At 42.0% G+C, this 143,750-nt stretch overlaps 3 protein-coding genes and 1 long non-coding RNA gene across 5 annotated transcripts; 2 read left to right on the top strand and 2 right to left on the bottom strand.

Annotated features, from left to right (window-relative positions):
- The first annotated feature begins 9,772 nt into the window (after positions 1-9,772).
- Positions 9,773-18,633, top strand: MED4 (mediator complex subunit 4). Its single transcript, XM_080375127.1, has 7 exons — positions 9,773-9,989; positions 12,197-12,263; positions 12,606-12,776; positions 13,126-13,183; positions 14,087-14,173; positions 14,949-15,080; positions 17,877-18,633. Exons 1-7 carry the CDS (start codon positions 9,892-9,894, stop codon positions 18,047-18,049), a joined length of 786 nt encoding a protein of 261 aa, XP_080231253.1. The 5' UTR covers positions 9,773-9,891; the 3' UTR covers positions 18,050-18,633.
- A 1,667-nt stretch (positions 18,634-20,300) lies between these two features.
- NUDT15 (nudix hydrolase 15) lies at positions 20,301-23,498 on the bottom strand. The gene is made up of 3 exons (XM_080375137.1): positions 23,226-23,498; positions 22,919-23,109; positions 20,301-22,603 (listed from the first exon to the last, which is right to left on the bottom strand). The coding sequence occupies exons 1-3, from the start codon at positions 23,375-23,377 to the stop codon at positions 22,458-22,460; spliced, it is 489 nt and encodes a 162-aa protein (XP_080231263.1). The 5' UTR covers positions 23,378-23,498; the 3' UTR covers positions 20,301-22,457.
- Positions 23,499-29,117: 5,619 nt separating this feature from the next.
- On the top strand, positions 29,118-55,547 carry SUCLA2 (succinate-CoA ligase ADP-forming subunit beta). Of its 2 annotated transcripts, XM_080375080.1 has the most exons (12): positions 29,118-29,209; positions 32,288-32,400; positions 35,070-35,253; positions 44,346-44,445; positions 44,625-44,787; positions 47,546-47,674; positions 48,124-48,262; positions 49,621-49,782; positions 49,864-50,006; positions 52,561-52,681; positions 52,980-53,068; positions 54,739-55,547. In XM_080375080.1, the coding sequence occupies exons 3-12, from the start codon at positions 35,157-35,159 to the stop codon at positions 54,811-54,813; spliced, it is 1,218 nt and encodes a 405-aa protein (XP_080231206.1). In that variant the 5' UTR covers positions 29,118-29,209; positions 32,288-32,400; positions 35,070-35,156; the 3' UTR covers positions 54,814-55,547. The 2 variants fall into 2 exon arrangements, with proteins under 2 accessions (XP_080231206.1, XP_080231205.1); XM_080375079.1 differs by lacking the exons at positions 29,118-29,209; positions 32,288-32,400 and adding an exon at positions 32,979-33,135.
- On the bottom strand, positions 54,994-84,249 carry LOC308058786. Its single transcript, XR_013925964.1, has 2 exons — positions 81,429-84,249; positions 54,994-80,470 (listed from the first exon to the last, which is right to left on the bottom strand). It is a non-coding gene; the product is annotated as an uncharacterized lncRNA (long non-coding RNA).
- Positions 84,250-143,750: the final 59,501 nt, after the last annotated feature.

Consider the following 143,750-nt stretch of genomic DNA (forward strand, 5'->3'; position numbering starts at 1 on the left):
TCCTCTTCATAGCAACAAAACCTCTGAATAAGGGAGAGCAGCATCTGTTGAAACCAGCCAGTGGGAAATGAGAAGGCAAAGGAGAGCTGAGATTCTTCCTCTTCTCAGATTTAGACTTCTGCATGTGTGAGACTGGAACATATTTTGAGACCTCCTTCCTTTCATTCACTTCTAGATTTAAGTAACTAGCTTCTGCCTTGGGGAACAAAAGTGTCCTGCTGAAAAATGGCCTCCATGGAGAAATATGTAATGGTTTGTATATCCACCCAAATAAAAACAGATCAGGGTTTTCCTCAGAGGGATGGTGTTCAAACCTGCAGCTCCCTTCTTCTCAAAGGGCAGCTGCTTCTGCTGGAGCTAGAAGACTAAGCTGCATGAGTCTTCCCTCCCACAGTAGAGACCACTGAACAAAAAAGCACTGAAGAATCACAAAGGCAGGAAAGGCACAAGCAATAATAAGAAACCCAACTCTGTACCTTAATTATAGAAGTACTCCCCTGAGAGATAGAGATCTTGGGCGCCAGACCTTGATTCCAGCATAGATTACATATTTTTATCTAGTGACTCCTTGAAGCAAAACGCATAAGCAAATCCAGGGTAAGGGCTATAGTGAAGGTATTCATTCTCCTTACTCACTAATTCCTTTGATTTTTCAAAACACAAGACATTTGTACAGTTGCTAATAACACTCTGTAAATGCCCAACAGCTCCAAACAGGAGAGAGAATGAATGCTTTGTTATTCTAGGAAAATAGATGCGGAATTTTACTGTAGCCATAACAAAGAAGGCTTCAAGCATTCCTCTGCATGCCAGTTGGGTTGGTTTTCTCATCAAAGATATTAATCTCCCTGCAGTCTGCAATGTCTTTCTGTGTTCACATGTGATGCATTCTGACAGGTCTTTTACAGTTAAAATCTGGTATTTCAAGAAATCCATTCACAGTCTGGCTTTGGATATAGCACGTGAAGTTACTTTAGCTTCCACATCACTTTCCATTTTATTTTCAGCAAACTTCAGTTAGCATATTCCTGCAAATGTGTGAAACTTCAAATTGGAAAGGACTTGTTTCAGTTCTCCTTTTTTTAATAGAAGTTTGTCATCTCTCCAAAAGATAGAGGCAGCAGGGTTTGAATGAGTCTTAGATTCCCTTCCTACATACTGTTAGTTCTGGAAAGTTAGTGCATGTCAGGTGTTTGGAAGTGAACATCTAATGTTGTTATTCCACCAGGAAGTAGGATTGCCAGAGGTCAGTCTGAAACTAGGGTCATTGCACAGCTCCCCCAGCTAACTTACCTCTGATGTTCAGATGTTGAAACAAATCACAGCATTCTGTTTTGATAAAAACAAGCTTTGAGGTAATTGGGCACATGGGATTAACAGCAAATACTTGTATGAGGACTACAACAAACAGACACTAAAACCATGTAAAAAAGAAAAACTAAAATCTCTTTGCAAAAGTTTTAAGGTTTAAAGATTTTAAAGAGTGGAATTTATCAAATCTGAAATCTTTTTTCTCACTACCTATGTCAGAACAGAATTTCTATATTATTTCCTTGCATAAATAATCTTAAAAACTTGCTTTGAGTCCTCCTCTTGTTTACAAAATCCTGTAGCATTAGGCTACTATTTATAAAAGATCTATTCCCTCCTTCAAATTCTGCATTTTTTGTTTCCTTGACACCTATGTTCAGACCACGAAGAGGAGCTAGGTGAAAAGGAGAGTTATGGAGTCAGGATCTGATCCCTGCGGAGTCTAGCATGGTCCTCTCTTGTGAGGCCACACCTTGGTACCTGGATTGTGTGTTTTGGTGAGACAGAGACAACTTTGCCTAGGAAAATGACAGACCAAAGGTGTGTGTGTGAATTCATAAGACAGGAGTTTTATGTGGGTCCCTAATGAACCATGGACACTTTTGCGAGGCATCTGATAGCCTGAGAGAAGTAGAAATCCCAGTGGGATAGGATAACCTTTTCACAGAGACAAAAGCAAGCTTGTTTATGAAATACCTATGTTTCATGAAAAATAAATTTTAAAAACCATATTGCAAGACAGGTGGTGTGAGCTAACAGAGAAGGCCTTAAGTCCCTAAAACAACGCAGTGCATGTGGCTACATGCAGAATGCAGGTCTGGAATACTTGACAGTATGTTCCCTGCTTGGGGGTCTGGAAGAATGTGTCACGGTTGTCTTTTAGCCTGAGTTTACTTCCCATAAAACGAAGGTGGGAAGAAGTGGGTAAGGCGAAAGGAAAGGTTGGTGCACACCCAAGGCTCACCCTGACATACCAGAGGCATGTGTCTGGACTTGGGACTACCATGGGGTCACTCCTGGGTTCTGGAGTTTAGGCATACCCCATGAGAGTCTCTGCTTTCACTTGCAGCTGCACCTAACAGAAAAGTATAGTCAGTGCTGTCAGGGAGTGTACAGTATAGTGCCATCTCCAGCACTAACATATAATCTATACTGGTCGTGTAGGGAGTTTGAGCTGTTGGGTGAATGGAAGGATATTCTCCTGTGGCAGGGGAATGGTCGCATCAGCAGCAACCCAGTCAGTCTATACAACTGCCCACAATTCTGTAAGCATCCTGTCTGCATCCATGCTGGACGCAATTCCATGCTTGTGGAAATGTTCCAGGAACAGTAGAACTATACTGTATTTTACAGGACAAAATGTCACGGCTTGGAAGGTAAGGTATATAGAACCACTTGGCAGAGTTATCAGCATCTAGAATAAATGTATTTGTGCAGCCCTAGCACAAATGTGTCCCCAAGTACTCTGTTCTGCAAGACTGGAATCTGCCAGGTACTGTATACTCAGGCCACAATCTACCAAACAGCTTAAACATATGCTTAATTGCAAGCAAGAGTCCAAAGCTTAAAGCTAAACACAGGGATAGGCATGCTATTGAACTGAGGGCAAAAAAGCTCAGCACTTCACAAGGTCAACCCTTGGCAAATGTGAACCTTAATTTCTTGATGTATCTTAATTGTTCATGTGTCTTTGAGGCTTGAATTTGGAAACGAGGGTGACTCTTATTTCAAGGTATATGATTCAGGCCCTAAGCAACCAGAGGCAAGGGAGAATTAGAAGCACAAGGGATACTGTGAGGAAGCAGCAGACGACTGAGTAAGAGGGTTCCCTGGGGTGAACTCCTTGCCACACTACCTGCAAATGCCTATAACTCACTGCTACAACATCCTTTTCATTGCCAACTTTATTACCAGATAATCTAAATGTGTGATTTATGAAGCACCTGGGGACAAGCATTATGTGTGATCCCAGCCTGGCCACCTTTCCTCCTATTGTAATGACTATATCTCTTACTGGGGTGGGGGCAGGGCAGGTGAGGGATTATGAAAGGAATTTGGTGAGGTTAAGAGAAACAACATGTAAATTATTTTCCTGTAATGACAGTTGTCAGGGTCTCTAAAAACGTGACAGATTGTGCTGGTTGCTTTTCATATTCTGTATTCCACAGTGCATTTTGCATATATATGCTTTATGTGCCCAAGTTCATGCCTACAAAGCGGCTCTTAACGAAGCATTTTCCCATGCTAGTGTTGCCATATATATAATGTATGAAATTCTGACAAGCAGCTTGCATCTGAGCAACATTCTGTGTCCTTACAAGGCACAAGAGACAATTCCTGGCACAAAAAAGCTTAGATTAACAGGCAAAACACCCAGAATAATTTCAAAATGCCCTGAATATCAGTGATACATTTATTTTAATATGAACTCTTGGCAGATTATTTTTATTGACTGCCACCTATCTAGTACAAGGTGGCATGATAAGACTGCACGGCTTTGAATGGTCTCATGTCAATACTATGTTGCAGTTTGAGCTAAAGAGGAAATAGGACTCACGTAAACATGAACTGTAGTTAGGATTTGTCTGCTGGAGGGAGGTTTGGTGTGAATTTGAGCTGCTGTCTCTGATTCTGTATTGACGATGTTGCTGAATGGCTTCATCCACTTTGGAAGCAGATGAGGTGACTCTAAAGGCCTCTCTTGGCCACCTGAAAGCATCCACCTAAGTCATTAATGAAGAATGGCTGTTCAATGTGCTTTCAGTATCTATGTTTATGGATGATCAAAACTACGGAAATAACTCCTCACTTGGCCCCACCACCAACCCTTGAACAACTCATCTACAGACATCATAAATCTACCAGCACTTAAATGAAAAGCAGGGTTTGCTTCTGCATGATCTATTAATGTCCAAACAAACGGCACAATCCTGAAGTAGAGATGCATGCATGTAATTGTCAGGCCTGCTTCACACAGGACAGGCTACTACTGATCTTAATAGGCTTTCCCAAGCTTAATAGCTATGAACTCGCCCCTCATTTCACATGGAACTAGCATTGTTAGTAGTCTGTAAGATTTTAGAATCTCCCATGGGATCCTACTTGGCTGCTGAGCATAAGACATTCTTTAATTGCTTTTGGAATAGTTTATCATACTGCTTTCCCAGCTGCCAATAAAAGCCTGCCCCACTTCTCCCAAGACTCATCTTTCGCAAGGAGTTTTACCTCTATCCATCTCCAACTGCTAGGAGAGAAACCGCTTTTTTCACTTCTGCTCCTGTAGGTTCCTAAATAAATCTTCCTTTATATCTTCATCTTAGAACTCAGTCCTCACAGCTAATTTAAGCCAGCCACCTCTGTTTCTGGCTGGTGTTCTGCTCTTTCTGAATCTCATGGGCAGAAGTTGATGTCAGTTGCAGGTATTTGAAAACCTGTCTGGAAGCTGCATTACCGTGAGGCAGGTGAAGATCTGAGTGGCATTTTGGAGATCAGAAGATGAACTCACCCACTTAAAAGACAGGTGACCTAGTCTAAACGGGAAGAGATGACAGCTATATCTTTAGCCGGCAATGGGGTGCAATAAAAGGATGAGGGAAGTGTGGGAAGGGATTCATCCTAAGCAAATTACAATTCCGATGTGCCTAGCTGGAATTCAGCATATGGGAGAGCAGGGACTGCTGCTGTCATCACTGCCCTTGGATTTTCTGTGAGGGGAAGTAAACAACTCTGAAGTTCAGCCTGGCTTCTATAGAAGCTTGTGTGGGTGTCCCAGTAGTGTTTGGTAAACAGGTTACAGCAGGAGCCGCAAGGAAAATAGGGCTTTTTTTCCAAATAAACAAGTTTAACTTAATGAAGACTCAAAATTAATATGTGTTGGGGGGTGACCTCAGGAGTCTCATTATCCCTAATTGGATGTTTTATTTCATGAAGTAGTCAGTGTTAACTTTTAGCTTGGTGAGGGAAAAGATCTCATATTTAATTGCTCCCAAATTTTCCTTTATTCCTGGGAACACTTGGCAGGATTGCAAGTATCTCTAGTGGCCAAGCTGTCAAACAAACTTTCCCTTTTCAAAGGACATTCTTTACGCCACCCCCCACCTCCCCTCACTATCTGGGGCTAGTTTTGATTCTCTCTCCTACTCAACACCTCCTACTCCATAGGCAGCACTGGTCCCAACAAGCCCTCGAGCAGACTGAAAGCCACAACTGCTTTCTGCCTGGGTGACTTCCTGTCTTGAGGGTTCTGTGCCCAAATTTATAACAGCAGAAATAAGTGTAACTCAGGTTTAATATAGCTCAAAGCAGAGCTAATTTTGTGCTGGAACAGTCTGGAATGGCGTACCACACTCTGGTTTTGGCCATATGTACTAGTGTTTCACACTCCTTCCACAAAAAAATAAGCTTTGGCTCATAGTATTATCTATTTTTACCTTGTCTTTAACCTATTCTAGAATTACACCAGCTAAGCGAAAACACCTTTTCTCTCCTTTCTCATCTCATTGGTCTAAAATCGCTATCCAACATAAGCGAGCAGGGAAATAAAGCTTTCTTTTTAAATAGAAATAAGAAATGGATGATTTATCAGAGGCATTTGAAAATATTAATGGTGTAAAGATGGCTTGAAAAATAAGGGGTGATTATTCTCCTCTCCATAGGACAAAGTACAGCTGTGGCATCCTTCCAAGCAGTGCTCAAGATGTTTGATTCTTATTTTAGTTGATATTTGAAAGGATTTTATTTTTACACTATCTAGGGGAATTTTAAATGAGTATTTACTCTGTCCTTTTCCCTGCTTCCTCTCCTTGCTTATCCTCCTGCCTTTTTTGCGCTTTTGCAATGTTTTATTATACGTGGTCAGACACGTGAGAGCTTTCAGGAGTTACGTATCTTCTGTAGTCAATGTTTTCTGTTATTAAGGTGTGGTATACCAAACACTTACCAACTAAACACTTGATGTTTACTGTCTGGAACATATAAACAAGACAGCTGAAAATCAGTGTAGCCTGGAAAAGGTACAGGCTGAAACTGAAACACCTTTCTGCTCTGGGACTCCTAGATGAGATTCTCCACAGCTCAACTTCCAAGATCTAAAGTGATCCTCTAGTTCATGAAAAGTAAGGTAGGAACACCAGGAGTTAAGAAATCACAATGGCATACTGGAAGAAAAGGCTTTGCACCAGAGGAATCCTAAGCCTGAATTTCACTTAACTAGGAATAAGAGTAGCATGCTTCATTCCCTCCCCTGGCCACATATCCCCTTTGTGTCTAGTGACCTAGCAATGGCTAGCCCTGAAGCCAACTGCTGCAACGAGCTCATCTGCCAGAAAACAAATCCACCAAAAAAATAATGGTTTTCTGTTGAACTTGTTTGCTCAGCCGATTCATTCTGTAGTCTCATAGTCACCGGACCTCATGTAAGGGGCAACAAGATGGAATACATGGCCACAGAGAGATGGAGAAGACTGCACTTTTCAGTACTAGCCCACAGTCATACTAAACTAGTTGTAACATAAAAATGCACTGTCAAGGCATGGTTCCATACGATGAGGTTAGGTTTCACTCACTAACCCAGAAGGAAATAAACATCCCCTCCCAAATTAAATATTACTCAGTCTTGTTATTGAGTTGAAAAGGCTCAGGGAAGCATATGGCAAACACCACAGAGGAGCTAAGAGAGGGTGAAAATCTGCGGCTGGGAGACAAGGAGTCAGCAACATCTCAGCTTCTCAGTGTTGGTGAACTATTATATCAGCTCAGCTGTTCATGGATCTGTCTACAGGAATCAGTTTGCTCTGCAGATTATCACTTAAAGGCCCACTCTCGAAGAGACAAGACTTAACTGAACAGGATAAAATAAGCTATTTTTACTTGTGCTAACAGCTTCCTAGCAATACATTCAGTATACCATTGAAAAGACAATCTGAAATGAGAGAGCTCTGAAATGTCTAATAGTCTCATTGTGGACAGAAAGATACGTTCATGACTACACAACCTAAAATGTTCTCAGACTACTGAAAAAAATTGGAGAATTCTTGGTTATTGAGGAGGGGCACGGGCTTGAAAGCAGATCTGGCTCAAAACCAACACAACTGTGAAAAAAGTTTACACTAGGGAGACAACGCCAGAGGTACTGAAGAACGGAGGGAATAGAGGAACCAAGACTGGGGAAACAGAGGCTCTGTTGTTTTGTATGGGAGTGTTTCAGAAGTCTATTCAGCAAATTATCCACTCAGACTTAAAGCATTGGGCCCACAGGGCAAGTTTGGGGCATGAGCCCATGTCACTGAGCCTTTCCCTTTGTCTTGAAGGAGATGGCCCCTCTGACATAGTCTGAATGACTTTCTGTGTCTTGGCACAAGCACACATTCCCTGATGCTTCTAGTCTCACCCTGTCCTCCACCCACATAGATGCAGGAGCACAAGTAAGTCTCTGCCTATGGACCTGCACTTCCCAGCCACTGCTGCAGCCCCAGGGCAAGGACAGGGGAGGACTGGGCAGTAGAAAGCAGATAGATGTCCATGTTGCCTGGAAGAGGGGCAGCAGTTCGAGAAGTGGGGAGAGAAGGGCAGCTGCTCCAGTGGTATTGGCCTGATTGAGTGGGAGTAGTATTGCTGTCAAAAGGAAGGGAGGGAACAGGCTCCTGGGCACATGGAGGGGGAAAGATCAGCCTACAGGAAGCTCCTGTAACCAACATACACACAGTGGCCAGTCGAGTTTGGGTGTCCTATTAACACCACAAGCTTTTAGGTCTAGTGAAACTAGTATTAAGGCCCTGAATTATATCAGAAGTACTTCAGGTCTAAATAATTCAGATGTCACAATGAATATAAGGAAGAAAATGATTTAGCAGAAGGATTGCTTTGTTTTCAAAGTTGCTATTTCTTTCTGTTATTGCACCCATACAAACACTAACAAATCAGTGAACTGGATGCACAACCAGACAGCATCGCTGATTACGTCTTTTCTTGAACAAAATCAGGGAAACGTAGGGGGGGGGGAAAGCAAGCAAAAGTTATTTAAAGGGCAGAACTATTTGATGAGATTTTATCTGCTATGTAGTTTAAAGAGAATTCTCAAACTCTCTACAATCAGAACACTGAGGGTTGTATGTTGTAAATTAATTTTAAATAACTCCCGTTGGCAGAGTTATCTTCTCAGGGTTGCCAGATCTCATTGCTTTATCACACATCTCACAATGCTGAATCGCTTATTTAAACTACAATTCAAAGAATCACTGACTATTTAATTTCTTGTCTTTTTTTTTTTTTTTTAAATTTTAATAACCGTAAATTTCTCAGGGACATACTGCGGAAGGTAAAGAGATAAGCAGAGTAAATACCAGAACAGTCAGGGATGTCATCATTCATCTAGTGCTTTCTCTAATCAGGAGAGAAAAGAATTGCTGTTTGCTGGCAGGTTTTGCAGCTGCCTGTTGACAGAAGGGCCTGGGATCTGGGGACTCCCTGCTCTTCTGTGGGAGTGTCTGCCCCGGTTACAAACCCTGGCCCCAGATTAACTTTCACTCCGTGCTCCCTCATCTGCCCTCCACCCTGGCTTCTCTCTCAGTCTCTTCACGTTACTGAAACTTTCATAAATATAAAAAATTCCACTGGCTTCACTGTGACCCCACCCAGAGGCAGAGGCCTGCTTACAGCACCAGCTGTAAGGACAAGTGTTCCATGTGCAGGAACACTTAAAAAAACCCAAGCACTACTTTTTAATTATAGCTCAACTGCTGGTAGGATCTGGGGCAGGATTTGCACCTTGTAACCTGCCCTGATAATCGTGTGCAGACACCTCCAATGGATGCAAAGCCGCTTTCAGCCTCCGCGGGCAGGGTCTGGAACAGGGAACGGGCGGCTGAGGCAGGTCACGGCCACCCCACCTCACAGCCCGGTGAAAGCTCTCGGCTCTGCCTCATTTGAAGCCCGGGTTTGTTGCTACCAGTATCAGACACCTAACATTCTTCAGCCGTTAGTAAAGCACTGTTTCATCCTGCGTCTGATAAAAAGCGCCTAAGGGATTTCTGGACATCAGGACACACAAAATATGTGTTAACAAACATGCGACGTGATTTAGTCGCGAGCCCTTTCCCTGCACTTCGTTTCCTGTATCTGTAGCGTACATCTGCGTCTCGTTTAGAGGCTCTTTTGTGGAAACCCGGGGGCTGGGAACGCGTTCAGAAGGGCAACAAGCGCCGACCCTTGCGTAACGACCCGGCTGCAGGAGAGGGCGGTGACAAACACCGCATCTGGCCACGCCGAGGCAGACGTGACCTCTTTTCCCCTCACACCCTCGGCGTCCCCCGCCGCTCCTCCCCCGCGGCCGCCGGCCCCTCGCCCGCCTCACGGGAGCCGTTACCGCCGCCCGCCCCGCCCCGCCGCGCCGCGCGCCCCACTGGAGGGCGGGGATGGGAGGGGCCGCCCCCCGGGGGCCGGGCCGCCCTGCGCATGTGCCCCGCCGCCGGGCCGCTGCAGCTCGCTCCTCCGCCGCCGGGGGCGCTGCTGGACACCCGCCCGCGCGGGCCTGGCGCCGCCGCCGGGTCGTGGGTCGCGCTCGATTCCGCGCCTGGCGCTGTGATGGCGGCGGCGGCGGCGGCGGCTGGGGGAGGCGGGGAGCGGAGCAGCACCCGGGACCGGCTCCTGGCGGCGCTGGAGGATCTCGAGCTCTTGGCCAGGTACTGCGCTCTGCTTTCCGCACCCGGTGCCCGAATGGGCGCGCCCCAGGGGGCGGCGGCGGGGCGCCGCGGGCGGGGTGAGGGCGCTCGGCGCTGTGCGAGCGCGGAGCCTCCGGCGGGGGCGGCGGGAGGAGCGGGGGCCCCGGGGGCGGTGTGGAACTGACCCGAGCCCCGGTGGGCTGCGGCCCGGCCCGGGCACCCGCGTTTTCTCGCTCCCCTGCGGGCTGCGCGGGGGCCGGGCCCGGCCCGGCGCTCTCCCCGCGGAGGGGGGGGCATCGGCGGCGCTTTATTCCCCGCTCGCAGAGCGGGAGGGCTTCCTTGGTCTTCCACTCGCCTTCCGTGGCTGGCGCCTGCGTTTCCCGTGAAATGCACCCGCACCCCCGGTTTTAGGCTTTTTATTAGTCACTAAAAATTATGCTTAAGTCAGAAATTCGGAGGTGGTGTTGCGTGGCCTACGCCGTGCCGGTCGCTGCCCGTATGAGCGTTACGCCCGCTCCGAGCAGGCGGCGGGGCTCGCCGGGAGCAGTGCGAGTGCTCGGGTACCGGGTCCATGCTCTTAAAGCTGGGCTGATAACCTTCATCCAGGTTGCCCACCATGTTGTGGAGGCACAGCTGGCAGCGCAGTTGAAGCCGTTCCTAATTATTTTCCTCCTATTGAGGAGAGCAGAAGCTTAGGAAAACTTTTCCAGAGGGAAAAACCCGTACTACCGGTGTGCCTGGGCACTGTGCGATTACCACTGGTAGGACAAGGAAGATATATTGGTCAGTTGCTCTTGTTTCTGGTTAGGTTTTGTTTTCTTTCTTAGATTTTATTGTGACATATGGGTTGCTGTGTATTAAAAAAAAAAAAAAAAAGACTTTCTCTTTATTTAAACTTATTTTTAAATCTTGGAACTCATATACTACCATTGTGGATGCAGAGCCACCCTCAGAAACACTTAGTGAATCTTCCTGTTGAGCAGCAATGCGCCGCAGCACCGAGGAGCTAGGCCTTTCACAGTCGTGACACTGGGCTGGTGGTAGGGACAGAAATTAAGCAATGTGTCTGATCTATAGCCTTCTTATAGTTTTGTGTCTGTGCAATACCTGGCTAACGCAGGACAGTTAAAACCCTCCATGACATCCACCTTGGTGGTGGTAGTTGACATTCTTACAACAGATTTTATTCGCTACTGCTCAGCGTTCGTCAGGTGGAATAAAGCTTTAGTGATAATGACAAGTTTCTTTATCCTCTAATAGTTTTAAATCATTTTAGTGTTTGGGAGTGACCAAGAGACATAGACTGAGATGCTATTTAGAGCTTCACGGGTGAGGGTTTTTTTCTGACATTTTGAAAGAGTACCTGCTTTCATTTTAAGGTTCTGGTCCCACTGCTGTATTAGTCCTACATCCCACTGAGCTCCTTGCACTGGACGAAGCAAAGAATCAGTACTCTTCCAAGGATGATGTCTTCAGATAGACAGTTATTCATTCATGGCATTGAGCTGCCATAGCCTTAGAAGCCAAATAAGCTGAATTTACAGAAAACACCTTTTTGCATTGTGGTCTTGTTGCTTAGCGAGTCCCCTCTGGGGTTCTTCATGACTTTTCAGAGTGGTGGCAAAGTAAATGGGTACCTGGAAGTGTGATCAAGAGGTTTGTTTGATAAGTACTTCTAAATTGGCACCAGAATATTATTAGTTTTATCGGTATTTTTGTGTGTTTGATATGCAACTAATATACTATGTGGAAATACTTGTTGTAAAAGTAGTTTCACAACAGACTCTAGGTGTTTGAAAGGATAGATTTCATTGTGTATGAAACTAGTTCTGTTGGGAAAATAGAGAAGTAAAAAAGTGAAGACAACTTTCATGCCCTTTTACAACAAGCAAAGGCAGTAGAAGTAGGGTATGAATGCGTTTCATTGTGCTGTTTCTTCTCTCAGCTTCTGCTTATGTCTTACATATTTTGGCAGGAACTTAGCGCATTTCATGAGTAGAAATACATGAACACTTCTTCAGCACCAAGAAGAAAACATTCTCCAATTGTGAGACTTATTCAAGGAATTACTCTTAGTTGAGAAATCCATGCCAACACTGTACTATAAAATACTCAAGTCCATGGATACCTTTGTAATTATATCAGTACTCAGACAATTTTGGGGTCACTTGATGTGGTTTACAAATAATGCTGTAGAAAATTATGCAAACACAGAGTTTTCCTTTCAGGGAACTCATTGAAATTTTGGCAATTTCTAGAAACCAGAAGCTTCCACAACCAGGAGAGGAAAGCCAGGTAAGCTGACTTTCTAAACTGTATTTCTGTGGGTAAGCACAATGCTTTATTTGTAATTTTTTCCCCTTTTTTTTCTTTCTTTGTCCTTGTCTATACTCAGGCTAATGGTGATGATGGGATTTTGGCTGCATTACAAAGGCATTCTTGGTCCTCATGTTGGGTTTTTTGTTTGTTTATTAGTTGTATGATTCATAGGCTGTTTCTGCAAACTGAGGAAGAAATTTTAATTTTTTGTGCAAACAGAAATACTCCAATGGATGTCAGTTGCTGTCCTTTGCAGCACGATTGAGGGTGTGTTGTTACTCTAGCTAAATTAAGTTCTACAAAACTCTCGTTCAATAGATCCTGGAACTGCTGATTCAGAGAGATGGTGAGTTTCAAGAACTAATGAAGTTGGCGGTTGATCAGGGGAAAATCCATCATGAAATGCAGCTTTTAGAAAAGGTAGTAGAAAAGAGGGATAATGATATTCAGCAGCTGCAGAAACAACTAAAAGAAGCAGAGCATATACTGGTAAGTTCACAATGATGTGTTTGCTTTTGAGCATCTACTTGTGGTGGTTCTGGAGAAAGTGGTGTGTTAAGTTGAGAAGATACAAATATTTAAAACTTCATAAGAGCTTAGCGTTTGGTTTTTTTTCCAGTAATCAAGTACTGTTATCATGCTATTTAGTTTTGTTTTATAATGCTAGTTTTCTTCCAAACCTACTTTGTATATTTTGAAAATGTTCACTGAATAGTGTCTCTCTTAAAATGCAAGTAAATGCAAAAAATTATTCACAGAACTGACTTTATGTAGAAATTTACAAGTTAAAGATGCATTGAAGATTTGGTTTAATTTGTTGGGTTTTTTTTACAACTAGGCAACAGCTGTTTATCAAGCAAAGGAAAAGCTGAAATCAATTGAAAAAGCAAGAAAAGGTGAGTATCCATGATTGCACATACTACATAAATGCAGTTGTAAAGAATGTTGCAAGTGAGCTGAAGTTAGGGTTGTTTTTTGGTTTGGTTTTTAATTATCACAGATTTTTGGATGCTTTATGCGTAAACAAATTTCTGTTTCATTATGAACCTATAACTCAATAAAGGCAGGAATTTATTATTTTTTGTGGTAAGCATATCTTTAATATTAAATTTAAAGCATTTCAGTACTCTTCTTGGACTGATAATAGTGTATCTGGTTAACTTAAGTATCTCATCAAATCACCTCAGGAGGTTACTGAGGAAACGGAGACAATGTTGGTATGCATATCCATTGTATTTGAAAGACTGGCTAGCTGGTGACGCTGGTTTGTATTTGTAGCAATTCCTGCCTATCAAGTGAAACTGACTTTTTTCTTTTCCTATAGGAGGCCTTTTCTTGGTGTTTTTTTATATTGTCTTAACATTTTGTATATTTCTTCTAGAAAAATCAAGAAATATGTAAAATTTCTCTTACTGTAATACAGGCATATATTTAGAAGGGCTGCCACCTGTATGCTCTACATTTACTAGACAAACACATTTCTTTACTATGGAGAATTCCATAATAGAGCAGGTCCTGAAGTTCTCTTACAAATTGCGCTTGTCAAGTACGCTGCTTAAGAGATTGATTTGTGTTTTTCACAAGGTTGAAAAACTGCTGATGTGGCTGTAAAATCAGTTCACTGAAGCTCACGCTTACATAGTCTAAGAATCCTCCAAGCAGTCATTGTATTTGAAGCATGCTCTTAACGTTTGACAAAAATACATTCCCAATCTTTTAGATATTAGTGTGCAGTCTTCTGAAATAATATAATGATGCAGTCTCCTGACAATATGGTAACTTTTCTTCCATTCTTCCAGGTGCCATTTCCTCTGAAGAAATAATTAAATATGCCCATAGGATCAGTGCTAGCAATGCTGTTTGTGCCCCTCTGACGTGGGTACCAGGTAACTTACCATGTTTATGACAACAGATTTTTAAACTTTTTTTATTTCTAATAATAAAGGATGGTCAGTATCTGGTCTTAGGATGCTTATACAGTGAAAAACACTGGGGTTTATTAGAGTAACATTGTTTTCAGCTGTTATATCTAATATTTTCAACAAAAATGGATATAAAAGTCCTGTACGTCTTCAAAAGGATGTGAAACTGCATGCTTCCATTAATTGACTGGCCACCTCTGCTCTCCTTTGTTCGCTTTTTTCCTCTGAATGTTGGCCCCAGTTGTAAGTTAGAACCAAGTATGTTGAAGTCTTTTCCATGTGCTTGATTGTTTTCCCTCCTGCCCCTTATAATATTATTTTCAGAGGATGTTAGTAATCAGTGGAGTCAGAAGCAAGGCTTTCGTTTTGTCAGGTTTCAGTTTTGGGAACTATCCTCCTTGTCCAAAATGGGAATGTGTTTTTTCCAATCTCTGCCCTTGCTGTTTAGCTGTGAAGTAGCAGGGAAAGCAAAGATATCTTCTAAATGTGAGGTTGGTTTTGTTTTGATTACTTTTAATGTGCTTTTTATGCCAAGTTTGAATGAACAAAGAAAGTCTTAAGTGGAAGACACAGGTTTGGATTTTAACAAAACAGGTGTGATGCTCATTGCTGATCCAAGCAATCAGAGTATGTTTCATTTTGGGTTTTGTTTGGTCAGGAAGCTAGGCACTGAAGAAAAAAATGATGTCTGCAAGACAAGTAAATATATAAACACATCCTTTTGCTTTTCTTCTTAAAGGGGACCCACGTAGGCCATATCCTACAGATCTGGAAATGAGGAGTGGGCTCTTGGGTCAGATGAACAATCCGTCCACCAATGGAGTTAATGGACACTTACCAGGGGATGCACTTGCAGCAGGTAGACTGCCAGGTAAAAGAAATTCAGTTTTATTTTGCTTTTCTTTCTTCCTTGTACAGTCACAGCAATTACACATTTCCCTTAGCAAAGGCAAATCAGAGTTAAAATAATGAAAATTACGGCTAATATTGTTCCTGAGCAGTGAAGATCTAGTAAATAAAGTTAACAATTAGAAATTTTATGCTAAATCGTGCTGCAGACACTACAACTATATCTATATAAACAAAACTCACTTCTTTACCCTTCAATTCAGTTATTTTGAATTGCTGTAAAGTAAGTGATAACAAATCATGTTAGAAAGAAGCATTTTCAAAGCAATCTTTTCTTAGTAGTGATGACAGAAAGTACGGAATTGTGAAAGCTGTATTTGGAAGAAAAGAGGTTTATTGTCATCCCCTACGTTCCTTTAAGTCTACACTCTGTATAGCAAGACTGATTAGTTCTGGACAGAAGAGGCATTGCAGGGACAACTGGTGAGGTAGTACCTTGAGTGTAGGAACTGAGCTTTAATCTGTTAATTTGCTTAGTGAAATGGGTGCTTCCGTTGACTTTAATGGGATTCATTCACTCATGCTGAAATAGAATTTGGTAGTAAATTGTAGTAACTGAATCAAGAATTCAGTGGTTCTGTACTTGTGCAGCATTAGTCTACCATGGTTAGACTAAAATGTGGAAAAATTCTCAGTTTGGATTTATAGGAGGCCTGTAACAGTTCTTACCTGTCCGTTAAGCCACTTGCAGGTGTTACAGAAAGCTTGTGTTCAAAAATTATACTGAATCTATTAAAAAACCCTGTGTTGTAACTTCACTGGAGAAATTGTAAACTTGGATCTGATCATCTGTCTAATCCTATTGTCACCTCTTAGGAAGTGACTTGAGGTTCTGCATCATACCGCTTTCTAAATCTCTGGCCTTGGATAAAATGGGCCAGTGAGCTGGGTAGGAGTGGGACCCTGACATCTGTCCAAAGCAACCTATCAGGGGAATGCGGAGCGTGGGCCCACGTATCTTTACTGTTCTTTTGGAGTACGGTCAGAGACATGTGAAGGTTGTGGCTTCCTCATGGAGTTTGAGCATTTATTTGCATAAGTAGAGCCCGTTTTGGCTGGCTCCTCTGCCTTAGGGGATGCAGTCTAGCTTCTTTTACTTTTGAGTGCTGTCTCTGTAAGAACTGAAAGCCCACTGTTTAGGACTTTGCCTTGAGAAGCTGGAAAGTGTGGGATTTAAACTCCTCAAGTAAAGTTGTTAATTGAATCTGGGTCTCCTACGTCAGGGTAATTCTGTAATTATTGGACTGTCAAGTAAGAGGGAAACACCAAAACTTCATTTAAAAGACAGTAGAGGCTGCCCCAGTGTTTTGTGTAGGGATCCTGAATCTGTTGGTGTGTGGAGGCATGTTCTGAGAATGTTAATTGTGGGATTTAGTCCTTTTAGAGACTTGTGCAGAGAGATGTCCAGTTACTGAGTCCTTACTGAGTCTGCAAGGTAGCCACTGCGCTGCATTATAGCCTCAAAACTCTGAGCCTGCTTAGCACACACATTCAGCCTAGTTTAATAGTGGACTGGTTCCAGTATTGAGTCATGGTCACAGGATGTAAAACACTGGTTTAGATTCTCAGCTGGTTCAAATAAAGTTGGTTAGCTTCACCACAGCTGGGATGAGACCACTTGGTACTGCTGTTGGTCTTCCTAAAGTGGGGCACAGAACTGGCATGAAGGCTGCATTATGTTCTCATGTTTGCTGGTGGGTTGGATTTGTACGCCTAGGTAATGCTTCTGGTATTAGGGGACTGTGGCTGTAGTTCATATGTGGAATCTCGGGTGTCTCCAGACTTGAAGATCAGAAGCTGCCCTGTGTGTGTAGTCTTTGTGCTTCCGAGTTAGGCAGCACCTGAGTGAGAGAGTAAGTCTACCATATATGACCCCCTGCTTAGACAGTGCCCGCTTTCTATGCTCAAAGTCCCACATGGGTGGGCTTTTAATGCTTGCTGTAAGTGGGAGACGGCTGGTTTCTTTGGGATGGACTTATCTACAGTGCCTGGTAATAAGTGGAGAAGAACTAAAGCAGCAGGAGCATAAATTAAAAGGAAGGGAGCAGAAATAGCATATAGATGTGTACTGCAGCTTTGAAATGGGAGCTGTTTTCCAGGTAAGGAAGGAAGGGAGGGACTCGGAAGTGTTGTGGGTGGAGGGTAGGTTGGTAGGAAGTACGGTATGGGATGGTTTTGGAAGTAGGAGAAACAGTGAATGCTCAGAGAAGTCGGCCTGGGGCACAGTGGGGCATTCCCAACCCTCGGGTATCTGTCCGTGCCCCTGGTTTTGTAGTAGGACACTTCTCCTTTGCACTTTATGTACTGTTTGCTGTTGGGAAAACGATAACCAAGGTGTTTCAGTCAAATTTGGATAAAACCTTTTACTCTGAATTTATATGGTCTACCTTAAGTACTTTTCTTGATCTAATGTTTTAATCTATTTTTGCATCCTGATAGGGTGACCATTTTCATTACTGACAGTCGTTGTGAATGTTCAGTCAGTTAAAACTGTGCTTTGAAGGTGAAAAGCTCTGTATAAATATATCCTGTTTCGAACTTACAGAGACACTCTGTAAGTGGGTGTCTCTTGCAGAGTAGGCTTTTAAAGGGATAGAATGGCTCCATCATGAGATTTTTCCAGCTGTTACTGGAGGCTTTCATCTGTCCAAAATTAAGGATTTTAAGATTTAATTTTAAATTGGAGTTCTGGTTGAGCTGTCTTGTTGAATTTGTTGATGTATGAAGCTGATAGTTTGATTATGCCCCTTTTTTCCAGATGTGCTTGCTCCTCAGTATCCTTGGCAGTCAAGTGATATGTCAATGAACATGCTACCTCCTAATCATAGTAATGATTTCATGTTGGAGCCTCCAGGACACAATAAAGAGAATGAAGACGATGTAGAAGTTATGTCAACAGACTCCTCAAGTAGCAGCAGTGACTCAGACTAGGTACAAGAGGGACAGTATCCCTAGTAGACCTTTCCTGTGGTGAAGGTGGGTTGGATGCTGTTCATTGGAAACTGCTATATCATTTTGTAAAGCTGCTGGCCCTGTGTAGGGAGAAGGTAACAGCTGGCTCAGAAATAGGGTGACTAACTTAAAATCTGGACTTCAGAATTTGGTTTTTTCCATTAGATGTTCAAGTAAAAGGAGGCTTTCTGCTGGAGGAGAGATGTCAAATTTCCAGTGATTATGTAAATGTGTGAATGTGTATGTTTGAAAGAGATGTGTGTATATATATATTTACTATACATTAGATTAAAAATGTTCCTGGGAAAAGAGGTGTAAGGGGAATCCCCTTGTATGTTTGTTAGTCACTTCACTCTTTTGCTGATAGCCTTTTCTATGACACAGAAATGAGATGTGAAATTTGTAATTTTAATATCCTTTTTTTGTTACCGGCTAAATCAATGTTTTTGGTCATCTGTGTGCCGAGAACAAAAATATGGCAATAAAGTGTAAAAAAAAAAAGTTTGTAATTATTATAATATATCATGAATGATTTGTCATAAATAAACTCAGCTTTGATGTAACTTCACGTTTCATTTTGCAGACTTAAATCTTAGGTGAGTTACTGTGTAACTTCAATACTTAGTACTTTTTATCCCAGTATGTGGCTGAATTCTGATTGAATTTCAGAAGTTTGTGTTCCATTTTCCCCTTTGCAAGATCCCAAGTCAGTATTGGAAGCAGGTGAGGAGTCAGGAACTGAAAGTATTCCTTTTCAACCAAGCTTTATCAGGTAGACACATAACTGGGCAGATCCTGAGGCAGTGATGTAAAGTGCCCATTCGCAAGGCTTCACCAAATAGTCTGGTTAAACATCCTGGGATGCTGGGGCTGACAAGCTTTGGGGCATGCTGCAAGTTCAGCTCCTTTCAGTTCAAAGTGCTCACAGTCTTTATTCTTGTCCTCTATAATTTTTTCAGTTCTTTTAACCTACTAATCTGTTTACTTCAGCAGTTGTATTTCTTGCCTCAGCTACAATGTTCTTTCATCTTTCCAAAGGCACTTCCCTTGGCTTTCCTTCCCTTGTTCTGTTTTGCTTAAGGAGTCATTTTATGACAGCCATTTTTGTCTTAAGTAACCCTCTGATCAAATCAGAAAACTAATGTGGACGGTTACAGGTTTCTGCCTTGCAATGAGGCTTCCTGAAGCAGAGATCACAATTCTCTTCACTGTTCCATTTTGTAGATTCCTTATAGGAAATACCTGATAAATCAGGTACTTCCTCATTTGCTCAGACAATCTTTCAAGTATTGCTGCCACATATGACCAACATATGTACAAATCCCATAAGGATATTGAAATGAAAAGGACTTCAGTCAGGTTCAATCACGCAATACAGGGCAGTGTTTTTTGTTTTAATAGAAATGTGGAATTTGGTTTTGTCTCGGCTGTTCCTTTTGGAAGTATTTTTAGACTTAGTAAAATTTCACCTCTGTTTTGCAGTCTAAAGTTATTCATATACATATATATTTTAACCTTTATTCAGTATCATCTTTTTCTTTGGTGTTTACCCCAACTGTCTTTATAGAGAACTGTATTTCCTCTTTAATTCATGTTAATTCCAATATGCCTGCCCTGTCTCAATCATCCTAGTTAACCTTGGCTACCCCTGTTCTAGTTCACATTGTTTTTTCTTAAACATGTGCAATTGGAATCATACACAATATTGCAAAATGCAGTTAATGCTTTTTACTGTGGGATTAGTATTTTCTTCCCTAAATGCCCCTCTCAACACATCTTAGCACACAGCCACAGCTCGCTAGTCTCTTTCGTCTTCTCATTTATAAGGATATTCTTTTCTTGGAATGAAATACAAATGGAGATAATTAATTAAGAGTCATGGAAAGTGTAATGTACAGTCTAGCCAAAACTCTTGCATGGCTGTATCATGTGATGCACTAACTGAAATATTGTGGAGGTGGGTGATGGTTTCCAGACATAAGTAACAGTGAACAGAAGCAACGACCCGTTCTTTTTCTGGATTGTTTGTTAGTCTATTAACGGGACCAATGCATTACATAAGATGTTGTCTCTGCCTGCTGTTCACTTAGCAGAAAATCAGATGCTGGGTGCAAGACGCACCCTAATCAGTTTCTTTGTATCAGTGCTCCAAACTATATGCTGTTCAGGAGTATTTTTCTCAATGCTGGATAACTATAATGCCATTTTAAATGAATTCTATTAAAAGCAGTTTAACAAATGACAAATTTTTAATTGCGTGTTCTGTTAGTGGCTTAGATCTGTTAAATAGGAAAATCTATTACATACACAAGTACTAAAATCAAAGTAAATATAACATTGAGTTGAAAGGACTGTCTTAGCAGCCAAGAACTACCGAGAATCAAATTTTTGGGTGGGGAGGGGAAGTATAAATGCATGATACATACAGAACAAGTTATTTAATTTCGGGATTGCTGACAGCTGATTGCAGTAATGCACTGTAATCATCAAGAGTCCACTCAGAAAGCATACAGAAACCCTGACATATGGAGATACTGTTTGTGTCCTCATTTCAGTAACTACTTGTGTATTTAGAACAGATAGAACAACTAAAACCATTAATGGAAACCAAGAATTTAGTGCATGACAAACCATTTTACAGTGACCCACGTTTTCCCATCATGAGCTAGATGCTTTCTAAAATTTAAAATTGCATTAAAATATTTTAATTTTTTTCATTACTATTTGGAACAGACGGGCAGGACATTTGTCAACTCTTCCTACAGCCTCTTTGTTGACAGCTGAATGGAATAACTTTGTGTACATAAAGTTGCTTTCAGGAAGAAAATCTCCACTTTTGAATAGAAAAAATAAGCTTTTCACAAAGATACAGTAGTAAAAGAATTTTCAGTGATGGTTCCCATTTCAAAGCTGCTTTATAGCGTTATATTCTTTCTTCGCTTCAGAGAAAGAGTATCCGTCCTAAGGGAAATTGTGTGTAGTTAATACTTCAAATTCTAAACAGGAGGCTTGCCATCATCAGTACCATCCTTGTAACTCGCTTCACTCTGCTTCTCAGCAAATAAAAGCCATCTCCATTTAAGAAAATATATGTGCCAAGTAAAGAAGAGCTTTAAATTCTTCAAGCTCATTTCTTTGAAGAACTGACAATTCAATTCATAATTTCAGACAATTTTAATCTTTCAATATTGTGCTTATGTTTTATTCAAAAGAAATTTAAGTTATCTCAGAATATTTTGTTCAATGGGTATATCTAGATGAAACAGGCAAAACCTGTGTTTTAGAAGAACTCTGAAGAGGGGGAAAAAAAGAGCCAATTGGTGTTTTTTTAAAAGCCACATAGTAAAATTAATTGATGTCCTAATGACTACATCTGGATAAGAATCAAACTTGGTTACAGATTCTAGAAAATTTGAAACCCCCCCCAACTCATTGGTTTTGTATATATCTTTGCATGTACCATGATTTCATTCACTACCAATTCAATCATTTAGTCACCTGACAATGCTATCCAATCCCAGTAGCCATACAGAATTACACCCATCTGTGCTGTTTTAATACTGGCAGCCCTCTTCAGCCAAAAAGTACAACTGTGCCATAGAGCTACACCTATACATGAGGTTAGTTTGTACAATGCTATTTGTGTCAGCCTAGTAGAACACTATAGGCACCTCTCCATTAAACTATTACAAGTTCAGTAACACGATCAGGCATTCAGGTCAACTGCAGAGATCTGAAACACTTCTGTAGATAAATCTGAATGTAACTGTGGTGGCAGAGAGAACTTTGCGATGAAAGGGGGTGGCAGGAATGGTTCAGGATTTTTCATTCCTTGCAACAAGCCACCACAAGCTTTTCATGTTTACCATGCCCTGATTTTCAAGTATATACTACTGTCTGCAGGAGAATGAGGTGTTTGTAAAATGTGACTTTTGTTCATGACAGTGCCTTAACTGAAGCTATGAGTCAAGGCTAAGTTTAAAACTTGGCCCAGGATTTATAATTACAGAAAAGCAGCATGGTATACAAAGTAGTTTTACACAGAAAGCAAGACAGTAGTTTAAGGAAATCAGTTTCTCTTGGGCTTGGTGCTGGAACTGTTTCCAAGTGAGTAAGCTTCTCTGAGTAGTTCTGACATCCGAAGGGCTATTCATCCATGTAAAGGTTAACCAGATAAAACACTATGAGTTTTCTATAAAAGAAAACATCAACTGTTAACCACTAGAGCTAGAAGTAGCTGTGGAATGAGAGACAACTGTCATGTGAAACACAGTAAGAGCACTGAAACATTTTGGCTTTGGGAAGGGTAACATTTTCACGTGGGCAAAGTGAGCACAGTACATCCTTTCCTCATTCGCTCAAAAAAGCAGGTCTGTCCTTGGGTTTGTTACGTCAGTTGGTGACTTCCAGTGTACCCCTTCAGATGATCGAGCTCTTCCGAAAAGGGATTGTAACCTTGCTCCCTCAGACAGCGCAGGGCCCAGAAGAGCTGATCCGCTGGAGGAAATTCATCCCATTTAACCCATTCCCAACCTGTAAGGTAAAAAACCCAACCAAACAAAAGATAAAGCCCAAGCATAAGATTAATCACGTCACAATCCTGCCTCTGCAAGTCTGGGTGGATCGTGCATAAGCTACCAACGCGAATTCACATTCTCTGTGGCACACGCAGTTGTTTTCTAATGTTTCTTTCCTCCCCTTAGTCCCGACCCTGCGGGACACGCGCGTTCCCTCAGACCCGCGGCCACCCCTCACCTCGTTACCTCAAAGCCCGCGCAGGCAGAGGCCGATATAAAATAAATTAAGCTATAGCCGTGCTCAAGCCACCGTTCGGACGCGCCCCCTCACCCTCGTTCTTCTCGGGCTCGCGGTTGCGCGGCTCCGCCCCCGGCTCCGCCTCGCCCTTCATGAGGACAGTGACGTAGTGGTAGCGCGCGGCGGCGCACACCGAGTTGACGGCGGAGGCGAAGCGCACGTTGCGCAGCCGCAGCGCCGCCTCCTCCAGCGTCTCCCGCGCGGCGCACTCGGCCAGGCTCTCCCTGCGGGCGGGGCAAGGCAGGGCCGCCTCAGGGGAGGGGGCGGGCAGACGGCTCTCCGCGGCGCCGGCCTGCGCGGCCCCGGGGCCCGCGGCGAGGGGGAGGGTCGGGGGTCCTACCCGAACTCCAGGTGGCCTCCGGGGAGCTGGTAGGTGCCGGCCCCCACCGCGCCTTTCCTCTTGCCCAGGAGGACGCAGTTGGGGTGCGCGGGGCTGGTGACCACGACCCCTACGCCGATCCCGGGCCGCGGGGGCTGCGCCGTCTCACCCATGACAGCCGCGGGCGCTACGGAAGGCTCCGCCCGGCCCGGCAGGGCGGCAGCGGGCGGGGGCGGCTGGGATAGCGGGGCCGCGGCCTGGGTTCGGGAGGCCGCTGCCCGGGGGGCGGGGAGGGTGCTAGGGCGCGCGAGGTACGCACGCGCGCCGCCGGCGGGTGGGGGCGGGGCGGGGGGGCGGGCGGCGGCGCGGGGGCTGTTCGGGCCTGGCCGGGGCACTCTGCGCTGAAAAGGCGTTTGTGCGAGCGCGGCGCGCCTAACGCGGAGCCGGTGGGGCGCAGTCCCTTGGCCGCGGTGCCCGCCTGTCTCTGCCTGCAGGTTTGTTTGGCGCTTCAGGAGCGGCCCGTAGGTGAGTCCGCCGTGCCAGCGGGGGCGGCCCGGCTCTGGAGAGGCACTTGGGAATTATTAAAAAGAAACTACAAACTTGGCGAAGCAGAGCCCCACTGGCAGAATGGCAGCTCCTGACTGATAAAGGAACACATCAACATTCCTGCTAGTAAACATTCATTTTCATTTTCACATTTTTTAATTACAGATATACGATTATATAGAACATAAGGTACAAAAATTCATGTTCCTTTTAAACAACTGTAAAGTTTGTTAGATTTTTCCCTTCCCTAGCCCATTAATCACAACACATACAAACTATTATTCCTTTGCAAGACTTTGAAACCTTACAAAATATTTGGCTACAGATGTTTTTATTTACTTGTGAAGGTCATAGGGCCAAATTGGCTGAAGATTAATCACTGCTTTTTATGTGATAGTTTTCTGAGGTTTAATTGCCTGAACTTGTGCAGTGTCAGATGAGTCCCAGTGTCGGCATGAAGGCAACATCAGGAGTGTGTGGCTGGGCAGTGCTGGAAGCAACACTGCCCTTTGCTGGTAGTTGGCTGTGCTGTGTAGCTGTAATGTCAGCCCACACCCTGCATTACTGACATTAGTAAACAAAAAATAAAGAGTCTTGGACATACTGCCCAGCTACCTGACTTCCTGTAAACCAAGCTTATTCATGTGTATCTGCCCTCCAGTACAGCTGGAGTAACCTAATCTCCACATTAAACAGCAGTCAGTTATGTCACTTCTGTATTTACAATTTAATATGACAGCGATCTTACAGAAGTCTTATCAAAGACTCGTCCTCACCCACTAAGCTCATTCTGGTACAATATATTAAAACACCACAAGGCTGTTCATCTGAACAATGAAAAATTCTGCTTTCTGTGTACACCATTTTCCTGTACCTTATACCAAACAGCATTTACAAACAAGTCTGAGGGTGGCCCACTTTATTTTAATATTTATACAGTTGTTATGTTTTTAGAATGGTAGCAGGATACAATTTCTTACATTATATGAAGTTAATTACATAGCATATAATTTTTTCTCGTATTTTTCATAATCATCTGTAATACTTGTCAGTAGGCTAAGATTTACCCTTTTTCGCTACCATCCTATTTCATACAAGGATGCGAAGTATTATTCCTTTTCAGGAATTTAAAATAATTTTTTGTTGTATCTTTTGATATCTGCTTGTTTTGAAATCTGCTTTTATTCTGATGTATTGGTTCAATTTTTTCATCTTACATTTGCAGTCATTAACAAAGAATACTGTGTGAAAATAAACCATACTTTGTTGGCTGAATCTGTTCTCATCAGTTTTGCTTTAGGATTTATTTAGGACATGGGCGTGCAGTTGGGTTTTGCACAGGTTATGAAGTAAATGTAGGCCACTATTTCCGAGTTTGATAGTGAACAGACATCCGCTGAAGATGAGAGTAAGCCAAGAATGAGAAGGTAGAAATGCATCTTCTACTATGGTAGTATGTTGAAAAGCTTGCAAGGTTATGCTTTATGTCCTCTTATAAACTTGTTTATCAATACTTCATCTGACAAAGTATTTTTGTGAAATAAGCGGCTAAAACAGCGTGTTCGAACCAGCATGCATCCAGGCTGCTATTGAAAGAGAGGCAAGCACTTTTCAGGCCCAAGCACTTGTTCATTTTGCTGGCACTGTTATTCAAGTGGCTGTGCAGTGAACTGGATGAGCAAACGGCTCTGGCTCAAAAAAAATTATTTTTAATGAGATCTTTTCCTAGCGTGCTGTGGGCAGCACAGGGAGGGGATGGGACAGATTTAGATCAGATTAGACATAGCATGAAGCCAAACCTAACTGCAAACTGGGAGGAAAGATGATTTTTTCAGCAGGATTGGTTCCCTGCTACGATTTACAGCTCAGGTACACAAGCCTATTGAATTGGCACAAGGGAGGCAGCAAGTATGAGCAGCTGGGATCAAGAATGATGGGACTAACCATGTTAGTGACAGGCCAGATTTATGTCAGATTGAAATGACTACACAGCCATTCCACAGCCTACACAGAGAGAAAGCAGGTCAGAAAAGCACACAGTGTACAGAAGCTGCTTGAAAAGCAGCTACACAGCCAGAAAACATCTTCCTGAGAATCTCATGCATGCAGTTCCCTGGCTGTGGAATTTACTACATATTCACATTTGCTTAGCAGAAGTATGAGCTGGAAGATGTAAGGATTATGTTAAATCCTTCACATATCAAAGCTGGCATTCAGAAGCTGAGTAGAATGTGACAGCAGTGCATGGCTTCAAAGTCCTGCCAGCAGGCTGAGTGAAATGTGAGCTTGGAAGATATATGGTTTTTCCCTTGCTTACATTCAAGCAGCTGGTAGTTATCCTGAACCCTAATACTGAAAAAATAAAATTCAACATTGTTAACTGTTTCCTCACATGAATTTTAGCAGAAATATTTCTGTGACACCTCATGCTTCCATTAAATCAATTTTTATTGCACTTAAACAGGAGGGAGGGAGAGGATGCAGCTTGGACGGTAATTGCTCTCCTGGGCTATGTTTTTGATTCATACTCCAGCTGCTGGGTCATAAGAAGCGGTTGGAATTGCAGAACAGATCGAGGGATTCCCAAGGGAGATGTCAGCTCTACCTTTCCATCAGGTGAGGGACTGAACGGGGCACTTGAGGGAGCTATTCACCTTCCTGTAAAAGCAGTGAGGAGAAAAAAATCTCCACCAGCCTCTAGGAAAAGGAACTGAAGGAAAAGAATAAAATTGGACAGAAGTGACAGTCATTTGTTTTAAGGAAAACCAATGCTATTATGACTCTGCAAATAGAAGCATTTGAAAAGCTCAACATGACCTGGCCATGTGCCCTTGCAGCCCAGAAAGCCAACCGAACCCTGGGCTGCGTCAAAAGCAGCGTGGCCAGCGGGTCGAGGGAGGTGATTCTCCCCCTCTGCTCCACTCTGGTTAGACCCCCACCTGGAGAACTGTGTCCAGCTCTGGGGTCCTCAACATAAGAAGAACATGGGCCTGTTGGAGCGAGCCCAGAGGAGGGCCATAAAGATGATCAGAGGGTTGGAGCACCTCTCCGGTGAAGACAGAGGCAGGGTGAAAATCCTGCCTTTTTGCTACAGTAGGATGCTGTACGGAGCTCTTGTCCCCTTTCTCTGCTGGGCTGTTTTAATGATACTCAGCTTTAGTTTAGGCATGTCTCGGAGCCTTTTCCATGAGGATGGCCACCCTGCTTTATGCAGCTGTGGTTCTGCACTGACTGGGTAAATATAGCAAAGCACCACTCCAGCTAGCTATGCCACTTCTAACATTAGGAAAGGTGGCAATTAGGAGAGGTTGGTAATCTACTGCTTCCTCCTATGGGACAGTATGATTGATATTTTTCCTTTTTTTCTCTTCAGGCTTGCTATCTTAGAAACATAGGAAATGGCACTAGAGAGACACATAATAATAAGGATATAAAGCTTTACACTTGAAAGTGCTAATGCAAATCTTACCTACACATTTAATTTGTTGTTTTTTTTCTATATGGTGTCTGAATGTATCGAGTAGCTGCTTTAGACAAAACAGGAGAGAAACCAAATGCAATTTTTTGGGGCTGTCTTTTCCATTTAGATTCAATCACTAAATTGTCCTGATTCAGCAGAAATAAATGCTGCCACATTTATAAGCGGAGTCTTGCATGAAGTTGGTAGATCTATCTTCTACTAGGGTATTGTGCAATAAGTGCTTTCGAGATTTTAGATAAAACAGGATTCTCCAGTAGAGTCTGGTTCTACAACAGTAAAATGGACTTTGCTCTTTGCTCTCACATAACTTAAGATAACTCAGATTTTTGCAAGATATGTCTGAATATTTTATATATTCCTTGTGTAAAACATCACAGAGTAGCCAACAGGAGTTATTTTCTATTCAGTAGCTTGTCGTGCAATTTCTTAAGCCAAGATACACTACCCAATGTAAAAATGTGTTGTCTTTTGATCCCTAAATCCATGCTTTTTTGCCCTCTTCTATATGTGGCAAACAACTCTTGTGATCTCTAGATTTTTGACAATATATCTATTCTGCTTTAGTTTGCCTTCTTATAGTTTGAGATCTTTTCACTTAATTTCCTTGATATTAGTTTTTTGCAATTGCAAATATGCTTTCATACTCATAATTTAGATTAATTGCTTGTCAAATAATTTTTATTTTCCCTTCAGTTTATAAAAGATTTGAAATCTTGTAAGTCTCCACCTGGAATTTCCTGAAATCCACAAAATTCATTTTAATAGTAATAAAGAAAAATGAAAGAAGATGGGGGAGTAAACAGGTTTTGCTCAACTCTTTTCAAAAAAGACCCCAAAACCATAAGAAGTAATACCTTTTGGTTTTAGAACTTGTGCAGGTCTTCTGTATTAATGTCTTGCACTGATTCTTACCTACAAATAGGCAGTTTACTTTAGCGTGAACAGTAAGCTGTTGAATGTTGACCCTGAACTATGTACCTCAGATCTGAGTTTTCAGAACTTAGATGGGATTCAGACCTAAAGATGTAGTCAGTGCATTATGATGCTAAAGACCAGCTTCATGGTTCAGTGCTGCAATGCTTATCCAAGTTTCACTGCAGGAGGAGAAATTAATTTGATCTGCCTGCCTGAACTTATTGGGAAGTGGAGGAAAAGAAAGATGGGTTGATGTGGTGAGGTCACTGGTTAGTTCCCATGTGGCCTGACTTCCTTTCCAGGCTTTGCCTCTAAACTTGGTCTTGTTTTTCCCACAGCTGTCAAATAGTATACTGCTGGAAAGCGTCTTCATTAGGAAATCTGGATAAAATGTAGGCAAGGGTTCACATTACTCCCAGTGTGCCACTGGCTTGTCAGTCAAGGTAATTAGTGGTTTGATGGAGTGACCAACAACAAAGCTATGGAGAATACTTATATGGAGAATATGAGTAAAGAAAAGTAAAAGTAAAGACAAGACTGCTCACCCACAGCTGAAATACTGGAATTTCCACAAATGATCCTTCTACTTAAGAAAAGAGTTTTCAAATAACAGAAAGGAAATTTTGAAGAAGTTAGCCTACTTTACCTTTGCATACGCCCTGACCCTACCTTGATTATAAATTTACGGTCTGCATCATTCTCCACCATCTTGGCTTCACATTGAACTCCAAACAATTTTTTTTTCATTACCTTTTCATATCAGAATTTGAGACCTGTGAGTTTTTCTACATTACGTAGTTTCTTACCATAGAACAGAAAACCCTTGCTTTTAATATCATACTTCAGAAAAGGCCTGGCTGAGAAAAAAAAAAAAGGTTGATTCCTGTAACTTTCACTGACTATCATAAACTCCTGTAGTTTTTTAATACCCGAATATTCTTTTGTATTTCAGTGATGGAATTATCATTCATATCTGGTTCCATTAAGAGTACTGTTTGTCATCAGGATGTGCTGTCAGCCCAAAAGTGGTCACTGTCTTCACAACACTTCATAGAGAATAATGGTGAGCATATGCAAGAGCAATAGGACAAATTAGAGCTGTACTGTGTTGAGAGTTCTACTGTCTTCATTGCTTGTTAATTATTTCTTTGCTCTGCTGTGTACAGACAAGACTGAGTCATCAGAATGAGTGTAGGTGGTGAGACATTTCTGTTTTATTTGTAGCTCTGCCATTAATATTTTATGTGACCTTGGGCAATTCATAGGCTGCCAAAGATGTATTATGCTCCAGCTTCTATGAAACTTCTGGGTGTGTTTAATCCCAGCACAGACCGAGACAGAAGAATATAAAAGTATCCATTAGCTCAGGACAAAAATCAGTACTTGGTGATCCAGAGTGGATGTCTGGAATATAATCAGCAAGAAATCATGGCAGGGCTTTCAACTACTCTTCTACAGCCATCTGTGGCTCAGTGACTTCTCAAGGCAGAGGTGGCTTCTGTGTATTTACTAACCCTCTTCTCATTTCTCTTCTTTTTTAAACCTACCAAGACTCCTCTTGAGCCCATGTAAACTTCCACCATTTGCAGCATTTACGGCAAGGTGCTCCACAGCTTAGCTATGTGAAAAATGACTTTTGCAAACAAAATCCTTTTGTGTACATTGGACCTTTCACCTGCCAGCCTTCCCTGGTGTTTCCCACTTCTTGTATTAAGAGAGATGGTGAGCTGGTGCTTAATGTTTGTACTGTTCCCTGCAGAAAACTGCACCCATCCAGACCTGGCAGTGTGTACATTAAATGCCTGTTGCAAGGACAGGTGAAGATGTCAGAGTCCTTGAAGGAGGGACACTGGAGCACCTTCAGGCAAGGACCCTGGATTGCCTTTTCTGTATGACAGTCATCAGGACAGATGGAATAACCTGCTCATATTGAAAATGGGTGCAGTGAATAGTTTCATGTTATTAGACGCTCCTGAGTGTTTGCTTAGCAACCTGCAGTTTGTCCAGAGTTAATCACAATGGTACTTCTGTAGACAAGCAATGCAGAGAGAATTCACTGGCTGCAAGACATGCTGTGTAAAGCAATGTAGACACCACTGAAGGATTATTCTCACTTTGCTTCAAGTCAGATTCTTTGCTCTGACCTTGGCTGGTCCAGCAGTTGAACCGGTTTACTCACCTACCATACTGAAACAGTGGGCTCCTCCCTCCTGTCTTCAACTAAAAGTGTTCTAGAAAGCTCAGTGAAGTTTTCCTCACAGGTACTGGGATGCTTTTTAAGCACCTGCTAAATCTCTTGTTCTTGAAATTTTTCTGCCCTCTAAACTCATGACCTTGGCAGAGGCTTTGGCTTTCTCTGCTCAGATGTCCTTCTTGGCAAGACTCTCTGTCCTAATGTTTTTCGACTTAAACAGCAACCAGTGGAGCTTACAAGGGCTGGGAAACAAATTGGGTTGTACCATTGTCACTAGGTAGATGTGGTAACTATGTAATAAAGCAAATTCATATCTATTTCACAATGCTTGAGCCTTCTGGGATGCTTTATTTGGCCTCAAACAGCTATCTGTCTGTTAAAACATCTTTGCTCCTTCTACCTCATTTGCAATGTACCTTTTTCCTCCTTCTTTATAGCTTTAAGTACAGCTTCAGAGAGGGCCTTGATCCTTGTTAAAAAGCTTACTCTGACTTCAGCAAGAAATATCACTATTTTAAACTTCGAACAGGAAGGAACCTGTATATAGAATTTTCTGGAGATTAAGCAAAACATCTGGATATCTATCAGAATGCTACAGCGCATTCCCCTTTCCTTGCAGTCTCCCCTAGTGTAGGTCAGGGATTGAGCTAGGCTGAGAGTATGCAAACCTGAGTTAGTTTAACCGGGCCCACTAGGAATTTGCCTGGTTTTAGCTGAGATTGTTGTCTTTTCCTTTTTTCTCTAAGAAAGCAAAAACAGGTGAATGTGTCATTTCCAAGAACTGATGTTTTTTCAGGTTTGTGTTGCATTAACTGCCGACTGTAGTGACAGTCTGAGCCAGATGGTGGCACTGGTGATCAGACAGACAGAAAGACCATTTGTAATATGTCTTGTATATGTAACATTTCTTCTTTTGATGTATAAGGTAAAAACCTGCATCTTCAAACAGGAAGGAGAAGTCATGTGTAGTGAGAAGAAAATACAATAGTAGTTGTACTCTGAATGTCTTACAGCTCTTTGCTACGGCAAGGATGAATTATAAGCTCAGAGAGATTTGTCCATCTTTCTTGCAGTAGTGAGCAACTGAGTCAGGATGTAAGTTCCTTCCTGACTTGCAGCCAGTACTTGTTTCTGAATAGTAGCTTAGGGCTTTTAAGCTTAAGGTTCTAAGTTCTGCCAAGCTTCCTTACATCGTCTTTGTAAACTTTGTTGCATGCCCTTTTTTGCCCCTTTCCAGGGGGGAGGTCATTTTGGAGAGTCTCTCAAGAGTTACAGTAACATTTCCTGAAGTTTGTGTAAGTGTGTACAAGTACTGTCCTGGGACAGAGCTGCAGGCAGTATGAGTAGCGCAGAGCCAGTGTGCATGCATAGGAGAGGAAGAGCACAAAGTGTAAGTGCCTTTTTTTTGTTTTCTTTCCCATTGGCAGAAGGAAGCCTTTCTGTCACCTGTGGTGGAAAAATTTGGATGGACTATCAAAATTTTGCAGCTGCTTACAGGTTCGGTGACATGTACTCCTGCATTGCATGTCTGGATGTAAGAGGTGCAGAGGGAAGTGCGCTGCTGAGCTCGCTGCAGTGCTCACAGGTGACAATAACACTAGGACAGCAGAGGACCAGAAGCAAAATAACTGAACCATGGCTAGTTACTCTCTCTTTTGCAATATTCACCCAAGGAGAAGCTATGATACTGCAGTATCATAGCTGTAAGTGCACTTTCCGTTTCAGAACACAAAAAATGCAGCTTATCTGGTTATTAATTATGCAGTAATTTGTTACAAAACTCAGGAAGGTAACAGCTCTAGCATGGCTTTCCTTCAAATCAGATCTGGCTGTGATGTTCACGGTATGTGGAAATAACTGCATTTTTCCTCATTATGGGTAGAGGACTTTTCCCGTTCTGTTTTCCCAGGCCACTAATCTTTTCCTAATTACTGTCTCCTTTGAAAGGAAAAAGCTTCACCTGCTTGTGAGTCACAAGGCCCGTTCACTGGTTTCTGCAGAGATGTCTGTCCCCTGGTTCGTTAGTGTCGTGACGCAAGGCCACCACGGTAAATGCACAGGTACTAAAGCACAAAGGTGGAGGCGCAGGTTTGGGCTGTGAGGCCCAAGGGCTCTCCTGTCATGGCGGGGGGAGCCTGCTTGGGGGGCGGTGAAGGGGGGCTGCAAAACGGGTGCCTAGAAATACAGGGTCTTCAGTTTGATAACGGACGTGTTTGAGTTGTTGCACGGAGACACCCCGAAATACGAAAAAAAAACTAAAAAATTCCTCACAGTAAAGATATTCGCAATTTTTCCATTTTGAAGCAGCACTGGGCTGAGGGGGGTGGCCGGAGGGAGCTGGGGCCTGCTCCTCGTGCCTGACGCACAGGGCGCCAGCCGAGGCCGGCCTGTGTGGGACGGCAGCGAGTGGGTTACGGCCATTTCTATGGTCCCTGCAGAAAACAAACGTTGTTTTATTTAGAACAAAATAGTTGAAAACCGAGGGGCTGGGAAGGCGGTCAGCTCCAGCTCGGCCGATGGGCGCGTTGGGCGGGGCCCTGGGAGACCATAGAGCCGCCCCTCCCCCCGCCCCGCGGGCGCCAGTCGCTGAGGGAAAGGAGTCGCGCGAGCGCTTCCTGCCCCGCCCCGTCCCCTCTGCCCCGCCCGCCCCGGCTCGGTGGCGGCGCCTGCGCGCTGGGAGGGGCGGCGGAGGGCGAAGGGGCTCAGCCATGGCGGCCTCCATGATCTGCAGCCGAGCGTCGGCCGGGCTGAGGGGCAACGGCATCCGCGCCGCGCTGGGCACCGCCACGGCGAAGGTAGCGGCCGCTCGGGAGCGGAGCGGGGCGTGCCGGAGCGGGCAGGGCCGTGCCGGCTGGCGTCGGCTGGCGTCGGGGTCGCTCCTTGCGAAGCGGCGGCGGAGGAGCGGCCGTCCCCTGCCGGCCCGCCGCCGTCCTGCCCTGCCCTGTCGCGGCGACGGGGCGGGCAGCCGGGTGCTCGCCTGTGGTGTACAGTTTCCGCCCCCCCCCCCCCCCCCCCCGCTGCTGCTCTTGCTTGTCTCCGGCGTGGTCCCCTTTTCCTTCCTTTTCACACCCCCCTCCCCTGACTTGCGTGGAAATCCCAGCGCTCCCATCTCCGCCGTCACCTCACTCGGACGAGGGGTCGGGCCGTGCCGGTCAGCTCATCTCCCAGCCTCCGCTCCTGTTTTCCCTGAACGCCTTTTCGGCGTGCGGGCTTGTTTTCGGTTGCAGACCCCCCGGAAAGCGGTACAGGCAGCAGAGCCGGGGAGCCTGGAGGTGCAGGCCCTCCGTGCGCCTTGCCTCTCCTTCCACGCCCGGGGGAAGGTCGCGGTCGCCGCCGTCCCCCTCTCGTGTTACCCTGCCGGGCCCGGCCGTCACGGTGCCAGGACGGCTCGCTGGGGTTTCATGCCAAGGAGGGGAGCCTCCTGCTTACAAGAGGAATCCCTTGAAGGTTAAATAGGTTCTCTCAGCTTGAAGTGCCCTGGTAAAGCTCTTGTGTCATCTGCGTCCTGACTTGATTTTAAATGAAACAAAACCTTAAAAATCCCGTCTGTGTGAAACTTCCCGGTGCAGACTGATTTTTGTGGTACTTGTGCCCATGGTACATGCCAAAAAAGTAAAAATACATGCAGAGTTTTGCCTGTATCTAAGTTTGGTTTGTAGTCTTTTTGCTTTGAATCTCTCAGTGCTAGTTTATGTTCATGGATTGGCTGAATTCAGTGGGTTTGCTGTTCCACATGTGTATAAAATTAAGGTCTTGTTCCTATATCGTGAAATGTGAAAACTGCAGCAAATATTTTTTACGTATGTTGTTAATAGTTTTCTTGTTATGAAATACAGTTACTTTACAAGGTACCCTTTGGAAGTCTGTCTTGTCTTAAAGTCCATGAGTATCTGTTCTTTTTAAAAAGGCATTACTCCTGTAGTAGTACTCCTGGTGTTTTATAATCAAAATCAGTTTTTCTCTTTATACAAAATATATATCAGAAATTTGTGGAGTTCTGTATGTCAGTTCGGCAGGTGAAATTAAGACTCATTCCACACTGGAACTTCTTGTATCGGATATTAGGCATGTTATATTTTACTTGGCATTTGAAATGTTAAAGTTATTTTGCACATTTGGCAACCCTCTGATTCAGTGTAGATGTTTGAAACGAGTCATAGCTAGTTTTCTTCTGTTTCATGATAGTCATATGAAGACTAAGTAGTCTGTTCTGTAGCAAATTAAATTCGCCAGGTACAGCCAGTGAAAGTGGTCTAACTCTGCTACCCCTCCTCCCCAGGTCTTAGTTTTTTAGTTTGATAGACAGAGGCAATCTACCAAAACTTCTGAAGAAACCTATTCTGTGAGCTTTTCTCTGTCTCTTGTGCTTCCAAATGTCCTCAAGGTTCTTTTCCCTACAGATACATTCCTTAAAGTACTTAAAGGCTAACCAAATACTCAAGGGTGTTTTAACCCTGCCAGCCCTTGTCAGTGCTACAGCCTCACCAGCAATTTCCTGCTGCCCCAATAAAACCTCACAAAACCACATTCTAGACCTGACACGAGTAACTAATGTGGAAAGGTAATGCACAAGTGTAGGATTATGTGTTCAGGTGTTTGGATTGGTACACTAAACTGTATTTGTTTAATAGGTAGGTTTTTTTTTTTTTTTTTACCTAAACAGAGAAGGTATTTTTTCACATCACAGTCACGTTCTTTGTTCTTTTTATTTTCTGTTCTTTTCCTTCAGGTACTTGGTGGAAGTCCAGGAATACTCAATAATCACGGATTCCAGGTGCAAAAACAGCAGCAGAGGAGGCTGTCACTACATGAATACATGAGTATGGGACTGTTGCAGGAGGCTGGCATTTCTGTTCCACATGGACTGGTTGCCAGGACACCAGACGAAGCTTACAAAATAGCAAAAGAAATAGGTATAATATTAAAGAGAACATATACAATATAAGCATGGGATTGATACAAGGTGTAACTACTTGTTCTGTCTTTCCTGGTAAGACATTTATTGGTGTTCTGAACATACCTGCTCTTTAAGAGAGCCTTTCCTGTGATGCAACTTTCTTGCAGATTTGAGTGTTTACTTTTTCTCAATGTGAAGTTTTCTAATGCTTAAGGTTACCCAGTGCACAAGCACGTGGTGAAATCAGTGAAGTGACCTAATTTTAAAGACACTCTTGGTTGTGTGTTGAGACTTGTTTGTGAAACTAAACTGTGTCCCTGAAATTCCTTTAACATAGGATCAAGCCCTTCCCCACTGGATGTGAAGGTATATTTCAGGCATCGTCATTCCTGTATCCCAGATATTGCAGATACTTTTCCTGTAACTTGTGAGTCTGGGTTCGAAGGAAAGGGACAGGTATAAATTGTATTAGCCCAGACTAATACAGCTACCTAAACTTCTTTGAGATGAGTAATAGACTCTACTCTGTGCATATTCTGGATTTCTTTTTGCTCGCAAGCAAGGTTAGAGGAAATCTTGTATGAACAGCTTCAGTGTTGGTGGCAGGTAAAGCTTCTGTAGTCAAAGATTTCATATAGAACAGAAGATACAAATGCAGGAGGGGGGAACTTTGCCTTGTAGTTATATGCTAAATTCCTGGCTTGTTGATGAAAAAGCAAGCAATCTCCTTTGCCTGGTGCTTAACACTTTGCTCAGAGGGGAGTCCTATAGCAAAGTAGGTATGTCTGCTGGTTTATAGCAGTTTATATAGCTTTCATACGTATGCCTTTTATTTGGACCGTGTAACCCTGTGCAATTTCTCGGGGGTCAAAAAAATGAAGTTGTGAAATGTGTGAGTCAGCAACCTTTAGTAAGCTAGAATAAAAGAATTTGGGGCTTCTGGCTGTCAGACACGTACTCTGTTGAAGCTGGTGTGCATCTGATGCTGTGGCTTTCTTTGGTACTTGAGATGAGAAAGGGGAGACTTCTGAAAAGGAGAATGCACGAAAGGGGCTTGAGTTCTTGAGACATTGCTCAAACGTTGTCCAGAACTCATTCTGAATGGTGGCATATTATCCTTTGCTCCAGTGTTTTTGATTTTTTTTGTTATTGTAGCAGTTTCTCCTCTATAGTTTTCATTTAGTATATACTTCGATCCAAACCAAACAAGCCAAATCTCTAGCAGAATGAAAAAGGTCTCACTTTTTTTGTCCACCTGTTCATTGTTTATTTTTGTTGTGTAAGAGCTGCTGCCAGTAGATACCAGTTTATCCTTTGCTTCCTTTTATGTGTTAAACTGGTTTTTCAAATGTTTGTCTAAACCGCTACAGAGATAGTTGGAAATACTGCTTGCTCTGTCTCCCTAGTGCTGATTCACATACTCCTGATAACCTTTAGTCAGAAACCTGCTCTCTGTAAACTTGAGTTTGGCATTGGAATTCTTTCCTTTTGCAAATACCTAATTTCATTTAGGAATGGGTAACTTTTTATCTCAATGTAAAACAAATACAACCTTCTCATTAACAGAGATTATCATAATTTAGCTGTGGCTGTAGCTAAATCAGTGTAACCCTGTTATATGAACAAAGCCAAAGCTTAACCATACTGAGGATTGTTATCACTGCTAGGTAACTAGTGTGTGGTAAAATCAAGGTGAGGCATATGAATGTTGCAGTTTGTCATGGAGCCTGTTTAGAACAGTGCACTAAATATTCTTTAAATAACAAAATAATGAAATTTGTTAGAATTTCGTTTGTAGTTATGCTTATCTTGAGGTCTAAAGTTAGATGAGGTCTGGAAGCTAGAAAGGTTGCTTCCCCTTCCCCCAGTCTTGTACTAAGTACTTTTTCTTCTAAAGGCTGAAGTGTTACAAAAAGCGCATATTGTTTACCCCATGTGAAGTACAGTATTTGAGCTTGCATTGTTTTCTTCCCTATTACATTTATCTGGAGTCTTAAGGAAAAAAAACCTGATTTTTTTTTTTTTTTTAAATGTGATTTCTGCTGCAGCTATCAGATTTCTTAAAGTGCTATTTTCAACTCAGATTTCTGTTCAGGCTGGATTCTGCAAGTGATTATTATTTTGCTTCTGCTTTTTAAAGTCTCTTCTGTTGTGCCATGGGAAGTTGGCTGTTGTAATTATTACAACATCGGTTTGCCTATAGCTTTTTCTTTTCATGTTTGTCTGCCTGTTGAGAATAGTCATGGGGATTTATTACTTATCACAAGCAACTTTTCCCTGTAAAGAACCCTCCATCTCATTTCAAGTAAATTGTTACTACATACTGGTTCATGAAACTATTATGCTTTTAACATAACTCCTACAGTGATTTAGTCCCTGGTAGTATGTTTAGACCTCATGTAAATGTCACTGCTTGCTTGCTTTTCCTCCAGTAGTTTACTGCCTCCGTTCAAGACCTCTAGTTCTCACTTTTGCTACTCGGAGCTGCGAAGACTTGCATCTGATGAAGTCTTTAAAGACTTCACTGATTTAAAAAAAAAAAAGAAGTCTTTTCAGATATTTGTGGGCTTTGCAATCTGTGGCTTTTCATATTTTATGTGAGCATTTCACTTAAACTTTGAACAAGTGAGCTGAGTAATTCTGTTTCACAGCGTTGGTAAGAGGCAGCAGGATCTCTTGGTTGCCTCTAAGTTTATGGTTTACTCTTAGCCTATGTGTACATTCCAGTTAGCACTGTGACTGGTGCTGATTGAGAGGTTGATATTTGTTATCAAGAACGTGACTAATGAACCTAAAGACTGTTTCTTGAAGCATCTGTTGATGCTTCATCAATGTGATAGCAGATAGCTCAGCTGAATACACTCTGAAATGTATAGTATTGCTGTTTGTTGAGACAGCACCTATGAAAGTGTATGTATTGCTGTAACTGAAGTTTCAAAGCTTCCTGACACTTCCTTCTGTTAGTTATGTGGAAGGGAGTGACATATTGTGTGTCTGTAGAAAAGTCTGCTTTTCTTTCACAGCATATATTTCCATTCATGATTATTTCAGAGGTAAGACTTCTGAAATGTTTAATATCTTGAAGCAGCTCTTCTGCTCCCGTAGTTTTGTAGGATTTTAAGACAGTGCATCCCACAGCTTTACGCTCGTGGCAGACAGTCAAATTTTGGTAAAATAAAAAGCTGTATGGAATAGGAACTGTTGAGAATCTGAGTGTGTAACATTTTACCTTTTTACACCAGAGTTCTTGCAACAAGCCTGAAAGCAATGGAGTCTGTGGTTTAAGAAGTTGAAGAGATTTGGTCTATCTCCTTATCATTGCGGTTTATAAGGAATGATCTTTTTTGATATGCTTTCTATGGTATGACTCAAGTAATTGGATTGGCTGTATTCCTGCAGACAGTTTCGTGATTAATAGATGTATCTCTTCAGACCTTTTAAGTTCTTTTCAATGTTACTGTTTCATTTTTCTGCCTACTGCTCAAACATACAACCTCTATCTGTTAAAAAAAGTAAAATATATAAACCTGGATAGATTTATAAATAGATTGATTGATCTTATGCTTGATTTAGTCAGAAACCAAAGTTTAGTACAATGTGTGCAGTGATTTTCTTAGGTAAAGTACTAGCTTTTTCTTCAGTAGCTCTTCAAAAGAATAGGTGTTTCAGGCAGAAAAGTTTGGGGTGGTTTTCTCCTTAGTGTATGCCATGCCTTCCTTAGTAGTCTGATTAAGTCTTTTTTCCTTTGTTCTGTGTCACACTGAAAGCTCCCATCTAGCTTTTTTGTTCCTAATACTTTGTGGCTGTTTTGCCATTATCAGTTTTCTCTGTAAATTACCTGCTTGACTATGTTGAGTGATGTCTTTTAGGTTATCTGTAGAGTCTGAAGCTCCAGAGTGTTTGCTCAGATGCTGTAGGTAGAACATGGATGATGATCTAAGGTGGCAACCTTGTGCAGAAATCTCCCAGGTGTTTAAAAAAACCAAACACAACTGCTGTAGTGGTCAGTGTTAAGTAGTTTTTTTTCTGATTATGTTCCTGCTTACCTGGTCAAAATCTCTAGATAACCAGCAGTAGTAGTCTAGAAACCAAATGCTGACTTGAATTCTGGTGAATGCTTCTTTTTTGGCATCTGAAGCTTACATTTTTCTTCAACCTTTGCTTTCTTCTCTAGGACTTCACTCCTCTGAAGTTCTAATATCAAAGCATACTGTTGATAATAATTCACTAATTAAATAACTCGTCTAACCAGCACATTCACATTCTGACCACTGTATTTTAATTGCTTAACTTAAGCTATTGCCAAAACGAAATATCTGTTGTGAGTTGATGAAAAACTTGATGCAGCTGATCAATGTCAGGAAGTATTTGTAATAGTGAAACATCTTGTTTGCTATTTTCTTAGCAGCATCCTGACTGTCATGGTCTTTTCAGTGAAAGTATGCAGATTCCTGGCACATAATTATTTCAGTAGTCATACTTCTGATTTGCACGCAGTGATTCTTCTAACAGTTTCAAATGCTGAAAAAAATGTAATTTTGAAGTTAAATTCTAAATAACTATACTTATTAACAAAAAGCAGATGGTATACTCTCAAGTATTGGCAGAGTCGGCATACTCTTTATGTTGAGACTTCTGTTGATAATATGCTGTTAGTTACAAGCCCATCTTTTCCCTCCCTAATTCCAGTAAAGACAACTATTTTGTTTAAACTTAAGAGTTTTTATTATATCTGTGCAACAAGAAAAAAAAAAGGTTTCCCTTATAAATGGTGAGATGTTCTTCCTGGTATTAAAATCTTGTAAATACAGAGTAACTGAGGCAAAAGTTATGCGTGTCTGTCTCTCTCCCAGGGTAAGTTTGCAGTTAAGTAGTTAAGGTAGTTAAGAACTTGATTGGCACTTGTGTAACTAACCGATCACTGCTTTTTATTGTTGTCTGTTTTGTCAGACCACATTAGGCTTGCATAGTTACCGAGAAGGTGTTTTTAGTATGTGGAAAGCAGTAGTGCTACTACAGTCAATAATGAGTAGAGAATTGGCAATTGAAATGATTTGACAAAAGTTGGAATAGAAACTTGTAAAACAGAACATTTTAATAAAGTTTGTCTGCCCCTAGTCATCAGACTACCTACTTGTACAGAAAACTTCCAAGATAGAACAGAACAAAAAGCCTTCTTGCCTTTTAATAAGCTTATCATAAGGTTGTATTTGATGTAGACCACTGCGTGCATGCAAGCAGGAAGAGACCTTTCTCCCAGTTTGAAAGCTTAAGTTATGGAATCAAAAATTGTTTGTTCCAATAAATAAGTATCGGTTTTTCTAGAAATAAAGATTGGGCTGTTTCCTGACTGAATGACTCTTCTGCTGTCTAGTTAATAAACCATTGTTGAAGGTGTTAGTATTGTATAATTTTTCTTGTGCTGAACAGATAGATACTAACTCAGTGTTCTGCTGATTTCAGGCACCTGTTTTCATTGGTATCTGCTCTTAATTTTCTACATGTGTTCTGATTGTTTTCAGGCTGTTTTGCTTTTAGTGCTAACTGCCATTAATATGGAAGTGCAGGCCTTAACAAATACTTGTTCTGAGTTTTGTGCATTGGTCTGTGGCTTGCTTGCCTGAGACATGAGAACTGTCCTAAATGTTTGTTATTTTGTTCCAGTGCCCTGTTAGGACTTTATGGCTGCTGAAAGATATCCTGCTTTCTGTCCTGCTCACTTCAGTATCCCTGTGTGTGTGCTTGTCACACGGTGCACGGGCTTGCAAAAGGTTTTTGCCTTCAGTGGAGTCACTTTTCTGATATGCTTCAAGGCATGATTGAACAAATGTTTATGCTTGCACAAGAAAGAAGACTGGAGCGAAAAACAGGGAACAGGAGGCAGGACAGGACTGTTGCTGTGGTGTAGTGTTGACTGGTATAAGCTGTCCTAACTTTGTCCGTGGATACCTGCTCATTGAAACAAAAACCTACCAGTATTTCAAAGCAGTGTGAGTACACCAGAAGGGCACAACTGTTGACACACAGTAGAAAACTACATTATCTGCTGGTTTCCAAATTTTTTTCTTGGTTTACTGTCTCTGCTGTGTCAGGTTGTGTGATAGTGCTGCAGCTGTAACACTGCAGATGAGGTGTGTGACCAAACATTTCTATCCTCTGATTTTAGGGTCACTTTAAATAAGAGCTGTAGGAAAAAGTGTTTATTGAACAATAAATTTTCTGCATGAGTTAAGGTTTTCTCAGGACATGTTTGTTTCAGGTACATCTGTGCAGCTTAATTGCTTGTAAACATAGCTGGTCAAATAACCCTTGAAGTGTTTTGTGTTTATGCAGTCAAGCAGCTAGTTAGCTTGCAGTGCTGTAGGAAAATAAATTGCAAATCGTTTGTCCTGCTCATTTAATGCCATGATTGTTGCACTCTGTTGCATAAGGGATAGTCCAATGACAACTTTGTTATAGCCAAAACTGACTGCAGGAAGTTTAAAGTTGTTTCTCACACACTTTTTTTTTGGGTGTTTTTATATGTTGCCAAAGTGTGATCATGCAATTAAATTCTTGAGAAATATCCTATGTGATCAGGGCAGTGTTTCATCTAGCCCAATATTCTGTCTCTCATGGTCATCACAAAATAACATGCTATTCAGGGAGATTGTTAGCTTGGCTGTTTTCTGCAGTTCATATCCCTCATTTCTCCCCAGTGTCCTTTCTAAAATTGACTTCCCTTGATAGGTGGCTTTTGGTTTTGGCTGGTGTAGAGCAGGAAACTGAATATATGATGCACGTGTAGTTGTGTGTTCTTGCTATGTCCCTCACCAGGTATGTCTAAAGACCATAATTATGTTCTTGCATCATTCTCCTTTGATAGATTTAAAGTAGTACCAAGCTCTTTCAAGAGAAGCTCTTCATTTCAGTGATCATCATAAGTAACCAGTCTTTCCCATTGAAAATTACATTTATCATCATGTCCAAAGCTAAATCTAATGTTCCAGCTGAGATTGTACTAGAGCTTTAGTCGGCATCAGATTCTGACTTGTTCAGATTCTGGTCTTTAGTGCTAGGAGGAGCACTACAAAGAAGGTGCCCATGGGTGAACTTTATGGCTTTCCTGAAAGCTTCTCTACGGAAGCAGCTTTTGCCTTCTGGACTTAGTGTAGGAAAGAAATAGGACCCTCTCTTCTGAACTTCCTAGTGGACTGTAAGTTAAATCTGTTAGTCTTTATTACTAAGTATATCAGTTCTGAATCTGTCAAATATAAAACTTGCGTGGAAAGCTCAAAATAGTAAAATAATGCTATCGTATTTTAAATCTTAAATATTTGAGTCCAGATCCTTGTAAAGGAGCCCGGGTGGGATCCTCTGTGAGCAAGGGAGTAAGTGTGGTGTTTTGTTTACGTGGGTTTCTTTTTTGGTTTGGTTGTGTTTTTTTTTTTTTTTAATCTCTTCACAGACAAGAAAGTATTTTCCTATCTTTTATGCTAATACTAAGAAGTCATGCTCCTCCAAATTTTGTGGTTGTATGTATGTACAAAGTAAATTGTATTCAAATTGATGGAATTTTATTTTTAAGCTTGCGTGTTTGAGTATGTGGCTTCATTTCTCCATGAAGCTACTATTATAAACTTAATCATACCTGAGGCTTAGTGTTATCTGAAGCAAGCTTTGTACTTAAAGTAATTGCATAAAACTTAAGTCTTGTTTTGTGTGACTTCTATAAAGCATGTTAACTTACTTGTTCACTAGCACTTAATAGCTATAAAAAAGTTATCTTCAGGAACTGAATTAGATAATGGACTATAGTAAATCAAAATATATTGAATTTTATAACCTTCATGCTTCTTGTGCCAAAGAATTTCATATCAGTTGTGATTTCAGAGATCTGTTGTTAGTAGACAGTCAAGAAGTAAAATCTACAAGCAGCTAGTTGGGAGTAGTAACTTGAGCATTCCCTTTGCTTATAGCCACCCTAGCTTGTGATGTTATGCAAGTTGATTTTATCTGACCAGGCAGGATACAGGTCAAAAAAGGAATCAACACAACTTTTTTGTTTCTTCCATAATCTTTTTCAGTATGCATAGCAGCTAGTTTTTCTTGAGTACTGTAATTTTTCTTAGGCTTTTCCATGGTTGCCTTTTCACATCTAAGAGAACAGCAAGTTCTTTCTTCGCTCAGAAAGACCAGAGTAGCTCTGCTAATGGTAGCATGAGAAAAGATGGGATGTGCCACACAAATGTGAATGGGGCAGCTCTTAACATCTTGCAGTCCATTTGTTCTCTGCAGTGTGTTCAGTGTAATTGAACTTGAATAACAACTCTGGGCTTTGTTTTTCTTCCTTTATCACCTTAAATGACTTTAACTTTTCTCTTTGCTTTTTCTCTTTTAATGACACTTCAGAATATTGCAGTTGATTTTGATTATATTTTCGTACTTTACTTTTTAAACCCAAATGCACATTCTCCCCTACCTGGAAGAATATTTTGTAAAAGATTTTTAAACAGTTAAAGCCAACTAAAGGGCTTACTCTGCGTACTGTGGGAAAAATAGTGGATTTGCTTAGGTCTCTGACTTCTGCAAAGCACTCAAGCATATGCTCAGTGCTCTGTTGAATGGAAACTGTAGCGGACCTGCAAGTTGACTTGGGTAAGTGCCTTAGTTACATATCATTGCTGAGAAGATAGTGGTTACACATACGGGGTATTTGTACTTGATTGAGGAAAATATTTAATTATAGTATGTCACATATTCAGTTTAATCTTGTTAATAGTCTTTGAGATACCATTTCTTACTGGGTGCTTAATCATTTGTGATTCAAACACATGCTAAAAATCAAAACACTCAAAGTGTCAACACTTTCGGATGCTAACTCACCAAGGTTTGTTCACAGAACAGCCTAAGCTGTGCTTTGTGGATGGTTTGTGACTCTTGGAATAAGCTGTGTGAGTTACATTACAGTTTTGTATTCACATATTTGTGTTTTGAATTGGGGGGTGGGTGTTGGGTGGGTGGGGGCAGAGGAGGAGGGATAAAATGAAACCAGCCTTTATTATTCTGCCTGGAGCAATTCATTTTAGTAGTCGCAGATGACAAATTTTGGGTTTTCTTTCATTCTAGGTTCAAAGGATCTTGTGGTTAAAGCACAGGTTTTAGCTGGTGGTAGAGGAAAAGGAACATTTGAAGGTGGCCTCAAAGGAGGAGTGAAAATAGTTTTTTCGTAAGTTGTTTCTAAATATCTGAGTGGAAAAACATTCTGATTTTAACCTATTGCTTAGTTTAAAATCAGTGTTTTAATTATTAACCTTAAAATAACAAAAATGAGATAAGATTTTATTTTATGCTACTTCTGTTTTTCCAGCAGTTTCTTTGTTACATTCTGAGCTTCTTTTATTCTAGTCCAGAAGAAGCAAAAGATATCTCCTCCAAAATGATTGGAAAGAAGTTGTTTACCAAGCAGACAGGAGAAAAGGGCAGGATATGCAATCAAGTATTTATCTGTGAGCGCAGATATCCCAGGAGAGAATACTATTTTGCAATAACAATGGAAAGGTCTTTTCAAGTGAGTAATATCAGAAATAGAAGTAAACTGATTAACTTGTTACAGCTGAATTTAAAAAAAAAAAACAACAACCAAAACAACAGAACTGTTTACTGTACTGGTAACTTTGAAAATCAGAAACATGCATGAGCTAAATTTTGTTTCCTAGTATCTCTGAGTGCCTTAGTGTTTAAATGCTTTAAAGATGTAGTGCTACAGCTTAAGGAATAACAAATGAGTATTGATAGCCCCAACTGAAGTTCAGGGTCATATGGTGGAAGGGGAGATGGGTGGAATGAGGGAGTTGTTTTCATTTTGGTTTTAGTTTGCACTTATCTACCAGATGCTCATACTAGAATTTAGTTTAAAAATACAGCTATGTGTGTGCATGTACACGTACACACCATTTAAGAGTGTCAGGAACAAGATAAGTGAAAGTCTTTTGGAAGAGCCAGTGGTCTTGGATAAATAAAACATTCCTTTTCTCCAATGTGTGAAAGTTCCTAGAGGTGCACAGGTGTGTCCCTTAGTTTTGAGAGTGCTGGTAGCTTTCTTATGCCAATACTCTGCAGGAACTGGTAAGAAAGTTTAGGCCTAGAGATCTGTCTTGAGAGCTTTTGGGAGGCTGAAAGCCGAAGTGTCTCCAGTTTGTATATTCTGTATGTGTGGATATATAGATTTTAGGCTACGTTTCAAACCCAGTTACTTAAATGTGTCAGTGTGTTTTCTGACAGAGTAGTATTCTATTATGGAGCACAGACTGTGAATTGCTAAATAATTTCAACAGAAGCAGAGTAAAGCATATCTTGGAACTTTTTTCCTGAAGCTCAACAAAAACTGAGTTTGGTCTGTCCAGATGCTTAAGAGTTTGCAGAGGCACTGTTCTTGGTAATCAGAGGAGTATCTCTGGCATGAGTATGAAATAATTTTATGTGGAGGAATGAGGAAGCTAGTCTTACACTTCTATTTTTCTCTTGCAAAATTAGGAGTGAAATATTGTATTTTTTCCTTACTCTTCCCTCTGTAGTGTTCTTTTTGATGTGAAGGTATCAGTTGTTTTGGGTTTTAGTACAATTATGTGACTGGGGCATCTACATTCTGTTGTACTGTATTATAGAGCAGGGAAGATCCAAGTGTTACAGTATGCACCCCAGGTTTACCACAAGGTGGCATTAAAATACTGTAAATGGCTAGATTTTATATTCTTAAAATTGTGGTATCAATAAGAAAGCATCCTTATGGAATTTACTGTAGCTGCTTTAAGCAAATTAGATAAAGAAGGGAAACATATTTTCCTGACTTGCTCTTGCTCTTGTGTAAAAAAAAAAATAAATCTTATTAGTGTATATGGAGCATAACTGTGTGGATTATTGTCTTTTGATAGGGATGTGCTTTGCTTTTACTGCTGACTTTAAGTCATGTTTTTAGATGTGCTTGTAATTGCTTTAACTTGTCTAGGATGCTTATGGTGAGGAAATGCCGCATCAGTGTGAAGGCTGAACAGCATACAGTGTGCGTTTCTGATGTTGTTGCAAACCTCTTCCTTTAAGGGGGGGAAGTGTGCAAAATAATTGAAAGTGGAACTTGCTGTCTTGGATGTTACTCACCAATGGGGGCAAGACCACTTAAATTTTAAGCAAAATGGTTCACTTATTTTTCTAATGTGTTTTTAGCTTTCTGACTGTTCAGGATATGAATATCCAGAAACGTTCATTGTGTTGAACCTTGCTATTAGATATAGGATAATTTGCCATCTATATGTTTCCATTTGGAAAGGATGGTGGTGGGAAGGAAGTGCTGTGGTTAAGCGTGTTCTTTGAACCGGTGTCATGCTTTCTGTAATTAGTCGTCAACAGTTATAAGACTGTTTAATGTTTAAGACCTGTGTTTATATGAAAGGCTACCTTAGTACACCAGCTATTATAATCCATGCACCAGGTGGTGATAAGGGAAGGTAGGTTGAGACGATACAAGTGAGTATGTTTTTACTGTAAACTGGAAGACTGTTCCTATGGAGAGAGATTTTTAGGTTCTGTGGTAGCGAGTCCTTGGAGACAGATTTGTAGGTTCCATGGTAGTGAGTCCCTGGTGCTTTTGTTGAGATAGCTGCTTTTTTTTTTTTTTTTTTTTTTTTTTAATCTCTGCAGCAAATGTTACCAATTCTGGTTTCTTAATTTCTTTTATTGAATAAATGGGTGATGTTTTGTCAGGACTCTGTGACTTGCTTTCACTGATGGCTGTAGTTGTTGTGATTCTACTGAACAGGAGTATGCAGTAATTTGTCACTAGGTTCTGCAGATCTAGGTTTGTCCTTGGAGTTGGAGCATGGCAGAATGAATAAACGAGTGTCTGGCATTCGATGTGTGTTTGTGTAAGGGTGAGTGGAGAAGAAGGGGAGATAAGGCTGTTCTTTTTCTGGTGACAACCTAGAAAATAAAATGCATGTGGCTGCTAAGTTGAATCTTTCTATCAAATTTTAATAATATGTCTGTGTTAATTGATCTGTTGCTACAGTGTATTCAAAGGAAAATTTTACTTGTTAAAAGAAATTGGACCTAAGGTACACCTTAAAATTTGGAAAGTATTACTATAAGGTTTTATATAGATTTATTGAATAAATAGTAACGTTCTCCTCAGAGCATACAAGTAAAATGCCCAAATATAAAAAATTCCAACTAACAATAAGATTTTACTGCTGTGAGGTATATTATGGGAAGAACTAAGTTTCAATTGTGTGGTATTAAAATTACTTATGCTTTTTTTTTTTTTTTTGTTCTAGGGTCCTGTGCTGATAGGCAGTTCTCAGGGTGGTGTTAATATTGAAGATGTTGCTGCAGAGAATCCTGATGCGATAATTAAGGAACCCATTGATATAGTAGAAGGCATAAAAAAGGAGCAAGCTGTTAGGGTAATTGTTAATGTGGAAAAGTACACATTACTGAGGATGGAAGGGTTGTTTCTAAATTTTGTAAAGTGTGCATGTTTTCAACCCGCTGAGTTGTCTTAAACCCTTTTGACATTTTGAAATAGTTTTGAACTAGATATTTAAGTATTTGCAGGTGATAGTCAATGTAATTCCAACTGTGCATGGCAGTGCTTTATCTAGCTTTTATACAGCTTTGTGAAGGCATGGGGTAATGACTTTTTACTAGCTCATTTTTAGGATAAATGCGGTGTTTTATATTGAAAACAATCGTTTGAAATGGAAGAGTTACATTTTTCCTAGGAGGACAGGGGAGGTGCTGCGTTTATAAATTCAGTTGATGCTGAAATAATTGCTAAGCTGTGAAATTCCTAATTTGTAAATAAATCAAACCCTGAACATCAGTTAACAGATAAACAATCTTTTACTTTCAGCTTGCCCAAAAAATGGGATTTCCTCCTAATTTGGTGGATGAAGCAGCTGAAAATATGGTCAAATTATATAATCTCTTCCTGAAATATGATGCTACTATGATAGAAATAAATCCTATGGTTGAAGATGCATCAGGAGTTGGTAATGTTTCTTCTTCATATTCTTCATGTAACAACCTGATTTTTTTGTAAATCTTAGTTGCTTCACACTGCTAAAACTTCAGCTGTATACAGTAAGAATTCTTAGCGTTAATGTGGTATGTTGAAAACAGAGTTTCATAAAGCATATAAATTTGAGAATCTAGGCATAGTAGATACCTGCTCTTAATTGCTAAGTAGGATCTTAACTTTAAATAGCTTCCTTTTTAAACTTTCCGATTTATTTAGTAAGAACACATCTACTCTTGAGTGTTTGGCTACCCAGGATAAGGTATTTCTGGAAACTGGGTCTTTGCAGAATCCATGAGTTGAAACTTGACCCATCTTGTGTATTCAGAGTTGGTACTGAAAAGATAACCAGAGGAGCAGCATCTTCTAGAATTCTGCCTTTGCTACTCAGGCATCAGAATGACTGATTGAGTTTGATGTTTGATGTATTGAAAGACTATAGGTGTTTTAAGTAATATCTTGATGGTTATCAGGTTTTTAGCATATCCAGTTGCAGAATAGTGAGTTAATATTCAATCACAGCCAGTTGCCCTCTCACCAAAGAATACATATGTGGAGAATATTTGTACTTGATTTCAAGTACAACAGTGTTAAATTTAAGCGTGAATGTAGCTCCTTCGTCAAAGCTTACCGTTACTCTACTGTTACTGTTCTTTATTAATATTATTTTTGAATGATACTGCTTAAGTGAACAGTATGGAGCAATCTCTCACATCTGTTTCCCGTACCTTGTCATTTTTATATCATCTGTAGTGAGGGGTAGAAATGAAGCCTTACCTTTGTACAGACAGCAACTTAGTTCTGAGGTAAAGAATACTCTAGGGTTTGGATGTCAGCAGTGATATCTAAGTGAAACTTTTGTGTGTATTCTTCTGACACCTTTTCTTCCAACTCGGACATTTTTTCAGTGTGTTTGTGTGCTTAAATGCATGCACGCACACACTATATATATATATAATCTAAAAGCAGAAAACTAAGAGGGATTAAAAAAACCCAAACCAGAGCCCTTCTGTAGAGATTAATTTTATGCTAATTACTGAAGCAAAATTTGCCCAGATTTATCAAACAGCTCGTTGTAAGCTGCTTTGTTCTTAGAGTGTCTCAAGAAATACAATTATCTTCCCTTTTAGTGCAGTTAAAGGGACTTAACATTGTGTGGGTAAACTGGAGAGAATCTTGTATTTACATGCAGTGCTAGGTGTGTCTTTTCAGCAAAACTTTGTTTGGACTGCCTGAGATAGCTGCCAAGTTTGACTTAACGTACTCCTAACATATTCATGTAGCAGTTGAGCTATTATTCTAATATGAAATGATTTTTTTTTTTTCTTTCAGTGATGTGTATGGATGCTAAAATAAACTTTGACAGTAATTCAGCCTATCGTCAGAAGAAGATCTTTGATATGCAGGATTGGACACAAGAAGATCAAAGAGACAGGGATGCTGCAAAAGCAGATCTCAACTATATAGGATTGGATGGAAACATAGGCTGCTTAGGTATGTTTAATTTAATGAATTTTAAATGGCCTAGTGGATTTATAAACTGAATTCCTAAATGTTATCTTTATTCTTACATAGTCAATGGTGCTGGCTTAGCTATGGCCACAATGGATATAATTAAACTTCACGGCGGAACTCCAGCAAACTTCCTTGATGTTGGTGGTGGTGCTACAGTGCAGCAAGTGACAGAAGCCTTTAAGCTTATTACCTCTGATAAAAAGGTGAGGGAAGAGTTGGCATACCAAGGTCCTACACAGTGGTAAAATGTGCTGCGATTTGAAAGACAGTGCTTCGTGCATGTTCTTCAGAAAATGTGTTTTTATGAGCATAGAATTAAAAAGAGAAGAAAATGGAGATATTAGCTTAATCCTGGTGCAAATGAAGGTAGCCTGAAAACCTGTTTCATTTTTTTCCCTCCTTATTTAAAAATAGGTTCTTTGGCTGTGTACTGAGTAGGCAGTTTTGCATCCTCCAGTTAGTTACAGCTTTGAATTTGTTTGTTTTCATCTTTCCAGAAATCTTTGAGTCAGAAATCAGTGTTCAGATGGGTTTTGTGTTTGGTGTTTTTTTGGTTTTTTTTTTTTGACTGGGTGTTTTGTGCATAGAGTTGTAGAAATGAATATTCACTGTGCTGTGCACAACCAAGTTTCTAAGGTACTAATTATATGTAATGTAAGGTAAAAGAACCTTGGGCTTGGAAAGGGATTATGTTTCGTGCTAGCCAAAGTTTATCAGAAGTGTTTGAATATTATTAAAATAACAAATTGGTTGAAACTAGAGGAGGAGCTTTACCATGCCAGAATGTAAGGACAATGTAAGGACCAGATTGATGGTCTATGTAGAGGTGTTTGTTTACCCTAGTGGGAGCTTGATGGGGAGTTTTGGACTTTTTAAAGAACAAAAAATATGAAGAAGATGTAACTGCAAAAGGTGGGAGTGACTTGCAGGATCTGGTAATGGTATGCTGCTTTTGCACCAGAATTTCATGCACCACTTGCTCATCTTTGGAGAGGGCCAGAAACAAATGATGAGTGATGTTACAGAGGAGTTCAGAAAAATCTTGGAGACATTTTTGTTAACAAATGCAGAGTCTACCACACTGTCCAAGAATGTGTATAGGTTGGAAAAGACCTTTAAGATCAAGTCCAACTGTTAACCTAAGACTGCCAAGTCCACCACTTGTCCCTAAGAACCACATCTACATGTCTTTTAAAAAATTTCCGGGGATGAAGATTCCACCACTTCCCTGGGCCACCTGTTCCAATGCTTGACTATTCTTTCAGTAAAGATATTTTTCCTAATCTCCAGTCTAAACCTCCCCTGGCACACCTTGAGACCATTTCTTGTTGTCCTGTCACTTGTTACTTGGGAAAAGACCGACCCCACCTGCCTACACCCTCCTGTCAGGCAGCTGTAGAGAGCGATAAGGTCTCCCTGAGCCTCCTCCTCTCCAGGCTGAACAGCCCCAGTTCCCTCAGCTGCTCCTCATAAGACTTTGTCTTCCCTCGCTTTGCCGAAAGAATGTGAAAAGTGAGGGACACAGGCACAGAGCACCTGAATTACAGAGAGAAGAGAAGACGAATCAAGGAAGAATCTAGGGGTTGTTGATCTGGGACAGGCTTTTCCAATGCCAATTTTCTGCTGATGGTGGGTGTCAAACAGACTTATTAATATATTCTTTCCCTTTTTGCCTTCCTTCAGCTGCACACGCTTTTATCAAAAAACAGTGACTGTAGCTGGGATTCCTGGTGCTGAAATTCAAACAGTGGTACAGCTCACTGGTGTCATGGACTGCACTCTGACTGGCATGATGGGCTCAGTTTGGGGGTTGTTTGGAACAGCCTGCTGGGGTGCCAGCCTAAGTTGCTGCTACCCATTAGTAGCAGGAGCAAGAACGATGCCACACAGATGAGCTAGTCTAATTGCAAGATAATGAAAACCGAGCTACTGTTAATTAACCAGTTGCACATTAATGTTTTGTCTTTTTAAGTTTATTCTGCCCTCCAAGGCTGTCTACCTATTTTTGCTCCTACTTTATTTCATGTTTCACTATTGACTGTGATCTTTTTACCCCTCCTGCCACCACTTGAGTAGGAAAAGACTTCCCCTTAACCTCAGGCGTAGTGCTCCTGATTAAAATATATTTCAGATAGCTTACCTCTAAGCATGCTAGCTTTTAAGTAAACTGTATAAACAGTGTCTTGTGTATGAGTTTTGTAAAATGTTGTGTTCTTTAGCATGACTTCTTCAGTATGTGGACGTACTAGTGTGGGAGGTACCTTTGCCGGAGCAATGTTGTAAAAGGAAAGATAAACAGTTGACAAATTAAGTGATTAAATTACTGAAGTTTCGTCTGTTTGATTTGCTTGAAGAAACTCAAACAGCTCTCTATTAATCGTGTTCAGAATATTCTGAAATAAGATACATTGTTGGCTTTGTACAGAAGATGGGTGTGTGTCTTTCCAAGTAGCTACACAGAATACACACTGAGTAGGAGAAATGGCAATTGCCTGCAACTCATGCTGAATTGGAGGACAGTGTGCAAGTTTCCTGGGACAGGCATTTTTGCAGTACTGTTTTCCTGAAGTAACTGTTTTGTTGTATGTGACTTTATAGAACTGTACTTCTGTGACTGGTGTTCTCTAGAACTGTATTTCACAGAGTCCCTTATTACATTTATGGAGCTTGATTTTTTTCTTAGGCTGAAAGGCTGAGTGGTGCTTTTGTTTGATGTGCTTCTGGCTGTTTTTAACAAGAATATTGTTGATTCTGTAGGTACTGGCTATTCTGGTAAATATATTTGGTGGCATTATGCGATGTGATGTGATAGCACAAGGTATCGTTATGGCAGTAAAGGATTTGGACCTAAAAATACCAATTGTGGTACGGTTGCAAGGTGAGTGTGCTTCAGTACATGTTAAATGTATTTCTGTCCATACTGACAAATGTTCTTGAGCTTGTGTTGCATAGCAAGTTGCCTGTAGGATGAAGGCCGTGGGCAAAATAAGGCAAACCTTGAATTTAGTTGGTGAGGATTGGCAAGTTAATAAAAAGAGATCTCTTGCTTTTATAACTACTAAAGTTGTTGTCTTTAAATTTATTTGCTAATTTACTTTTGGAACAGGCTTCCTAGAAAATACGAGAATTACTCTGGTAGTAGGTCAATAAGAGCGGCATTTTCTCTGTTTCTTAAGGTACACGAGTTGATGATGCCAAGGCTTTAATAACAGCTAGTGGCCTCAAAATCCTTGCGTGTGATGACTTGGATGAAGCTGCAAAAATGGTAAGATAGCTGGCTCTGAATATTCTTTTCAGAACATAGCACCTATTGCAGAATATTGAAGAGTTGAAACTCTGTTCATTCAACTAAAGGTTGCTTAGGATAAATCACAGTGCCAGTTACTATCAGGGCCTGAAGCAAATGTTTTATAAACGAGTAAGTGCATATTTTATAAGGAGAACTATGTAGTCAGAAGCTATTATACTCCAGAAATTTCTGTGTTTGGGACTTCTTTTTTTGTTTGTCTACCCCCATGCCCCACCAAAAGGCAGGTTAAAAAACACCAAAAAACCCAGGCAAAGGACAGAATCAGTGACTCTGCTTGGTAGGGGCATGACTAAGAGCTTAGCTTTAGTAACTGGAAGAAAATACTTACACTGCATTTTTGAACTACCTCAATTTAACACTTCCTTTGATAGACCACTGTATTTCAGTGTGCATGATTAAAACCAGGCATAGTTGATTATCCTGTTGCCTCATAAAGTAATTAGATGTTCAGACAGGTGGTTTGTGTTTGGGTGGTGTTTTTTTCTTTTGCTTTGTTTCCTGGGGTTGAAGCTGTAGAAACAGCTGTGGCTTGCCTAGAGGAAGAACTTGCTTAGCTTGACATTATGGCCCTCTGTTCTCAGGAATAGTATTAACTCCTGCTAGGCTGATCAAGCATTGGTTAGGTCAATGGAAGTCTTCCCTAGCAGCATGTGTGGGTCTTTAAGCTGTCTTGCATCTACATAACGCATCTTTTAAAGCTGCTGCTGAATCTGAAGTTCTCAGCTGAATCATGGAGCCATGCGAATGGAGTTAAAATTAGTTTTATAATCTTAAATTGTCTGTATCTGTAGAAGCACTCTTTGAATGGGTTATAGTTGTTTTTGTATGTTGTCCTTAGGTAGATTAGGTTGTCCTTGAACAGATTTATGTAAGATGATACTATGAATGGGATAAACAAATGGATGAGGATAGATCAGAGTAATGAACTGAGCATTTATAAACTTGTTATGTTAAAGTATTTTTTTCTACCTAAATATTCAAGAGATGTCTGTAAATAGTTCTAGATAACTAGTATTTTACTGAAGATGAAAATTTAGTGTAGATAACAGTGAAGATGAAAAACTTTCATCTGCAAAAAATTAGAGGGCATCTGGTGGATTTTGTGTCATAGGGGAAATTACGGTTCTGAATCTTTTTTTCTGAAAGTCAGTTACAACATTTGATTCAAAGCAGGAAATAATTCGTAGCAGTTCTGAGTTGTTATGCAAGAGAAGCTGAGGCTCCATAAGGTATCAAAATAAGATCCAGAGGTGCTTGCAACAAAAATTCAGAGGAGAAATAGCTTCTGGAGATATAGAACCTCTTGTGAGTGGGTACCCCAGCACCTCCCAAGAAAAAAAGTGTCATGAAGTTTAAAACTACTAACATTTTATCAAGATATTTAGTTGTAAATGAGAACCAGACATTGTGTAACTGTGTGAGAAGTTTTCTAAAAGACTTGACTGATCTTTCATTTAAAAACAATTAAGATGCACTTGGACTAAGTAACAATTCCCCCCCACCCCTTGCCCTTTAAGATCTTGCTAATGATTTTCTGATTCTACTTTGTTTAAAAGATTGGTCCAGCTCACTCAGGTTAGGATTGTTTTGAAATTAAGTTTTTATTTATTTATTTTTTTTTTCAGGTGGTGAAACTCTCTGAAATAGTAACCTTAGCAAAACAAGCTCAGGTGGATGTTAAATTTCAGTTGCCCATTTGATCTGAGAAGTGTCATGCCAATGTATAACATGTTCTCTGAAATACTGTGTTCTGTGGGATATTTTTCATCTTTTTATGTGCAGAGGTTATGATTGTTTGACAGGCGCACAAACTGAAATACCTGGTCTTTAATGTTAACATTCAGAATGGTCAGAGTTCTTGTAAAAGTCTGTATTGCTGATATTTAGTCCTTAGTTGTTCTCAAGCCTCCAGCTTCTGCTGCAGAATGTCACTTGCAGTATACTTCTGCCTTGTCCAAAGTAAAGCTTCTGGTTGAAAAATAATTATTCTGAATAAGTTCTGAAGTTACTTTATTGTAAATTTGTATTAGCCTTGGTTAAAAGTAAATATGACTAGATTATCTAGTTGTCCATATGGAGAAATGTATTGAAACGGTATTTTATATTGGAGACAGTTGTACTTAGCAGTGTAACGGACATGAGCAAACCAATCATTATTTATGAACAGGTGCATTTGAACTTGATCAGAAACATTTTTAGAAGTTCCTCACTGAAGTGGCTGGTAACTCTTCTGGACAACATGTTTAATCACTACAAAATATACTGTAGCACTTAGATTTTCACAATTTCTGGTCCTTACAAAAGAGGCATTGTGTAGTTTTATATATGAACAAGCATTTACCAAACTTCAAGGAGACAGAATACATAGAGAATTAAAATGTCTATTGTACATTGCTAATAAAAGAATACATTAATAAAATGTCTCCCAAAGCTTCTACTGTCTTTTTCTTTATATGTCACTATTTTGATAAATTGCATATACTCGTGGATTAAACCGTGATTTGAGATAGCAAGCTAAAAGCTTTTTAGGAGTAAATTTACAGTAGCACATATATTAATTTTTTCCTCTTTGAATTGCATTGCATGATTAAAATCTTGTGAGCTCACTCTGCATAGAAAAGCTTGGGCAGATAGCATGCATATGGCATACTACTAAAGTGGCCAGAACTGATCTCTGCACAAACAATTACACAGGAAAATGTTGCTTTTTGAGGAAATGCTGCTTCTCTTAACAAACCTAGTATTAACCATTAATTTTTGTCACCTTACAATGCCATTGATTTTGGCATTACATAGAACTTGGATGATGATCCATTTACCACTTAGTTTCTAAACAATGTTGCTGCTACTGTTTTTTTGATTGTGTTTTGTAGGGTGTTTTTTTTTTTGTTAAAAATGCTGTTTTCTTGGCTAATGATAGCATAGTTTTATCAGGAAGTGATGAAGACTTTTCTACAGTGGAATTTCAAAATGGGAAATAATGAACTAAGGACTTAAAAGGATTATGTGTGGGGAAACTTACAGTTAATCATGTGCAGTTTTGAGGTAGTTAGTGATAAATGAGGAAAGTTTAAATTAATCATGTTGTTAAATAGTTTTTTGGTGTTACTAAAGAAAATCAGCATATATTGAACTCACTCAATTTGAACGGGATTGTTTTCGATCCTGGTTGGTCTCTCACAGCTGACTACTGCATGCTGTTGATCCAGCATGCTAAATTGGGCTTGTGGGTATGCTTGGAATTGCTTTTATTAAACGACCTTGAATGGATTTGCAGAGATAACTAGTTTGAATATATCTGTTAAGCATCGAATAATTTAGAGAATGTAATTAATTTCTAGTATGTGGGTTTGCTTCTAGCCTTATTTTTTTTGTTTTTAAAAGCTGTGTGGAATGCTAATGTTCCAGGTTCATAAGGAGGTAATTTTTTTAAACGTGCCTAAACGTACTGACCTAATACTTTCTAAATCAGAGGGAGAAACAGTAAGTCTAAAGTGACTTAAAAATGACAAATGTAGGTTGGTTTTTTTTTAGTACAAATATTGGACTAGAGTTGAGGCAAAGCTAGATCCTGGTGCTAGTTCAGAATTTCCTTATCCCCTGCCTTGAACTGTTAAATGTAGTTGAGTAGGGGAGAGGGAGCCAAGGCAAAGTCATTTCCATCTTTGAGAGGAATGGAAAATATGAACGTTCTCAGCAACATATTCACAAGTAATAGACTTGACAGAAAGCAGTGTTTTGCCATTAGGGTAATCCTAAAGCCTTTAGTATTCCTTTAACGAAGGATGAAGAATAGGTGTGGGATAGGAAGGTGGCTGTGTACAATTTCCTGACCAGAGTGTTCAGAATGTACGAAATCACTCAATGCTAAAATAACAGTCTGTAGAGTGGCAGATAGTTGCTTTAAGTTACTTCAACAAAGCTTACCGTTTTGTAATCCAAATACTTCCTTATTAGAAAAACTTGAATTTCCTTTTGGAAACAGCAGTGTGTAAGGGATTGAATATGGTGTCGCAGATAGGGTGGGAGGCCTGGGAGGAGTGTGAACAGTAATATGAAGGGCTGTGACCAGGATGGCATATAAAGGTGGCAGGCACCCCGCTTTCCAAAGTTTAGGGGTCTGGAAACATTCTTTCTTGTTATTCCACTTGATGAAGAAACAGAATTAGTGATTGACTGATTTGTGTTAAGTATCTTGGAACTAAGTAGGCATATGGAGATTGCTTTAATTATCAAGGTACCGGAGTGCTATTACCTAGTCCCTGTTACTAGGGTCCTTTTAATTATGTGTATCTTTTAATTGTTCTGCAGACCGTTTCACCTAAATCAAAGTATGTTGCCACCAAAAACCGTTAATTCATTTGATGTGTAGTTCATAATTTAAAGGCCCAAAGCTGATACAGGAACTATCTGAATCTACTTAAAGCCTTACAAACAATCTCCTTATCGATACTGTATTGCAATATTAATAGTCAAAGATGTGTAAGAATGGAAACTTAAGAAAATTAGTCTATACAGCCAAAAGTAAACAAAGTAAACAGAACATGAAAAATGTGTAAACAACTCCTTATGAAGAAGAGCTTCAAAGGAGCAGGAATTTTAATGTCAGTAAAAGGAGCTTGTATTAGATAACAACTGCATAAAAGGCAACAAGTTACCAATGCAGACTACTGTAACTGTTTCAAGATGCCTTAAAAGCAAATGCCTCTGTGTAAGAAGAGCGTAACCACTGGAAACCTTGACATTCAGAAATCAGTTGTTCCCAAGTTCCACAGCTACCTCAAGTTTTAGGCTTGTGGTGTGTTGCAGCCAGCGTGCTTGAAGACAGCTCTGGACGTGAAGGGTGAATCTTATTCCGTAAGTATTAGAAAAAGATTAAGTCTTATTTTATTTTTCTTAAGGTTATCTACTGAACCAGTTTCTGTTTAATGTATCAAACCACTTTCTACTGTGATGCTTCAGTGAAATAATTGACCTACAAGATTCTAAACAGTATTAGTATAGGTACTGTTGGTGGACATACTCAGATATGGTTAAAACAGTTCTTATGCTAGAATTGTAACGTTGAACAGTTTGAAAGAAAAGTAAAAAAGGAAGCTCTCAAAGAGCTGGAAATAAAGCTGTATTTCAGATTATTAATAGGTCTAATGCGTTAAGTGTAGGGAAGGCCTTTAGAATGACCCACTGAAGAACTCCCTGCAGCAAGGAGAGAAACTCCAGTTTCATGAAACTGCTGATCTTCAAGTAGCTAGCTAGCTTCTTACCTTGTGCAGGTGAAAGAGTAACCCTGGATTTAATGGAGGCTTAATTGCAATCTAATAGTACTATTTTAAAACAAATATTTGAGCTCCAATGTCAAGCTGATATGAACAAATGAGAAGGTCGATGTAGGATGTGCATGAAGCGACAGCTCACGTTTGAGCTGTGTAGGGACTGTAGGCAGAGGGTAGTGAATTGCTACTACTCTGAGGTGGGGAACCTGTGTCTTGGTGTACCAAGGTTTGCTTCTAAGTCGTGATGTCAGTCTTCCTGATTAACCTCTTTGCCTGACAGACTGTCACAGCAGGTGGTATCTTTAATAACTGCTGTATCCCAATCATGGGAAGCTGCAATGTAAGAAAACTTCTGTACTGCCAGTGTTCCATGAAGAAAGTGCCATAAGGTTTTCATCTTTTGAGGGGAGGTAGGGAAGAGAGAAAGCACAGCTCGACCCCCCTGGGAACAGAGACTGGACCCAAGGGAAGGGAGGAGACACCAGCTACCTGTTCTTGCCAGCAGGTTACGTGGCAGTCAGTTGAAGTACCAAGCACCTGAGAAAGAGAAGGGTTTGATGCTATTATAGTTTGAAGCATTGCTGTTCCAACCAGCCTGGATAGACATCGGCAGCCTTGGCGTGTGCTTGCTGGCACAACTTTTTAGTGTGAACTGTAAATACCACTGATACTCAGTTACTGCTGTTCTGCATGATGTGGACCAACTGCATGGGTCAGGTAAAATAATCACCTTGTAGGGCATGCCTGGGAAAGGCATTAGATCTGGATATGCAATAATGACATCTCACAAATATATTCTCCCAGTCAGCAGCGATTTGGGGTTCGGAGCATTGTTAGTCAGAGGTAGACACAACTGAGGCAGAGCCACTCAGAGCTGGCGGTGGCGGTGGCCTGGAGTTCCTGTTCTGCAGGTGAGCTTTAGCACATCTCAGGTGCGTTTATTTATATTGGAGGTGAATAGCTGAAATACCCTGCAAACTAAACTACTTTTTTTTTTTTAGTTAATTGAAATAGTTTTGTAAGATGGTAAGTCATAATTAAGCAGTCCTTAAAATGTAATGAAAGGTTTTCTTCAAGTGTGTATTAAAGTGTAAGAAACCTAATGAAGGGCTTATACACACAGGTGTTCAACTGCTTGGTTTGTAGCTTTTTTCCTCTCCCGTTTACAACTATGGGCAACATGCTCCTGTAAGCAGGGAACGATGAGGCAGTCAGGTGTGTTTTCCCATGAAGAACAGAGGAGTAAAGTCACTGGGGTGTGGTGAGCGATAGGAGGCCAGTAAACATTTTTTGCTCACAAAAATAAAATCTAAAAGACAGACCTTACTGAGAATGGACTTCTTGACAAGTGTTTGTGTGTTTTTTTCCTGATTCCAAATTTCATGTGTTAAAATACCAGAAACTCTACAGATGTCTATAGTGACAGAGGGAATGGTGTGTGAGCAGTAGATACACAATGACGGAGATAGTTTATTCCTAATACAGAGCTGTGGTCTTTCTGTGTCTGCAGGGCATACAGTTTCTGGAATGCTCTTTGGTTTCACAGGCTGTAATTAGCTCCTTGGCTGTAGGAAAGCAGAAAGTCAAAGTGCAGGAAGAGAGCCTGAGGTGCTGTGTATTAGACTCTCCACCTTTTCTAGTAATTCAGTTTCCTTAAGGGGAATTAAGTAAATTTGGTTTGGTTTTGATTCCCCTGTCCCCTCTCACTTTATTCTGAGCTTGTGTCATGCTCCAGACTAAAATGATCTTGTTTTGTCTCCATGTGCATTGAAGTTCAAACCCACTGTGAGCAGCCTTGTCTGTGTCCCTGTTTCCCACAGTTTCTGTCTCCTGCTGTAGCTTCTGCTGCTGCTTCAAATCTTCCCCTGTCCTGTCCTTCATAATGGTGGCTGATTTCTGCAGATGGTGAGGGGCAACATGCGGAGGGAAATGAGAAAGATCTGAGTGGGCACAACCTGAATAAAAGACTTGACTGTATATACCATGATACTACCATTTGTATTCTTTTTGTAATTCATCCAGATGCTGAGAGAGCATGCCAGTAGTTTGATATGTGTGTGTATGTGCATGTGTATTTGTACGTATAATTTGTACGTATAAATAGATTGAGAGTGAGATTAGTGTACTTGGTAACAGTGTTTCGGTTTACTGTGGTACAAAGGTATAAATGGTAAGTGTTCTCATTATTCATGGCCCATTTAAACAGAAAAGGTGTATTGGTTGGGGGAAAGAACCAGTATTGCCTCCTGTTTTGAGCACCACCTAAGAGGAAGAGGTGATGTACTGTGGCTGTGCTGTGCATCTCTCTGCTACTGCTAACTTTTATTTCTTGTTTTAAGTGCTGCTCGCAGAAGGTCTGGGTCAGCAGAGCTGTTGGTAGCTTTGGCAGCAAGCCATGCACTCGGCGCTTAAGTTCAGGCTGTAGAGAGAATGGAGTTGTGTTCATTGAAAAATAATACCATAACCTGAGGGACAGAACCAGAACCTGGTGGTCCTCAGTGCTATGAGCCTAGCAGTAAGAAGGCTCTTTCCTCTTCTTTTTCCACCCTTCTGACCTTTCCTATGCTAGGCAATGCCAAGTCCTTTCACCTAAAGGAGCCACACCAGGTGTGGAATGGGAGCTGATGTTGCGGCTCGCTGTGGCGGAGCAGGTAGACAGCATTCATGGTCCTTGCAAAGCTGGCTGATGATGGAGGGACCAAAGCTGCTTCCTAGCTGGCAGTCTTCAGCAGCAAATTTCAGACTTCGCTAGCTGCTTTCCTGTTTTCTCTGAACTAACCATCTAACTTTTTCAGGGGAATAGCAAGTATGCTTCCTGTGTTTTCCTTATATTCTCTTTTAATTTACCGTGTTCCCAAAGGTAAGCAAGATGCAGCATTCCTGTTTACGATCCTAAAAAGCTTGTGGTGCTGTCCTCACATTAGAAGGGACAAAAAAAAGAAGAAAAGAACATACATCAGGTAAAACCTGCAGCTGTGGGATACTGGATGGCGTCCTCATTGCTGTAACGAGGCTAATGTACCCTTTACCTTCCAGGCATGTCCTTGACCTGTCACTGCCATGGCACATCTGTCACAGTTCAGAGCAGCGCCATGACCAGTGTCTGCAGTGATCAGACATGATTACCTCTGATACCTGCCATTTCCTTTCCTTCAAGAGCAATTGTGGCCATGACTTGTTATCAGACAGGGTCCTTGAAACACCAAATCACTTGGAGCAAACACATTTCAAAGAGAATGGATTTAAAGCAGCTCCTGTCCTTGGTGTTCTTGGAAGGAAACTAATGCCAGTACAGCACAGCTGTCTGTCAGATACTTCCTGACAGCTTGATATTACCCTTCTTTAAAAAAGGAAAACAAGAAAAACCTTTCTGTCCCCTGACTTTTTAACCATGTATTATGATTTTCTGGCATTAGTTCCTTGCATCTGGAGCAGCTTAGCTGCATTTTCTGTGTTTAAAGCTGACTGCTCTCCTTTACTCCTTTTCCTTTGACTTCTCCACTGCTTCTTGGCAGCTTGCCTATACACATCTACTGTGTTGCTTTGCTAATTGATTGTTTCCCTCCCCAGCTGTCTGTCAAGCAGTGCTTTCATACATGAAGTCTAGTACAAGTAATGAGATAATCCCACTTTCTGAACCATAGCATCATTTGCTGGTTAAGGAATCCTTGTATATATGTCCTTAGGTAGTACCTAATTTATTGTTTTGTGCAAAGGAGTTTTTAATCTAATGTTCCTGTTATTAACACGTAGTGGGCTGGGCTGGAGTTAACTTTCTTCAGAGCTGTCCATATAGTGCTGTGCTTTGGATTTGTGATTAGAAGAGCGTTGATAACACGTCAATGTTCTGACAGTTGCTGGGCAGTGCTTGCACAGTGTCAAGGCTCTCTGTTTCCCACTCAGCATCCCCCAGTGAGCAGGCTGGGGATAAGCAAGAGGTTGGGAGGGACACAGCTGGGACAGCTGACCCCAACTGACCAAAAGGATATCCCATGCCTTATGATATCATGCTTGGCAATAACACTGAAGATTTTGTCTTCCAAGCTGACTGTTGCTCCAAGACTGGGCATTGGTCTGTTTGCGAGGGCTCTGCCACTGTCCAACGCAATGTTTTACTGTGCAAGGCAGAGAGCTTGGTTTGCTGAAACCATTAGCAGCCAGGCAGGCCCACAGTCAGGGAACAGCGGTTTGCTGCAGTGTGGGAGGACCCTGGGTGTGAGGTCATGCTGTGGTCTGTCCTGGATCTGACTCTTAGCTGGTGTTTTCCTTAATGGCATTTGTGATGGGAGAATATGCTCCTTAAATGTGTGGATGGCATAAAGCTAGGAGAGGCAACGTGTGCACTGGAAGACAAGAACAAAATTAATTTACCGGATGAAATGTGAGAGACAAAATGTGAGTCTGAACTGTGGTAACAAACATCAGGGAACCAGTGGCCAGACAGCAGTTGCCGAAAAGATGGAAAGGAAGATAGCTAAGGTGTCCCTGCCCATGGCGGGGTGGTTGGAACTAGATGGTCTTTAAGGTCCCTTCCAACCGGAACCATTCTGTGATTCTGTGACTATTGTGAAAAAGTAATACATTTTAAAGGGGTGAATAAAGAGGAAAATTGCTCAACTTGGTATCTTTAATGGAGTAAGACAGGCAGTTTTCAGCATACATGGAAACATGTAGTTCGGTTGAAGAGAGTAAGGAGGAGGCCACCGTGAGTGATCTGAGGTCTGGAAGGCCTGACCTTGGAGGAGAGAGAGAAACACTGAAGCTGTGTTAGAGAAGAGGTGGCTGAGGGCTGACAAACGTTACAAAAGGCTGTTAGGAAAAGGTTTAAGGAATAACCTGTTCTCCATGTTTGTGGCAGATAGGATGAGGAACTCCAGGCTTGAACGGTAACCTCTCTGGTTGTGGTTAGACACTAGGCAGAGTGTCCTTTCAGGGCAAGGACTGCAAAGCACTGGGATGCTGCTGAGTCTTCCCCGCAGAGGTCTGTAGGAACAGGGTAGAGGGGGAGGCAGGTTAGACCTCACCAGATTCCCTTCAGCCCTGTTTTTCCGTGTTTAATTGCAGTGAGAAACCATTTTCTTGCTGCTGGTGGTGATGCAATCCCCCACTGTTCCTTAGCTCCCTTCTTTATGGGATGTGGGGAATGTTCTTAGCTGTGGGGGTGGATGTGTGTCTATCCTCCAGACAAAGCCTGTAGCACAGGTGGGTCTTCATGGTCTGGGGTTGAGAAGCTCCTGAAAAGCCTCCTGATGAAGCTGTGTTTAGTGTTTTCTGGACTAGCTTTGTTTTCCAAGAACTGGCATCACTGAAGACAGCTTGGCCTCCATGGTTATGTCTGTGCTCATAATTAAAAGTCAGGGATATGTTCACATTAACCCTTCTTTGGGCTGTTTTTCTCCAGGGCAGATATGTCATGGGGAAAGCTGGTTAGAGCAGTCCAAAACAGAAAGGCAGTGATCTAAAAAGTAATCAGGGTGGGCAGTCAGGGGTCCTCAGCTTGATCTGGTTTGCTAGAACAGACGTGCATTAGATCTCACTTCTTCCCTGAAACACATCCCTCCTTGTTCAAAAACGCTTCCTTGGTTCCTACCTGGCAGGGAAGCCCATTGCCTCCCTCAAATTTTTAGTCTCTTTGACAGCAGAAATCAAATTTCTTCAAGTCCCCTGAGACTGCTGCTCTCAAAACCCCAGTCTGCACTCCCTAATTAAAGAGGATTTAACGGGAGAGAGAACCATTGTGATGTAAAAACAGAATAATACTGAAAAAATGGAGAGAGGGGACTGCAGCTGCAGCTGGATGACCCTTGGGCTTAGCTGCATCATATTTGAGTTGCATTATCCAAAAGTTTTATGGAAGTCTTTCCCACTTCCCCGGCTCGTGTTGCTCTGCTGTCCTTCACTGTGGGAAGCTGTGACCTTGTCTGAGGGCTCCTGGCTCTGCCCTGGCACTCTGCCTCCGCTGCCACCTCTCCCTGGCCACATACCCCTCCGGACAGCACGGCTGCTGGGCTCAGTTTTCCCGTGTTCAAGCAGTGTGCCTGGCAGCAGAGCGTGGGCTTGTTGCATGCAGGCAAAAGAGCAGGGAGAACATGACATTATTTTCTATCAGCTAACAGTCCAAAAGCTGAGAGGAGCAATTGATACATGAGGTGGTTGTGGTACCATCCAGAGGGGTCTCTACAGGCTGGAGAAAGGGGCTGACAGGAACCTCATGAAGTTCAGTGATGTGAAATGTGAAGTCCTGCACCTGGGGAGGAACAGCCCCGTTCTCCAGTACACACTGGGAGGAAGACTGACTGGAAAGCAGCTCTGCAGAAAAGGCTCTGGGGCTTCTGTTGGATAGCAAACCTGGCCATGAGCTAGCAATGTGCCCTTGCAGTAAAGACCAGCGTCTTCCTGGTGTTTTAGCTGCATTAGGCAGAGGATCAACAGCAGGTCGAGGGATCTTTCCCCTCTGTTCAGCACTGGTGAGGCAGATCTGGAGTGCCACATCCAGTGCTGGACTCTCCTCAGTACAAGGCAGATGTAGGCTTACTGTAGTGAGTCCAGTGCAAGGCCATGAAAACGATGGATCGGAGTATCTGTCATTTAAAGAGACAGACAGCTGGGACTCTTCATCCTGGAGAAGAGAAGACTCAAGGGTCTAATCCATGTGGATGAATGCCTGATAGGAAGAGTGAACAAGAAGGAGCCAGGCTCATCTCATGGTGCCTAGGCAGGACAGGACAAGAGGCAATGGGCACAAACTGAAACACAGCAAATTCTCTTTAAGCATAAGACTTTTCTTTACAAAGGAGGGTAGTCAAACTCTGGCACAGGTTGCCCAGAGAGGCTGTAGAATCTCCAGCCTTGAAGGTATTCAAAACTTGCCAGGTCATAGCCCTGAGCAACCTCTAGGGTTGTTTGGTGAAAGGGGTGTCTGTGAAAAAGAGTTATTGGCATGCTGGTAAATTCAGCTTGAAATGAAGAATACTTTTCCAATGAGAAAATGGCTTGCTTTTTTTAGCAGTATTTATTTGCCATATCTATTTTGCCAGTTTCCTACTGGACCAAAAAAGGTTAGTATGAAGTACGGGATTCTCACACCACTGATGTCTGTAATGTCACTTTTCACAGAATAAAAAGTTCCAAAATGAGGCATAGAAAAAGTAATTGAAATAATAATTTTAAGCATATTCTTTGGGTTTTTTTGCCTATTTAGAGACCTACTCTTCTTCTTCAAACTTCCAGATTTTTGGATGAATATTTTCCTTATTTTTATTGCACTTAAACAGGAGGGAGGGAGAGGATGCAGCTTGGACGGTAATTGCTCTCCTGGGCTATGTTTTTGATTCATACTCCAGCTGCTGGGTCATAAGAAGCGGTTGGAATTGCAGAACAGATCGAGGGATTCCCAAGGGAGATGTCAGCTCTACCTTTCCATCAGGTGAGGGACTGAACGGGGCACTTGAGGGAGCTATTCACCTTCCTGTAAAAGCAGTGAGGAGAAAAAAATCTCCACCAGCCTCTAGGAAAAGGAACTGAAGGAAAAGAATAAAATTGGACAGAAGTGACAGTCATTTGTTTTAAGGAAAACCAATGCTATTATGACTCTGCAAATAGAAGCATTTGAAAAGCTCAACATGACCCGGCCATGTGCCCTTGCAGCCCAGAAAGCCAACGGAACCCTGGGCTGCGTCAAAAGCAGCGTGGCCAGCGGGTCGAGGGAGGTGATTCTCCCCCTCTGCTCCACTCTGGTGAGACCCCACCTGGAGAACTGTGTCCAGCTCTGGGGTCCTCAACATAAGAAGAACATGGACCTGTTGGAGCGAGCCCAGAGGAGGGCCATAAAGATGATCAGAGGGTTGGAGCACCTCTCCGGTGAAGACAGGTGGAGAGGGTTGGGGTTGTTCAGGCTGGAGAAGGCTCCGGGGAGACCTTATAGCAGCCTGCCAGTGCCTGAAGGGGGACTACAAGGAAGCTGGAGAGGGACTTTTTACAATGGCACCTTGCCATCTAGTGATAGGACAAGGAGGAATGGTTTTAAACCAGGAGAGGGTAGTTTAGATTAGATTAAGCATTAGGAAGAAATTCTTTCCTGTGAGGGTGGTGAGACACTGGCACAGGTTGCCCAGAGAAGCTGTGGATGCCCCATCCCTGGCAGTGCTCAAGGCCAGGCTGGACGGGGCTTTGAGCAACCTGGTGTGGTGGAAGGTGGTTGGAACTAGACGATTTTTCAGGTCCCTTCTAACCCAAACCATTCTATGATTCTGTGAAATACATAAAGCAAAGGTGTGCCTCAATGTTCTCTTGCTTATGCTGGAGTTAATACTGTAGTAAGCCGAAATGTTAATGAGTTAGAATATATTCGTTATAGGTTTTTTCAAATCTGCTTTCAAGATGTTATGGCTTTTTGCACAGAACTGTAGTTTGTACAGCTGTCTATACCTGCAGGTAGATGTCATACTGAGAGAAGGAATGGATAAAAAGCTAATTTCAGTGGCAGGAGGCCAGTTTCTGGTTCTCTTGATAATCAGAGGGGAAAGCTGGGCTTCATCAAGGGGAGCAGCAGCCTCACTCCGTGTTTTCTGAAGGGGCCCGAGATTTCCCAGGTCAGGCCCCTGTCCTAAGTTTGCGATTAGAAGGCGCCTGTCTCTAATGATGAGAGGAGATACTGTTGGCATTAGGCTTAATGACTCTTGGATTTCAGAAGCTACTACTGCCTGGCAGCATATTTGGGTAGGCAGCTACCTTTCACAGGTAGACCCTTTGCGCCTTCTTGGTTTCACAGTGAACAACACGCAATTGCTGAAGAAACGTCTGGTCCTTACTGGGTGTAGGGAACACCAAATACCAGGAGCAGAGGTAATCCCTGTGGATCATCCACCTAGGTGGAGACATAATGTGGTGCCCTTGGATGCTTGGGAGAGACCTCAGGGGCTTTACACGATCACGCTCAAAAGGCCATTCTCTCTGCTGGTGGAAATGGAAATAAATCCCCCAGAAGCCAAACCAGGTTTTAGTTAAAGCAAATAAAAGGAGCTAGTTAATGACCTAAACCAGGGAAGTCTGTCATACAGGTTTATAACAATATGTTAGGAAAACAAAAGAAAAGTTCATTTTGCTGATCTATTCTAAGATTGTGTCTCCTTGGCCATGATTGCTTGCCCAGTTCACTCTTCACTCTCAAACTGATTAAATATGCTAATATTTAAACCCTTCTTTAAGGTCTTCATGGAAGCCCCTTTGGATTTAAATCTTTCCCAGGTTCCCCTTTCACACCCACTTCTGATGGATCTTTAACCCATGGCAAAAGTCATGCCTTCTCCATGTGGGAAACACTTATGTTCCTGTGGCAGACCAGGTGTCCTCTTAGGTTCTCAATAAGGTTATGAACAATCATTAATCCACTAAGAGCTGAAAGGTTCTTCTGTCCCTGAGAAGGCAAGGTGGAAATAGCAAAGTGAAACTTCTCTAAGCTCTCAACCTTATGTTTTCTATTACTGCACAAGCTGTCAGGCATACCTGATAGAAGGAAATGTGACTGGTTTATTACTAGTTTCTGGCTCAGACCAGGCATCATGGTACCCTCTAGCCCAGGGGTCCTCAAACTATGGTCCGTGGGCCACATACAGCCCCCCAGGGTCCTCAACCCGGACCCCGGTGTTTACAGAACCCCCTGCTAGGGGTTGGGGGGGGGGGGAAACCAAGCAGCCGCAGATGGCTGCCTGCCACTGCATCCGCGCGCCGGCCCCCTGGTTAAAATGTTTGAGGACCCCTGCCTAGCCTCATGGAAGTAGCGTCCATCTAGGGCTAAGTGACTTCTTGCTAGGCCTTCTCTGTCTCAGAGAGGTATATACCATGATGGAGGGGAACAGGGAGAGGATTGGGGTGGCTTTTTCTCCTTCACAGTGCAGCCCCAGTCTTGGGAAGGCCTGGGAGACAGTGGTGCACCATCTGTCAGGTGGGGACCAAGGATCTGTGTTGTGATGCTGCAAGAATGAAGGCTGGGAATCAAAACCCACTGAGGCAGATGTGTGTAAGGATGCTGGAACTGTGCTCCACTGGCATGGAAAACAGGGGCAAAAGGTTAGTTCGTCAAAGAGCCAAATGTACTGTTTTCTAGACAAAAGTAATTTCTCGGCTGTCAGTGACAGCTCCTGTTTAGGAGGATCCTGTTTTGTAGTTGCAAATGAAAAGAGCTGCTTGGCAGCTGGCCAGCAGCACAGCTACTTAATTTACCAATGAAAACTTTGATGAAATGGAGAAAGTTTGCTAGAAAGCAGGTCTGTGATACAGTTTCTCCTTCATGCAACAGAAAATCCAAGAAAAATTTGAAGATGCATAGAAATGTATTTTGTGTACCCAGATTTACTGAACCATACAAGATCTAGCTGCTAGAATAACTAGTGTGCAGAATAACTCTGCATTTACCTTGGTCCCTCCTCTCCTGAGGTGCCTTTTTGTCTGTGACTGACAGCCCTTGGGCCACCTTGGACCTCCCTGGCTTCAAGGCAGTCGGGCTCTTGCCCCTTGTGTAAGAGTCGACTAGTTCTAGCCTGCTATACCCGGGGCACTGCCAAATAAATACATAGATAAAAGGTAATTTCCTAAATGTCTCCTGCTGGGATGCATCCCATTGCCTGGAGAGTGAGTGAAAAAGCTTCTCTGCAGCAGATCTTCAGTGACTGGCTGTAAATACACAAAGACACCGGGGCCAGCTGCAGAATGATGATTGCAGTCCTGTGGGCAAATTGTCTAGGAGATAAAACCTGTCAGATCATGACATTGCGGAGAGCTCGGAGGCCACGTCAGCGGGGCACTGACATCCAAGCAACTGGGAAGGGACCATTTTATTAATGATAGTCCTTGCTGCTAGAGCATGCTTTCTTTTGGAGATTCTCCTCATAAAAATTGCCCTTCATGCTGCCTGCTGACACCTGTCAGCTTCATGGACTTTGAGATGAGTCAGCCACCGAACTGGGCTCGGAAATGTAAATTTTCATTGAAACAGTAATCATTATGTGACTCCAATGACAGACGTGTCAGCTGGCAACCCTCCTTAAGCACAGCTCACGGGGCACTCCATATCCTCCCAGTCTACCTCAGCTTACCCCAGCTGGTGGAAGAAAGAAATGATGTGGGTTTTTGCCCCCCTACCATTAGCCGTGCATGTTGTTTAATTACTGGTGATTTTGGAAGATCCACGTACCAAAGTTTTCACTCCACCCTCCCGCAGTTGCCCGTGCCTTACATCCCCAGCAACTCCAGCTGTCCCCTCTTCACCACCCACACCAATACCCAGTGGTTTCTCTAAAACTTCTGTAAAGTTCTTTGGTGTTTCTAGCCCGAGATTCTGCAGCAGAAGGAAAATTAAAATTTAAGGCAGCATTAAGTTAATTAAACTTACCATCAAATTAATAACACAAGGAATACTGTTCAGACTACATTATTCATTTTCATGTTTTATTCAGTAATAGCTACATTTTTAATGTGCTTAGTGTTACTGGAGGATTTCTATCCTACTTTGCTAGAGTTTCATGGCATACTGGGTTTCTGGGGTCCTGTATATGAAGTCAATGTAATTTTCACTCACGTGGTGAAAGATTCACAATTCATAAAATAAATGAGAAATACCTATTTTCTGGGAAAGAAAAAAGTAGTCAAACATGGGGGATCAAATTCCTATACAGTTAAATTAATTCATTCTAGTTCATCAGCTTTCCTGTTAATCTGATTTCCTAGAACTCCCACTATCTCCCCACCATCAGTTTTGTCCATCGGCAAAGTGCCAATTCACCTCTTAAAGGTTTTTCTAAGGTTCTTGGTGCTGAAGCCTCGCTACGTCATTGTGGCACATCCCAGGTTATCTGTACAGCTCTGCTCCTGACTACGCTGCAGGAGGTCGTTATTTATGAATAATGCAATGAAACACTACATGGCATGAGGTTAGGACTCCAAGTCTGTGTGCTCCCTCGGGTTAGTTTTTTCTTTAAGTGCAGCCAAGCCAAGCAATAGCTAGATAAGATGGTTCAAAGAGCTACAGCTCTTCCATTCCAAGGGGACCGTGCATTATGGTCCGAAAGAACTAGCACAGAATGAAATTATGGGCACAATAACCCAAAGCATGCTTTGGAAAGAGGCAGTGAGAAGGTAACTTCCCATGGAGAAAGAAAGGAAATTAATGAAAACTGAAACTGGCCCACAGACAGCATTATTAAGAAGGAAGGCATAAGGAAGGAATTATTTGGAAACTTCCAGCTATTGCTGCAACACAGCACAAGGGAGAAAGGGAGATCAAATGAGCATATTAGGTGCTTCCTTGCTTAATTGCTACATTTATTAAACAATATTATTGTTGATACAGGAATGGGTAGACCTTTGAGGAAAAGCTGCTGGTGCTGACAATGTTTAACTCTACCTTGTTGTTCAAACTTAGTGCCTTGCCTGGTGCAATGTGCAGAGATGCAGTCAAACTAGCAAAGCCACCTTCTTTCTAAATCCCTCTGCTTAGGGGAAGAAGGGACCGGGTAGCTCAGTCTCTGTAGAAAAGCACCACCCAAACCCGTTCGGATTGCTGTATCTCCCTATGAACCCTGATATTTTCTTGTATGTGAACCTTCATTCATTCCTCTGAGTTTTTCCAGATACCATCTAGGTTTGACAGCAGGAGAGAAGAAGAAAATCACTCCCTTAATAGTGCATGAAATAATCTGATGCCTTACTATTAAAATATAAGTGTTTTGAAAGACAGCCATGCATCCAGCATGCTGAGTCTCTGGGTCAGTGCTGAACCTGCTGGGGAAGAGATGGCTGGGGGGAAAGATCCCCGGCACTTGTGGTGGGTGAAACTGGAAAAGGAGAAATGCTGTTGTTGGGATCGGCTTTCCCCCACCCAGCTGCCTGTGCATTTGGGAAGCTGCTGCTCTTATCAGTGCAGCCAAGGAACTATGATGGCACCCAAAGAGCCTTGGGCACAGTGGAGACCTTTCCCTACACCCTATCCAGGCTGCAAGGTGAAGAGAGGCTTTTTCAATACTGTTCTGCTTTCAATCTGCTCTCTCCACTGGGGCTAGATTATGGGCCATTTGTGTCTGTGGAGAAGTACAAAGGTGCTGTGGAGACTCCAGCAGGTTTGGATGGTTTTAGGGGTGAGACTGCATCAGATGCTGGATTTGCCAGAGCTGGACAAAGGCTCTTTGCTGCAATACATGTCCATGTGAGTGCTTACGCACAGAGACTTCTGCATATGGACAAAAAGACATCATGTTCACCTCTGCTTTTCAACTTTTTCTCCCTTTCTTCCTTCCTCTATCTCCTTCTGCCACCTGCCCCATTCATGTCCAGAATAGTCTTTGCATTTACAATATTATTTTCCTGACAGCTGGAAATAATGTCTAATCTGCATTTTAAATCTGCATTTAAAAAAAAATGCAGCAAGAACCCACTCACCCAGGAGAACTAAGGGTATTCTTCTAAATCAGCTTCTTTATTTCCTTTTAAAGCAGAGTCTTGTCTTGTTCTCAGCCACTTCATGAATTTTTATCTTCCGTACTGGCATCCCTGTAGCATGAAATTTGGTAGACCTTGCCAGCATACTTCAAGTCAGAAGCATCTTTAGCATCAAAAATAAAAATCCTTGGCTGTTTGAAGAAAGGTGTGAAAAGCGGACTCTCAGTGTGATATCAAAGTGCTGCAGCACCCAGAAGAGAGCTGCTGTCTCCAAGAGGGGAATTCACAAGGCTGAGTGACACATAACTAGTGAAGAAGGGAGACCTGGGTGCCTCAAAGCAGGATTAGCATCCTTCATCAGTCTGAGTGGGGAAATGAAAAAGAACTGGAGGTATTCCTGTCTACCTGCTCTTTGATATGCGTAAGTTGGGGTCTTCTCCTCTTCTCTTTAGAAGAGTGGGTGTAAGAAAAGATTGGATACTTCTTATTAATTTTTTTGAGTCCTTGCTCAGGAAATAAGAGACCTCTTTAACCTGAAAACCTCTAAGTCCTCTTTAACCTGAAAAGGCAGGAACCTATGTTGTCCCTTTCTCATTTTTGCTAAAAACTTGCAGTCAACAATAACTAAAAAAAAATAAAATCCACGCAACGCTAGCCGTTTACCCCATGGAAAAGGCTGGCTCTGAAGGCTGCATTATGATGATGTTGCAACTGAAATATCCTGATATATAAGGATATTTCAGGAGATGGAGACCTGTGATAACAGGAGACAGAAGGTGCCTTCAGGAAATCTCCTCTGTCCTGTGTTCTCAACCAAGTACAGACCTTCCTCAACCTGTACGTCCAACAGGATGTTTAGCCTAAAACCTCAGGGCTGTCTGTCCAAAGGGATAGGACAGGATAACTAAGCCATGGAACATAGTACAGGGTACAATGCTGGAATGAGGGTTTGGCTCAGGAGCTGCCATGGGTCTGAGCAGGAGCTGTTGCCTTGCATGACTGCAAGCTGGACCCTTGCACAGAAGGAAGATACTGCTGACAGCTGCTTGGAGGCACTGACCCTGATGCAGGAACCTGCTGGGGTCAGGAAGGAGGAGGAGCTGGGAGGTTCTCGTGCATTTGCAGCTACTGTGCCCTTTGCTGGTTGTTCAGGCTTGCAAGGCTCCCATGTAAAGGGCAGCTCTTGTCTTCTCCAAGTACTAAGCTCCCTCTGAGTAGACAGCACTAGCCACATCCCCTGTCAAGAATATTTGCCTGAAAAGCAACAACCTGACTGTGGGTAATACAGGGAAGTGGTGGTGCAGCATACACCATATGCTGGCTTGCTTTGAGCACTTACACAGGCCGAAAATTTGCTATTGAAAGGTAAGATGAATGTAGCTAATAACACTGATGTAATGTCCAGAGCTTCTCAGCATTTTGTGCTTGAAATCATTTGCATGAGCATCCCTTCAAAACAGAGACATATTACGCAACAACTCAAAAGGATTATAAAACCATGTTTAGTTTCCAGTGTGCTGTGCGGGCTCATTGACTTGTAACTCAGTGATACTTCTCATTCCCATGGTGCAGGTGCCTCATTGAAGGACATGAGTACTCTTGGCTTCTGTGTGTTAGTTCATTCCTCAGCACGGCTTTGTTAGGGGGCTGAGGGAGATCTGCACCTTCTGCATCCAGCCCGAGATGAGGCTTTTGCAACAGCAACAGCTTTGCCTTTTGCATTGTTGTCTGAGAAAATTCCAAATGGAGACAGCTCATGGTCATGAATTATACAACTCCCTGTTTTCACATTAGGACTTTGCAGCAGCCATGGAAATCCAAGGCTGACAGTTCGAGGTAACTCTCCTGTGTCTCTTTTGTTGCAAACATGGGAAGAGAGGCGATGTTATGTACTCAAGTGGGCTGTTGGACTGAATAAATAGATGCTTTTAGATGCAAAGTTCATACAATGGCATTTGAGGATGTTGTTTAGTAATTAATTTGGTGAATAATAAGGCATCTCTGAAAACATTCGAAAGTCTACATAGTAACTCGAGATAAGGGTGTTGAAAGAGACTTGCAGCAATAATCACAAATGTCAGTACTGGTCTGGGGAGGCAGGCAGTGGAGGAATGCCAATTGATAAGCTCTGGTTTTGTTTTTCCAATGCTTACCTTGTTTGTTTGGGTTGCCAGGCTGAGATTCAAGAATCAACCAGCAAGCTATAATGGACGTATTTTCATTATGGCACAATGAACCTCAAGTGTCTTTCACTCATGTATTATTCACACAAATGGATGAAGAAATAAGTGATCTACTAAAGCATGCAAATCCCAGGATATCTGCACAGCTTAAAACTACACTGAGGTCCAGGCAAAGCCTCCACTGTCCTGCAGTTGCCAAGGCAAGACTAAAATTTTGGGTTACTGTAAAAGTGTAACTACTTGCCACGTTCCTTGTAAGTAAAGCACTGAGAAACTACTGGACACAGAGATGCCAAATGTGTGTGTGCTGAGAGACCTTTGAAGTGTCTCCAGAATAGACATTAAGATCCTTTCCATCTCTAAACAGTTCAGGGGACATGGTCTCAGTGCAAGAACTGAGCAGTCACCACTGAAAAACAGAGGATGCTTATATTTGTCTGCCAAAGAAAAGAAATATGGGTGCTATGCTCAAACTACCTGTTTGTGTAACAGTGGCTGAGGCTAATGCTATGTGAGGAACCCAGGTAGAATTATTCCCAATTATTCCCATGTTTTCCAAATATTAGAAGTGTTTCCCCATTTTTATCAGTGCAATAAATGTTTATCGTACCAGGGAACTCTATATTCACATTCACTGAATGTCAGCTGGGAATGGTTTATACGTATTTTCCAGGATTTCACATATAAAACTTGAAGACGAAATCTCTGCAATGCTTCCTGAAAAGCTCATAAAGACACATCTATAAACTGCATTTTACCAGAGACGTTGGCTGATGTGCAATGGCCAAAGCAGGGAGCACACAGCAGCAACCTCAGTACTTCCTTGGAGAGCTGCCTCCTGACCCTGCTGCTGCCGTAGATGCAACACGTGAATGTTTTTCAGAAGAGCATCTTCCTGCTCACATGCTCCTTATTTTCTGGATAGCTGAACTGTGACCCAGAGCCTGCATGCGAAGAGCTGAAACTGGTCAGTGGGAGATGTTTTTTTGGACTGTGCATGCAAAGTGCTATTTAGTGCCAGCCACTCAAAGATCCAACTCTGGGCCTCCCAGCCTGAGGACATGGAATTTGCGATGTCCCCCAGTGTCTTGTCTTGTGGCTTCTTCTCCCACCTGTGAAATGGGAAAATGCTTCCTTGACACAAAGGGGCTTTAAAGAGATCAACGTGGCAATGATGGGTCCATACAAACATCTTGGTGGTCAGAGCAGGGCTTAAATATTGCGCTATGTGTCAGGGGGTGAGCTCTGAGCAACAAGAAGAGAACAATACATTGACTCGCTGTTCATAGGCTGCATGCCTTCCAGGGTATGCAGTGAGTGAGGTGAGTGTCCTAAGGCAGAAAAACCCCAACGATAAAATTTTGTGATTAAATACTAGCAGGTGAACAGGATGGGTAAAATGCAGCCTGCACAGGGCTTCCTTTGCTGTGTCATTTGTCACAACTTCCCCAGGACACTGCTGTATGTCCCCTGGCTGTTCTCCCTTGGGGCAGCAATGAGGCTTGAGGAAATGAAGTGTATCCTGAAACCAGTTTCTGGGTTTATTTACTTCGTGTTGACTTTGTCTGTGTTCTTACAGCCACGAACAGACTGACAAGTTACCCCATATGTCTTTGGTTTTTTTGGACCCACCCACATCTGTAAGATTTTTTCCCTTAGAACTGTTCAGAGGTTTTAGTTTCTTTTATGAACACACTGTGTATTTCTTGACCTTGGTGACTTTTGTTGCTCTTTCCTTTTCCCAGTCACCATGACGGCACAAGGCTAAATCCTACTGAATTACTGTTTTCTTTGTGTTTTACAGCAAGTCTTGACTCTCCAACTAAGGAAATGAAAAGGGGAAAAAGCTCATGGTTTCCATCTGTTGTAAAACTCCTCACTAAAATTGCTGCTCTATAAAGCTGCACCAGGTGACAACTTGCTTTGAAACACTGCTTAAGAGGGGAGGAAGAAACGGACTGCTTCCTGTCATTAAGGAAAAGAAAAGAAAAAAAAAAAGACAGATATTATTGCAGCCAGGTGTAAAGGTTTGACCCTGATTAAGGGTGGGGTGGAAGAGTCCACAAGGTCCTATGCCCCGGCCTTTACAAACTGCTGTAATTTTGAAATGTTGCTCTGCAGTACACACTAAGATAGTCTAATTACTTTAGAACTTACAAGTTTTATTTCTATTTTTAATGCTTTTTTTTTTTTTAAAAGGTTACAAGAGTAACAGGGTGGGATGAGAACCGGACCTGTCCCTTGATGTCACCAGCAAACTGGGACATGTCACTACCACTGCCTGACCAGTCAGACCTACACTGGGATGTCAGGTACCATTCTGGAATCAACATCTTTTTAAAAAGGTGCTGGAAAAAGGTATCAGAAAAGAGTCTCCTCATTGGGTGTCCACTTCACTAGCAACCAGTGACCTCTGATTGCTCTCAGACCCGTTCATGGGCAGATTGGACTGTCTAGGCACCCCACACTTTAAAATGGACTTTCCTAACATAATAATCCAGAAGAATAGTGAGCAAGGCAGCTAAGAAAACACAAGATCTAAGACCTTTTTCAACTTTGTTGCCTGTGGTGACAAATCATACTGGTTGATGCATGAATTGCTACTTCTAAGTATGCATCCAAATGAGTTTGATAGTCTAAACTAGTATTTCTCAAACTTTTTGCAAGTCTAACACCTTTTCCACCACAGCTTTCTTCTTGAGATGACCCTGCAACACCCTCTACATTTCTAGTTGCTGGCAGTAGCTCCATTCCTCAAGACGGGATAGGAGAGACAACTGCAGAGGTGCACACTTGTTTCCCTGCTCTGGAGCAATACAGCTGCTACTGGCAACCACTCAACACAGTTTGGCTTCCTTGGTTTTCTTCTCAATGTTTTAATGACATGAAGAAAAATAATACTTTAGTAACTGACATGCATACATTTTATGACATCTCAGAAGTTTTTCTTAAGATTTTTCTAATCTGTGATTCATTTTGAACCTATTTTTTTTGTGAGGCCCTCAGGATTGCAAATCAGTGCTTCACTTTGCTCATGCAGGGCACCTGCACTTCTTGGTGGGTCCCAGCCTCAGACAGTTTCCATCCTTCCTGAAACCTGCTCATTCAGGTTTCAGGCAGTCCTTTCTGCATTCCCTGACGTAGCAGAGACATGATGCATCCATCTTTTATAGCTCAGACACAAAGACAGATTTACTAAAATAAGAGAAATTATTCAAAGTTTGATTTTTTAAAACTAGTCTGGCTGGTCCAAAATATTCTATAGAAGTATTTCCAAGAGAAGACTACAACAGTTTTCCTCAGGCCACCTATGGTGTATGAGTGCCAGACCAGATAGATTGTTTTCTGTTATTTAATTTTGAAAGGTTTCTCACCAGCAGTATTCACGGAAGCGTTCATCCTTCTTAGATTGCCTGAAACCAAATCAGAAGCTACTTTGTTGTTTAAGAATATTACTTTAATTTCCATCTCACATAAAATACATATTTACTCTCCAGTGGAGCAAACTTAAACAAGTATAATGGAGCTTGAAGTAGAAGAGCAGCATGAAGCTCATAGTAAAGCCATACTAATTCTGTGGAATCATCTTTTTTGTTCAGGGAGATGGCTTGTGTCCAAATAAAAGTAACTTTATTATTTTATCTTTTAAAAGCTGGTTGTTACTAAAATGCAATTCACTCTTCAGGAAGCTCAGTACTGCAGATTACTTAGCAGTGCCGTATTAAGACAAAGCACCTGTTCTCCTCAAGGAAACCTAAAGGTTAAAAGTGTCAGAGTTTGAAGCACTGTCTAGGGCAGTCTTCCTTCCCTCCCATGCCTCTCTTCTCTCCCATATCTACCTTGACCCTTTTGTCAGTCAGGGCATTCATGCTGCAAGTTGACCCAACCCTTGGAGATATGTCCTGTGTGCCGAGAGCTCTAGATCCTTTCTGAGCCTGGCTTAATTGGCCTCATCCATTTCCCCTCCAGTTCTCCATTTGCACAGAAGTGCACTGGCAAGCCCTGTGCCTAGCAAGAGTTGCTGCTCTGAGCTGATTTGAGGTGAATGTCCTTCATCCTGTGCCTTGTAGCCATGTGAGCTGGGCAGACGTATCACCAGGAATGATGCACAGGATCATAGATGATGCAGGCTGGAACGGACTTCAGGAGGTCTTTAGTTCAGCCTCCTTTTCAATGTGTGGTCAACATCGATTTCATATTAGACATGGTTTAGCTTATTCTTAATCTTTTCCTTCACTGATCATTCTTCAAAACCAATTCTTTGCTACTGTTGAGATTGGTCATCTCCTCTGCATGTGTGGTCAAGCATGCACAACAGCAAAAATTAACAATTGCCATTCAGCAGCTATTTCCACTTAACGGGTTAGGTTTCCTGCCTGTGACCTGCTTTTAAAGCAAATATTCACATCATAGCTGTAAGAAATGTCTCAAATTGTCCACAAAGAATTGAGACATCTGTGATAACTACTTGCTTTTGAAAATTTTGCACATCTCTACCGTAAAACTCCTATCCTCTGAGTTACTAGAGATACAATGCTGCAGGTTGTGTCAGGTCTTTTGTTTGGTTGACTCCCACACAGAGTGTTCAGAGGTGGATTGCAAATGGAGATTCAACTGTGTCTTACCAGTACAGGTATAGATAGTAACCGTGTTGAAAACAGGTAGCTGATTTGATTCTGGATCCCTTACACTTTACAAATTGTACATCTGAACTGCAGGATTCTTACAAACCTGGTGGGAAGAAGCAGCTTTGATTATATGTAGTCACGAACAGTGCCCAGTAGAAAAAGGAGTTTTGATGTATTATGTTGTTTCTAGCAGGCAATCTATCTCTTATCATAATCCTAAGACATCTACGTAATGAGGTCATGTTCAAGTATATGACCCTGTCATTTCTGCAAATAACTGACAAAATCCTACGCACGCTTCTGCCATCTCTCATTCAGTGGGGGGCATTCCTGGTTTGATTAACCTACGAGGTGAGCACAATTATCTCTGGGGCTATTGTGCTATTCTGTGTGAGGAATTTTTCATTATAGGTAGTAGATAATTTTAAAGACAGACATTCTAATCAAAAGAGAAAAGTAATATTCTTTCCTCTTCCCTGTAACTTTTTCAGAAGGCACAATTACATCCTTAACTATACAATTCCTTGCATTGAATCATGGCCAAGACACATGTTTCCAAAGGATTTTGCTTCTAGAACAAAAGAGAATGCAAGAGACTCCACGTAAGACAATTCCGCACTTTTTTTATCTCTCAGATTTGAAACCCAAAACCTTCCAAGATGCAGTTCACCCTTTTCTCACCACATCTGCCAAGGTATAATAATAAAAGTGATTCAAATGAAGTTGCTTTCTCTTTTTTGATTCAGAGCCAGCTCCATTTCAAGAGCTCACATACTCTTTTTTACTGTACCTTGTTGGGGTTTCACTGACTCGATCACCTACTAGCATAAAAACAGGAACAAAGTACAAATGTGAAAAAAGTTTAATTAACATTTATGCATACATTGTGAAGTGTTGCTTTCCAAAATCTCTTGGTAGCATACAAGCACGCAGATGCAATACTTCACTAGAGTTACAAGAGATAGTGTGCCTACCTGGGATGACAGTGGGAATTCATGCCTACATGGCTTTGCCCAAAACACCTTGGCTGTGATTTTCAGTGTACACCAGAGGACAAATACAATGATTTTGTAAGTAGGTGGGTGAATCCTCTCTTTCCTGAAGCAGAAAGGACCTGGCCAGCATGACAGGACATCAGTTGAATGCAAACCCAGAAAGGCTGTTCTGCACAGCAAGGTGAACTCACAGGGTGATACTCAGCACCAAACACTGCAATCAGCTTCAGAGAGGAGTTACCCACCTACTTAGAAAATCATTTTATTTGTCCTCTGGCATACACTGGAAATGGCAGCTGAGGTGTTATGGACAAAGCCATGTAGGTTTGGGTTCCTACTGTGATCCCAGGAACTATGTAGGTTTTTTTATTAGTTTCTAACCTTTTCTGCTTTGGAATATCCCTGGTGCCTCTGCCAACCTGTGCATCCTCCCTAGTTTGCTGCCTGAAGGACAGGTCACAAGCCCTCCTCTCCCAGGTGCCCCCAAGAAAGTCCCCATGCTCCTCTCAAGGACTCTCTAGCAGGATCCAAACCTCTCCTGAGAAAACTCCACCTTGTCCCTACCTGGGCAGAGCTCAAAAACATGTCCTACACGTGCATTACTCTCAGTTGTTCTCCTTCATTTAACTGAAGATATATGCAATGCTGTTGAGGTGTCATTGAATTGTTCTTGATTACTGAAGCTTGTGGTATGTAGTTGAGAGAATAAGGGTGAAGAATAGCAGAAGGGTCTTGCTGGAAGACCAGTTAGTCGTGGAGTCAGAGAGATGAGAGCAGTGCTGAGGAATGAGACTGATTTCTTGCTTACTGACCTGGGAAGCCAGAGGGTCAGAGAAAGCGGAGAAAGCTGAAAGCGATAAAAAAATAGGTTAGCCCTGATTTACTTGCTAGCTAGGTGCAGGCTGGGCTCCTATGCTCTATCCCAGCGGAGCCAGACATAATTAACAGTAGAGGTGTGACCTTGTACCATTACATGCACCAAACACACCTATAATGTCTTTATACAATAAATTCATGAGAGAAATGGCATTGCTAGCTTTTCTCTTTGTACAATAGCGTATGGTTAGCACTGTTGAGAACATTCTTATATATCTGAAATTCTTCAGGAGGAAACTTCCTGCACAAATTCACAACATTGCAATGACTGGAGAAAGAGATGGAGTGTTTCAGAGCTCATCTGCATTGCTAACAAATGACCTTCTTTGTTAGCTAGTTTAATAAGACTGACAAACAACAAGATTTTGTGCAGCTTCCCTACTGATAAATGCATGGGAAAAATGTCAGTGGTTGATGTGTTGTGGCGAAATGAATTAATTTTCGTCATAAGCCTTGAGCTGCCAGTCTTTTTCACGCACAGCTTGCAAGAACAGATTTGATTAAGTGATCCAAAAGGTTCAAGTTACTACCTTAGTTTCTTTTCTCATGACTTTACTGAAGTCCCCTTGCTCACGAGTAAACACAAATAATGAAACTGCCTTTTGAAAGGCATGAATGGCTAGGGCCAAATGAGTGATGTCAGAACACAAGAACAAAAGCAAAGTATGAAAAGATGCATTTAATCACACATTGTAACCAGCCTCCTTGGACAGGCCCTTTTCAGCTTTCATTGAAGAACTTTATTCTAACCAGTGACTGTCATTTTTTATATTTATGCCTTTTCTTTCTTTCCCCCCTCCCTGCCACGAGAACAGAACACCTAGAAAGCACGTTTATTTTCTGTTTAAAGTTTTTGCATGTTCCTGCCAGCGGGAAGCTGTTAAAAGTGAAGAGTTGTGCAAGTTCAGGTTTAGGACTTCATCACTTACCTCATGTGGATGTCCCTGTAGGATTCCTGGCTCCATTACACAAGATGCTATGTGAAACCGAAGAAGAACAAAGTAGTCTTTCTAGTTTACAAAATAAAAACCTATGATCGGCTCGTGAAGCAGTCTGGCTTTTGAGTACCTTGTGCACATATTGCCTTAGTTGTAATTATGTTCCTCTGAACAGACACCTTCCTCTCTGCTCCCCACAGGTAACTTCTGGATGTTTAGCAGTATCTCAAGGTAGGTAGAGCAACGGAGGCAGGAACAGCCTTTTCAGGCAGGCCACTTGTGCAGAGACACTGTTCTCTGTACACCAAACAGAGATTGTACCAAAGTACTCTTGCGAAGTGATTCAAAAAGCCCCAAAGGTCAAGTAATATTTTAATCTGAGGATCTCCAGAGGGATATTACTTCTGCCTGCTGTCAGTGCCGATTAAGGCAGGTGTGGACAGGCAGACTCCTCTTCCTCTGAAGACGTTTGAGGACACCTACCTCATTCTCTGTGCTCTAGGTGGGGAGCTCTGGCACTTACTTTAGGGGGCTAGTTCAAGCACCTAATGATCTGGATGTGAAAGGGATCCCTCCACAGCTTTTGTATTTATAGCCAAGGTCAATAGGAACAATCCAGCTGAGTCATATCCCAGCAATATGAACTCTGCTTCTACCTGGCAGGCTGTCTTGTTGCTATTTTGAAGCAGGTCAGATCCTCCTGGAAGCATTTCTATGGCACCAATCACTACGCAATTCTGCAAGTGAAGGCTCGCAGAAAGCACTGTGGTATTTCAAGTGCTGTGGGGGATTTCATTTCATGTCAAATATAACATACAGAGCATTTAAACAAGCTGGTAGTTTGTCAATCTAACATGTGACTAATTTTTGTAAACTGTATATTATACAAGTCGCTGCTTTGATTTAATTTCTGTGCCTCATTAAGGATTTCAGACTTCAGTCCTAATAAGAACTGTTTGTTATTCTTTGAGATGATGTAAGAAAATATTCAGCTCTTGCTGAGGAATTAGGAAAGAAAATAAACCATTTTCCTGTTTTCCTAGTTTGAATAGATATTTAATTAAAGTGACATGCCCTGGGCAAAACCTAATTAATTCATCATCTCTTTATAACAAGAACTAATGGAAGGCTTATGACTGCTGAGCTGCAGAAGGGACTGAAAATTACTTTCTTGTCTTCTTACTCATTTTTCACCTGACCACATGTCATTCATTATTTTCACATTGGAAGAAGGCAGCTTTTTTTCCGATTATTCAGTTTTAATGAGCACTGATGGATAATTCCCTGCTAGCTCCACCGCTCCACCAACTTTTCCATTCTGATAATTTCCATTATGACTTGTAGCCTGAGCAAATGGTATGGTAAGGCTTCGCAGTGGAGGCAGTAGAGGCCCAGTTCAGCCAGTGCTTCCTCAGACAAAGAGTTTTCATTGTGGAAGGTTCACCTGTGGGTGTGCTGACCAGCGTGTGGGACGTGCTGCCTCCTGCCCTCTTCCAAGATAGGATACCTGCTGGTGTGGCTCCTTGGGTTCCTGAGTTTCCTGAGGAGTGCAGGGCATAAAGCTGCTGGGAACTGCGGGATCTCTTGGTGAGTTCATGGACATCGATGGGAGAGGTGTTATGCCCTCTCCTTTGGATGGGCTTGTAATAAGCTGAGAGCAGGGAGAAGTGTATGTCCTTCTAGCAAACACAGTGGCCATCTCATAATGAGGCAAATGAACATGAGCATCTTTACCCCTCCCATTACAAGGCCTTTTCTCTTCCTGCTGGGGCACTGGAACCAGTAGCACCTGGTTAGTAATTAAGATGACAGAGGGTGTCACACCCTCATCACTTTGTGTGAGGTAATGCAGTAACTATTAATACAGTCACACAGGACACATTGAGATTGTGGATGAAATCCTTTCCTCGTGGGAAAAACCTCATCTAGACTTTCCCTTCTTTGCATGACGTTTTGAAAGCAACAGTTTTGAAAGCTTCACCACCAACATGCTTGCCTGTCTTTTTTTCATCCTCTTCCTGTTCTTCTAACTCTTGTCCACTGTTACCATTGTTATGACCAGCCTTGCCACCATTCTTCCCTTGTTTCTGTATGGAGTGAGCTCATCTCCTTTACAACAGTGAGACCATTTTCTTGTTTCAGCTTCTTTGGTGCGATACACTGCTGTCAGGATGACTGTATTGAACCCCACTTATTTATTGAAGTGGCATGTGTTGTCTTCTGCAGCGTTGCTGCTCTGTCCCTCAGGTGCTTTGTTTCACCTCCTGCTCCTTGAAGTGGTCTGTAAACTCCTCAGGCCGATGATTTTTTCCATCTGATTTAATGTTCATGGGCATAGAGAAACAGGAGCTGATGGTATTGACATAAGTTCAAGACCTGCCAGGATGAAACTATCCCCACAGAGTGGCCAGGTGTCGATGGTAGGCAGTTGAGCTAGATTCATTGTGTGCTGGTGCTCTGTAAGGATTCTGCATAGAGGCATGCCTACAACGGCACGGCAGGAAGCCTGTGCGTGAGAGGGACTGGGTAGGAAGATGGGAAAAGTGGGACATTAATGAAAGAAAAACGGAGAAGCTAACTTGCATTGCAATATGAAGGGGTCATGTCTGAGGGTGAATGACAGTGAGTGGGGATGACACCAGCTCCTGTTTCTGTGCGTGAGGAGAGCTGTTGATTTCAACAGGGTGGCAGGAAAGTGGGGGGAAATCATGAGTCTTTTCCCCTGCCTTGCAGCTCATGGGATGACAGAAAAAGCTGAATTTCTTCCAACTTCTTATTCTCCTCAGGGAGCCGCCTTATTCTTGTTGTTCTGGGATTTCTGGGCATATAGTGGCAATGGCTGTGGAGAAACTTTCCTTACTTCTCTGCAGCATTGCATCCTGCACCTCTGCCTGTAACTCCTGTTTCTTCTCCATGTGAGCTTCATGAAAGGAGGAAGTGTATTCCCTAGTGCACACGCCCATAAATTGCTCCAAAGATACTTGTTCACAAGGAAGAGGGACATTCAGTCAGAGACCTCAGCTTTCACAGCAAAAGGAAGGAGGACGGGAGCAGAGAGGCAAGTATGGGAACAGAGGAAATTGGAGATATCTGGTAAGAGAAGTAAATGGGTGTGAGAAAGGAAGGGAGGGAAAGGGGGAGAGAAAGAAGGGACAAGGGCTCACAATCAAACACAAAATCAGAAACAGAAAATAGGGATGTAAGAAATACTAAACAAATATGCTGAGGGCTATTGTAGCTTTTCTTATTATCACATTTCTATCTCATGCTGACAGCAATACTTTGTAGTGAATTTGTTGGATCATTTCCAGACAATAGCTTCTAATCTGCCACCGGAGATTCTATGAAAGCTTGTGCTATTTCTGCAGCTCTAGAGACTGAAATTCTCTTCAGTGAAGGTCTGGATTGTCCTCTAAAGAGCCTCATGCCTTTCCATTAGCTTCCTAATTGAGGAGACTTAAGCTAGCTGGAATGAATTTGCACCTTAGTGATGCTTCTCATTGAAGAGGGAAAATAAGGTTGACGTTAGTAAATCCTGTGATTTAGGATTTTTTAAATGAAGTAAAGCATCACTGATGGGTAGCTCTGCAAGCATCAGGTTGGGTGCTTCACACAGTTTTATCCACTGGATGCTGTAAACCATCATTACATTCTCCTCCTGGAAGCAATGTAATTTGCAGCTAAATTTAGCTTTTCTGCCTCATAGGGGAATTGGGGTACCTTGTGTAATGTGGGACTTTGGAAAGTTTAGTATTAGTTTCACATTTTCTTCCTGGTTCCCATGGCAGTCAAAGCAGGGCACTCTTGTGCTCCGACTTCTGTGGCACACCAACTTTTTTTGGGTAAAATTTTATATATGTGTAACATTTCTCAGTTCCTGGATCCCAGAATGGGTGTGAAACATTCAGCATATGGAGAAGCAGAATTATTAGCACAGCGAAAGTGAGAGAAAGGATTGTTACTCATCAAAGCTTGCAGGATTAAGCAATGGGTGAAGTGAATACTGATCAACTCCAGGGCTGGGTTTCTGCAGTCCAGAAGGCTATAGACATATGGATGGAGTTATGGGCATCTCTGTTGCCACTCTCATCCTTCTTCCAGGATCATAGATGTGCTATCCTAACCCATCGCAGAGTGGCGTGAGGTGCTTCACACCCATGGTACTACATAGATCTAGCTTCAGAAAGTGCTAATGAAAAGCCTATTTCTTCCTACAGGTGTGACCAGGCAGGAAACTAGAAATGGCCTGAGAAAAGCCAGCAGCAGTGAGAGAGAGAAGAGGTGGTGAGCACAGTGTGAAAAATCTGAGTGGAGCATGCGGAGACCCAGAGAAGGGAGAGGAGAAAAATGGTGTCTTCAGCATCCCAGGGAGGAGGGATTGCCCTAGCCCCGCAAGCTGCAGGCAGACAGGCAAGAAGGAACTTGGCATTCCACAGACAGAGCTGTGTTGCACATACCTTGTGAGTATGGCTTTGTGGATCTGCCTTCAACACAGCCCTTGCGTTTATTTAGCAGCATTTGGAAGGAGCCGTGGGTTAGGATACTGAAAAAGACCTTTTTCCCCAAGATAATTTTCAAGTTGCATTTATCAATGTTCATTACTGTATTTCCACTACAGCATCAAACCTTCCCTCTCCCTGACCCACCACATGGCATGAATACGTATTTCTCAGTTCGCAGTAGTTCGAGCTGTGTCCCTCACTATACAGCTAACAACATATAGCATGCCAGGAAGAGGGAAATATGCAACTACTTTAAAACCAAGATGCAACCATTCACAGCAGATTCTGGCCAGGATGCTGTGTTATGCATTGCAGCATATATTATTGCTGGAGCAGTGCTGCTTTTATGGGTAAAGGTAGTACTGAAAATACACGTACGGCTGGCACACGGCTCCATAGTCCCTTACTGACCAGTGCACCCAAGTCAAGAGGCACAAGCTAACTTTACCAAAGCTCTGTGTGCTTTCCAGTCTGCTGGGGATGGGGTACAAGGTGCTCTCCAGCATTGCAGCTGCAGATGAACCTTCGTGTAGTCATGCATTGTCATGACCATGGCTATAGTCAGACTAAGGTACCATGACTTCTGCAAGCTCTGGAGTTTTCTGACATGCAGGAAAGAGCTAATGACCAATAAAGACAGAGGCTGTGTCGCCCAGCCAACTCTTCACCTAAGAATCAGGCATTTGCATTACGCCAGTTCTCTCTGTTTCCTCCATAATCTGTGGCAGAGGTAAGCAGTTGAGAAGTCATCCCTCCTGCCTTGGGATATGGGGAGTACTCCCTACGTGGATGTAGATGATTGGTGTAGACTGAACACCTACTTTCTAGATGGAGAAAGATATGGGGAAATGATCTCAACCTGATTTTATTTTTTTGTTTGCAGATTTTCTGTAGCTGGACTGACCTTTATAAATGCCTTGTTCGGTGTTCAGATTTTTTCCCAATTTCCCTGTAAAGATTCTAAACTGTAGAATCTTTAGCAAAAAAATTAGCAAAATTTTTCTTTTTTTTGAGAAGTCTTTTGAGGCTTTATACTTACAACATGTTTTGGCTTGCTGTATCAGTTATTAATACCTAAACAAATTGAGCAGATGTAATAACAAGCATTGCTTCAGATACATTGGCTGAAATGAACCACGTTTAATGACTGGAAAATTTGTGCCAGTCAGTGTGACTTTCTTATCCAAAACAAATGCAACTCTGCACAGCTTTATGACCTGTGACTGTCCCACACATGAGTGCATCCCTCAGGGCAACTTGGCCTGGGTGTGAGGGCTGTTAATACCGAATGAGTGCAGCAGAAACTGCAGCTAGAAGGAACAGCGCTGTGGTGCTGTGGCTCTGTCTCTAGGGGATTCAGTCATCGCTGTATCCGAATGGCTCTTTCTTAACAGGCAGGAGGAAACCTGAACCCCTGGCACATTTTCTCCTCTGAATCCTGCTAGCTGCAGTTAGCGTGGTGGAAACCTTTCCAGTGTCTTAGTCATTCAAGGTGCTGCTTCATCCCAAGGGGCTGTGGCAGGTGATTTCTTAGATTCAAATGCATAAACATGAACTCTGCAGTGAAATTAAACAAATAAGGGTGAGCTTGGCTGAATTTTGGTGATCTTGTTCCCCACTTCCCAGCCTTGTCTGTGATGCAGAGACAGTCATGGTGCTAGCACTGAGTTCTGTGAGATCAGCTGGTTTCCAGTCCCCGATACCCAGGCACTGGGAATGTATTTCCGCAAGCAATCAAAATAAAAAGAGTTTCCAAAAGGGGCTCTCTGTGGGGCTCTGACACTCCAGCACACATCCTTACTCAGGACTTCCAATAGGAAAGGATTTCTCAGTTTTTCATGGCAACTGCAGAGGGAAGGACTCCTTTTTTGCCTAGCTACTCTATACGGTAGGAAACAAGCTATTTGGCTTTATAAACAGAGGGATTTGACTTTATTTCTAATATTGAGTCAATAAAAAATCTTTGTATTTCATGATCACAGCATAGGACGAATGCAAAGTGCAGCAGGCTTCAGCCGTATCAGCTTTGAGCATTAGGTGGCTGAAGGCACCAGCAGTTCAGGAGTCTGGCATTCATGCACAGGGTGAAGTCATCTGACAGACTTCACACAGGAGAGAACCTTTTCTATCCCTGTTTGCTCAGTGCTTGCAGGATTTTTCTGATCATCAAGCTGTGCCCTTCAGTATTATCAGAGAAATGAGCACTTGGATAACAGCAGAGGGTTTGCTACACATCCACACAAAAAGGAAGCTTTCAAGATCCTTTTGGCATATGAATCATCCAGTGCCTTTTCTGCTCAGATTGTCACCAGTCACAGTTTAGCAGGCGTACCACAGGCTGTGCTGTGAGGAGGAATGGGCGCCAGTGCTTCCTTGTGCTTACAGATGTACAAAGATGTCCCCTTCCTCGCCCTCCCTGACTTCCAGCTTCTCTGGAAAATCAGTGATATGAGAGGACAAAAGATCAATTATGAAGGCATGAGGCAAACACAACTGAGGGCACTCCAAGTGTTTTTTAAGGCATTTGTTTTATATTCCACCCCTGTATGTTAGTAACCAGTGCTGGAGTATTGGCTCAGCCAGCACTCTGATGGGAAAGATTTCTGGCACCAATGCCCTGAAACACTAGGAAAAAAAAATCTAACTATCCCTAACAGACAGTGCCAGAGGCAGAGGTTTGTAACAGAGAAGGGATTCTGTTTACGATGCCGTATTATTTCATAGACAACCTAATCTCATTTGTTTACGGCAGTGGTACCACCCATCAGCCAGGCTTCAGCTTTTTCCTAACCCTGGGTCTCAGCTACTTGTAGAAATCACTACTGGATGGTAGGTAACTAGGTATTTTGGCAGCATCTCTGCTACCCCATACTAGATTAATATTCTGGAACATATCCTCTGCAAACTGCTATTTAGCAGAATTATTATGTTCTGTACCAATGCACAGCAACCCCTCCACTTCTGTTATGAGAAACACCATGTCCAAGGCTGAGCCACACAGAGTGGGCTGTGTTTCCATGGGCTGAAATGTCTGGAAGAGGCTCTTATTCTGCTTTGTACTGTTGAGAAGAAGGAGGAAAGTGATACAAAGCCTTCTTCCTTTCAGACACAGACCTGGTACTTGATGCTGCACAAATGCTTACTCCCAGGTTTGCTCAGGGAAAGCACCAAATGATTTCACCTCCGGGGTGCTGGTTTCATACTTTTCCAGAGAAGCCTGCTCCCTGGTGAAGTGTGGCTGACATAACACCTGGCTGGAAGTTACACACCTGAGCACCTGGCGTTTGTCTCTGTTTTCATTTGGACCCAAAGCAGGGTCTGATCCTGATAGCTGCATTTCCCAGCCACGGAGCTGCGTACAGCTGGAAGCAGCAACATGGCTGTACACAGCCAGCGAGCACAGGGTACATGCCCATGTGCCTCTCTCCATGGCTGTTTGCAGAGAGGTGCTGGTTTTCATTGCTCTGAGTTTACTTTTTTCCATTAAAAACACCTTTTGCTTTTGACCCCTCATTTTTGAAACTGTGTCTGTGTTCCTGCAGAACTCCTAATAGAGAAATAGTTTCCTGGCTAAGTGTACTAAATCTAAGTAATTACTTTCTTTCAGTTTACCACAGTTCTTAGGATTAAGATTAATAAAACACTGACTCTCAGCAAAGAAGCTTAAATGAAGGATGGGTACTTCAAGCTCAGCCTGCTATATTGATTAGATAGCTCCATTTATTTCCCCCTGTTCACCAAAATAGTTTGAGGCTGTTGCATAGCATAGGCAACCTCTGTCAGCTGTGCTTGAGATGAAGGGTTTTTGACTCAAACGCCATTGCGATTAAATTTAAAAGGTTGTTATCTAGGCATCACAGGAGGGAATAAAATCCAAAGTGTAAGCCCTAAAGTAATACAGACAGAGAGCTGCCAGACACGGAGCAAAGAAGGAGAGCTGGCTCTCTGATAGAGCACATCTGACTTGTGCTCAGCCTAGCCCCATGCCGCCATAGGCTGGAGCAAGGTGATTTGAAAGCAGGAGGAAAATGCAGGTGACAGGATTGCTAAAACCACCGGAAGTGAGAAAGAAATACTCATGCCAAGGTGGACACGGAAGAGTCTCTGACTGGATGAGAGAAATGGGTTCTGCAAAGCAGTTAGGAGCTCATAAAGGGCAAATGAGGAGGACAGGATGGTGAAGAAGATCACCCAATGATACATGGTGTTGGAAATAGCACAAGGATACGGCCTACCATGAAGTAACGCTTTTTTATTGGCACAGACTGATACTCTTCCTGGTTGTTTCTTCTGCTGTATAATTTTCAGCAGTAACTGAAAATGCATTTTCACCACTTTACCAATTTCTATCTCAGGGATTAGGGAGCAGCTAGCAGCTGAAGTCGTTCCTCTGCTTCTCTGACCTTTTCTGACTTTCACACTTTTATTTAAAGAGGTTGTCTGTTTTCCAAATCTCAGTAGCAGCCACATTCAGAAGACATCAAGTGCACACCATGCACATCATTATCTTATGTCAAAACCTCACAAGTTAAAATGGCTTAAGCGAAAGCATGCAGATACAAAGCATGACTATACTCAGAATAACTGTTAAAATGTCCCGTGCTCTATGGTGTAGTGCAAAGTGATTGCTAAAAACCTGGCATGAAAATATTTGCTGACATTCCTGTAAAAGACCATTCTGTGGACCAGGGGGTAAATGGCCATTTATTTCAAGCTTACTCATCCAATAAGTAGTGTAATTTGTTCTGTCATGCCAAGGGTTCACAGAATCAGGGAGTCACAGAATGGTCAGGGTTGGAAGGGACCTCTACAGATCATCTAGTCCAACCCCCTGCTAAAGCAGGATCACCTAGAGCTGGTTGCATTCAGGCAAGTTTTGATTGTCTCCAGAGAATATCCCACAACCTCTCTGGGCAACCTCTTCCAGTGCTCTGTCACCCTCAAAGTAAAGAAGTTTCTCCTCATGTTCAGATGGAACTTCCCGTGTTTCACTTTATGCCCAATGCCCCTTGTCCTGTCGCTGGGCACCACTGAGAAAAGCCTGGCCCATCCTCCTGACACACGCCCTTAAGATATTGGTAAGATCCCCTCTCAGTCTTCTCTTTTCCAGGGCACACAGGCCCATCTCCCTCAGCCTTTCCTTATAAGAGAGGTGCTCCAGTCCCCTCATACGCTTGCTAGCCCTCCGCTGGACCCTCTCCAGTAGCTCCCTGTCTCTCTTGAACTGGAGAGCCCAGCACCAGACACAGCACTCCAGATGTGGCCTCACCAGGGCAGAGCAGAGGGTCAGGAGAACCTCCCTGGACCTGCTGGCCACACTCCTCCTAATGCACCCCAGGGTCCCACTGGCCTTCCTGGCCACCAGGGCACACCGCTGGCTCACGGGCAACTTGTTGTCCACCAGCACTCCCAGGTCCTTCTCTGCAGAGCTGCTGTTGCGACGGAGGGAAGACACAGTCACTCAATATGATCAGCAGACTTCGTTTATTGTCCCTTACAGTCACCTTTTATGCCTTGTTATAATTAGCTCATACATATTACAAAAGTTAAGCTCATTATTGGTTAGTTGCCTAAATACCAAGCCCGCCCCTAGTTTCTCTTCTGTAGTTATCTGTTCCCAGCTGTAACATTCTTTTCCCACCGAAATCTTCCTGTTATTGTGTAACAAGAACAGCCAAAGACGGTGTATTTTTGCTTTACTTCAGATAAGCTGAGAGCGATGTGCATTTTTGTCCAGCCAGCTGGACTATGTCTATGTGACCCTTTTCAGCTAGCCAGTTATCCACAAGCTGCCTTCCAGCAGGTCAGCCCCAGCCTGTACTGGTGTGTGGGGTTGTCCCTCCCCAGGTGCAGGACCCTACACTTGCCTTTGTTGAACTCCATGAGGTTCCTCTCTGCCCAGACCTCCAGCCTGTCCAGCTGTCACTGTGTGGCAGCACAGCTGCCGTGTTCATCTTTGAGCACTTAATTTCATAAACTATCCTAATCTCATCCCATCTTTTTTGCCACCTCCAAAGCTTTTGAGGTGTACTAAGACTGTAGGTTATTCCTTGGGGACTTGAAAGGGAAAAGCAGAAACACCATGATGTGGTGTATGCCATACTGAAACCACGTAGAATAGTCCACAAGCTTTCTCAGGGAGGATTATGAGTGAAGAAAATGTTTTAACACCACTGGATACCCAGTATTGGATGATTTCACCCTAAGTTTATAATTTTTTTTTTATGTGAACAGTTATATTTGTCTATGAGCATGTAAATAAGTGTGTGGGAAAAGTTTTTGGACTGCAAAAGTTCAGGTCTTTTCAAGCGTCTGCATCCTTCTAGGAGAGGATAATTTGGCTTATTGTTTCTATCTTCATTTAAAAGTGAGATTTGAGAAAACAGAACATAAAATACATGGTGCTTTAAAACCTCTCACAGCCCTGTGTCCCCTCCAGGGGTACAGCCAGAGCTGCCTGGCTTTGGTCAACCTCAGCCTCTTAGCACTGGTGCTGCTGTAGATGATACCTGGAAGAATGAAGGAAAGGTTTTGGTTACCCTGGAACCACTAATTACCACCAGCCTGTATCAATCCACTGAACTGCTTTTGCATCACAAAATAATTGTGAATCTCCTAATCAGAAGAAATTCTGAACCATCAGGGTTAGGAGCAGGAGTGAAGGCTGCGTCTTGTGCAGAGTTTTTTTTGTGACACAAATGGTAGTGGTTGCTGTCAATCCACTTTCCCTTCTTCCTTGTACCTTCAGCAGGAAAGCAATTTACTGGCTTGCTTCCCATCCAATGTTTTGACAGAGCTGCTGAATAAAAAAGAAGCAGGATTGCATTTGGAACTTTTTGCTTTTGAAATCCTGGGTGCCTCTGCAAGTATTTACAGCCAAGGGCATAGCTGAAGGCAGGGAGGAGAGAGGGGCCAATGAACTTTCCCTTTCTCAGTGTCATACCTGGGTTTTCCCATACCACGGCATTTTTAGTTTAAGGTTTTGAGTGAGAGGTTAGAACTCAGGCACATTAGGAAAGAAACAGCGTGCACAAAAGACTTCAAAAGCTGCCAGTCCACTATTTTAAGGGTCCACGAAGTGGGAAACTTCCCAGGCCAAGGAAGAGCTCAATGCAGGAGCCATCAGATGCATGCTCTTGCTAACACGTGCAGCCTGTCAGCTCCTCTCTCTCCCTCCCAGCTACTGCTCGTGCTTTTTTTAGCTGAATGACAGATGATGGCTGAAAGGAGAGGGATGAGCTGTGTCACATTTCTCACAGTGCTGCCTGCACACATAACTAAACGCCTCTCTCTTTGCCATATGACAGTTGTGCCAAAGCATGCTGGGCATTGCACTGTCTGAAGATGTAGAGCAGGGATAAAAGTAGAGAGACAGAGAAGATGAAGAAGATGAGGGAATAGTGTTAGTTTAACAGGAAAGCCTGGGCCTGGGAACGGAGTGCAAATCACCAGCTGGCAGGATGGTGCTTTCTACCATAACCCATGCATCCCAGCAAAGAGTTATTAAAAGTGACTGAGACCGGATAGTGGGGACACATATCATGTTGTTTCCCATCTCATTAAATGCTGAAGCATCTGTATTTTTATATTATTGTGAAAAATTTGAGTGGAAAGTACTTTGCTTCTTCAGAAAGTTTGTGTCTGAGCTTGGTCACTAATTTTTCCTGAAGACAAAAGAACACAGCACAAAAGCACCATGGATGAAATGTAACTATGTCATAACAAAAAGAATTTAAACCAGAGGCTAAATGGATTGGAAAAGATTTAATAACAGTCTCACTTGGAACATTGCATGTTATTCTTATTGAGATTGGTCTAGCACAAATACTTGCAAGTTGCTGCAGTTGTTCAACATTGTCTTTGTCCCAGCTCTTTGTAGTGCAGACCTGCTTAGAATAAGCACCTCTTTTCATCTACCAAAAAGTCATACTTGAAATGCAGGTGCAATCAGGTCAGTGGCTTCAGCAAGACCAACATGAACCCAAAGCTCTGACATGGCCAGTCCACAGGCTGAACAGATGTTTGCTCCCCAGCTCTGTACAATGTCCCATCACTCATCCATCCTTATCTCATTACTGAGCAAGTACTTGTTCTGGTTTGGCTTTCAGCAGTGCTGTTGCACTCCAGAATACATGCCTTGACTATAATGATCAAAACAGAAATTAACCTTCATCTATTATCCTGTTCCAATTTGCTTTCTCTTATATTGAAACCTTATAGAAAGCATTTAGGAGTGCCCCTTACTTAGGGCTTTGGGGAGGAGAAGGAACAGCCTCTAAAGACAGAAAAACCTGAAATATCACAACATCCTGCCTGTCAGACAAAACCTAGGAAGTGTGCACAATGTACAAGCAGGCTGACATTGTCAAGGCCTATGCTGGGATGAACCAAGAAAAGCTGGTTTTGACTGAATTTTACTCCTTTAAGGAGTTAAGATGTCATCAAGCATTTTTCTGCATGAACTGTGGGACATCTCGGGGTTCCCTATGCGTGTGGATGGAGAAAGAATGGGCAGAAAACAGCAGACCAGAGAGAAATAGTGCATGTGGAGAGAGGCAGCACATGAAAGTCTCCCAGGTACCAATAAGCTCTGGAGACTTGTGGTCCTGTGGGATCTGCAAGAACTGACAAAATCAGGACAGCAAGAGTTGGCCAAATCTGTACAAGGCCACCAGTCCAATTTCAGTTGGTAGCTTGGACCACATCCAGGAAGGCAGTGGCTGCTATATGCAGAATACAGGACTACATATATGTATACATATACTGAGGAAGGAAAGGACCCCATGGGGATTTCTGAACACCTGCCTGGAAGTCACTGGCATACCAATATGGCCATCAGCTTCTGAGTGAACTGCTTGAGTCAGCCTCTCAAATGATGCTCCAAATGAGATACTACGAGTGATTGTGTGCGCATTTATGAACGAATGAACTGTGTGAATAACAGAATGTACTGAATTAACAGATAGTTGCTATTAGTAATAGCTTGACTAATAAAAGGTTTTTAGTAGATACCAGTTGTTATCTGTGTCTCCTCCTGACTTGATAACCTATCAGAGGAAAGATAAAACCAGACAACCTTCTTGGTCACATGACAGCAGGAATCCTCCCCTCTTCCCTAGACCATACGTGCACTTTGGCTCTATTTTGACTCCTTATCAAGATGGGAGCCAAGTGTTCATGAGTGTGCTGTTTATTCACTGCTTACAGTAAATGTGCTTGGTGTTGGGCAGCTACTAATTGAAAAACTCAGCACTTAGGAACGTGTGTATTCCTTCAGGAAGCACTGTGCTTTTAAAGAGTGTCCCTACCATCTGTGGCTGGTCTATCTTAGGACACGATGGTGGCACACCTTTCTGAAGAGGTCTAAATAGCTGTAGGAAGCATGATTTGGTCAGCTTCTGTTTATTTATGGATAAAGACAGCATAATCCTAAATATTCTGAGAGGTATGGGGACTAAGAAGACTTTAATCACTATTCTTCAAAAAATTAGACAAAATAAACTCTGAGTTTAATTTTGAATTCCTTATTAAGAGCTGTAATTCTGAGAGACGGAATATCGTGGGAAATAATCTTGTAAAGTATGGGGAAAAAACCCTAAAGATTAAAATTCAGTCCTGAAACCAGTTTTTGAATCCAAAAAGACTGTTGTTATCCAATAAACAGTTGTGAAAGAATTTGATGGGAGGCCTTGTGTTTTTGAGAAGCCTGAGATGCTGAGGGTTAAAAATCATGTAGCAGGCTTCCCCTACCGTGTTCTGTACCCTCTGATAATTAATGTGTTCATGAGTCTATGTCATTGTTTGAATGACCTGAGATGGCATGACCAGAGCATGAGAAAACATTAGAGTTAAGTCGAGAATCCACAGGAAGCCTTAAGTTTTACATATTGTATAAGCTACAGCAACTTTTCTTCTGCAACTGGAGCAGGTGGTGAGATCTCTTCTTAATGCAGCAGGGTGTATACTGGTGCATGGGCTTATTGCTCCCTAGGGGCAGGACTTGGCACTTCCCTTTGCTGAGCTTCAAGAAATTTCTGCTGGCTCAACTCTCCAGCCTAGTGAGGTCCTCCTAAATGGCAGCATACCCATCTGGTATGTCGCTGACAGTTTCTAATTTTATATCAGCTACAAACTTGCTGAGGATGCACTCTGTCATTCAGATCATCAGTGAAGCTATTACACAATATTGGTCACAGTATGGATCCCTGGTGTACACCAGTGACTGGATTTCAGCTAGACTTCATGCACAAGTCTCTGGGCCTGGCCATTCAGCCAGTTTTCAGTCTGCCTCACTGGCTGCTTATCTAACCCATACTTTATCAGCTTATCTATGATGATATTATGGGAGGTGGTGTCAAAGGCTTTAAAGTCAAGATAAACAACATCCACTCCTCTTCTCTCACTCACCAAAGTAGCCACCTCATCATAAAAGGTAATCAGGCTGCTCAGGCGGGACTACTCCTTCACATATCCACGCTGACCACTCCCAATCACCTTCTTGTCCATCCTATGTCTGAAAATCTCTTCCAGGAGGATTTGCTCAATTCCCTTCCTAGGAATCAAGGTGAGGTTGACTGCCCTGTAGTCCTCTGGATCCCCTTTCTTGCCCTTCTTCAGTATAGGAGTGACATCTGCTTTCTTTGAGTCTTCAGGAACATTCCCCAGTCACCTTGATCTTTCAAAGACAATGAAATGTCCTTGCAACGACATCAGCCGGCTTCTTCAGTGCTTGTGGGTGCATCCCACCAGGTCCCATGGACTTAAATTTGTCCAGTTTAAATGTTCCCATACCTGATCCTCTTCCACTAATGGTAAATCCTCCTTCCTCCAGACTTTCTCATTCATCTCAGGGGCCTGCAATTCCTGAGGCAGGTCTTACCAGTAAGGACTGAGGTGAAGAAGTCATTCAGTACCTCACCTTTTCCATGTCCTTTGTCACCAGGTCCCCTGCCACTTTCAGCAGCAGGCCCATAGTTTTCCTTTTTCTGCTTATGCACATGTAGAGGCACTTAATTGCTTTTCACATCCTCTGCCAGATTCAAGTCTATAAGGGCTTTGGCTTTCCTAATCACATTCCTGCACCCTAGTGCAGTGTCTCTATATCACTCCTGGGTGACATTTTATGTCCAAGTTTTGATAGGAGCTTCTTGTTCATCCATGTAGGCCTCCAATCACCTTTCCTTGACTTCTTGCAGAAAGGGATGGACCATTCTAGAAGCTGTAGAAGGTGATTTTTGAAAGTCAATCAGCTCTTCTGCACCTCTTTTCTCTTCAAGATCATCTCCCATGCGATTCTTCTGAGTTCTCTGAATAGGCAAAACTCTGCTACCTTGAAGGCTAGTGTTGTGGTCCTATTTGCCTTGTTCTCATCTTCCAGGAAATTAAACTCCACCATCTCACAGTCACTGCAGCCAAGGCTGCTGCTGATCTTTGGATCCCCAATCAGTTCTTGTTTGTAAGTGTCAGGTCAAGCAAAACACCTTACCTTGTTGGCTCCTCGGTCATCTCTGGAAGTTGTCATCAGTCCAGTCCAGACACTTCCTAGATTGCTTGTGCCATGCTGTGTTGTCCCTCCAGCAGATACTGGAGTGTTTCAAGTTCCTCATGAGTACTTGGGCCTGCATACCTGATGATTTTTTCTGATTTTCTGAAGAAAGCCTTATTTACTTTTTCTTGGTTAGGTCACCTACAACATACACTCATGACAACATTGCTCATGTTGGGCTGCTATCTAATCCCAACTGATGTGCAACTGGGTCATGATCCATTGCTAGAGACAGCTTCACTCATTCCTACTGTGTTCTCACATAAAGGGCAACTTCCCTTCCTCACCATCCCATACTTCATAAACAGCCTATCCATCCACTGCAGCACTCCAGTCATGTGAGCTATCCCACCACATCTTTGTGATCCCAAGTTTATCATAGCCCTGTAATCACAGACAGGCCTCTAATTCCTCCTCTTTGTTTCTCGTGCTATGTGCATTACTGTACAGGCACTTCATAGAGGCACCCAGTCATTCCAGTCTCCCTGAAAAGGTACAAGACCTTTCCACATAATGCCACCTCATAGGCATTACCTTGTCTGGGTGCATACACTTGGTGTGGGACTCCTTCAGCCCTCTTTTGTTAGAAGGTCTCTTGTCTACAACACCCTTAACTCTTTGCTTGCTATCCTGGTCCACCACTTCCTCTCTTAACTTTAGTCATCATCTCCCTCTGCTGTTGTTCCCAAGTATGTAGCTCTCCTCACCATGTTCGGCATCCAGTTGGAAAAGATACTTTTGCCCCACTTAGGTGGATCCAACCTCTTCTTTTTAGCAATCCTTGATCCTTAGCAGATGGGATGATGCTGCTCCCTGAAGCTGGGAGTCTCCTGTTGCATCACTTGCAGTTTCCTTCTGTCCTGGTTTTGGCTGGGATAGAGTTAATTTTCTTCCTAATTGCTGGTGTAGTGCTGTGAATACATGTGAATAGGATGAGAATAATGTTGATAACACATTGATGTTTTAGATGTTGCTGAGCAGTGTTTACACTAAGTCAGGGACTTTTCAGCTTCTCACCCCACCCCACCAGTGATCAGGCTGCTGGGCACAAGAAGGTGGGAGGGGACACAGCCAGGACAGTTGGCCCCAGCTGGCCCAAGGGCTATTTCATACCATATGGCATCATGCTCAGTATACAGAGCTGGGGGGAAAGCTGTCCAGGGGCCGCTGCTCTGGAACTGGCCCGGCATCGGTCGGCAGGTGGTGAGCAATTGCATTGTGCATCACTTGTTTCATCTATTCTAATTCTTTTATCATTATTATAATCTGTTATTATTATTGTTATGATTATTGTTATGATTACTGTTATTATTATTATTTCCCCTTCCTTTTCTGTCCTATTAAACTGTCTTTATTTCAATCCACAAATGTCACTTGTTATTTTTCCCCAGCTGTCTCCCCCATCCCACCTTGCGGGGGAGTGAGTGAGCTGCTGTGTGGTGTTCAGCTGCCTGCCGGGTTAAACCGTGACACCTCCTGATGCTTCCTTCTAATGGCAGAATTCAAACAAATAGAGCTGCAGAATAATTCAGGTTGGAAAGGACCTTGGGAGGGATCAAGTCCAGTCTCCTGCTTAAAGGAGGGATAGATTCAAAGTGAGCTCAGGAACAAAATACTGGTTACGTTAAAAATAACACATTACAGGTTTCAGTTAGGGAGCAATGAATGTAATTCTTAGTGTATGCTGTGTTCATAAACTTTGAAAGGGAAAGAGAAGGAGAAAACACTTTAGAAAATAATAGTTCTATTTGTCACTTTCTTCATTTGAATTTCTCTTTCTAAGCCTGGAAAGGCACCTGGCCTTGCCCTACCTAGAGATCTGGAGGCAGTCTGGACTTGAAGAATGAGAAGGTAAGGATAAACTGGATAAACAGCCTGAAAGACAGGATAGGTGACTTGTTTTTTTGTAGACAGAAAGAAAACAGTGGAAAAGGACCTGGAGCGAGGGTGTTAAGAAACCCCATCTCAATATGACATAATTTCAGTTATAGGTGAGCAGACCTGCCTCTTCCCCTCTCCAGTGAAAGGGTTCAGCAGAAGTCTTCAGCAACCTTGCAGAGGAGAGAAAGCAAAGATAATAATACAATCACTGTTTTCATTGTGTGTGGGTAGGATGTGCATGTTTTATAAGGTCCTTGATAGCTTTTGTCTATGATAGGCTCGTTCCCCAAAGTATGATTAGAAGGAAGCATCCTCTTTCAGAAGTGTGATTCACCCAGCCCTCAGTTAGCAGATAAAGTACTGTAATGATTTATAACTTTATAAAGGTGGGATAATTTGATATCGAAGGCAGTCAAGTGTGATTTCAAGCACTGTGGGGTAGCCAACAAGGCTGACTTTGACTAAATCATCTGTATGTGAAGGCAGCTGGTTTTTTTGTTGCTGCGATATAGACCACAACACAGAGAGTCATGAGTACCAGGGGCTTTGTCTGAGCTCAGATCATAGCTGATGTGAGAGGAACAACAATTCTCACTAGTTACTGGAAAATTTGCAGCTTGTAATAAAGGACTGAAAAAATGTAATCTGGACAAAAAGAAGCCAAAATTCCAGGCTTTTAGTTTTGAACCCTATTGATTTTCATTTTTATTTTTAGTGCTCTGAGTGTTGAAAAGATATTAACTTTGTTACTTCTTAATGTTCAACAAAACATTAATAATCCTTTTTATAGGGTAACATGTCAAGCTACAATAAAGTGCCGTGTCTCTCTATCCCACTGATATAGAAAATTTTCTATTTCTATATATTTGTATTTTACATATATAATTAACCTTTAAAAGTATATCTTTTTCTAAAAATATATTTAATGAACACGTTTAGAAAAACACCCATCAGCATTTCTTTTATTTTTAGTGGGTGAGCTCTGGTTCTTAAATGCACATCCTCCAGCTGCTTCCACACTCCTTGTCCAAGTAAACTAGTTACCAGGCTCTGGAGATCAGTTTATGCTTCACAATTTATCAGTTCACTGCCAGAGCCTGGATAGTCTCTCACTATGATGGCAACAGTGGAAAATATGGACTTTAGGTGTGGGTTAAACATCAAGGACATTCCTGAACCGTATTGAAGTCAGGTCCCAGTTAGGTACATGGCTGAATCAAAACTTCAGCATATGCTCAAGTGTTTTCCCGAATTGAAGTCTCCATGTGAAGTTAACAGAGATCCTTCTAGAACCCTTAATATACACACATATTGTTGGAAAGCTCTGTGTATTCATACCAAGAATATGTTATTGTATATACGTCATTACAGGTTGTTTCTAGATGCCCAAGTCTCTTGATGGGAACACACCCGATCTCAAAACTCCAGCTGTGATTAAATTGTTAGTATAGATCTAAATACAAACTCTTTCCTGGCATTTTAAATTTACATAATTATTTTCTAGTAAAAAACGGATTATTTGTTATCACAACAATTAGGGAAGTTAAATGATACAATAAGCAATTACTACAAGTTTATTATACCTTCTAAAGAAGAAATGTAGTACTTTTATATGCTTCAGAAATATAATTAAAGCACAAAATTTTCTCTTGCTCCCCTAGATTTTAATTACTGCTAAAAGCTGATTAGCAGAACACAAAAAGGCATAGAGCAATAAAGGATGTTAAAGGAAGAAGTAAACTGTTAGAGCAGTATGTGAGTTGTAAATGCACTTGCTTTTCACTTTGCTGAAAGGTATTGGAGCTAAATTTTAGCAGTAGTCTGGTCATTTTCTGAAACAATTTGTAGCAATTCCCATGTACTGCTCCACTTTAGGTAACAGAGCAGTTTTACGTGCAGCTGTCCGGGTGAATTGTTTTGATGTCTTCTTGGAATTACTATCTATCACTTTACTGAACCAAGGGATATAACTACATAATTCATAACTAGCTGCATAATAAGTGAAAATTACAGTAAACATTTAGATATTTTCAGTAATGTCGTCAAGAGTTAGGGCAATTCCAGGTCCATTCCCTACACTTACTACCTAGGAGATGCTGTAACTTTATCCAAAGCAAATAAGAAGGCTGACAAGGCTGCTGATTGCTATTTCTGATGTGCCCTTTGATTGCGATTCCAGACAGAGAATTTCCAGGTGAAAACATTTCCAAAGTAGGTCACTTCTCCAGCTATAGCTACACCAACAACATTCACTGCACAGTAACACACCAAGCACCACCCAACATTAATATTGTATATTATGGCTCCAATTTAAACTCCCAGGACCTGGTCAGCTTGCTGAAGACTGTTTCCCACCCTACTTATTTTCCTATGAATTTTGAAAAATTCCTATAAAATTTGAAAAGGTAAAATATATTTTACCTTTTATAGGTTTTGTAATTGTGAAAGTTGTTCATGCTCTGTAGTGTGTCTCTGTGTTGCAGCTACTAATCAAATCCTATTGTGGACCAAAACGATGTCAACAGCATTTGAAATGTGCACACCTCAAGGGTTTTTACGTTTCTTTGTCTTAAATGTCTAATTACTTTAATGAGGGAAATGTTTAGGGGGGTGCTAATGCAGTAAAGCAATTTCCCCAGCCTGCTTTTTGGCAATGGATGTTGTTTCAAGTGCCTTGCAAGATAAACAACTTTTCCTAGCAAAATACTGCTAGATACTGTAGAGGGTTTTTGAGCTGGAAATGCAAGAATTTCTTGAAGGGCCACAGTTACAATAAAGGGCCTCCTTGGCTACATATTCTTGTTATCGATTAAATAAAATGACACCATTGTGAACAGTGTCTGCACACTTCATGGATTTCTTTTGACCCAGCTGAACTATGGTTGCTTTTCCTATTTAATTGTAAATATCAATTTTAATCACTTCCTGCCATTTCTTGTTTGAAAAGGCTGATACTAATAACTCCACATGGTGGAGAGTGACACGTATTTATTGATTACACCATGATTATATCTATCCACCCTTCCTTTTTGTTAAAAAAGAGCAGGACTTTGTGTGTCCACACCTTGGCGCAGGCAGATGTTGCTAGGCTACTGCTGTGCTGGCTGGCACACTTGGGCAGCATCATTCAGCTCTGAGCATCAAGACCTGAGATGCCATCACATGTGGCTGTCTCTTTCATGTACGTGGCTGGGGTGATGTAACACTTGGGGCTCAGAACGACATAAAAGGCATGGAAGGATAAGAACAGTAAAAAACAAAATTAGATACTGCTGTTATCAAAGTAGTCGTCTCTGTGCATTGCCCTGCCCTATGTCCCCAAAGACAAAAAGTGCTTAGACTGCAGTAATCTTGCATGGTTAGTGAATAGTCCTTCTTCCCAGCACTGGGACAAGCTGATCAAACAGCAAGTGAAAGTGCTGCTTCACCAGTCACCGAACCTCCCAAGCAGAAAAGCCACTGAAGACCTTAGACACCCCAAGTGGGACTTGGGCAACATTTTTATGCACAAATCCAAACCCACGTGCCCCTGGTGCCCAGACTGCAGCAGCCCTTTGCTGGCGGTGCCTGTGGGTGCCGCTAAGGGTCCCCAGTGGCCCCTGATCCCATGGGATGAGACCGTGTGTTGTACTGTCTGGCACCCAGGCCAGACATGACGTGGCATGGAGCTGCTCATCCATTGTGGGAAATCCAGAGAAATCTCGTTCCTGCCCAGCTGAGCAGCTCCAGCCTCTGTCCTGAAACTGTAAGTACAAAAAACACTCTGCCAAAATACAGCAGACCTTGCACAGAGCTACTGTAGCTGAATACATAATTTAAACAGTAGTTCAGTGCTGGAAACATTGCTTTGGTGGCTGTAGCCCCAGATGGCTTTCGGGGCAGTGCTGTTACTCTGTTACATAGTGAAGGGTGAGCTAAGCTTGGAGTAGCTTAAATTGACCCTTTGAAACAGGAGCAGAAAGATTGCAATTGACCATGTAGTAAACGGTCCTAACTGAGCAGATGTCAAGCCACAAAATCCACTTGCAACATGTTTGGTGTTGGCTAACAGAGCATATCTGAGAATACAAACGAGTTAACCTAGTACTTAAGAATTCACCAGGCATGGTCATTTGAATGCAACTATTTTTTAGTTGTTGAGAGGTCTCATTAGCAAGTTTAAATCCCCAAGGAAGGCATCCCAGACACTTTTGTATGTCTTAGTCACTAATAATGCAACTAAAGATAGCAGCAATCACAAGTAATTTTATTACAAAGGGCAAGGAATCCTCCTCTCTGTTTAATGCATCTTTAATCTGATATACAAGAGAATACAGACCTCCACAGCTGTCCCAGCCTCAGTCCCCAGGCCCAAGATCTCACCAGTCTGCTTGCAAGTGTTCTGTCACCTCAGGTTCCTGGGATCCCTCTACTCAAAAGCCATGTGAACATTCAGCTGCTCTTTGTGGCAAGGCTTCATAGATTTTTTGTCCACTCTTTACAGTGTTCCCATTTCTTTGAGGTTTGTTGGAGTTGCATTTCCTTCCCAACTTTCCCAACCCATCATATTTCTTGCTTCCTTAATATTTTTTGTCCCCTGCTTTTCCTAAAATTGCATAGGGGGAGCTCCTTCTCCTGTTAATTTTGAGTGGATGTTCAGTGGTAGATAACTTACGCTAAGTGTTGCTGATACCTGTGAAAGGGTGCTGCCTAGCAGAGAAAGACCTGAATTTTCTTCCACCTTGTCCCAAACACAGAAGCAGAGTTACCAGCCTCATGTGCGCACTTCCAAAGACGTTGCTTATATTATAAACGATAACAATTAAACCAATTTTATTTTGGGTTCAGTCAATTTAGGTTGAGAAGCAATAAGCAAAAACAGCCCTGGGTGCGTGGAGAACTCAATTAGCTCCCACCACACGCACACCTGAGTCCTAAAAGCAGCGCGTTTTATACCAGCATCGTGACCAATCCCTTCTCGCCGGGTGTCCGTCCTGCCCTTTCCCCATTGGGCCGTTAGGGTACGCCTTCTCCTTCTATTGGCTCTCCTTTGGCGGGCTTTTGAGAGCCTCAGGGTCTTTAGTCTCCTTTGGCGGGCTTTCTCTGGCCGCTTCTCTAAGTAGCGATTGCCTCAGGGGAAGGGGGAGCTTTTACGTTGTCTTAAAGGAGAAGCACACGCGCCTATTCATTACAATTGTGATACAGGTTATAGCGGTCACAAACTATTTTAGATTTACACAGGGTACAACAATTACACTTATCACACTATATTCTATTTTGACATGAATCATGACTCTGTTTATCACACTTATTCCTCTACAGTAGCTGGGGTAGCTTAAGCTAGTAAGATGGGAATGCCAGTGATACAGTGGACAAGGGACTTGTTAGAGAAATGGCTTGAACCACAACTCTTTGTCCAAGTGTCTGCTTGGGATTATCGTAGAACCATAGAATTGTTTAGGTTGGAAAAGACCTTTAAGATCATTGAGTCCAACAGTAAACCTAACACTGCCAAGTCCACCACTAAACCATGTCCCTAAGCGCCACATCTACGTGTCTGTTAAATACTTCCAGGGATTGCGACTCAGACACTTCCCTGGGCAGCTTGTTTCAATGCTTGATAATCCTTTCAGTTAAAAAATGTTTCCTAATCTCCAATCTAAACCTCCCCTGGCACAACTTGAGGTCGTTTCCTCTTGTCCCGTCACTTGTTACCTGGGAGAACAGACCGACCCCCACCTGCCTACACCCTCCTCTCAGGCAGCTGCAGAGAGCGATAAGGTCTCCCTGAGCCTCCTCCTCTCCAGGCTGAACAGCCCCAGGTCCCTCAGCCGCTCCTCACCAGACTTGTGCTCCAGACCCTTCCCCAGCTCCGCTGCCCGTCTCTGGACACGCTCCAGCACCTCAGTGCCTTTCTTGCAGTGAGGGGCCCAACACTGAACACAGGATTCGAGGTGCGGCCTCACCAGTGCCCAGCACAGGGGGACAATCTCTTCCCTTGCCCTGCTGGCCACACTATTTTGGCCACAAGCCAGGATGTACTGGCCTCCTTGGATTACACGCATCTTCCTTTTTTTAGTGCTAAGGGGAATGGAGGCACCCTGCTCTGAGCATGTAACTTCAGCTGATGGTTTGCACCTTTTTTGGGGGCACACTGAGTGCTCCTAAAATGCTTGCCATTTGACTTTTCCTATCAACCCACTTCCAAATGAGGTTCCTCAGTGCCAACACCATTGGTTTATCAAATCACAAGGAAATTACTGTTTCCTTTGTTAGCTTCCGAAAATCCTTGCTAGACTGGTGCTGTATTGGGTTTGTGTGGCAAGGTGTTGGTAGCAGAGGGCTACAGGGATGGCTTCTGTGAGAAGATGTCAGAAGCTTCCCCCTTGTTCAACAGAGCCAGTGCCAGCCGGACCCAACCACTGGCCCAGGCTGAGACTGTTAGCAATGGTGGTATCACCTCTGGGACAACATATTTTAGAAGGGGGGAAAAAACCTGTGCAACAGCCTGCAGCTGGAGAGAGGAGTGAGAGCAGGTGAGAGCAACCGCCCCGCAGCCGCCACGGCAGCGCAGGAGGGGCAGGGGGCTCCAGGCCCGGAGCAGAGGTTCCCCCCAGCCCGCGGTGAAGCCCACGCTGAGGCAGGCTGTCCCCCTCAGCCCGGGGAGGCCCACGGAGGAGCAGATCCCCACCGGCAGCCCCTGGAGGCCCCACGCCGGAGCAGGTGGGTGCCCGAGGGAGGCTGTGACCCGTGGGCAGCCCACGCCGGAGCAGCTCCTGGCAGGGCCTGTGGCCCCGCGGGGAGAGGAGCCCGGGCTGGGGCAGGTTTGCTGGCGGGGCTGGGGACCCCGGGGGGACCCGGGCTGGAGCCGGCTGTGCCTGAAGGACGGCACCCGTGGGGGGACCCGGCTGGGGCAGGGGAGGGCTGTGAGGAGCCGCCCCTGAGGGGAAGGAGCGGCAGAGGCAGCGTGTGAGGGACTGACCCCAGCCATGTTCCCGGCCCCTGGGAGTGAAGTTGAGCTCAGGAAGAAGGGAGGGGTGGGGGGAAGGTGTTTAAAGATTTAGTTTTTATTTCTCATCATCCTACTCTGATTTGATTAGTATTAAATTAAACCAATTTCCTTGAGTGGAGCCTGTTTTGCCTGTGACAGTAACTGGTGAGTGATCTCCCTGTCCTTATCTTGACCCAGGAGCCTTTTGTTGTATATTTCTCCCCTGTCCTCCTGAGGAGAAGAGTGATACAGCAGCTTGGTGGGCACCTGGCACCCAGCCAAGGTCAACCCACTACAGAGGCTAGCATTTATTTCCATACATCTGACAGATACACACGGCACTTTATAAGCTTTTTCTCTCTGTGCCCGAAATACAGGTGCATCGAGACAACTGACTCAGCTGTCTGAAGAGAATGTTTGGTGCTTTTGTATATAATCAGCTAAGACACTTAGGAAATGACGGCAGAAACAGGAATAACCTCTCTTAATCCCTTTTCTGTCTCCATTTCTACAATAAAGAATGTGTTCTAAAATAAGTATCAGACAATGTGATAGCACAGCTTGTATATGTAGGTTAGAAATACTTAACCTACACTTGAAAATCTCTTGAAGTGGGAGATGTAAACAGAGGAAAACATGTAACTTTGGCTCTCAGTAGATGCTTTTAATATTTGATTAACTGCCTACATTGCTTCATTACCCTTTAGACATGATAGTTCAGCTTCAGCAGTCATTTTGGAATGGGATCTGAGGATAAAGCCCCAGGATTTGCCATTGTAACACCATTTTTTCTCTGCTGCAAATGATGAATTTGTCAGTGAAAAAGAAGACACTGTTTTGATTAAGATGGTAAGCTATGGCTTAAGACCTTGGACTCTATTTCAGTTCTGCAGGAGACTTTAATAAACAACAGGAACATAACCAAATTTTTGTGTCCCTGTCCTCTATTCATATATGAGATGTCCTTTCAGCATTGTTGCCTGCTTCCTCTCTCTGCACTTTCCCTAATGTTTGTATTTCAGTGTGTTTCACAGGGGCCTTTCCTCTTGGCAGGGCTTTTAAACATCACTATATAGAGCAACAATAAAACAGAATCAAACCATGAACATCCTGAGAAGGGAAGTTGCAAAGCTGAAGTATGTATTCTATCCAAGGCAGTAGGCAAAAATGTACTATCTATCATAAGAGCATCTCTGTTTCTGTTGTCTGTCTACCTCTGTCTCAGATTTACATCACTGTGGGTAATTTCTTACTCCTAAAAAGCACCCGATAGATAAAAAAAAGTAGATAAAATAATTTGCATGCTTGCCTGCACATCTCTTTTGGAAGAGAGTTTCAAGAATAGCTCCGTGTCTGAGTGCATACTCCATAGTAAGAGTAAACTTGGCTACATTAGGGAAAAGCGTACAAAGTTTTACCCCAGATTTGCCCTGTTGTCTCTGAAGCTTCATGAACAAAACCTGTGACTGTGTTTGCTTTAGCTAACTTTTTGCAACCATAAAGTACCCAGCTCACATCTCAACAATTGCAGCACAGGGCTCGTGCGGACTCCAAAAAAACATGTAGGGTTGCCACCTGCCACAAGCACCCCTCTCCCATTTGTCACTATTTGTACTTGTTCTGGCTGCTTTTGTAAGACTTTACTTCATCCTGCAGAAATACCCAAATCCTGGTGTAAAATGGCTCACTGATGGCTGCAAGGAGGCTTCATGGTTTTACTGGTGACCAGTGCTCTGAGTGTGGCTCCCTCTTCTGTGCCTATTGAAAGATACCACATTTGGCCAGACACCCTAAGAGTCTTGGTAAATACCATTTAAATAGCCTTCCCTGTATTTACAAAAAAATACAAGATGGAGACCCATCCTCGCTGGACCCTTTATACCAGCCCTGCAGAGCTGCCTTTGAAAGGCACTTCTCTTAGAGCAAGACTGTCCACTAATGAATCTTCCTAGGTAGCTTCTAGACCAGTTTATAAATAGCTGAATGAAAGGTTGGAGTGTAAAACACTTGTACTGAACAAAAGTATTTGGTTTTCAAGGGCTTTAGCCCTATGGATTTCCACCATCCTCTGGCTGCTGAACAAAGTAATAGTGATCAGTACAGGACTGTGGTAGTCTCTTCACAACAGGCTACCAGTAAACTCAGATGATTATTTATAGTACAGCTGGAAAAACCAGGTTGTTTTCCTTAATGTGGTTTTTTTTTCCTGCAGTTGACATAAACAAAAGTACAAGCACTCAGATTTGTTTACAAATATAAAAAAATCCCCAAACCCTAAAATTTTTCAAGTATAGGCTTAAGTCAGTAAAGCTGGTGTAGATTTCAAACCACAAAAAAAAAAAAAATCAACTAAAATATTCCTGCTAACATGAGCTATTACATAGGCCTATTGTGCATCAATTCAGAATTATGCATCAAAATTGCATAAAGCTCAAGGGTTCATTGTACAGCATTGTCAGCACTGGCTGACTGAACCCAGCATTGTCTGGAGCCTTTCTAGATGTATCTGCGGTGAAGGGAATGTCTTTTGGGAGCACTAGCATCTTCAAAATATTCCTCTTTTCCAGATTATTTCAAAAAAGATGGCTGTATGATTACTGACAGTGATATTTTCCACATTGCCTTTTCTCAAGACCTGCAGCCCAAATACTGCAATATATATACTGCCGTGACTTTAAAAGCCAGACATCAACTTGAATCAAATCCAAGATGCATGCAGAGATGAAATTCTGACTTAGAGCCAGATTTTATTACAAATAGTTGGGGAAGTCTTCATGTGAGCAAATAGTGGGGGACAGCATGTTGTTGTCATCCCTGGACAGAGCGCTAGGTGAGCAAGTCTTGCATGGAACTGGTCCATCCTGGACTGCTGCTTGCTTGAGTTTTCATACCTATCTAAACCCTTTCATGCTTGGCTGATTAGCTGATTAACTGAATCACCACTTTTCCCTCTCAGTTTGCAGGAATATGCTGTATTTCCCTTTAAAGATGAGTTCTGTATAAATTCATGGTTTAGATCCAGCAGAGAAAATAATCTCTTGTGAAATGATTGAGTCTTCAAGTGAATTGCACAGCTAGTTCCATTTGAAAACTATCTTTGCTGTTCACTTCTCTTAACTGTTCATGCTTACAGGACACACTTATAAAGCTGCGGGTTTAGATTAGGGCATTTATCTTAGTTTATAACTGTGCTGCTGTTAATTATGTTAATGGTAATGTAGTCTTACATTTCTTAGGTTTTGTATGCGATGGCTATTATCCTGCATCTGTTCTTCCCACTTTTAAAATGTTTTACTCCCCTATTTGTACCTCATTTTGGGAATATATGCCAGCATAATGACACGCCATTGAGATCAGAGCCAGGGCTAATGAGTTAGAGACAGAATTTGCCTCACGTCTGCATCTGACCTCTTGAAAGGACCAAAAATAAGATGGACAAGAAGGATACATGACCATTTAGAAGCTGGAGATCCAATGTCCCAGAGACTTGTGCTTGTGCCATCATTTCAGTTTGGATCAAAATGCTGGCTGGGGTGGCAGGTCTGGGGACCCTCTTTCTAGTCATGCTGTAGATTTACTAAAAATCCTTGCAGGAATGTGATGTCCTGTGCTTTATCTGTGATTTCCTCACGCTAATAAATATCTAGTTTATTTTGATGGAAGTCTATTTGACACACTTTTGTTGAAAGGGTTTTTTTACCACTCAGTTATGACAAAATATCATGGTTTAACCCCAGCCAGCAACTAAGTACCACTAGGAAGAAAGTATAACTCTATCCCAGCCAGCAACTAAGTACCACTAGGAAGAAAGTATAACTCTATCCCAGCCGAAACCAGGACACAAAAGAATGACAGTTGGGTTTATTTTCTTGTTGAAACATAGAACAACTAAGATTATCTGTAGCATTAGTAACAGACAACTACTTCTTCCTTCTCTTTATAACCATGGGGGGTGGGAGGGCTTTTATTTTTGGACACTGAAGATGTTCTCTTCCCTTTGGGTTACTGGGGTTAAATGTCAGCTTGGTTTTGATTTTTGATAGTTGTGTATCATTGCTCTTCTCCCATCTTCTCCCATCACTGCCAGCTTTTCTCCTGATAGGTATTACCACTTTGGGCATCAGAGAAGCACAGAGTATGAAGAAGAAATAGAAATGAATCGCTTTGTGGATGAAAACAGCCAGGGATCATACATCATGGGAAAGAAGGAACAAATGCAGTTGTGCAAGATATAGCCAAGGTAGGAACTTGCGGTCTATCTCCACTCAAGCCAAAGCTAGAAAAACACCGAGTCTGAGCTCATTCTTAGCGACATGACAACAAATAGCTTGATCTCATTTCCTGAAAACTCAATGAGCCATGCAAACAATTTTGTTATAATCTGTGGATGAGATAACATTTCAAGACCCAATTTGAATTTCCACACTGACAGAAGTTGCCCTGTACAGTACGTCATTGTGCTGGATCAAGGGTAAGGCCTTCTAGGTCTAGGGCTGATTAGTGCTGCAAAATAGCTTCTGATGTTTTCAGTTAAGAAAGTGAGATAAAATGGCATCTAAAATCTTATACCATTAAATCGAAGATAAAATGTACTGAAACAACCTTTTTTTTTTGGAGACAATTAGACTCAGTTATAGCATTTACATGTATTTCTGCCATACAAGCAGATGCATTTACTTAAAAATAATTTGTTAAAGATGAAGGCATCATTCTCAGACAAGAGTCCAAGCAGAGAGGTTGCTTGTGGTAAAGCATGCGTGTCACTTGCTTGGCTAGCCTTGCTTCATAGTATTCTTGGAGAGTAGAAGTCAGATCACGAAAGGCAATAGATTGGCTTGTTTCCATTGATGCCAATGGAATCCGTGGGGTGTTTTTTCATTCCCCCAACACTGGCCATAGGTCTATATCTTCTTCACTACAGAAGTTTTTTCAGAGGCCGAATTTGAGAATTTTTGCCCCCAGCCAGATGAGAGGCATTTCAAACCTTAGAGTGGATGCTGCCTCTAAACCTAGCTAAGCTCTATACCTAGCTAAGCTTGGAGAACGTCCTTCCCCTTGTCTCCCCTCCTCAGGCCACTCACTCCACCTTAGTGGGATGCAATTTTCTGTCAACTCTACCTACAAACATTGGCCACAACTGTCACATGCTTTGTACCATATGAATTTTAGAAGTTCAAATAACGTTTAAGATGGCACAAGAAATGCAGAATCTGAATCAGTTTCTTGGGGCTTCCTGGATCTTGGAGGAGCAGCTTGTTTTCCTGTGCTGAAACAGTCATGGTAGTTTCAGATTTGGGAGCTTCACAAATACACTGGAGTAGGTTAATCTGAAGATAACCCATGCTTAAGTCTGTAGGTGGAATTACCCTAGAGACACATCTCATCTGCCATGGCCCTCATCCAGTAAGGTATGTAATCATATGCCTAAATTTAGGCCAATGAATAACTTTTCTTCAATCAGGCTGTTTCTTTGAAGCTAATAAGGCTATTCATATCTCCAGATTAGGCATACACGTTCAAATATCTTGCTTAACTGGAGTCCGTGATTCCTTATATTGGCCAAGATCTAGGTGAAAGGATTTTATTAACAATGAAGCCAAAACTACATATTTCAAGTTCCTTTCATTATCTCACCAGGGAGCATTTGTATTGTTAATTAATGAAATTATTATATCAAATCAGCTTTAACAGTGCTTGAGAATTTTGCAAGTATCACATTGTAAGTATAACTAAAAAAAGGAAGAGATCAAATCTATTAGTATAGCTAAACCTTCAGAATTTATACATTAGAGCATAGGGAATTTAATTTCACATTCTGTAAAGAGTTCCATGGATCTTTTTCTGCAGGATATTTTTTCCTATCCATCTATTTTAGAGCTGTGGTTTTACACTTCTATTCTAGCTAGTTCATTTTTATCCTTAAAGGCACATTGTATTTTTTGATTTCTGAATCTTCCTCACACTTTCAATTCCAAAACTAGTAAAAACCTTTTCTTGAGAAATAAGTTATTTATTTTGCATTTGTTAATATGAATGAGTTAATGAGTTAATAATTCATCATAGTGTTATAACTAATACCTGTGGATATGTCAGCCCCTGTACTGGAGAAACAGCCTGGTTTTTAACACACTGTAAAAGGTAGGAGGCCTTCTAAACTCCTGGTTTTCCTTCTCAGGCTTTGAAGACTCACGTGCTTTTGCATGCACGGGGACAGGTGTTGTACTACTCAGCTAACCCTGTACAAAGTGGAGTAGCTGATGGGGGAAGTCGTTTGCAAGTCTCTCTTGGTTCAGGTTTCAGACTATCTGATCAAGCTGTGCTGGCTGGCTGTGTCACACAGGGCCAGACTCAGAGGCCCTGGTTTGTAGGTTATGTGTATAATTTCCAATTATGAGAGTGGATTTGAAAAAGGAGGAGTCAATAGGGCAAATATTAGAGTTTTTTTTCCATATGCCTTTTTGTTGGCTGTCTTAATATAGCCTTTCTAGCCCCAAGGTGTTAGTTTAGACAAGTTTATATTTGGACTAGAAAATGAATATGCAGTGTGCATGTTGGCTTTGGTGAGCAACGAGCTTTGTTCTTCACATCTGCAGGTGCCTCATGTTTTCTCTGCCTACACCATTTCATTTGGTGTCTGTTCAGATAACAGGCTGATATCTCCTCCCACCTGACAGTACTTCAAGCTTCCCTTGATATATCCTTTCTTGGCTTCTCCCAGTATGTGTCCCAGTGGTTTTGATATTCAGCCCTTACACTGCTTCTCCTCCGTGAGATCACTCAAGCATTCCCCAGCAGCTGTCCTCATAAACCCTTGGCCCATGAGCAGGGCTTTCAAGCTCTCCTTGTGTGCCCTGTAATGTTGCTTAATATTTGGTTTCAGCAAGCTAGTACGTAGAATAGAATGCTGGTAGCCATCACTTTCTTCTGGAAATCCGTGTGTTTCTGACCGAGTTCCTTTCTCTGCATGTCCATGAAACTTCAAATAGATGAAACAAACTCTTCTCCCAGCATTGCTTTCCTTAGAGAAACCTACTGTAGTTGAAAACCCTCAGGTTATAAGTTGTTGTGCCTCCGTAGTGCATTTGTAGCGTGAACGTACTACACAAAAGTCACAGAACAAGAAGACATCCCTATTTTCAACTTATTGAGAGGTGAGATAAATGTAGCACATCACATGTCAGATTCTTGATTAGCCATAAGGAAAAAGAAATCCCAGACAGTACTGGCTGGCTGAATGATGTCCTCCCAGAACAGAATTAATTTTTGCTGTCCAGCTGAATTGACTGATGATGGGATAGCCAATATATGATGGGGTGTGGCTGTCAGCAGTATGTCAATAAAACACAGCCGTAAGGGACAGAGCCAGCGCTCAGACAGCTGAGCAGCATTTGTAAAGGTAATTCTAGAGCTTTGCAGTTCCTGAAACTATGTGCTCTGATATGCTAAATTATCACGTAAGCTCAAAGCTTACATTTAAGACACTCAGTTTAAGACACGCAGCATTGCAAAATAGTCTAGTGGTATTTCGTAAATGGAAATGACCTCCAAAGGAATAGCAAGAGCATAAATGGAACAGGACAGACCCTTTTTTGAGAAGAAAATGTACCTAATGATGGCATTTTTCAAGGCCTTGTGTCACATAAGGCACATCCAATGAGGGTAAATGCTCTCTATTATCCCACAGTAAGATGGCAGATGCTGGAGAAAGACAGTCTCACCTTGCAGCAGCTCACTCAAGCAGTCACAGCACTGTAGCTGGGGGCAGGCTGCCGTGTCTGCCTGTGACCCTGGGCACGTGCTTGGCAGCTTGTGTGTGCTGCGCAGGCAAATGATGCTGGGCCATTACCCTTGGAAGTAGCTGGTTGTTTAGATCTGGCGTGGAAGTGATTTTTGTTTCCCCTACCTGTGGATCTAGACATCCCTGGAGGAGTGTAAAGAAGTGCATGCATGGACATGCAAAAGTAAATTGTGAACTTATTGCTGGGCTCCTGACCCACCTATTGGATTTTTAATGGCCAATTTTTGATGAAATGCTTTGAAAAACTTACTGCTGGTGCTTTCTGATGAAGTGGTTCTCACAGGCCTCACTTCAGCCAGGCATTTCAAGATGTATTGAAATCCACCATCCTTTAGAAAGGTACTCTGAAGTCAGCGGTTGTAAACATGTACTTAAAGCTTAAAGACCCAAATAACCAAATCTTGTGATGTGGTGCTTCACATTGTAAAATATCTGTATGTGACACACGCAACTCAGCTGCCCAGACATGGGTATGTAACGCTTTCTTTAGATTCCCCTGAGCACCCAAGACACGTGGCAAAAAGCCTATAGAAGTCTTGCATCCATCTGTGGCTGGAGGCCCAGGGGTGTATGTTCAAAATGCATGTGTGAGTTCTCACCTCCTTGCACATTCATGGTGGTATAAACTTAAATGAATAATAAAGTGTGTTGAAAGTGGATTCTGAAGTTAGAAGTACTCATGAGGTTATATTTCCATTGCCAGCTCTTAAGATGCTTTTTGGATATATTTGTCATTGTAGATCTTGGTATGTTTCTAGGCAGCCATCTCCTAACCCCCTAAAAACTTCCCCAGCTTCTTGTCATGCTACTGTGGCTTGCAATAAGCTAGTAGTGGAATTTGCTACCATTTTCTGACAGTGTTACCCTGTTTTGTAATATCAGGAAATGTCTGCACCTGCCTATTCTGCCAAAGAGCCTGTAAAAGGCTCAGAAAACTCAAGAGGGGAACAGCACTGACAATTGATGTGACAAGGACAACTCTTGTTGAGACAGAGGGAAGAAAGGCTTCTTCAGTTCTAAGTAGCTTTCTGCTCTATTTCAGGAGAGAAGTGGTGGAGGGAGATTAACACTTTACTAGTGAATAGAGGCAGTTGTACAAGCAAATAAACACTGAAGGTCTTCAGTGACTTAAGAGCCTATCTCTTTGATTTTAATCAGTGCTGATTATGCCACAGTAATCAAGAGAGAGCCAGTGTGACAAAATGAATGGTTGTTCACACTTTCCTACAGTTCAAGGTTTCTTGAATTTACAATGTTTGAAGCACCTCCAGGCAAATTACATAAAAAACAGGCAATGTTTGCAAGATGGTATAAGATGCTTGTTATTAAAACAAGGGAAGAAGGCAAAGAGTCTCACCTAATTGCAGCAGTTTGTGTTGTTCAGTGATACCCTCTAGATCCATGCTATACCCACCCGTCATTCTTACATAAAACACAAGCAATGAATGGATGATGATATCTCTGCTGAGCAATAGTGATGATGTGAAATGAGAAGTGTCACATTAGCAGGCTGAAGCATTCTTTTGTTTAAACAAATCTCAGGAATGGGCACTCATCTTTATAACACTTGCTTCTAGTAATGCTTCCACTCATTAAATACCTCAAAGCAACTTATACAGATAATTTATTCCAAGCCCATGTGCAGCCAGCTCTCTGAACCTTCAAGGTACTTGAGTCTTCTTGCAAGACTGGCATACTTGTTAATTCTCTTTTAAGGTACTTTAAGGAGAGAAAGATTATTATCTTCACAAAGTCATTTAGGTACTGGCAAAACAGCAGAATAGATGGGGAAGAAAGGCACTTGAGCAAGTATGTGGGTGAAAGAGTGGACATTTCCTAGGGTAGCAAGCTCTCAAAAGTTTCTGGAGGGCCCTGAATGCCATCAGTAAAAGTTCCATTCACATGGAGTCTCAAGTGTACTACTCTTATTTTCTTTATATGCTTTGTCAAATGTTGTTTATCTGGTTTAGATAGGAAGAAATTTGCTACCTTTCCACAATATGAATATAAAAGAAGAACCTGGGTATGGTTTTGCTCACTGAAGAACTTACTGGTATCTTTCAAGCTCAACTTCTTCATTTATAGAGAAGGATATAAGAGGACTTACAAAATTTACCAGAAATTTGCTCTTTCCAGCCATATGTTCTTCATACTTCAGTCTGGTTACCTGTGCAAGTTTGTTGCTCCAGTCTCATGTGACTGCATCTTCTGTTGTAGAAGCACATTTCATCAGCCTTCATTTCCACTTGTCTTCATTGCTGGGAAGTCACAATAAATATACTATTCCCTGTCAGGCCTGGTGAATGAGTTAGCTGTGGGTGTAGGTTAAGTACACAGCAGTGCATGCATTGGGTATGCTAATTCTTAAAAAAACAGGTCAAGACTGTACTGTTGTGCTTCACAATCCACAGAGAAACAGCTATTGCACCAAATGGTGCACAATGTCTGAGAGGTGTGTAGGAGTCGGTTTATAGACACCTCAGAAAGTATCTGTTCTGTCAGTTTGGTTGTGATTTGTCATTTTCCCATAAATCAATACAGAACTTCCAAAAGAGAAATAAAGCAAAAAGATCTGATAAAATTTTGTATTAACCTTGCAGGTGAGCTTTAAATACAAGGAACTAAAAGGGGTCAAAGTTCAGGGTAAATTGCGTTAAAAATGCCTAATGGTTCAAAAACGGAATTACAGAAGTCTGAAAAGAATCATAAGCAGATGTTGAAGTCTTAAATGGAGAAATGCCTGAAAGGACATGATTTCAGGGCCTTATGCAGGCTCCCGCCTGCTTTTGTACTGACTCAGTGACACAACCATGTGGAGACCGCCTCTTGCTGAGGAGCATTGGGGCATCCATACTGCCCATTCGTACACTTGTATACACTAGGTGAGTCCTGTGTAGACACAGACCATTTCCTTACACATAAAGATAAGATGCACAAAAATATTGGGTGCAGGGCAGGGGCCATGGACTGTTACAAAGACCTCAGGGATTTCATTTAGCCTGCACCAGAAACCCTTCATCACTCAAGCCACCTTACACCTGGACTCTGCTGGACCTCAGCTGGTAGAAGGTAGAGCAGCTATACCAGGGGTCCTCAAACTATGGCCCACGGGCTGGATACGGCCCCCCAGGGTCCTCAATCCGGCCCCCGGTATTTACAGACCCCCCTGCCAGGGGTTGGGGGGGGGAAACCAAGCAGCCGCAGATGACTGCCTGCCACTTTATCCGCGCGCCGGCCCTCTGTTTAAAAAGTTTGAGGACCCCTGAGCTAGACCATCTGATGCTCACATAACCAGGATAACTTAAGAAACTAACAACTTTCTAATTGGTCATTCCCCTGCTCTGAAGAGGAGGAAGTCTGCCCCAGTATCCAGAGAAGGCAATGACAGTGATGGGAGACCTATTGTGCACCTTCCATAACTGAACTGGTTTTCCCTGGGGTGGAGTTAATTTCCTTCATAGTAGCTCCTATGGCGCTATGTTTTGGATTTGTGAGAAAAACAGTATTGATAATTCAGGGACATTTTATTTTATGCTGAGCAGTGCTCACACAGAGTCATGGTCTTTTTTTCTGTTTTTCACCCCACCCCACCAGCAAGGAGGCTGTGGGGTGCACGAGGAGTTGGGAGGGGACACAGCCAGGACAGCTGGCCCCAACTGACCAAAGGGATATTCCATGCCATACGTCATCATGCTCAGCATATAAAGCTGGGGGAAGAAGGAGGAGGCAGGGTATATTTGGAGTGATGGCGTTTGTCTTCCCAAGTAACAGTTACACATGCTGGAGCCCAGCTTTCCTGGGGATGGCTGAACACCTGCCTGCCCATGGGAAGTGGTGAATGAGTTCCTTACTTTGCTTTGCTTGCACACATGGCTTTGCTTTACCTATTAAACTGTCTTTATCTCAACTCACAAGTTTTCACACTTTTATCCTTCTGATTCTCTCCCTCTCCCACTGCAGGGGAGTGAGTGAGAGGTGGTTTCAGGCTGAACTGCCTACTGGAGTTAACCCACAACAGTAACAGTCTTCTGAGAGACCTTTGTCAAAATATAAACCATGTAAATGGCCATATTTTTCACTTTTTATCCAGTACAATATATTTCAAAGGATTTGCAGAAACATCTGGAATTGTTAACAAACTCAGTTTTGAAAGGCTTTCTCTCTGTACTGGAAACCTTGTGTGCTGGCTGCTTTCTTCAGGAATTGTAGAATGGTTAGGGTTGGAAACAACCTTTAAAGGTCATCTAATCCAGGAAGTCCAACAACATTTAGTCTGAGAAGTCATAATTCAGTCTTCCTATTTGCTTTGTTGAAGCCCCCTCTATTGAGAAGACATGTTATGAACAGCTCGGGCAAATCACTGATTAGGAAAGTCTAAACTGCTGAACTTAGTGCTGGTGATTCTCTAACATCTGGCAGCCAGTACCATGATTGCTTTGGAGCAGGAATGAAAAACACCCGGTGCTCAACAAAGGCTGTTTAAGCATTCATTAGAATCTCAAATAAATACGGTGAAATATTTTCTTGTTAAAATATTATTTGCAGTAATTGCATATTTTATCTGTAACAGCACAGTGTGTTTGTTACCTGCCTGATTTTTTATTCAGACTTGAACTGTAACATCTTATTTAAAACTGCATTTATTATTTTTCCTATGCAGGCTGCATAAATGAGTGTCAATACTAGCAGCATGGAAATGAATCAATTTGTAATTGCAATAGCATTAAATATATTTTCCTGGTGTCTGAATGGAAAACATTTCAGATGAAAAATTAATTCCACCCACTTGAAACAGGAAATCAAAAGTTGTTCTTTAGTCTTTGCCCTTTAAAAATAGCTGCCAGTCAGCTTTTTTTATTTTCTTTTTTATATTTCAGCTTTTCTGTGAAAATGAAAGTCACTGCTATTTCTCTAAAATGGAATAATTTAAAGAAACAAGAATAAGGTCTGTGTCAGAAATATTTAATACAATACTTCAGGAAGATTTAGCTTAAACTGCAAAGCACTGGTAAATAAGTTTAGTTAGTGAATATACCTGAAAAGAATTTCTCAAACAACAACAAAAAAAGGCAAATGAAGTGCCCATAGGTATTTTGTGTTGTTATCCATGTCTCATGACTTATGCATTTCTTCCTTCTTCGTGTGACAGACAGGTAATTGCAGATGCAAGTTGTCATTTGAGTGCTTAAGTGTCCAGCTATGCATGCAAGTATGAGGGAACAAGAATATGTGTATGTTCATATATTCATGTACAGCCTGTTCAGCTGCTTGTCAGGACAACTGTGTGCTGAAAACCCCCATGTTAAGAATATGGACTAGGAAAGATGTAATAGAGGAACCTCTAAAAATAATGAGGGAAAAGACTTAATAAAACCTTTTAGTGCCAAATCCATCCCAATTTCATTAGCAAGTTGCACATAGGCTGTCTGTAGTATTCATTGGGCGATAAATGTTTTGGATGTAATAAGTTGTATGTACCATAGTTGCTTAGGCATAGTATGAATAGAAAGAAAAAAATATCTTGAAAGTCATGACAAGAATGCAAATGAAAAATGCTAGAAAGAAAGAGAAGAGCCCAAGAACAAGGTGATGGGGCAGATGGGGTAGTGCCTTGTTTCTTACAGTTTGCACATGGCATCTTGAAGCCTGGGTGCAGACAATCAAGTTGTATGAGGGTGAAAAACAGCTAGGAGAGACTAGTCAAGGCCACTTTGGCATATGAGAGAGAGAATAAATCCATGTCTTTGGCTCCATGCTGGTCCTGGCTGCCTTAGCAACAGCAAAATGAGAGAAGTGGTGCTGGGAAGAGTCTGCAAAAACCTGCCTTTGAGGTGGGCTGGGGAATAGGGCTTGCATTATTTGTTTTGTAAATTACTTAAGATGCTGAAGTGATTAAAGAAATACATCATTGTTACATGAAGTCTAGAGAACCACTTTCTATTTTAGGCACTTACACTTGTAATTAAATTTCCTAATGTGAAATTACGGGTTTAACTGTTACCTTATTACAATAAATTAATAGCTTTCCTTTGTCTACACATCTGGAGTCGGTGTCATGCAAACACAGGCTATTCCACTCTTCTGTGTTGCAAACCCAGAGTAAATCCATGCCTGTGCAATTTTCTGCAGAGCTCTTCTCTTCATTGGTGGCTGAGAACCCTGGCCTCTTTGCAAGAAGCAACAGATGCTTGAAGATGGAATCTAGCTTGAAGGACAAAGGATAATTAAGATGATATGAATAGTAGCATAAAATTAAAATAATTTAAAAAAATAATTTAAGAACTAAAATATCTTTAACAATTAATTGTCCCAGGTGTGTGAAGATGAGGTCTGGCTCAGCACAAATGAAGGAAAACTGATTTTGTTTCCTGAGATTCCCAACTGAAAACATCCTCCAAGGGCCAACTCCCAAAGTCAGTTTTTTGTTGTCACCGACAATATTGCAAGTTTTTCATCACACAATGATACAATAAGGGTGTCAGAAATGAGACACTCAACTGAGGACACTGAAACTTTGGAGTTCATTAATGTATTTTTAATGTTTCCATTGAAATGCTATCTGAGGCAGTCCCATTGAAAAGTAGGAGAGAACCAGATTGATCTTTTTGTAGGAGCTTTCAAAACGTTAACATTTTCTTTAAACTAAAGCTGTCAGTATGTGACACTTCCCACAAAAATAATTAAGAAATGTTTGGAAAGCTGCTTCCGTGTTTCACTTTAGTGATAACACTAAAATATTTTCAGTAACTTTTGCTTTTTAATACCATGACTTTACAAAATCAAATGTCATGTCAAGCTGAAAACTCAAACCTTGTGTTTTGAAAAGGATTGAAAGAACTGGATTGGCAGAATGTCCTGAGAGGACTGAAATTTTTTTTCTTTTTTTTAATATGAAATTTCACTGCAGGTGATGTGTGCCTGCAGAAAGGTTCTGTTTTGTCAGAGTATTTTTTTCAGTGGAAAAAATATTCTGTAGGAAAATGTTTGACTGGTACTAGTCCTCAAGACTTGTTGATCAGCAAAACTTTAGGTGTTTAACTCTTATGTAACCACTGCATAATGCATGATTTAAAGAAGATAAGATTTTACAATTTTTTAAGACTGACAGAACGAACTGCAGAGATAATAGGCGTAGCCTGAAAATGCTACTTCTATTAACATACCATATGCCAGGAATGTCTTCCCTTTGCTATTTTAGACATGTATTTCTGGCCAGCTAGAAGGAATGGATCTATTGCTCTCATTCCTACTAGCTTGTAGGCTTTGTTTTTCAAAAAGGAGCCTTCGTGGCTCCATTTGTGCCCATATGAATTTACATGGAAAGCTGTATTTTGAGCATTTTTTTGTGCTCTCCCTGTGCTTTGGCAGCTATCTACCAGAGCTTCAGCTGCAGCAGGCTGTATCCAGATCGCTGCTGAAAGGAGCATAGCCTTTTTTGTATGAATGCAGAACCCAGGCAAAGGTACTGAAAACAGTATGTATTGAAGACAAGCAGCCACTTACATCAATGCTTATTTGAGATGAAGTTCTCAAATGCGTCCATTGTCTTACCCAGATACTGATCATTATTCCCTGCTTAGTTACTCAGGTGAAGTACACAGGGGGAAGGACACAAAGGCTGTTGCACAAAATACGTTCTAGCTGGTGAAGTTTGTGAGAGACATCAAGAAAAGGCTGTATGAGTGTAGGAAAAGGAAAGAGACAAGCATAGCAGGTGACATAGGGTAGGCTAATGCCTTCAGTTCCCCACCCCCCCACCCCTTTTTTTTTTTTTTTTTTTTTTTTTTGCTTTGGTTTCTCCCAGAAAGTTAACAGGGAGTGGATGCTTAATGTAATAAATTACAACATAAGGATACAAGTTTACAGCAGAAAAAGAAAAGATCATGATAAAGAATATTTATATTCAAGTAAATTGGAGGCAATTTAGCTGGCTGGTCCTAAAGAAGCCTTCCCATGGGTATGTAAGCAGGAACTGCAACAGTCTGATCCACTTGCAAGCACCTCTCGGAGCTACTGACAAAGGAGGGTCAAGGGGGCAGATGAAGGATATTGCACAGGTCGCCAAGAAGGAGAAAAAAGAGGACGTAGTGAATAAAGCAGTTTAAAGACCCATTCAGAGAATACTCAAGTTAATATGGATTAGTCAAGAACTAGTCATGTTAAACAATCTTTTTGGATGATTAAGGGGAAGTAAAAAGTGTGATGATATATCCTGACCTAAGTACAACTTTTGGCACTGTCTTGCATAAGAAAGTTAGGGAAATATGATTCAGATGAAATGATGATGATTTGAGTGAATAATTACATTAAAATTGCTCTAGAAACTGTTAAGAATGATTCCTTCTTAAATCAGCGGCACATTTTAAGTGGAGTCCTGCAGAGGTCTGTTTTATTCAGTACAGATATTAATGATGTAGAAGATGGAATATGGCAGATGCTTATAATCTTTTCAAATTAAACAAAACTAGTAAGAATTGAAACCACTTTGAAGGAATTTTCCTTTTTCTGGTAAAGAAGGTTGGTGAGCAGACATGACAATCATTTCCAGTGATTAAACTGGTACAACTAGAATGGTAATCATTCTTATCCGTAGCTGGGTGGTAGGATAGGAACTAATCAGCTTAACTAGCAAAAAAGAGGTTCAGGTGTGAACTGAAAGAGACCACTTCTGGAATTTGTTGGGTCATTGTCTTTGGACAGTATTGCAGGTACTTCAAGCCAGTGCCTATCACAGAGGCTTTTCTGGTGATTAGTTGTACCTATGAGGGATCAGAGGAGAGTGTTGAGTAACATGACTTATGGAGCATCACCCAGCCCTGTTTTTGAATGATTTTGTTGATTAGCATTACCTCATGGGGATACTCTGCTGAGAAGAAGATTTTTAAAGTTATGTTAATAGCCTTCTTATCACACAAGGTCTGAATAAGTGTGGGTGCCTGCAGGTAAGGACCTTGGTGCATAATGTTACAATACCTACTGCTTGGAACAGATGGCTGCACAGAGACATGGGAGTGCACTGTTCTTGTCTGTCCACCTCAAAACTGGCACAATCTCTGAGACCAGTTGCTTTGATTGTGCAAATTCTATATTTTAACCAGGACAGTTTTCTTGCTTAGGTTTTAAATTAAGTGACTAGAACTGGGCTGTGTAGAACGAAACAATTTTTGTCACAAAAAAGTAATCGTTGTGAATTTCCTCAGCTAAAGATAATCAGATATTGCATAAAAAGTTCCATCAGCAAACTGGCATTGTGAGTTGCTAGCAGGTACGCACACAAGGAAAAATATATTCTTTACCTTGTATGCTTCTACATCCTGTGCTGAACAGTCCTACCTTTTGCATCTGTGAAAATATAAGATAGGTTTAATTTCCTTTGATGAGGCTTCCTTACCAGCGAGGTAGTGCCAGGTACATAGGGATATGCCAGACATCTAATAATCATGATGGAAAGTAATAATTCACAGGTAATAGTGGCATCAGTTGGTTTTAAAGTTGTCAAAGCCTGAGGCTATTATATGATGATAATGACTTGCCTGAAACTGCAGCCCTGCCTTGCTTTTAGTGTGGTGCAGTGGTCTTTGCTGCGGCCTGGGAGCTGTACAGCTTCTAGCAGCTTGCAGTGCAAGCAGCATTCATCTGAGTGTGGGCATAGCCTACCAGGACTGTAACAACTGAAAAAAAAGTTCATAGGGCTGGATCCTGCTTCTCTGTAGTAAGGGTGGACAGGTCAGCAGCTGTATCTATACAGTGCGATGTAGAGTACGAGAGCATGAGAGTCCCACCTAGCTCTCCTCCCACTGTAAATCCACACTTGTGAACCTCTGTGAAATAATAGCAGGACTGTCACAAAGTTCTGAAGACTTAATGAGGATCTCTTAGGTTGCAGTTTTTAGGATAAAGGACTTCTGAACTTCTGAACTGTTTTTATTCAGTCTAGAAACAGAAATCTGCCATTCCTCACAGTCCTTTATAGGAATATGGAGAAGAAAACATCTGCAAAATGGTTAAACAAGGAAATCAGAAAGGTATCGACAGTAGACAGAGGAAAGAAGGAACAACTCCATGAGAACTGACAGGAGTTTCACACTCCTGCTAACTGTCCATGAGAACTGACAGGAGTTTCACACTCCTGCTAACTGTATAAACTCCCAGTCCACATGAAAATTACTGGGCAGGTGACAACGGGATTTGTCCTGACAGCCTGCAAAGTTGATGGCTGGTGTTTGTACCCTGCTGAAGAGTGAGTTGCTGAGTGGAAGGAGTGAAATTGCAGTCATTAGAAAGAAATTAACAGGTTTAGATGAAGCAAACAGGTGCTGACCAACACTGACACTTCTCATTTTGGTTTGCGCACTGGTGCTTTGAGGAGTCTACTACTGAGTGGCAACGTAGAATTGTTTTACTAGCTAGCTAAACTTTCTCAGTTTTGGTGCCTTAAGCTGTTTCATTAATGGTGCAACAGATACTGACACTGTTAGTATTTATTAAATAAATTAAATAAACTGGGGATAGCATTATGTAAATTATTTTTTCTATTTTCCTCCATCTCATTTGAAATATTAGTAATTTCCAGGAACCTTTAGCAAATACTTAGCATCTCTTAACTCTTTATTTGTAGGGTTGTAAATGCCTACATTTTCATTTGCTGTATTTAAGCTCTCTTGCTCTACCTCATCTTTGAAAATTCTGCTAAGGTAACTTTAAAATATATATCCTTCAAAACATATTTGGAATGTCTTTTACTTTCAATTTTACCTTCATTCTCTTTTCTATGTCTTTTCCATCCTTTTAAAAAATAATAATTTTCCTACACTTCCAGTTGCTGATTGATTTGTTTTTCTTCAGAAACTGTCTGAGGACTGTATAATGAAGCTAAAATGAATGTGTTTCAAACCCTTCCACCATTCTCACTTCCCTTTGGAATCTTATCACTGTTGTTCTATTCACTTCTAGAGCTTTTGAATCTAAGATGGAAGAAGGTTTCCAAACAGTAATTCATCTAAATGTGTCCTGCTCCATAATTTCTGTGTTTGTGCTTGTCTCTGCCTCATACAGTTTACACAAGGGACAACTGGGTAATGTATCTGGAAGCAGAAGACAGATTTTTTACTGGACAAAAATTTAATATTGTACACAGTACCTTCTGTACTTTCTGTAATACCTAAATTAACATTTAATTTAAATTACGCAGGAGCCAGTGAAATCTAGGAGTAAACCCCCTGCACTTGGTAAAACAACAACAATGCAAGTTATTTCTTACTACTGTTGAGGCAATAAAAGCAATAATGATGGATTAGTTTGCAGTGCTTTGCAGATATACTGCATGCATAAAGTATTATAACTATTGTTTTCGCTGTTGTTTTGAATACAAATAACAAGTTGTCACTCTTCTTAACATCCCCCTTACTCTACAAAAGTATTTGTGGAGGACTGTAGCATTCAGAAATGCACATGGGAAAAGTTCACCCTCCTCCCAATTTTCAACCATGAATATATAGATCAAGGAAAAGTGCTGAGTTTTGAAATGTAGTAGGAAAGAAAAAGCATGAAGGTGAAAACCTCACCTTTCAATGATGCATTCTTTTTTCCTTTGTCTTCTAATTTCAGAAATAGCTCTGGAATTCTGAAGACTTTCTTTTCAATCAGGAGTTCAACATCCTCCCAACAACAACTGTAAGTGACGTAGTTTCGTAGCAGAGATTTTCATGGTTCAGAAGAGGCTCTTCAGCCACCACCAAGTCTGAGCTGGCACCTCTCTGCCAAAGCTAAACTTATAAGACCAGTGTAGCTTCCAGTGGAAAGGAAAAAGACAAGATAAAGTTATCAGGCCAGTCATGGGATTTGCAAATAAAGACCTTTAAAGTGATTTAGCTTATTAGGCAGGCAGTGAAGAATATGAAGTGCATCTTTAATTTATGACTTTGATGTCTTTTGCTGAGCAGGAATGTATGTCTATGTCATATGTATTTCAGCAAGGTCTTCATCATGCATCCACTAGGAGCCTTCCAGTATTTTAATCTGAATGCAGTTTGCTTGGTCCTTGCCTATTATTAATGCTCTGGTTTATCAGATGTGTCAGTTTACTGTGTGTTGTTCCTGGAAGTTCAGGAGCTCAGAAGAGAGCAGAATGAATACCCCATATCCCATAATGCTTCTTCTTCTTAGGAAAGCAGAAACATTTTTTATGTTTGTCATTCAGATGTGATCTCTGCATGAGCTGGGGTGGATCTGGGTGTCTGTGGTTTTAGATGTGTTTTTCCTTTGCTCATCCAGTGAGCTATATGGGATAAGACACAGCATACTGAGTGCAAGAGATGGAGTCTGGGGTCTTCACCATACAGCTTTTCATCATCAGTCCCTTGCCTAGCAGCTGCCCACATATGTTAGTTGTGAATGATGATAGCCCTGAGCTGCATGGGATGCCCCCAAATCCATCCATACTTAGGGGATATGACTCGTTATCTGCTTGCTTCCCTTTGAGATCACTTGGGGAGGGAAGAGCAGGATCAGCTAAATGCAATCTGGTCTTCTCCTTCCAGGCAGTCCAGGCAGCTTAATAGACAGTGACATAGGCTGCTGCCAGCTCTGATGGTGTTTACCATGGCAAGTTGAAATTTAGCTGAAACGTGGAAAATAGCTTATTCAAAGCAAATCTTATTGCAAAGAACACTGTCTGCCAGAATGTACAGCTAAGGTACGTCACAACTTTACATCTGAGTTGTTTTGTTGTTTTTTTTTCCAAAAAAATGTGTTCTGCTTCTACCTTCCATCCTTTCCCCAGGAAAAAGTTACAGAGGAATCTTCCTGATAATTTGGGAACAAACACATCAATCCATCTGTCAACCACTCTGACCAACATGTCAGAACATGTAAAGAACAACATAAAGTGGAAGCAGTGTAGCCAAAATAAGTCTTAGTTTAAAGGGCATGAGTGGTACATCCCCATAGAAACATTTTGACTTCAGTAGCCATCTGAAGCAAAGAAGTGTGTTTTTTTCTAAAAGCCAGCTGGTAGCTTGCAAAACAGATCATGATGTGAATCCCCACATTCATTTTAGTTCTATCCAGTGACCAAAATAGGGTGATACACCCCGCATTCTGCACTGGCCCCTTTTTTTCTCCGTATTTTGTAGTAAATAGGATGAAGAGGTTCCAAAGTTGGATACCTGGCTCAGTCAGGTCTGAAGAATATTCAGCAGAATCATGGAAATGGACTAAAGAGAAGCTTGCAAGCCTTGTGGAGGAGCATTCAGAGAACAGACTAGCAGACAGGAGGTCTGTGGTCTTTCAAAGGATTAACAAAAGCCTATCAAACTTTTGTGCTTTGCACATTGCTATTTTGCAGTAAGAAAACACACTGGGAAAAGTCTGAATATGACATTCAAAGAAGTTTTGCGTGAACTGGGATGTATGCTGAGACTGCTAATGCCTACAGATATGACAGAAGGTGATAACCCATCGGAAAATGTGCAATAGTTGTACCTTACGGGTTACCAGCTTCTGTCTAAGGAGTTACTAGAGAACACACAAAGGGGAGTGTGGCTTGGGCCTTTTGGATTCAGGCAGCTGGATCCTGCTGGGACTTTTTTGTCACCAATACGCAGTGGCACACTGTGACATGCTCTTTGGTCTTGACAGCCTGTTGGAGTAGAAGACCATACATCACAGAGCCTGTTTTGCAGGGACGCTTTGGCTGAAAAGATGGGAGTGAGTTGGGGTGGTGGGAGAGGCAGAGTCTGCAACAGTCACTACAAATATTCATTTTCAGATGGAGGAGGACCTGGTAGTGATTGCTGTAGGGCAAGTAGTGGCCTCTGAAAAATGCAGGCACTGGAGAGAGAAAGCAACCAGCAGCTAATTGACTCCTGGAGCTTCCCTGGTGGAAGGATGCTGGACAGCAGGGTATCTTTCCTTACTTTCACAATATTGATAAACTGTCGAAGCTGGTTCCCAGCAGAGTCCACAGCATGGTGCTGCTGATTTGACATGAACAGATCTGCTACAATCTGGGAATCCCCAGGGCCTCTAGGAAGGCAAATGTGGGGAGTCAATCTGTGAATTTCAAAACACAAATAATTAAACAGAAAATAAATGGTAACAACTTTATGGTAAACAAACTGCTTCTCTGTTTTGTCTTATCAGGGAGCTATGGCTATGATCCATAGCAACACCAGTAAATCAACACTGAGGCAAGTCTGTAACTTCCAGGGTTTCCATTATTTTGTTTAAACTTTTGTTTAAAATCCTGGGTCAGATTCTGCAAAGCACCATCCTGACAGAGGAGTTCTGCTGGAGCAGTGCCATGCAGGGGACAAGGGAGGAAGCTGGGGTAGCTCCAAAGATGATGCAAAGCTCTGAGAAACCAGGTTTTATAAATTCTGCAGGACGTAATACTGTGTTTCTTCAGCTTGCTTTTGCCTGCCGTGGAGGAGGAAATGTCATGTTGTTTTCTGCCTCAAAAGCAACAATGCCTTCCTCTAGTTAGAAAAAAAAGATTGCAGAGCTTTCAGAGAAAAATGTGAGAGCTTCTGAGGACACATAGCAAGCTCTAGTTTCCTCCCAGATGCAAAAGCAAATTACTTCTGCCCCTTAACATCAACATGGCTGACACAGGGAGGAGTAAAATATGGTGGAGATCTTACATTTCCTTTTTTCAGTGAAAAATATGGATATCATATAATCTGCTCGTTAATGTAGAACCAAACTTTGCTCTCTTGCTCTGAAGGAACGGGGCTGGTCCCAGTTGAGTTTTAAAGGCACACGCCCTCCTAGTGAAACCTGAATGTGTTGCAGGGATGGATGGTGTATGCTCTGTGCCTCTCGGAGCCCTTCGTGAAGGAACAGCTGCATTTAACTTGGGTTTGGATTAATTGGAGATTTCAGCACAGCTGCTGCTCTCCCAGGCTGGCTGCTGTCAGTCCACAGGGTTTTTTAGAGAAGTTGTGAAGAGAAAGAACTTTTCCTGAAACTAATTGGTCAAAAGATTTCCAGGTCCTCTCTGGAAGTATTTGGGCTCCTTTTGCAATAGAAATACCACGTCATTTTCCTCCTCAGTGGGTCTGTTTGTACAAACAGTTCAGCTAAGAAGTAGTTATTTGCACTGCACTGCCACACAATTTACAGCTTGCACCCGGGGTTAGCTCTGACAGTGGTCATGCTTAGCACTTGTTTGAAAGAGGTCAGATTTGGCCTGCTACCTTTCCACTGTGTGTGAGGAACATCAAAGGATGTCTTTCAGAGTGGGGTTAGTGTGTTTATAGCTCATAGCACAGAGTGACTCATGATTGGAAGGATAACAGCCAAGGGAGGTGCTGCAAAGGAAGGACATAAATGGAGATCCAGTGAGAAGCCAGATCCTGCTGGCAGAGATAGGAGGCTACAGACACATAGCCTCCATTGGCTGAGGTGAGAACCACGTAGTAATTATTTTCCTGGACAGAAGTGGTGGGAAAGTGGGAGGAAGAGACAGTAAATATGGTCAGTGACACTGGATGGACATGGAGTCTGAGATGAGCTTTCATTGCATGCAGTTTATTATTTTTCTTAAAATCTGTCAACTTTTCTCCTAACTACTTGCCTTTATTTCTCTATTCTCCTTCACGCTTTGTGTGTGTGTGTGTGTGTGTGTTAGACATGTTAGGCTACATGCATGAACTGTAGATAGTTCAGGTGGAATGAGGGAGAGAGAGAGAACATCCCACTCATTTATGTATGGCTTAAATTAAACAAAAGCATCTAAAGTCCTTAATTAATAACTTGCACTATCAAGCCCCTGGTTCAGTTGTATAACTCTAATTGTTCCTTTTTTTCACATGTAACTTTCTTTAGGTACCTGCTTGTTTACTTCTGACCAGATGTACAGATGTCGGGTCCACACAAAGCTGCAGGTCCATCAAGTGATGACCCTTTCTTCTCCACTTAACTCCACAGCTTGGGGGTTACAAGACTCGCTGGGGAGGGCAGTTTTCCCCTCTGCCTGAAGGAGTCCTGAGCCTCCTCTGCTCCCTGTACACCAGCCCCATGCTGAGCATCAAGCAGAGTAGTGATGGAACACCTCAGAGCCATTAAGGTTTGCACCTTCCTGAGAATGTTGTTGGAAGGGGATGGGTTCCTTGGCTCTGCCTGGGAAGGATGGATCCCCTGTGTGCCTGTCCCTCTTCCACAGGCAGTTCAGGACAAAAAATACTAAAAAAAACTTACTGGCAAAGGGAGTGCAACACAGATTTCACTTTGTCAAGTGCAAGTCAAGCCAGTGGATCTCTCCTCCCTGATTCAGTGGAAATTTGAATGATTCCAGTCAAAGCGCTTCATAATTTAACTACAATAAGTGAATAAGCCATGAACTGCTGGGTGAACAAGGCTGCTCACCTCATCCTCTGGGTTTAATGGGGGAAGAGCAGGCATAGACAAAGATGGGTATGAATACGATACAAATCCTGAACTGTAAAAATTGCAGCTGATGAAAACTGTCCCTCAAAAACTTGCAGGTGATGGCCTGAATCATGCTTGAAATGGGAGGGGAAATCCACATCAGTACCGGGATAAGCAGGAAACATCAGTCTCTTTTCCCCAGACTTCTGTGACTCTGCAGATTCTCAGAAGATTTCTATGACTTCTGTTGTTCAGATCATACATTCAATGTTTTTTTCTCCTTTAAAGATAACCCTGGCATTCACAGAGAAAAGCAGTATTTAGTTCAGCCAGTGTCTTTTCGTTGCTAGCAACAGCTGTCAAACATTATGAAAATAGATTTGGATTTATATTTTTGTGTAAGACAAGTCTGTTCTGAGCTTTCAAAGCAATAAAAATACAGGGAAAAAAAAGCACAGGTGAGAAAACCACAATCACCCACTGTTTTGATGGTGATTAGAAGTGGCTGTTGGTAATCCTAGAGAAATGAGCATTTATTTTTTGGTCTACAGTCAGATTTTTTGCCGAGTATTGGTCAAAATTTGACACTGATGACTCACAACAATATTCAGGTACATCTGATGTATATGGACTGTTTAACAGCACCTGTGGTGAGACTGGCATCTTGTAATCTGGTAAATCTGAAGATGTATACAACTAATAGACATATAGAACTAATAGACAACAGAATACAAGCATTCAGTTTCATGGAGCAGCTCTGTAGTTTCTGGATGAACTTCAGAAAACCTTTTAGAGCAGTAAGTAGAAAAATTGCTATATAATATTTATATTTAATTTTATATATTCCTGGCACTATTTAAAAAAAAATTAATTGGCAAAAGAGATTTTTTTTCTTGCATGGAGAAATTTTTAGGACTAATGTAGCATTTTCCAGGTTGAATCCTTTTGGTAGCTGTGTCTTGTTTTAAGAATTTTTCTCCATGCATTGCCAATTTCCATAATCTTATTTCCTTCAGTAGCAAAGTTACAATTAAAATGAATTAAATGAATGAGTTTCTGCATTCAGGTCAATGGTATTTTACATCCTTTTTAAAATCAGTTGTTAATACTGAAGTAATTTAAATTTAGCAAAACATATTCAAATGGGTGGTGCTCATGAACTTTGCATTCTTTGTGCTGGTATAAATAGCACCTTTATCACTTTACGTATAGTAGTTACAAATGAGATAATGCTGTATATTAATATTTGAACACCCTTTTCAATATTTAGATTTGCTTTATTTTACTAACCCTGAAATTTCAGAGGACGTTTGGTACCTCTTATCTCTGTTGTCCACTGTTATCTCTATATTTGCACATTTTCTGCTTCGTGTTGTAGGTGAGGGAGTCAGCCTGAAAAGCCCATGTACTACGCTCTTGCATTGAACTTTTAACCTCCACAAACCACCAGGAAAACCATTGCCATCTCTGAATAAGTAAAATGCTAAAATCCATGCTGGAGTTTTCCAAAGACAGGTGATTGTAGTTAGGATCCTAACTGCATATTTAAATACCCAAATAACTCATCCACATTTCAGAAGCAGGTATGGGCACCTGTTGACATTACTGACCGAAGCTCCTGGAAGTAACTGGGGCATTTCTCTGGAGTATGCCAGTGTTGTCTACAGAAAGCAGGACATTATCCAGCAGTACCTCAGAAGACTGTACAACTGCAGTGCAAGGACACATTTACCTGTCTCCTCCTTGTTGGCTTTTTGGTGCTCCCTGCGGTTGTTCTTTGGCAGCAGGTACAGAGTCAGGGCCTTCCCTATACCTATCATCTTTGTGCAAGTGCTTCAGAAACAGTGACTCCAGAATAAGAACTTGCTTAATTTATTAGGGGTATCCTAAAACAATCACCTGACTCAGGGAGAGCTTGCTAAAGCAAATTAAAATCCTGGCTGCAGTGAGCAAGGGCAGACCATACCCCATGGAGGCCCAAGGAGGGGACCTCCTTTTCTGCAACTCCCTGCTTTTGCAAACAAAGATCACAAAGATCCCAGCATCTCCTGTGGGCTCTTGGGAAATACAGGTTGGTCTGGGGACAGAAGCAAAGGGGGATGTTTGTTGTGTTCAACTCAACTCTACTATGTGTCAGGAGAGGCTGGATGGGCTGGAACTGAGGTCTCTGCTGTGGCTAGCTTTCTGTAACAAAGCTCCTGTTGGCAGAGGGTTTCTAAGGAAGCCTTGGGCAGCAGGAAGGGGTCCTCTGGCATGCAGAGAGCAGGGCTGTGGGATGGCTTTGGGATTGAAAGGAGTTTGCAGACAAACCCTGCTGCAGCACTGCAAACGTTTTGGAGGGGGGTGTTAATTGTAACTTACCTCAGTCACAGAGTTTAGGTGTTGAAAAAAATTGAGGTTCCTCTATGTAAATCTGGAGCACTTCTTTTCCAAATCTCCAGGATGGAATTTCATCATAAAATAATTAGGTTTTTGTTTGTTTCTTTATCAGTGCTCAGCCTTGTGTGCTTCTGAACAAGTTAAACCTATTTTCTCACACTAAAATTAGCAGAAGGAGAAATAATTGGTGGAGAACAATCCTTTTGTTATATTTTTGCCTTTCTTCTGGTCGAGTTGTCTTTGCACAAATTATAATATTAATAGGTCTGTTCCTTATAAGTCTGGGTGAATGTGTGTACATTTTACCTAGCTGCTTCCGGACTAATTATGACTACTAAATCAAGACTTTTCCGTTAGGTTTGGGGAATCCTGTTCTCTGTGAAGTGACTATTATTAGAAGGAATATATTTATAATTTGTTTAAAATATGAGTTTAGAAATGTCTCTTGTCTTTGATGAAGAGCATTTCTGGAGGTCACAGCAATTCATACAAACTATCTTGAAGATCAGTCACATAGGTATGCAAATAACGCTGCAACTAACACAGCCTGAGGGAATCAAGGTTTTTAATGCAATTTGCATGGCGAAAGAGGCAGCAATGATGGAACCAGGAGTGGAATGACCAGCCCAGGGTGATATAACACGAGTGGTCAAGCTGAGTCAGACCCAAGGTCCACATAGCTCAGTATCCCATTGCTGACAGCAGACAAAAGCAGATGCTTAGAGGAGACCGTATGGGCAGTGGAACATATACGGCCTCCTCTGAGTGCTATTCCAACCTTCAACTATTTGTTACTCAAAATATGGTCCTAAATGAGCTCTGGTCTCCATGATGTGGGCCTATAAGCAGGACTAAGAGTGTGGCTGGGTTTTGTGGGTATGAAGGCTACAAGCACGAGTATCAAAAGATAACTGAGAAGAAATTCTGCATTTCTTGCTGTTCATGGCAAGATTTCCCCTTACTCTGCTAGGCTCAGAAATTCTCTGTTGTCAGTCATTTACATGTGTGTATGACAATAAGTGGGGGATATACGATAAATGGTTGAACTTGATGAGACAGTGGTCTAGTAAGTTGGTTTTTTTTCAGTGGAGAAGTCTCAGCTCTAGTCTGCTTCTACAGCCTGGCCATCCCGCAGAGAGTGAATTGTATTTCATTAGGTGCCACTGGCTTTGTCTCATCCATAAGGAATCTAGTTCATACACCCTGAGATTATTGTGCAATGTAGATCAGCATGAAATTTGCTTAGAAGTGCAATCCTGCCCCCAAATGCTAAAGTAGATGTACACTGATTTTGCTGGTGTTTCATACAAGTTCCATCATCCATAGTTTTAGAAAAATTGCCTGCTATTCAGCATGATGTTTTGCATACACTAACCATACCCAAGCAGTATGTTATCATAAGTAATATTGTCTTGCTTTGAGTGTTTTGAAGGATTCATAATATAATCAAATACAGTTTTGGCTCTTCCCTTCTACTTTTTTTTTTTTTTTGGTAATTACATTTTTTTGAAAATTATGGATGCTAGATAGTATGAGACAGAATATGCAAAATTCATAAAGGACGTTACAAGCTGAAGCTCAGAAATTTCAGTTTTGGCAGTGACTGTGATGTATTTAGAAGCATTGCCAATATTCAGTGAAAATCTTTTACTTAAGGAGAAATTAATTCACCTGGGAAAAGAGGGGATCTGAGAAAATCTGTTGACCTCATATGGAACAAAAGGACAATCCAACTTTTTCTCCTGTAATTCTTAAATACTTCTAGATAGAAACTCTTTAACCTCACTCTTGACTGGGCTTCTGACATTGGTTTGAAATTCTTCCCTCTGTCTTGAAAAGTTTCTCTGCTTCCACTGCACTGGCTTTTAGCAGTTGGACTGGGAGATTTCAGGATAGATAGGCTTGAATTTTCAAGATTTAAAAACCACTATCAGCAACAGGCTGAGAACCCACAAGATCAGGCCAAGGTTGGTTTAAGTCTTCTCTGACATGTGGGCAATCCCAAATGTCATCATTCTCAGCATATGATTACCCTCAGTTGGTAACTACTCTCTCCTTACAATTCTGTCTCCACAACCAGAACCAAAAACCCAGCTTGTTTTTTTCATGAGTTGGCAGCATCACTCCAAGGCTTTTGCTACTCCTCAGCAGTCCACACCTGTAGTATGAATTATCAAAGCTCACATAGTTTCTTTTAGGATAGAAAGACAGGGTTTTGGAAAGAAAAATAATTTGTGGGATACAAAGGCAGGAGGGAAAGTGCTAACTCAGAATTCGGGGATGGTTCTCAGCTGTCGTGCATGGCTCTGAGGCAATATGGGGACTGATGAGAAAAGGAGGTTTAACTGGCTGTTCCAAGGCACCAAGATAGCAGGAGGGAATTGTGGCTGTGCTTTTGTGTACATCCATTCTTACTTGACTCAGTCGTAAATATCTCCTTGTTAAAAAGTAAATTCTAATTAAAAAAAAAAGTCAAATAGCACAGCAAGAACATTAATCTACTGCTTCCAGACTGCTGCTGTCTATCTACCAGCATTAAATTTTATCCACAATGACTGTTTAAAGGGCTTCCCATTAATGTTATAAGCGATTGCTGAAGAAAAACTCAGCTATTCTAGATGATACTGGATTTGAGCAGTGTTTGGGACAGTGTTCTTGGTCCTGATTCAGAATCTAATCCTTTTCCTGTGAAAGCTGTTACAGGTTTTTGCTGTTGAATTTTATGGAAAGAGGATCAGCTCTCTTGTGGCGGGTTGGCAAGAAGATTAAACAAAATCAGCATCACTAGTTTGAAGGATTTTTTTTCATTGCAAGCATTTATTTTTATCTCAACAAAGTCAAGTAATTTAAGACATTTCTCTTTATCATAACGCCAAGATACCTTCAAAAGACAAGTCAAGGTAATAACATTCAAAATCTTGCTGGATGCTAAAAAGATTTGGGATCGATGTCATATTATGGTTTTCCTCCTCCCTTGCCCTACAGTGTCTCGGTGTCCTTCAGGTAATAATTACTAGGCTTTCACTCTGCTAACCTTACTATCTTTTGCTAATACTCCTTCTTGACTCTGCAGATACTAGCCACCTTTAATCTGAAATCACCTGTTTGTTTAATATTAGCATGTTAAACTTAACAGCAGTTGGTTCCAGCCTGTGCTTTGCTTGAAGCTTGTGGCTTCTGTCTGGGATAGGAAAGGCAGCCTGTATGCCTGAAAGCTTTGCCGTATTTTCCATCTGCCTAGTAAGATGACTTATCTCTCTCTACAAACCCTATTTTGCTTCTAAAACATGGTGGACAGAAGTGTTCAACAGAGGCTGAAAGGAAACTCCTTTCTGAGCGAGGTCTTGTAGGCACGCCAGACAAGTCTGATTCTCCGGAGCCTTGTGGAAAGCATTTCCCATAAAGTCAGTGTGTTTCAGGTGGATGTGAGAAACCCAGCATCTGATCTCCAGATAACCAACTCCCAATACCACCCACAGCTCCCACAGCCATGTGCATCCTCCTGTGCACACGGTGCATTTCTTGAACAGGGATGTTCCTCTGCGGTTCTTGATGCATGCAATCCCTGATGCATGGGACCATCAGCCCTGAGCTGGGGGGGAGCAGGCGGTGCATGTGAAGGAAGCCTTGACCAACCCTACTTGTTAGGCTGTGTCTTACACGTGGATCTACTGTGAAATGTATTCTATTGCGATTTTTATAGGTATTATCACTTAGCATCTGAATGTCTTCCAACAGCACTTTATGCAATATGAATAACATCTGTCATGTCTTGTTTGTTCTCTCTTCCTTTCCGCACTTGGGGAATGGAAATGAATGCAGTGACATGTCTTGTTCCAGAAGGGAATTTAAAGAAAAATAAACATATATTTACATGTATTTATATAAAGAGAGATGACAGAGTCAAAGCAACCTGCTTTGTCTGGAAGAACCATGTGCCAGGGTTGCAATGGTCCCTACCTACTAGGGTATTTCACTTCTTTACCTGACTCAGCCCCCACAGACACTTTCCTGCACAGACAAGCTGGACTCCTTTTCTAGATAGTTGCATGACCCCCTTGAACATAATTTCCAGCCACAGCCTTCATCTTGAGAATTTTGGAAAGCCTTTTTTTTTTTTTTTTTTTTTTTTTTTTTTTTAGAGCATTGAAACCTCAGCAGAGAAATCAAAAGCACTGCTCTGAGAGTGAACAGAAATTGATTTGTTGATCAGTGTTGCTGAAGTGTAATGTGCAGTTGGTCTTGATGTATTACTACCTCCATTAAATCTCCCTTTTGGGGAAAAAAATAGGTTATTTTTGATTTAGGCAACAAGATATAGGAACCTTGTAGCATGAGGTGACACAGTCTGCCAGCTGACTTACCACCTCCATTGATCCTCAGCCAGCTGAAAGAGGATCTAGGAACACAGACAATTTATGATAACATTGGACTGAATCTGTCAGGAAAAAAGCATTTTTTACCTTTCTTTCTTTCTTACTTGCTTTCTTTCCTGTCTCAACAGACAGGACTGAAAAAGATTGGCCCACTTTTGCCTGAGCATAATTGAGGAAGGTGATGCTTAGGAAGACTAAGCTTCACACAGAAATCCTGCATCTGTGTTTTTAGTCCCATTCGGTTTTAACACACTTTCCAACCAGCCTGGAGGAAGGTGGATAAAAAAAATCTGGAGGGATCTTCTGGGGCTCCTGTAGCTTTCCACATCAAGCTGGAAGGGTGTGGAAAGCTACAGGTCATCAATGAGGACAAGCCAAGCTCCTGTGATCTGTAGGACAAACTGATCACTGGGTGAGCACCTATCATGGAGATAACGCTGCTCTCCAGTGTTAGACTCAATCACTGTCTTTCCTCTGCCCACCACTGGCATAGAGACAATGCTGAGTTTTGAATCCTGCTTACTCTTCTTCCTCCGGCTTCACCTTGCCTCAGCTTTTGTTTGGTTTGGTGACAGAAAATGTCTGTGTCTCATGGTGGGTGAAGCTGTATCTTCCCTGCTTATTGCTGGTGTTGGGCTCACTTGGTCTACCTAGTTTGCTCAGGGGCTGCATATGGCTGCTAAGAAGGATCAGAGAGTCAGCCAGCCCTTCACGTTTCTGCAAGGGAGGTGCAGGTTCAGACCTCTGTGAGCACCTGTTAGATGACGTCAGAAGTGCTCAGTCTGTTATACCTCTTTACATTAGATTCCCATCACTTCTCCTGAGACCTCACCCATGTCAAATGGCCCAGGAGGGTGAGAATAGATACCAGCCTTCCTCATGGAGGAAATTATCACTGACTGTGATCTGATTTAATCTCCCAATGCTGCCTTGAATCCAGATTATGTCAGGACTAGAGGACTAGATTTGGTTAGCTCTGTGTGTCTGTCAGCTGCCTTTGGCTGGTTTCTCTTCTGCTGCGCTCAGGAAGAGGAGGTATTTAGTGGGAACCTGTCACCCATGTGGCTTTCTGCAGTGCTGATCCTTACATGGTACACTGTTCCTTGACAACAGATGATGAAAATGAGAAATTACTATTGAATCCTAAGTGTAAATAGATGTAAAACAGATGCTCCTAGACAGTGCGTGACCATCTTTCATTTCTGGTTTAGCCAGTCTGTCTAGTCCTTGCTTGTGCATCATGACTTCTTACCAGAGTGAGCCTCAGTGAGGCATGAGGGTTGGATGGGCAGTAAGTGGAAGGAGGACTTGGGTTTTGAGCATTTATTGGTTGCAGATCAGTTATCAAAAAAGGCTTGAGTCTGGGACAAGCATATGGAAAATGAAAAATGCAGCAATTCAGCCTTGCCTCTCTTGTAGAGAAAGGAGAAACTGCTTACAACTTCTTAGCTTGATTTAAAATCACTACAGTTACATGGTTTCTCACAAGGATAAAAAGGAATGTTCAATGTGTTTTATTATTACAGTAAAGAAAGCTTATTCTCCTGAATACTAATTCAAGTCTTTTTTTCAGAAAAGTTACATATGTTTTGGCATTGAAAAGCATTAGCACATTTTTTTCCACAAAGAGCACCTACCTTGCAGTCATTTCACTAACTGGGTCTTCGAGGGTGGATTCATTACAAAATGGAAAAAAAACAGTGTAAATTTTAAAGAGTTGACTACATGCAATCATCCGCATTTGTATCAATTGCTATCACAAGAAGGATGCAAAGGTCAGACAAGAAAAATCAGCATCCCTTTGTTAAAACACTACTTTTGTGTCAAAGAGATCACTCCTCCTACAAATTTGACCTGAAGCTTATGGCCCAATTATACTGCTAAAAAGGTGCTCTTTCGTAAAAGAAAGATAGCATTTACTTTCTTTTTTTCTACTGAGAAAATGGGCCTGCATTTTGAAAAGTATAGCACTGAAACTATTTTAATGACCAGCCATGTTTGTCAAAGCGACATGTTTGGAAGAAGACATGTAACTTTCCTGCCCAGCCATGAAGCTCAGCCATGAAAGAAAGGGTGATTATTTTAACCACCAGTTTTTGTGAATACTAGAAAACAAAAAAAAGTACTGAATGTAATTTACACTCTGAAAAACTGTTCAAGTTTTTATAAAGTTACCATAACAAAAAAAGTGTCTGGTCATAATGCTGATGTTTGGACACACTTTCATAAATGCAATGAAATCATGGCAGAGTGTGAGACTGCTGATCTTGAAGGATAATGATGACATGACACACTATAATGCAGAGCTACAGTTTCTCTTAATGGAACCTGATTGCTAGGAATAAGAAGAAGCCTCATGAGAGCAATGATTTGGTTTTGAAATCCCAAGCTACGGTCTGCAAACACCAGGAACTCAATTCAATTGTCTAAATGTCATTTGAGGCATCCAGGAATAGCCTGGCAGGGAGGGGGCTGGTGAACAGGATGCAGAACCTATGGGAGATCTGTGACCTTCTGGGCTAGCAGCAAATGGCAAGACAAAATAACCTTGGGCGCATTCAAATACTTCTGTGGCTTAGTACAGGCAATTTTATTTTTCTGTATCTCACGGATGGGCTAAACCTCCACTGTATTCGTGAAGTGTCATCTTGGTGGGAATCATATAATGGTTGTCTTTTGGGGGCAAATTAATTCTCCCAGCACTGTCTGGATCACAGACATGTCTAAGCTGTATCCGGCAGTCTGTGACCATCTAGGAAATGTAAGAGAAATACATACAACATTTTTGAGATCTGCCCCTCAATAGTAGCTTGAGGGAGATTACCTTGCATTTTCCTACAAGTCAAGAGAGCTGGTGGTGTTCAGAGTGGTGCTACTGGCCCAGGTGGGCTGAGATTCAACTCCGCTGTGTAGGCATGTTAGTTCAGATGTCTAAATAGACGTGTCTTGCTACAGTCAGTGGAGGTTCAGTTCCCTGCATTCCGTCACCTTGGATATCTGAGACTTCTTCAAGGATCTAGCAGATATGACATGGGAACTGCTGAAAATGTGTGCCTTTCTGGAAAGGTAGCTCCAAAAAGTGGCAGCCAGGTGGAATCTCCAAGGTCATCTCAAACAGTGCTAGAACCTTAAACGTGAGGAACTAGTCTGAGTTTGCTGGACAGTTTACAGGACAATTCAGCTCAATCTGAAGTAGATACACACGTGGTCATTGGCTTACCAAACTCCACTGACAGCATTGCTCTTACCTGATAAGCTCAGTGCATATGTTAAACAGTACTTCACCCATGACATTTCCCACTTCTGTAGGAAATGACTGCAGGTTTTGGTACTGGAAACAACAAGGAGCTCCTGACAAAAAAAGAGGATGGATTGGGCTCAGATAATGGTGCTGAACTCCATGAACTGAATAAAATTTAGTACTCTTCGTCACGCAGGGCTGTCTAGCTGCCTGCTGAGCCTGAGCCCCTACAGCTTGCAGACACAGATGCAGATCGACATCTCAGGCTGTTCCGCAGCATGTGTCGGGGTTGCACGTGAAGGTTACATTTCGCATGTGAAGGACTACACTGAAGAAACCAAGACACTCAAAGTGTCCGAAAGGAAGCCAAGCAAGCTCTTTCCCTCCAAGCAGTTATTGATTGAGTTACTTTTCTCTTGAAAAATTAGCAGCACAGACATCTTATGCAACTGCCCAGAGATGGAGAAGCTTTATTCCCTTCACTGTCTTCTGCCATGTTTCTTTTCCTGCCAACAGGTAAAGTCAGAAAGGGCTTGAGCACCTCACCAGCTGGCCTATGGAACAGAGATGGCTTTTGCCCTTGATTTTGGGTCATCACCAAAATGATAGGATTTGAAATACTGCTAAAGATCAAATCAGCCCAAAGACCTCTGAGTTGAAAGTTTGAGTTTCCTAGAGTGATAAAAAAAGGCCTCTTTTGTTAGGACAAATGACGGTGGGCTTTTTTTTTCTTTCTTTCTTTGTTTGTCTTGAAAGCTGGCCTATGATCCTTGGAAAGATTTCTACAATTTTTAGGAAAAATGGATGTGACCTATCTTTAGTTTCAAACCTCATACCTGTTCTATTTCAGAATTGCATAGATATTGTCTCTGTCTGTGTTTTCACCATAAAAACACCACCATAAAAACATAACACCAAGAGCAATTTTTGAGAAAAGCTTTTTCCACTAGTGTATGACAATGCCACTCACAATGTTAAATATTTTGCTTTATTTATCTGCTCCTTTCCTTCAATTTGGAACATGCATCTCCAAGGTGCGTAATGCGTGGTGACTCAGTGTCATGTAGGGGACGAACAATGGCAAATGGATCTCCAATTAAATTCAATTGCTTTTCAAGGGCTGCTGCCCTTTCTGCTCAACACTTTGAACAGAGTGCATGGGTGAAAGTTTGAAGTACTGCAAATGCATGTTTTTAGAATCATTATTTGTCTCCGTTAAGAGTTTCGGCTCCTATCCCCCCACCTCCCTTCCCTACCACATCTCCCTGTGCCACACAGCAGTGTGGCTCTGGCTGCCTTGGAGCTGCCAATGGTAAGTGAAAGAGAGTGCAGATCCCACCAGTGACAGCAGCAAAATTCATCATGGCAGTGGCTCAGTAGGAAGGTACATCCTGTGTCAGGAGGGTTTCAGAGGGCCAAAAGGTGATATGGAAAGAATTAGTGGAGCTCTGGGAAGTGTGAGAGGAAAAAGATGGAAGGTGCTTTGGGCAGGACAGCTGAATCTCTTAGTATACTGGCTCCCTGACCTTCAAGCCATCTGCTTCCCACCTTGGCTCTCAGCCAGTATGGTATTTTTGGAGAGCTGGGGCCTGTTCCTAGGTAACTTCACCCCAGAAGGGCTCATATTCTGGTATACTTGCTCCTTCAGTTCCTGTGTCCCTCTGAGATATGAGATACCCTATGCCCCTGGCTCACACCTACCCTGTGCATACATTCAGCCTAGCCATGCTCTCCCATGCTCTGCTTGCCTCTTCTAGCCTCCCTCTACCCATGCATGAAACCTAAATTGGCTGGAGAGGAGCTGCCAGGTCTCAGTACAACTCCAGGACAAAATCAGGAAGAACAGAGCCGGGGTCACAGCACAAGGCAGCCATATCCCCTGACCCAGACTTGAGAGGGTCCTGCTTGGAAACTTCTCTGTATGCTCTGCACATTGCTCCCTGCACGGGGTATTATAAAGCAAACGGAGTGCATGTGCCACACTTTCAGAAAAGCATGTTTTGTTTCACAGCTGATGGAATGAGATGGATACTTACCTTCCATGCATGTGTCGTGATAGGTGTCAGGTCCTGGCTATGAATGCTCATATGGTTCATTGCAAAGCATTAACTGGAGGACTGTCCATCAGTCCATTACTACACTGCTGTAGCAGAAATCCAAATCTCTCCAAAATGTCAGCCCATTTCAAAGCAATGCAAAAAAACCCCAAAACACAACCAAAAATCAACCAAAAACCAAACAAAAGACAAAGTTTTGGAGAATTTCCATTGCCTAATGCAAATATCATTAATTCTAAAAATAAACAGGTCAAGCAATACCCAGCTTCACGTTAAAAATGATTTTTCCAAACTGAAAAAGTGATTGTGTAAAGTAAGATACAATCAAAATGCACCTTCCAAGGTGGGAAGTCATTCTGTCCTACTCCAGCAAACTTTTTTTCTCAGCTCTCCATACAATTGTAACCTTAAAGTCAATAACGTGCATAGAATGACAAACACTTCTGGTGAGCCCTCTCTCAGCAACGCTATTGAAAGGTTCAACTCATGAAATATTTTAATGAAAGGCAAACAGCTTTTGTCAGAGTAGGCTAATTCTCCATGAGAAATAATGTTTCAGGAGACTGAAGAGACAAGTTGGAGATCAAAGGAAACGCCTAATGAAGCAAGGTGGCTGAAAAGCGACAAGAATCGATTAAACAGCTGAGTGTTTTAACCCTATTCTGTACAAACTGCATGCTGGAAGTTATACTTTCTAGTTCTCATGAGGTGGCAACCTGCCACCAAGCTGCAAAGATAAAGTGGGTGAACAACTTAGAGGAGAAAACAAGTGTCCAGTTACTTTTAACTGCAGACACTACATTTGGACCAGTCTTTATCATGGAGAATCCTGACTAGATGTCTTTCCTTCTCTTCAGAATCAAAACAGTACAACTCCACAGTTCAGGAAGATGAGCAAAAGCTTTGTGGCTGTTTAAGACAACTGGGAAGGCTACGGGAGGAATCCAGGCAGGTTTAACTCAGCCTTTTCTCCACAATGAGTAGGGACAGGGAGGATGTTCTAACAGTCACAAGCATGACTCCTATATTTCTCACTGCATAGCATGAATGGCATATGCTGGGATAATTTGGTGCAGTTTATTTGCAAACTTCTGTGCATAACCTCACTAAATATTGCCTAGTGATGTCAGAAATTAGTGGGAGGTCATGGAAAAGCTCCTTTCCTGGGTTTTAGCTCATATCTTGTCTTCCCA

Source organism: Falco punctatus (assembly GCF_963210335.1).
Source record: "Falco punctatus genome assembly, chromosome: 2".
Classification (NCBI taxonomy): domain Eukaryota; kingdom Metazoa; phylum Chordata; class Aves; order Falconiformes; family Falconidae; genus Falco; species Falco punctatus.

Excerpts from the sequence above, each read along its gene's own strand:
- MED4 (XM_080375127.1), top strand. The coding sequence starts at position 9,892 with ATGGCGGCGGCGGCGGCGGCGGCTGGGGGAGGCGGGGAGCGGAGCAGC. Across the intron at positions 12,264-12,605 it reads AACCAGGAGAGGAAAGCCAG|ATCCTGGAACTGCTGATTCA; the intron begins GTAAGCTGACTT and ends CTCGTTCAATAG. Across the intron at positions 12,777-13,125 it reads AAGAAGCAGAGCATATACTG|GCAACAGCTGTTTATCAAGC; the intron begins GTAAGTTCACAA and ends TTTTACAACTAG.
- NUDT15 (XM_080375137.1), bottom strand. The coding sequence starts at position 23,377 with ATGGGTGAGACGGCGCAGCCCCCGCGGCCCGGGATCGGCGTAGGGGTC. Across the intron at positions 23,110-23,225 it reads GGAGGCCACCTGGAGTTCGG|GGAGAGCCTGGCCGAGTGCG; the intron begins GTAGGACCCCCG and ends CCCCGCCCGCAG. Across the intron at positions 22,604-22,918 it reads CGAGCCCGAGAAGAACGAGG|GTTGGGAATGGGTTAAATGG; the intron begins GTGAGGGGGCGC and ends TTTACCTTACAG.
- SUCLA2 (XM_080375079.1), top strand. The coding sequence starts at position 33,049 with ATGGCGGCCTCCATGATCTGCAGCCGAGCGTCGGCCGGGCTGAGGGGC. Across the intron at positions 48,263-49,620 it reads TGAAGATGCATCAGGAGTTG|TGATGTGTATGGATGCTAAA; the intron begins GTAATGTTTCTT and ends TTTTTCTTTCAG. Across the intron at positions 53,069-54,738 it reads TGGATGAAGCTGCAAAAATG|GTGGTGAAACTCTCTGAAAT; the intron begins GTAAGATAGCTG and ends TTTTTTTTTCAG.